Genomic DNA, 133,247 nt, shown 5'->3' on the forward strand with positions numbered 1-133,247 from the left:
GGATGTCTGATTGGACAATGGCCGTTTGGCGGCGGGGTTTTGTAAAACTCAAAGCAGAAGCATTGACATTATTTCACTTTTAACCGGTTGCACATGAGCGTGACCAAAAGAATTCACTTACCGCTGTTAGCCATCAATTCTGTCCCGAAAAGGACAAAGATCACGATGAAAAACATTGTGATCTCAGAGCAGCATCTATTTACTCATTCTGAAACTTTCTATCGTTTTATCCGACCCCAGGTCAGGGCTGTCTTCCACGTGTCCGCCCGATCTACGGTTGTTTCCTGCTTCTCTGTCGTCGACTGCCTGTCTGATCAAGTCTGAGGGGCTGTCCTATTTCTCCACACTTGGCCCAGTGTTGCTCGTAAAGTGAAATTCCACTACTCCTACTTTCAACGACTTTGCAGATGGATCACAGACATACAGTAGGCTGCGTGTGTCTATATCACACCCGCTTTAATCAAAACTATGGGGCCTGCCTCCCCTGGGGCGCCAGAGGTTTTGAGGGGGGTGACATAAGGACACTATAACAATAAGGACTTAAATCAGGGTGAAAACCCCTGATTTAAGTCCTTATTGTTATTGTTCAGTAGTGGCCTCTGGTTAAAACTCGAATGACATACAAAAAGGTTGCGCCTCTCTCTCACTCTCTCTTTTTCTCTCCCTCTCTCTCTTTTTGTGCCACACAAAACACATCACACAGGACAAATGGCAACAGAACCAGTGCCATTCAACAAGACAATAATAACATTAATAAAAATGTAGGGGGGGGGGGAATATAATAATAATAATAATAATAATCTTAATGATAATAACTAGTAGGCTATTAGAGAAGTTTGCGATCTGCAAATCTCTTGGCACGGGAGGGGGGGTTCTGGCTTATGATCAAACTTCATGTTGTCTTTTTCAGCTCAGAGGTTCTTTACTTGTTATTATTTTTGTTGAATCTTCATTTTTTCATAATTATCAATTATCAAAAAAAGATTGTTTCATGGAGGCCACAGTTACATGAAAATACACATTCTTTGACACAGCGTAATAAAATCAAACACATCTGACTACTTTGGTTGAACCAGGCTGCTGCTGCATGTGTAGAGGCGGTGTCAAAACTTTACATGACATAAAAAAAGTCAATAATTTTACCATAATCATTTTTTATGAAGTAATTTCCAATAAGGTTTTTACACTGTCCATTACTTTTACTTATTATATTAATGTGATTTAAAATCATGACTTTAATTTGCAGTTATTTTAACTGTTCGATGATTATACAAGGCCACAGATCAGTATAAGCTACTTAGGCTATAATTCACTGTTAAAATTTCTTTAGGTATCATCCAAACAATAAGAGCTCACATGAACAACACTAATGATTCTTCTTAGGCCAATTTCCTGTTTATGGATTTTGTTTTTTTAATTGTTTTTAACTGCGGTTAGCGAACAGTGTATGTTTCAGTGTACTACTGTAGGGATCCAATGGATGACCTGCATGACAAGTCAGATCTTGGTGAACAGACTGGTACACAACCGTGACATTGAGCAGGTTAGTTTCACACAAACTGACTCAATAGATCAAGTGATCACCTCAAACCTCTAAAATACAGCTTATTAAACGCACAGCTTCAATTCAGGTTTCCACAAATCATTTACATCCTTTATTTTATTTAATTTGCATAGGCATGAAATCACACACATTTTATAACAAACAGATGATGCCGTCTGAATTGTGTTCAATTTCATCATGGAAACTGTACACAACCCTGAATTAAGACAATGTCACTGCTTAACTGTTTTTGGTCCATAAAAAGTTATTATTGCCTTGATTCTATTCTATTAATTTTTTTTAACTTTTTAGGTAAAAACCAACACATTTTATGTCACATGTCACACACTGATATGACTACGATACATCTTAGCAGATTTTGATATTCTGATTTCTTACACAAATAGACTAATGCAAAGTGCAATTTTTCTTTTTAGCAAAATAGAGAAAATCTGTTTATAAAAAAAGAAGATTTTTCAATTTGGTAGATCGGTTGGTATTTGCAGAAGCTTAAGATCATGTGAGCGCTGTCCCATTTCTTGAGGTGATGATTCTTCTGGCTTGAGTTCCTGTTGCCTGGACCCTTAAACTAAAGAAAAGTAAACAGATGTGTTACATCTTTCTCTATCTATCAGGCAATTTTGGTGTGACATATTGTTCATACAACTACGATGCTTACCACTCTCTCCACCACTACTATTGCTGAGAGACGATGCTGAAGCTGTGCAGAAAAGGAAAGGCATTGTGGTATTCATATAGATGCAGGAATAAATCCACTGAAAATCCAGACGCACATGGACTTTTATTTGGTCTTATTAAAGATACTACTTATTTAAATGTAGAAATTCTGAACCCACTTCAAATAAATAAGGTGAGAATCAACAAAAAATAGTTTATTACTTTAATACACTATTCAATTGTGTAACTGCATGATTACCCATCAGAGGCGGTAGATGCACTGAATCCACTGGGCTGAGAGCCTAAACAAACACATACAGAGAGGCAGGTGCAATTAGTATTTTCCTCCTGATTGAGTCACGTTTGATCCAGATCAGAACTTGTTTTTCTTACCTAGGGCATAGATGTCTCTTTCCCTGGCAGGACCTGTCATTAAACACAACACACCCTATTCCCCCCGACGTTCACTAAGGTCATCAGACCAGAAAACTCTTGATGGTCCCCCGCACCCGTTTTAAAACACGAGGTGACTGCTCTTTCCAGGCCTGTGCCCCTCGCCTTTGGAATGCTCTACCATCGACCTTACGCAGCATAGAGTCCACTGAAGGTTTTAAGAAAGAACTAGACAGGCTTTCAACTGATGTTGACGTTGTGGGGCCTCTGTAAAGTTACCTGTAATTGTGCTGTTATGTATATTTTGTTTGTGATCTCTGTATACTGTATTTTATTGCATTTTATCCTTGTTGTAAAGCACTTTGTGATTTTATCTATGAAAAGTGCTATATAAATTAAATTTACTTACTTACTTACTTACAACATTAAGACAGAAAAAAACTGTTGTTTTAGAAATTCATGTTTTGCTTTAAAGAAAATAGGTAATGTAGAAACTAAACTGCTGCTACATTGCATAGCCGACATTTGCTTTGCAATTTATTAAGAGGTTTTTGTAACATCCCTCGTTATCCACAGATATGAATCATGTGGTCTGAACATCATAGAACTTGAAAAAAGGAGAATTTATTCTCGTTGTTTTATCAACCTGGACCTGTGTAGCCATTATATTGACAAATGTGTGTGCATTGCACCTACCACCAGTTCGGCGATTCCTAAAGAACAAAGACCGTCCACCAAAACCAAGAGCAACACCAACCAAGAAGACCACCGCACCCACAGCTGCATCAATGATGATTCCATCTCCTTCAGACTCTGGATCAACAATTTTGTGATCTAAAACACAGAAAACATCCTCATTTGTTTTATGTTCAGATTTCTTCATTCAACATTATTTCTATTTGAAAGACTCAATTTACTATGGATGTGTAGCTCTTAAAAGACGATGATACTAAGATTTAATTAAATGAATTATGATATAATGTTTCTCCTTATGCCAGTGTGCACAACTGTAACTGCTGACATAGCAACCTCCCAGGAAGATTTACTGAGAGTAAACCAAAAGAGAAATGTATGGTTTTAGTCTGCTCAATAAAGAAACACATCTGGTTGTCTAACTTGGATCTGATTAGCATAGGTTTGGTCATGAGTTAAACCATTTTGTTTGGTTTATTTCCTGTGGCTACACTGGCATGTTTACCGATGGCAAGTCCCTGTCAAATTTTGGTTAAAGATAGATTATCCTTCAGAGATCTCGTCTGCTGGCATTGAAAATATTTACCTTAGTTGGTGAGGTCATTTGAATCAACATTTCAGTCATTACAGACATGTTGTCAGTATATTCTGCAATAATGTCCATATTGCAAACCTAATTTAATTTACAGTTTTTATAATTTCTTCAATACAGAAATGTTGACATACAGTAAGAAGCATGTTCTTACCCCACGACCTTTCAACATTTACTCCTGAAGCCGTATGGATGATTTCACAGGTGAATGCAGACTTGTCACTTCTCAAAATCTCCACGCTGTCTCTCCTCTGGAAGGTGTCGTCTTCATTTGGACGAACACCTGAGGATTTTAATCCATCTTCGATCCCAAAGATACGGCAGTTTCTTTTGATCTGCAGTGTGATGTCTTTTGGGAGGAGACCAGTTGCCAGGCACGTCAAAATGATATTGGTCTTAACCACTGAGCTCTTTGCAAACAGGTGGATCTCAGGTGGAGCTGGAAGGAGAAAACATTAGGTGAGTTCCTGTTTGCATGGTGTCTTTAGTATTTTATTTATTTATTTTACCTGTAGGATTGATTATTGCAATGCTCTTCTTTCTGGTCTTCCTAAAAAGAATATCACACCATTACAACTACTCCAAAACTCAGCTGCACGTGTGCTAATGAAGACTAGCAAGAGAGCTCACATTACACAGATTTTAAAGTCCCTGCATGTACTTCAGGATCAATTTTAAGATTCTTTTTTTGGTTTTTAAAGCTCTTAATGGTCTTAGTCCTTCTTATCTGTCAGATTTGCTTTTAACTTATGAGCCATCCAGAACTCAGGTCTTCAGATAGAGACCTTTTGTTAAAACCTAAAGTTACAACTATAACTTTTGTTATTACGGCTCACGACTGTGGAACAGCCTTCCTGAAGACCTGAGAGCAGTTGCGAATGTGAATATTTTTAAGAATAAACTTAAGACACACCTTTTCAGCTTGGCTTTTGATTAGATTTTACTTACCAGGTTTTACTATTTTATTAGTTTTCCTATCCTTTTATTTCTCAAATTTTACTGTTTATTTATTTATTTATTTTTAATTTGTCTTTATTTATTTATCTATTTTTATAATTTTAGTTATTTTTATCATGTTCTTTCACTTATGCTAAATTTTAGCTCATTTTATTTATTTGGTTTTAGCCAGTCCCTGGTGTTTCCTCACGGCAAATTGTTGAGAGTAAGATAGCGCTTCAGTTGCCTTCTTTCAAACTCTATAAATGAGTGTGTGTGTGTGTGTGTGTGTGTGTGTGTGTGTGTGTGTGTGTGTGTGTGTGTAATTGCGTGACTTTGGGTTTTATTTTTGCTTCGTTTTGTCTGCTTTTATGGTGTAAAGCACTTTGTGCTATATTTTCATTGCTCTATAAATAGAGTCTGATTGATTTATTATTTTATTTCAACTATTCTATACATTCATATTTTCCAATACCATTTTCAAGATCACGGTTTATGAATATGGTGTTCCCCCAAGTTTGATTATGATTTTGGCTCCTAAATGGATTCTACGTTTTAAAAAGATATGGATTACATAAAATAATACTTAATATCAATTATAGTGTTTGCTGATGGAAAATGTTGCCACATATTTCTTACAGGCAGCCTTCAGCTGTTCCGCTCCATAACTCATGAACTTGTTCAACCAATCCATGCACTCATCCTCCAGGTAGCCTTTGGTGTATTCTTTCAGGAGCTGGACATTGTCCCACTTCCTCTTGGTCTCCAGAGCTGCAGAATTTGCAGCCACCCAGACAGAGTTGGTGACATCGAAGGACACGAAGTCGTCTCCATCATAGCTGTACGTGTCCATGCCACGAACAAACTTTAACTTGCCGTCGGGCTGAATGTCGCCCTCACAGCCGTGCATCCACTGAAGGACATGGAGGCCTATGGGGCAGAACAGTAAGACAAACACATAAACATACACATCACAGTATAAGATGCTGCAGAGGTTTTCTGGATAAACACTGAAGTAAAGTCACCTACAAGACACATTTCAAAATCTCATAAAAACCATGTTGGTTTCAATAAATGTAGCAAAAGTTACAAGTGAATCATCAACAGCCCCTCACATTGCCCACATCTTACCTGTTTCATTGTGTCTCATTCGATCCATCAGGATTTTAATGTTGAATTTGAAAAACTGCTGCTTGCTCTGGCGGGACTGTGTGCCTTTCTCCCAGTAATCAGGATCAAGCCTCTCTTCCATCCATGGCTGCTTGGGAACTTTCTTCTGGTTCTCACTGTCAAAGTAGTCGATCAACCTGTCGTCCATCAGACCCATGGCCGTGAACTCATGGATACCAGGGAGACTGACTGGTTTGGAGAGGCCCGTGTAGATGTAAGTGAGGGAATGTCTCTCTGGAAATCACACAGGACAGACAAATATTTATTAACACTGTCACAGTTGTCGGGGACGGGGAGTGACACAAACCACATGCACTGTCTTTCAAAATGACGGGAATAACAGCATCCACATGTTATGGCAGTAAGGGATTTAAGAGATCTTTTTTTTGTTGTTGCAGATATCATGTTTCTGTTCATACTAATCAAGTGGTTTCTTCAATATGAGTGCCTTAACTTCAATTTAATAAGATTTCTGCAATGTATAATAATTTTAACTGTCAAAACACAACCTTAATTCAGTGTGCTTTGAAGGGGACAGCACGTCTTACTAAGGTCTGTTTAAAAAAAAAAAAAAAAAAATGTCCATACTTCAGGAGGCAGAGATAATTTTACTCAGAATTGTGAAAGGCAAGTCAGACTTAGAGCTGTCAGGAGATGAGGTGGAGGAAGGCAGGAAGGTGAAAGCTCACAGAAGGATAGATCAGCTTTTGAGGAGCCAGAGGGACAAAGTGACGGCCCCCACCCTCCATTATGGATAAGAAGCACGTGAAACCTAGAGCTGTGATATTTATGGTGTAAATGCCTGGAAAGGGATATTAGTGTACACACACACACACACACACAAACAAACTTAAAACCTTGATTTGCCAAACTACTGAACCTGTTCAGCTGAAAGTGCACTCAACGATACCTCTTTTTTCTTTATCACTTTAATTTCAACCCTGCTGTGGAGGAGAATACTTTGCAGGACAACACTGGCTACCATCACAAAGACCGGAGGCCCTCTAATTACTTCAAACAGTATGACCAGGTCTTCGAAAAAATGTCAGAGCAGTGAGAGCACACAAACCAGCAGGAGCTGCTCATCTCTGGAGGCAGCCTGAAAACCACAGCAGAAAACCTTTTTTGGTGTATCTCAGTGTTTCTCACAGGGTTTCAGGAGACCATGGTGGTGGTCAGAGTCGGACTATCCGACGGGGGTGGGGGTGGGGGGGCAGTCTGGAGATGCTCTCTAGCAAGTTTGAGTGATGGACTTCATAATTTGTATGAGTTTAAGTGGACAACAGTTTTAGCAGTATTGGGGCTACAGTTTGGTGAAAGTTTCAACACTGTAGCATGTACTGTTGATTTTCTAGGTTTTTTTTTTTTTTAAGTTTTTAAATTTAAGATATCTGGCACGGGGCCGGACATTTCTGTAAAGTTTGGTGAGTTTTCACCCATGGGAAGTATGACTTCCCACTCTGAAGAAGAAAGAAAGAATTCCAGACCCTAAAGAAGAAGAAAGAAGAAGAAGAATTCCTAGAAACACAATAGTGTCCGGACCCTAATAAAATGATTATGTTTCTTGACCTTTTGACCTCAAGATGTCAAACCAACTGCATAACACACTATTTATTACTATTATAAGTTATTTTTTCCAAATTGAGGGTGTTATATAGTTGGTTTGACATCTTGAGGTCAAAAGGTCAAGGAGCATAATAATTTCATTTATTTATTTTAATTGTAAAGAAAATTACAAAAAGATATATTTGAAAAATAAGCCTTGTGGTAAATGAGGAATCTGTATGCTGCACAGTTGGTTTGACATCATTCACTCAAATGGTTGAAGCGCATAATAGGTTTGTATTTTTGATAGGCCTAGGTCAAATGAATGTTGAATATTAAACTAACTTAATGCCGGTCTCGTGCACGGCCCTGAAGGGATACTTTCTAAAACAGGGCCCATGAAAAATGCACATTAGCCTGATTAATTCCCTCTTCTCTGGCTGTGTAATTTAGTGAATAGGCTACTTACATTTCAAAACAAGTCAACAACTTATTGTCAATATCATTACATCCTCAACTCAAAAAACAAAGCAGAAGCCTGAAATTTTAAAGACGTGACAACTGCCGTTTACTTTCACTTTCACGTGGCCAAAAAGTCTTCACTTACCGCTGTTAACCATCAATCCTGTCCCGAGAAGGACAAAGATTGCGATGAAAAACATTGTGTTTTCAGTTTAGCGTCTCTTTACTCCTTCTAAAACTTTCTTCTTATTCTTTTTTTTTTTTTTTTTAGCATTTTACCCGACTCAAGGTCAGGGATCTTTACTCCGTGCCGTCCAACGACTGGTCTGTTTCCTGCTGCTATCAACTACCTGACCGTTGGTCAGATAATAAGATAACAGATAAGACTGACAGTGCGTCCAATGCTGCCTGTAAAGTGATATATTGCATGAGATTTCAGGGACGGGTGAGGGGTGGATTGACTTTACTCAGAAAGGTTAATATGCTTATCAGTGTTCGAACGCTTCAAATTCATAGGTAGGCTAATGCAGTAACGTACAAATTAGTTTTAATTAACAGCAATGTTGTAATGTAGCCTAATCATTTAATTTTCAAAGTAACTATACTCAACACTGGACAGTACAGTAGGCTATTTCTGACTTCTCTGTTGGCTTTTTGACTCCTTCTTAACTGTGGATGTTGGCAGGTGGCTAATGGGTATTTTTGAAAATATAAAGCAAACCATCTACAGCAGGGGTCGGCAGCCTTTGGCACGCGTGCCACGCCGCGGCATGATCACTGGCACGCTGGCACCTCCACCGCTAAATTTCTCACCGCTACCAGCTCACGAGTCAGAGTGCAGTGTATCAATAAACCTGACGATGACGCTGCAACCCAACTACACAGCTGTTAAATGATCGCCTGTTTGTCTGTCACTCATACTGTCCAGGGATTGTCCAGGTCTGTGAAATGTTGTGGCTGTTTCATATGATAGATTTTTTTTCTGGATTCTGCATTTTCCTCGCACTGCAAAATGTTTTAATAGGCTGAAAAGCAGTGTTGGATCCCCCTGTTGTGAATAATGGGAAAATATCTTCAAAATATGGTTAGATGTGGGCTATATAGATTAAATGATTTTATCTATCCATATAGGTATACAATTTTTACGATTACGATTTTATTAAATTCCAGTTATGTTGTTCTTGTATTTTGTGTCACATTGTTTTATTGTAGTGGCACACATTGACAAGGAAATTTCAAACTGGCAGTCCATGTCACAAAGGTTGCCGACCCCTGATCTACAGTGTGGTTCAGTGGTATAAGAACAAACTCCACGTTGTCTTTTTGAGCTTGGAGGTTCTTTACTCACGTCTTTGTTGTTTTTGTTTTTGGTGAACCTTCAATTTTTCACAGGCTATCTATGTGGCAGGTGGCACTGAGTAGGAGAGGGGAGGTGCAAAATTTAAGAGGCGGGTAGAAATAGGTCTACATGCAGAAGGAACAAGTGTTGTGTGTCTGTTGGTTCGGCCGGGGGAGTGAGGCAGGTGTGCACCTCTCTCCATGCTGACATGCAGGGAAACAAAGGAGGCTGATATGAGGCCCTGTTTTAAATTTTTATATTGTTTAGATGTGGGTGTGATATGGACTGTTTTTATATGTTTCAAACACTTTATTAAATCCATAAAAACACAAACTGAGTAAATGTAAGTTAAAAATATCTGGTATGTTGAACTATCCCCTTACCGACTACCAGCTACCAGAGGTGGGGACTTGAGACTTGACTTGACTTGGACTCGAGTCCCGATTTTGATGACTTAAGACTTGCTTGATCAAATCAAAAAAAGACTTGGACTCGCTTGGGACTTGATGCCAAAGACTTGAGACTCTACTTGGACTTAACCCTCTTGACTTGAAATTCAAGTCAAGTCACATGCAGCAAGCACGAATATTAAAATATTTTAAAGTGTCACATCAATGTTATACTGTAGCAGCCAGCCAGAGATCTTCTATATAGAACGGCATGAGAAGGCATATTGACAAAGCATATCACAATAGAATATTAATAAAAATAAACAGATGAATAAGTGGCAGAACATTAAAGCAGAAGTAAGCGATATTTTTGTGTTAATATAAGTCTTAAATAGTTATATCTTCTGACAGCAATCACTTACATAGAGTGTTTCGACCGAAACACGGGTCTGTCAGTCACTCTGCTCTGCTCTGAGCCGAGGAGAAAACTTTTCTTGTATCATACAATTTTTATCCAATGAGGAGAGAGAACGACATAAAGGGCTGTGTGTGCAGCCAAGGGATGCGTCTGAATGTGGTGACGTAGGGACGAGGACCAATAGATCCATGACGAGGGCGGGGGCTGCTAACTCCATCGGCTGACAAGACGTTATGGTGCGTTCAAGGCAGCCCGTGACTCGTGTTTTTCTGAGTTCAGTTCGATCTGGTACGAGTTCACCATGGATGTATTATTCACGGGTCGGAAGTTACGAGTGGCCGTTATAGACCTTTTCAGAGAGTATAAACAAAGACAGGTGTGGCTCATTAGAAAACGCTCTGGTACACTAAATGGAATGGAGCCTTAATTAGTATCCTTGGTAATAAATGTATATAACACCTGTATTTGTTTATACTCTCTGAAAAGGTCTAAGTGCACTTTCACAGGCAACAGGTCGGAAAAACACGATTTCCGGGTTGCCTGGAACGCCAAGTTGTGACTTGAAGCCGTAATTTACGGTTTCAAAAGCCTACCTGGAACGCAGCATTAGCCAAAACGACCGGATCACTTACTTCTGCTTTAACAATAAAATATAACTTAACAATTGAGGCGTGGTCATGACCTTTACGTATCATTAATTATAATTGATTTGTTTGGGACTCAAAACAAAAATCTTTGGACTTGGTTGGGACTCGAAACAAAAATCTTAGGACTTGGACTTGAGAGCAAAGACTTGAGACTCTACTTGGACTTGCAACTCCCACCTCTGCCAGCTACTTGCAGCCCAGCAGGGAAACAGGTCTGAAAGATATAGAGTATACTAAACATATACAGTATACATATAACAGTCCGTATAATTCACTATTTTTTAACCCTGATCAAAATTTTCTTTTTGTAAAACTCACATGAACAACACCAATGATTCTTCCCATGGATGTATTAGAGCCATGATTCTTCCTCATCAGTTTCAGTTTTTTTTTTTTTTTTTTTTTTTACAGTGGTTAGCGAACAGTGAATGTTCAGTGTAGGGACCCAGTGGACGACCTGCATGACAAGTCAGACCGTGGTGAACAAATTGGTAAACAGCCGCGACTTGGAGCAGGTTAGCTGAATAGAAACTGACTCAAGAGTTCAATTGATTGCTTTTCCTTCACAAAAACACCTCAAACCTCTAAAATACAGCTAATTAAACACACAACTTCAATTCAGGTTTCCACAAATCATTTACATCCTTTATTTAATTTAATTTGCATAGGCATGAAATCACACACATTTTATAACAAACAGATGAGATCATCTAAATAGTGTTCAATTTTGTCATTTTAAAGGAAAATGTACACAACCCTGAATTAAGACAATGTCACTCCTTAACTGTTTTTGGTCCACAAAAAGTTATTATTGCCTTGATTCTATTCCATTTATTTTCAACTTTTTAGGTAAAACCAACACATTTTATGTCACATGTCACACACTGATATAACTATGATACATCTTAGCAGATTTTGGTATTCTGATTTCTTACACAAATAGACTAATGCAAAGTGCAATTTTTTCTTTTTAGCAAAATAGAGAAAATCTGTTTATAAAAAAAGAAAAGAAAAAAATGTAAGTGTCAAGTTTCACAAACCAACCTTACATATTTGGCAGGGTATTTTAACCCCGTAAAGCACTTTGCGAGTTCTCTCCCTGAAAAGTGCTATACAAATAAATGTTACTTACTTTAGATTCTAAAAGCACAAAGCTAATCGACCAATGATAGAGACAACAAAAAAGATATCAAGTAAAAAATCACAGTTGAGACTAAAACCTTAATTCACCATATAACCCATCACACAGTATATCTTGTACTTAATAGATCACAATAAAGGCACTTAGGTCATCCTCCCTGATTGCATTTCGTCTTTCTTCTTCTATTTATCTCTATCTGCTTTATTAAGGCCTCAGTAGAGATACATGTACTGTATATTACCAGGACTTTGAGCCCTTGATATAACCTCCCTCTTTTAACTAACACAACCCCTGCCCCCAAGGTTGAAAAACGTTTTCACTTTAGCAACATAATGCAACCGTCAATTACAAGTCCCATTCCTATATCAGTATATCCTTTTTCCCCTTGGAAATTCCTATTGTCATTCTTAAATGTTGAGACAGTAGTTTCAAAACCCTCTAGAAATCCAGAGGACAATGCGCCTATTTACATACATCCTCTTCTTTTTGATTGTTATTTGCCAATTTAATTTCTTTCATGGTCCCCTTTTAATTTCTACCCACTGTCAATCTGGTAGATTGGTTGATATTTGTAGAAGCTTAAAATCATGTGAGCACTGTCCCATTTCTTGAGGTGATGATTCTTCTGGCTTGAGTTCCTGTTGCCTGGACCCTTAAACTAAAGAAAAGTAAACAGATGTGTTACATCTTTCTCTATCTATTAGGCAATTTTGGAGTGACATATCGTTCATACAACTACGATGCTTACCAGTCTCTTCGCCGCTACCATTGCTGGGAGACAATGCTGAAGTTGTGCAGAAAAGGAAAGGCATTGTGGTATTTATATGTATGCAGATGCAGCAATACATCCAAAAGAAATTCCAAACCATGTGCTTGGAAAGACTTTGGTCTTATTAAAGACACTACTAATTTAAATGCAGAAATTCTGAACCTACTTCAAATGATCAGATCAAAAATACTTTATTATTTGAATACACTATTCAATTATGTAGCTGCATTACCTATGCGCACAGCAGTTTCTTCAGAGGCGGTACTAGCTGTACTGGATCCATTGGACTGAGAGCCTAAACACATACAGAGAGGCAGGTGCAATAAGTACTTTTGAAAGAATAGCAAACATATATAGAGAACAAAAAAGGCCCTGTCCAGACGGATACGGCTTTTTGAATCTGTATAAATATTTTATTGTTTCGGCGGCCTTCAGCTGTTTCAGCCTTCAGCTGTTTCAGCCTTCAGCTGTTTCTCTCCATAAGTCATGAACTTGGTTAACCAATCCATGCACTCATTCTCCAGGTAGCCTTTGGTGTATTCTTTCGGGACCTGGACATTGTCCCACTTTCTCTTGGTCTCCAGAGCTGCACTATTTGGAGCCACCCAGACCTAAGACTGAGGCTCGGACCTAAACTAAGCTAAGTAGCAGGTAACAAGCACTAGCAAAGCATAATAGGTCCACTTTAAGTACTTTGTGCTGGTCTTATCTGAACACAAAATTATTCTAAAAATGTTAGAATTGTGAACCCACTTTAAATTAAAAAGTGAGAATCATCAACAATACCTTATTACTTTAATTCAGTATTTAATTATTTAACATTGCATTATTACCTTTGAGTGGCTCATCAGGGGAGTTGCTGGCTTTGGAGGTGTTGTCGACCAGAGGTTCTACATAAACACATAGAAAGAAAAAATTGATGACTACAATAAGAACTTTAGAACCAATGTTTCCATCCGTTTTTTTTATAGCTTTAATCAGGGCTGTCAACTCCATTCAAGTGAAGAATGGAAATCACTCACTGTGCCCGACTACACTAAACTTAAACTAAAGAAAAGTAAACAGATGTGTTACATCTTTCTCTATCTATTAGGCAATTTTGGAGTGACATATCGTTCATACAACTATGATGCTTACCAGTCTCTTCGCTGCTACCATTGCTGGGAGACGATGCTGAAGCTGTGCAGAAAAGTAAAGGCATTGTGGTATTTATATGTATGCAGATGCAGCAATAAATCCAAAAGAAATTCCAAACCATGTGCTTGGAAAGACTTTGGTCTTATTAAAGACACTACTAATTTAAATGTAGAAATTCTGAACCTACTTCAAATTATCAAGGTGAGAATCAACCAAAAATACTTTATTATTTGAATACACTATTCAATTATGTAGCTACATTACCTATGCGCACAGCAGTTTCTTCAGAGGCGGTACTAGCTGTACTGGATCCATTGGACTGAGAGCCTAAACAAACACATACAGAGAGGCAGGTGCAATAAGTACTTTTGAAAGAATAGCAAACATATATAGAGAACAAAAAAGGCCCTGTCCAGACGGATACGGCTTTTTGAATCTGTATAAATATTTTATTGTTTCGGCGTCGCGGATACGACATTTTCGGGGGGTGAGAACAGTATTTTTTGGAAATGGGTCCCAGAGGGGGAAAATCTGAAAACGCTGCCCCAGCGTTTTTGTCTGGACGCCCAAAACTGTTTTTTCTGAAACTATGATGTCATATCCCCCACTGCTCTACCTGTAACCTGAGACACACAGTACAGTACTACACAGTCTATGGACATAACAACAACAGCGGCCGACTACCGTCATGTTTGCTCAGACGCTGCGGCTGAATCACATCTGTTTAATCATCACTGATCGTCACTATTTACTCTGACACGACTCCCTGTCCACATTTAATCCCATGTTTGAGTTTGAATACAGCGGGGGACTTTCCGTCTTCTTCTCTGTTTTAAGTGTTTACGTGTGGCAGCGCTACAGCGTTTCGGGTTGTCTTCAGTGGATCCGTGTGGACGCAGATATTTCTGAAACGATGCCGTGTTTACAGAGATTTTTTTCAAACCAAACAAGGAAAAGATCGTTTTGGGTGAAGCAGTGTTTTCGTGTGGACGTGGCCTAAGTTACATTTGAGCTCGGGGTTCAAATCAATAAGGTTAGAATCAATAAAAAATACCTTATTAGTTTAATACAGTATTCAATAATGTAACCGCATGATTACCATTGGACGGATCACTTCCATTGGAGGCGTTGCTGGTGTTGTCACTGGTGTTGTCACTCTGAGGATCTACACAAACACATACATAAAGGAAAAATTGATGACTGCAGTCAATATATTTGAAATGATCTTTACATCACCTTTTTCTTTTACATGATCTTATCGGACTGTCAACTTCACATACAACAATTTTGAACCAGTTTGGCTAATTTTATTTCTGCCGATCTGAAATCTGCCACTTAAAACTCACGAGGAGGAAAAAAAAGACTGGATCTGAACACATAGGTTGGTTTTACAGGTTAGGATGTAGTACTTCCTTTTCTGGGTAGTGTGTTTATGTGTCTTTTGTTTGCTAATAATAAATTGTGCATGACTCTGCTGCTGAAATAATCATCAATCATGTATCAATGTACCATATCCTGCTGTCCATTTGTTCATACAACTAAGTTACTTACCAGGGGTACCATGACCGGAGTCAGCAGCACTAAAGCTGCCGAGAGACCCTTTTGAAAAAAGACAGAAAAGAAAAGGCATTTTAGAATGTATGAATATATGCGTATGCAGTAATAAACCTTAAAGGTAGACTTGTTCTGATACCAATACCAGTATCGGAAATTGCTCCGATACTGCCGAAAATGCTGGCATCGGTATCGGTGAGTACTGCAGTCCAGGCACCGATCCGATACCATGTAATTTATATTTAATTAGTAATCTATTTACTGGTTAGCTCCGTTAGCTCTGGCACAGTTCTTCTTTGCCGATCCAAAACAGTGGCGCTGTGCTGCTGCAGCCTGCTGTTTTAGACTGACGAAGAAGAATGGATAACGTGACAGCCGCACAGCGTCAGAGCCAGCCAGGCAGAGCGAGTCGACACCATGGATCTATTAAGACCTAAGACTGAGGCTTGGACCTAAGCTAAGCTAAGTAGCAGGTAACAAGCACTAGCAAAGCATAATAGGTCCACTTTAAGTATTTTGTGCTGGTCTTATCTGAACACAAAATTATTCTAAAAATGTTAGAATTGTGAACCCACTTTAAATTAAAAAGTGAGAATCATCAACAATACCTTATTACTTTAATTCAGTATTTATTTATTTAAAGCAGAACTATGCAAGTCGGCCAGAAATAGCTCGTCCTTCGTTGGTTTCTCTTTTTTTTCCCTCTCCGGGGCTCCCCCACAGTTCTGGTAGGCACATGTCACTGTCGTAAAAAAAAAAAAAAAAACTCGCCGCCACCACCTCCTCCACCCCCCCCCCCTTACACGTGCTTGTGTTTACTGCTGAAGGTAGAGAGCGGTTTGCTAAGCCCTGCTAACACGGAGCTAACGCTAACACGGAGCTAACGCTAACACGGAGCTAACGCTAATACGGCCACACACAGGCACAAAGACACAGACATACACACACATGAATAAAGGTTCCAAAACGCGAAGGTGTGTGTGTGTGTCATGATGCATTACATTATCTTATAAAAGATCCATGGTGTGTGTGTGTCTGTTAGCATTAGCTCCGTGTTAGCCACAAGCCGAACTTCATCAGTACAAACATTTCGTGTTTCCATGGTTTCCTCCGACTTTCCGAACTCAAACCAATCACGATTCATGACATGCATGAGGCCATCTGCGTTCTGATCTCGTACTGCCGTAAGGCAGTTTCTCGCGATACTTCTATCCATTGATGAGATTTGGGACACCGAGACGGACGACTGATCTTGCAAGTGCGGTTTTCAGCCAGTGGGGGGGGTGAGCGCATTGGCCTAGACCCCATTCACCTCATAATAGGTCACTCAACCATCACAGTGACTCTGAGCCACAATAATTACAGCCCAAATCCTGCATAGTTCTGCTTTAACATTGCATTATTACCTTTGAGTGGCTCATTAGGGGAGTTGCTGGCTTTGGAGGTGTTGTCGACCAGAGGTTCTACATAAACACACATAGAAAGAAAACAATAAGAACTTTAGAACCAATTTTTCCATCCGTTTTTTTTATAGCTTTAAAGCAGAAGTAAGTGATATATTTGTGTTAATATAAGTCTTAATAATAATAATAATAATAAATTTTATTTGTAAAGCACTTTTCATAAAGTAATCTCAAAGTGCTACAGAAACCAAAAAACTAAATAAACAAAAGACTAAGAGAAAAATCAGACACGATTAAAATCAGACACGATTAAAAACAGCAGAAGAAAGAATAGCTAAAGGAGGAGAAGAAAGTGCAGAAAGAGAATAAAAACATCTAGGAACGACCTAGGAAAGCCTGTCTGAACAAAAAAGTTTTTTTTTGTTAAATAGTTATATCTTCCGACAGCAATCACTTACATAGAGTGTTTGGACAGAAACACGGGTCTGTCAGTCACTCTGCTCTGCTCTGAGCCGAGGAGAAAACATTTATCGTATCCTACAGTTTTTATCCAATGAGGAGAGAGAACGGCATGCAGGGCTGTGTGTGCAGCCAAGGGACGCCGTGAATGTGGCGACGTAGGGACGAGGACTGTTATGGTGCGTTCAAGGAAACTCGTATTTTTCCGACCTGTGAAGTCGTACCAGTTCGATCTGGTATAGACTTTACAAAAAGACGTACTGGTACGATTTCACGGGTCGGAAGTTACGAGTGGCCGTTATAGTGACTTTCACCGGTAAAACAGGTCGGAAAAACACGAGTGGGTTGCCTGGAACGCTACAAAGTCGTAAGTTGTGACTTGAAGCTGTAAATTATGATTTCAAAAGCCTGCCTGGAACGCAGCATTAGCGAAAACGACCGGATCACTCACTTCTGCTTTAATCTTGAAATCTAATTCAACTGCATTCAAGTGAAGAATGGAAATCACTCATTGTGCCTGACTACAGGTCAGTGGTTCCAAAATATATTTAAACCACTTTAACCCATGTCACTTTGACTAATCTAAAAGCTGCCAATTTAACCCTGATGCAGAACAAACAACCGCGACCAGAGGCAGCACTACCTTAGATTCGCTCGAAGCTGTGCAGGGAAGAAAAGGTATTTTGTTATGTACAAATATATTATCTATGCACATGAAATAATTGTTTATTGTTTATTTATTATGATCCATATTAGCCATTGCTTCATTATATGAGCAATGGCTATTCTTCCTGGGGTCCAGCACATACAATTACAAATACAGTAAAAACATACAGAGAAAATCTAGAATAAACTTAATACATTGTGCTAAAAAAGTTGGTCTAATTTAACCCACTATATTAAAGTATATTAAAGCAGAAGTAAGTGATATATTTGTGTTAATATAAGTCTTAAATAGTTATATCTTCCGACAGCAATCACTTACATAGAGTGTTTGGACCGAAACACGGGTCTGTCAGTCCCTCTGCTCTGCTCTGAGCCGAGGAGAAAACTTTTCTCGTATCCTACAGTTTTTATCCAATGAGGAGAGAGAACGGCATGCAGGGCTGTGTGTGCAGCCAAGGGACGCCGTGAATGTGGCGACGCAGGGACGAGGACTGTTATGGTGCGTTCAAGGTAGGGATGGAGTGATTTTCGATCGGATCGTCTATCAGCGATCGAAGGGACGATCGTGATTTTTTTTTCAAATGGCGATCTTTAAGGCGATCTTTAATTAATTTACTGCCATAAGATGTTAAAGAAATAATCTCTAGAACCTGCGCTCTACTGTGTAGGAATGTTTCGTGGAGCAACATGTCTGCATACAGAGCCCTTGGATCTGTGCAACAGAGGAGTGAATATTAAACTCTTAATTCCTGATCCTTTTTTTTCCTTCTCACTTTTTTTCGGAGGTGCATGCGGCGGGCGCAGGCTGTGCGGGGTGGGCGGGTCATTAAAAAAACTGATGATGAAGTCCAGAGTGTGTTATCAGGGGTGCGCTGATGTTGACGAGAAAGCCGGCGGAGGTGTGAAGGAACCGGTGAGACGGCGGCTGGGCGCATCAGCAGAGCGGGGTTGAAGCAGAGAGCAGCGCTGCACTGTGACTCTCCCACTCCTCACGAGCTCCACACTGACAAGCTACTGGCAACACAGCGCCTCTGCCCTTTCAAAGTAAAAAAAAGCCCGCTGTCTGACGTTTAATAGCGGCGGGGATGGTTGTGAAAATAGATGCGGTGGTGTGGGGCGGGTCAAAATACTTCATAGATGCGCGCGTCATGCATGCGCGATTGTCTGTGTGTGTGGACGACAATAACGGAGAGTGAGCGCTATGCGGAGATGAATGAACGGAACTATATGGCAAACTATATGGCAAGTTTTTTTTTTTTTAAAGCTGACGTAATTGCAACCCCGCCCCCAATCCCCCCGGCGATTGGATCGCCTATCGGCGATCGACAGTGTCCACGATCGAATGATCTGAATATAGGGCCGATTTCCCATCCCTAGTTCAAGGAAACTCGTAACTCCTGTTTTTCCGACCTGTTAAGTTGTATCAGTTTGATCTGGTACGAGTTCACGGGTCGGAAGTTACGAGTGGCCGTTATAGTGACTTTCACAGGTAAAACAGGTCGGAAAAACATGAGTGGGTTGCCTGGAACGCTACAAAGTCGTAAGTTGTGACTTGAAGCTGTAATTTACGATTTCAAAAGCCTGCCTGGAACGCAGCATTAGCGAAAACGACCGGATCGCTTACTTCTGCTTTAATAAGGTGAGAATAAGCAAAATATACCTTCTTCTATCTTCTTCTTGGTGGAGGTGTTGTCGGCCAGAGGTTCTACATAAACACACATAGAAAGAAAAAATGAATGACTACATAAGAACTTTGAAACCAATTTGTCCATCCGTTTTTTTCTATAGCTGAAATCAGGGCTGTCAACTCCATTCAAGTGAAGAATGGAAATCACTCACTGTACCTGACTACAGGTCAGTGGTTCCAAAATATAATTTATTTAAACCAGTTTAACCCATGTCACTTTGACTAATCTAAAAGCTGCCAATTTAACCCTGATGCAGAACAAACAACCGCGACCAGAGGCAGCACTACTCGAAGCTGTGCAGGGAAGAAAAGGCATTTTGCTATGTATAAATGTATTATCTGCACATGCAATTATTGTTTATTTATTAGGATCCCCATTAGCCATTGCTCCATTATATGAGCAATGGCTATTCTCCCTGGAGTCCAGCACATACAATTACAAATACAGTAAAAACATACAGAGGAAATATAGAATAAACCCGAAATACACTTAATACATTGTGCTAAAAAAAAGTTGGTCAAATTTAACCCACTTCAAATTAATAAAGTGAGAATAAGCAAAATATAACTTCTTTTAGTTTTAATTAATTAACATTGCATTATTACCTTTGAGTGGTTGACTCTCTCCAGAGGTGGTACTAGATGCAGAGGAACCGCCGCTGTTCCAGCACTTAAGGTCTACACAAACACATACAAAGAGACAACAATTTTTACAGCTGTTTTTTTTTCTTCTTCTCTTTCATTTACATAATCTTATAGCTGAAATAGGAAATAATTTATCTTAAATGTATTTAAATGATTTCAAAGTTGATGTTAAGGAAGGTGGAAAAAAAGTGAAAATATAGTCATTTCTCAACATAATAATTTTTTTTAAAAAGGAGAATTTATTCTAGCTGTTTTATCAAACTGTATTAGTTTTGGCTAAGTATACCCATTATATTGACAACTGTGTGTGTACTGCACTTACCAATAATGCCACAACAGTGCAACACAACCAGAACCACTCCAACAAGAACCAAGACGCCCCCAAACGCAGCACCAATGATAACTCCAATTCCAATAGGCCCTGGAGGCAGTACGTGATCTAAAACACAGAAAACATTCACATTAATATTATGTTCAGTTTTCTTCATTCAACATCATTTATATTTGATAGACTAAATTTAGTATTATATATTATGGATATGTCATAAAATATGTATATTGTTTCTCCTCAGCTGTTGACCTGTCTTTTTTGTCTAATTGTTGATGGTGAGTCGCTGTCACTGATAGAAATTATAGTTAGAAAATTCTTAAAGAAAGTAAACGTAGATTCTCCTTCATGGATGTCCAATCTTGAGTGTTCTGATTTTGAACATATATTTAATCTTTGTTTGTGAGGTCATTTAACCCAACATTTCAGTCATTACAGACAAGTCAGTATTCTGCAATAATGTCCATATTGCAAGTTCGTATCATTTTTTCAATATAGAAATGTTAACAGAAGCATGTTCTTACCCCATTCGGCCTCAACATTTACTCCTGAAGCCACATGGATGATTTTACAGGTGTATGTAGACGTGTCACTTTTCAGAATCTCCACGCTGTCTCTCCTCTGGAAGGTGTCGTCGTCATTTGGACGAACACCTGAGGATTTTAATCCATCTTCGATCTCAACGATACGGCCGTTCCTTTTGATCCGGAGTGTGATGTCTTTTGGGAGGAAACCAGTTGCCAGGCACGTCAAAACGACATTGGTCTGAACCTTTGAGCTCTTTGCAAGCAGGTAGATCTCAGGTTTAGCTGCAAAGAGAAAACATCAAGATCATGGTTTTTGAATATGGTGTTCCCTCAAGTTTGATTATGATTTGGGTTCCAACACGGATTCTAGGTCTTACGTTCCTTAACACATATAATAGTTATGGAAATGGCCATAAGTAGACAACCTTGTGGATGTCCAAGTTAAGTTACCAAATTCATCATTAATTGTTAGAGAAATCTTTCTTACAGGCATTCCTCAGCTGTTCCTCTCCATAACTCATGAACTTGGTCAACCAATCCATGCACTCATTCTCCAGGTAGCCTTTGGTGTATTCTTTCAGGACCTGGACATTGTCCCACTTTCTCTTGGTCTCCAGAGCTGCATTATTTGGAGCCACCCAGACAGAGTTGGCGTCATCGAAGGACAAGAAGTTGTCTCCATCATAGCTGTACATGTCCATGCCACGAACAAACTTTAACTTGCCATCAGGCTGAAGGTCGCCCTCACAGCCGTGCATCCACTGAAGGACATGGATGTCTACAGGACAGAACAGTAAGACACATTTTTAACAACAACAACAACAAAAAAAACACATAAACATACACATTAATAATTATAATAATCTTACCAGTTTCATTCTGTCTCATTCGATCCATCAGGATCTTAATGTTGACTTTGAACCACTGCTGCTTGCTCTGGCGGGACTGTGTGCCTTTATCCCAGTAATCAGCCTCAAGCTTCTCTTTCATCCATGGCTGCTTGGGAACTTTCTTCTGGTGGTCACTGTCAAAGTAGTCGATCAACCTGTCGTCCATCAGACCCATGGCTGTGAAATCATGGATACCAGGGAGTTCGACTGGTTTTGAGAGGGCCGTGTAGATGTAAGTGAGGGAATGCCTCTCTGGAAATCACACAGGAAGAACAGAAAAAAATATTTATTACACAAGGTCTATCTATCAGGACTAATAGATTTGATTCACAGGTTTTGGATGAACATTTAAGTATCTACTTTACCACAACCTTGGAAAGTGCATCCAAATATTTAGGCTCTGTCTGGTTGAATTAAAACACTTGACACTTCCCTTTTTTTTTTTTTGATTTTAATCAATGTGCAATCGTTGAACATCGAACGAAAAGTTAAAACTATTCAAACATTTACCTCACCAAGTGCCACAGAATGAGGAAATCAAAGTTATGATTGTGACCTGTTATAAGAGATATCTCAACAATGCTGTCTGTGCACTTCAGCAGCAGTCAGCAACAAGTCAAGCCAAAGACTACAGGACAGTGTAATGGCGTTGGGTTTCCTTGTGTAGTCAGAACACCTATAACGACTCCAGTTTAAATGAACAAGCAGTGATAACTTGAACACATAGAGAATGTAATTTTTTTGAAAAATAGTTTGCATTAATAATCTGATATCAGTGATCCTTCCGCTACAACACTGCTTCAAAAGACTTTAAAAGTTTATCCTTACATATATCTTCTTCACTTCATGTGCACAATAGTTGAAAACATTAATGATTAGCCAATTTACTAACTTTATATACGAGTCATAAGAGATATCTCAACAATGCTGTCCATCCACCTGAGTGACAGTCAAGGGGTGGTGTTTTGAAGTTGAGCCAAAGACTATTAAGGGCAATAAACACTGTAATGGCGTTGCATTTCCTTGTGTAGGCTACTCGGAAAACACCTAGAAAGGCTCATGTAACATCTTAAAATATCAGGTTCCAGTTGAAATCAATAAATAGTGATAATCTGAGAACATAGAAAATGTAATAAATAAATAAATATATATTTTTTAGAATAATTCCTATTAATCATCTGATAGCCTACCAGTCATCGTTCTGCTACAAGACTGCTTCAAAAAACTTTAGAAAGTTTATCCTGGCATATTGTCTTCGGTTCATGTGTATTCGTTAGCTTTAGTTGAAATCATTAGCTAATTTATTAACTTTAACAGACAACCTTTTTGATATTCCACCAATTAGCCTAACTTACTTCGTAAATCCTCAAACAAACAAAAACAATCCCTGCTTTCCATTGTGGTAAGTTAATATAGCCTACTGCATTTCTTATCCAACATATTCTTGTTTTAGATTTAGTATTTACAAAGACAAAATGAGTTAAATCATAGAGGCTAACGACCGCGTAGCGCTGGTTTCGTTTGCAGCATCGACGACATGTTGGTTTGAGATTATTTTCACATTTATTCGACGAATTTCCTCTTTTTTGGCTGTTTCATGTACCAGGACTAGGTAATACTTACACATTTAAAAACAAGTCAACAACTTATCGACGATATAATTACATTCACAACTCAAAAAAACAAAGCAGAAGTCTGAATTTTTAAAGACGTCACAACAACAGCCGTTTACTTTCACTTTTGAAGTGACGCACATTATTAACATTAACTTGGCCAAAAAGTCTTTACTTACCGCTGTTTACCGTCAATCCTGTCCCGAGAAGGACAAAGATCGCGGTGAAAAGCTTCATGGTGACCAGAACAGCGTTTCTTTACTCCTTCTAAAACAGTTTTTTGTCGTTTTACCCGACCCCAGGTCAGGGATCTTTTACTCCGTGTCAGTCCGCGATAACCGTCGGTTCGTTTCCTGCTTCTCTGTCGACTGCCCTGACCGTCTAGCTGCGTGGTGCGTTCAATGTTGCTCGTAAAGTGAAGCTCTACTAAAGACGCCTCCCACTGTCAACGACTTATTATTATTATTTTTTGCTAGATCGGTCATATCATCTGCTTTAATAATTTCATTTAATCAGTCCTTTATTGATATTGTTAAGTAGTGGTCTCAGCTTCTCAAATGCGAGTTCATTTTCGGGTTTTTTTGTTTGCTTGTTTAAAAAACTCTCTCTCTCTCTCTCTTTAAAAAAATGTTGTGCAAGATGAGTGACTAACACAGTCAACACATAGGCTATATGACACAGGACAATAGAGACAAGAGTGGCAACAGAACCACAACAGAATCCAACAAAACAACAACATGAAGAATATAATAATACTTAAATAGCCTTTAATAATAACAATCATAATGTTAGTAATATAATTCCCGGAAATAGTTTTTGTCATAATAATATAGTGTGTGGTTGAGCTGCGCTGCAGGTCGCGGCAGGTCTGGGTGTGTCTCTCCCAGCCGGGAGGCAACTGGTTGACTGCACCAGGTGGATCTGTTGATCTAAAATGTCATATTTAATGTCATATGTGTTAAAAGTATAGTTAAAAAGGTAGTGTATTTTAAAAGAGTATTCAATGTGATATTGTTACAGGAGCTGCTAAAGTTGTAGGTTAAAAATCATCATGGAACAGTCCTTTAAAATGTATTTAGTTATTTGGGGTGCTGTAAATGTGGGTATTTTCTACTTATTTTCAAGATTAAAAGTACTTGATTTTGGGTTATATTGACTTATTATGGTTTCTTGGGTTACATTTTTCTTGACCTTCTTTGTGGTTAAAGGCTTTTTCACCTGTGCTTGGCCTTGATGACTTTTCAAAATAAAAGGAAAGAAAAGAAAGAAAGCTGAATCTTGGTCACTGAGTAACTTCCAGGTCTATCTTCCGAAGCAAGCTGCCCTTTGAAGTAAACCTCACAGGGCCACTTATTAGTGTGTAGGCTAAATCACATGAGTCAGACTGTGACCAATTATTTTGATCCATACATGCTTTCCTTTCAAGATTGTGGAAGATGTTAATGTCTTAAATTATTTGATTCTGACAGTAAATAATGACAACAATTGAGTTTTTAATGATATAGGGACTCATGTAGCGACTACAGCTTCAATTCAGCTCCCCCAAATTGTTAATTAGGCTACATCCTAAATACAGTTTAATGTGCATAGGTATGAAATCACACACAATCTCACAACTTTGTTGAAAAAATGTTTAATTTGTCTTTTCAGTGAGCAGAAAGTGCAGTTTTTTTTTTTTTTAGCAAATACAACAAAAACGAGTAAATGAATACATTTCACACAAAACATTTTAATATTTCATATATAGCTTATCAGTAAAAAAACACAAAACACACAAAATTAAAAAAATAAAGATAATACAATTCAGTGCAAAGCCTTAATTTAACAGACAAACCAGTGTTTCCTAACAATCACATATCTAAAAGACCAAATTCAAGGCACTAGGGTGGATCCTCCATGATTGCATTTAATTTCTTTATCTAAATGTCATTTATTAAGCGAAAGGGGTATTGCAACCGCTGTGAGAAAAAGAGAGCCGAGTCAAAAGGCAAAGCTCTTGATCTACTGGTCAGTCTTTGTAGCTACCCTAGCCTATGGTCATGAGCCATGGAACATGACTGTAAAAATGAGGTTTAATTAGCATTTTCATGGAGCAGAAAAGTGCTTTTTTTTTTTTTAGCAAAAGAAAAAATGAAAACATTTCAAATAAAACACTTTATTGTTTGACCTAAGTTCAAGTGGCAGACGAAGGACTAGGTGGAGAGATTATATGTCCAGTCTGGCCTATAGGAACATCCCGGTATTCCCCAGTCAGGGTCACCTTTCCCCGGCAAATTTGGCTGCGAAAAGCGGCTGGGCCTTGACGACTTGCCATAACTTATGGAACCATGAATTCTTCTCTTTACCTAAATTTCCACAGTGACTCATTTCCAGTGATCACACACACTTGATTGCATTTGTTGCTACCAAGGGTGGAAACTGAGGGTTTCTTTGTCTATTATTAAAATTGGTTTGATGATCTAAAACTTTCGAATGTGACAAAAACTCTTTATCAAACGCCTTTGAGTGCCATTTTAGTCTAAAGTGCTGAGAATTTGTCGAATTTAGTCTTACTCTCAAACTTAAGAGTAGCTTTTTATCAATTTTTCATCATCATATTTTTAAGCCTAAAAAGCTGGAAAAGCATAATAGGTCACCTATAATGAATTGGAGAGATTAGATTATCCCAATGTGTATATTTTGTATTATTTTGTAGATTATTGTCAAAATATTATTGGATATACACTCCCATCGACTATTCGTCTATTGACTGAGACATTTCTATATTTTTGGATAAGGCATTCCATTCAGCGATTGGTCATATAGACGAGTGATGTCATCTAAAATTGTTTTTACGGCACATAGTACTGAGACTTAAGTTTCAGTCCTACACTTCGCTACTAGTGTGAATAACTACATTTTAAGTACAGGTTTCAGCAAAGAATTGTTTTTACTCATAAGTCAACTCTTAGCAATGTTCTTAGGAGTAAATCTAAGAAGCTTGACAAATACAACTTAACATAATCTTACTCTTTTAACCATCCCGCCCCTCCCACCCAGTTTGACAAACTTTTTCACTGAAGCAACATTATGAATAAAAAAAAGCACAGGACTGCAGTGCATTGACCATAAAAAACAGCAGCAGGACTTCTATGTTCCATTCCATTAACAATAATAAGCAAACATACATGATTTAATCAATTACCAGTTAATTACCCTTCTCAAGTTAAAAACCCATCCCTATACTGTCCTGTTTGGATTCACTTCACTTCAACATTGCCCAAAGCAGTGGTTCTTTTTTCCATGTATGTTCTCATTGTCATCCTTAAATGTTGAGACAGTCGTTCCAAAAACCTCTAGAAATGCAGTGGACAACTTGCTTATTTACATACTTTTAACGATACAATACAAATTACTTAATTAATCCCAAGAGTGAAATTCATTTGTCTGTCAGCTCATCTACCATTTGCAGAGGAATTAAGAAGCCTGACAACTGTAGGTACAAATCCACCACCATCAATTTCATTTTTTTTCATGGTTTTCAAAGTCAAGTTTTCAATGTCTACCCACTGTCAATCTGTTGTAATGGTAGATTGGTTGATATTTGCAGAAACTTCAGATCATGAGAACACCATCCAATTTCTTGAGGTCATGATTGTTCGGGCGTGAGTTCTTGTTGCCTGGACCATTATGCTGAAGAAAAAATAACAGATGTGTTACTTTCTTTATTCAATGATTTTTAAAAATGTATTTTTTGTGTATTTAATATCACTTGAAGGCATTTTTGGAAATCGCTTTTGGTTATTCAACAAAGACACTTACCAGAGACACCGGAGTCCCCTGACCCTGCGGAGGAAAGAAAAGGCATTTTGTTATGTATGAACATAGTGTATGTTCAGGAATCAGGAATAAATAGTAAACACATAGCAGACCTTTTCTGGGCGAGACTGGCCATATCTAAGCATATCACTAATTTGGATCTAATAATTGAGAACCCTCTCCATATTAATGAGGTCAGAATGAACAACAATACTGCATGGTTACCTGTGCTGGGATTAAGGGGTTTAGTTTGCTCTCCAGAGTTGGAACTGCCTGTAGACTTGGAGTCAGGACAACTGGGCTTCTTCCCTACACAAACACATACACAAAGGATAAAATGGTGACACATCAGAGAACTGTGCCTAACACCAGGTCAGTGGGTCTAACATATTTTTAAACCAGTTTGGCTCATTTTATTAGCGAGATATGCAAAGCGGTTAGCGGTTATGTTCAGAGTTTCATCCTAAAATCGGCTATAAACCTCGGCTCAGCTCAGTTTATGAAGGGTAAGAAAGGTCTTTCCTGTTCAATGATTGACAGGACTATGAATCAATATGAACTCTAACATCCATGATAAAATAATGACTGACCTTTGAACCAAATGACCACCTACATTGTGTTGCAATTTATTGAGAGGTGTTTATTACCTCCTCCATAATCCACAGATATAAGTGAGGTGGATAAAAATTAAGCATCTGAGATTTATGGCTCATTTCAGTGAACATCATAGTATTTATTCTAGTCATTTCATCAGACTGCTTTAGTTTCGGCTTTATACTGACCACTGTGTGTACACTTACCAAGTTTGCCTGTCTTAAACAACACAGCCAGCACAACAACAGCAACAACAACCAAGAGGACCACCACACCCGCAGCTACACCAATGACTGCTCCGTTTCCTCCAGACTCTGCATCAAGAAGTATGTGATCTAAAACACAAAAAACATTCAAGATTAAGATATATATATATATATATATATTTTAAAACTCTCAACTGAAGGTAAACCTAGATTCTCCTTCATGGACATCTACTAGTCTTGAGTGTTCTGGCTTTGGACATATATTTAAAGCAGAAGTAAGCGATCCGGTCGTTTTGGCTAATGCTGCGTTCCAGGCAGGCTTTTGAAACCGCAAATTACAGCTTCAAGTCACAACTTACGACTTTGTAGCGTTCCAGGCAACCCACTCGTGTTTTTCCGACCGGTTTTACCTGTGAAAGTCACTATAACGGCCACTCGTAACTTCCGACCCGTGAACTCGTACCAGATCGAACTGGTACGACTTCACAGGTCGGAAAAACACGAGTTACGAGTTGCCTTGAACGCACCATAACGTCTTGTCAGCCGATGGAGTTAGCAGCCCCCGCCCTCGTCATGGATCTATTGGTCCTCGTCCCTACGTCACCACATTCACGCACATCACTTGGCTGCACACACAGCCCTGCATGCCGTTCTCTCTCCTCATTGGATAAAACTTGTAGGATACGAGAAAAGTTTTCTCCTCGGCTCAGAGCAGAGCAGAGGGACTGAGAGACCCGTGTTTCAGACCAAACACTCTATGTAAGTGATTGCTGTCGGAAGATATAACTATTTAAGACTTATATTAACACAAAAATATCGCTTACTTCTGCTTTAATATTGTATTGTAAACCTAATTTACATCACAGTTCTTATCATCTTCAATACAGAAATGTTAACATATGCAAACAGTATGAACAATGTTCTTACCCCACGACTTCTTAACATCTACTCCTGAAGCCTTATGGATGATTTCACAGGTGAATGCAGACTTGTCACTTCTCAAAATCTCCACACTGTCTCTCCTCTGGAAGGTGTCATCTCCATTTGGACGAACACCTGAGGATTTTAATCCATCTTCGATCTCAACGATACGCCCGTTTCTTTTGATCTGCAGTGTGATTTCTTTTGGGAGGAAACCAGTTGCCAGGCACGTCAAAACGACATTGGTCTTAACCTTTGAGCTCTTTGCAAGCAGGTAGATCTCAGGTTTAGCTGCAAAGAGAAAACATCAAGATCACGGTTTTTGAATATGGTGTTCCCTCAAGTTTGATTATGATTTGGGTTCCAACACGGATTCTAGGTCTTACGTTCCTTAACAAATCTAATAGTTATGGAAATGGCCATAAGTAGACAACCTTGTGGATGTCCAAGTTAAGTTACCAAATTCATAATTAATTGTTAGAGAAATCTTTCTTACAGGCAGCCTTCAGCTGTTTCTCTCCATAACTCATGAACTTGGTCAACCAATCCATGCACTCATTCTCCAGGTAGCCTTTGGTGTATTCTTTCAGGACCTGGACATTGTCCCACTTCCTCTTGGTCTCCAGAGCTGCAGTATTTGGAGCCACCCAGACAGAGTTGGCGTCATCGAAGGACAGGAAGTTGTCTCCATCATAGCTGTACATGTCCATGCCACGAACGAACTTTAACTTGCCGTCGGGCTGAACTTCACCCTCACAGCCGTGCATCCACTGAAGGACATGGATGTCTATGGGACAGAGCAGTAAGACATATTTTTAACAACAAAAAAACACATATACATATACATTAATAATTATAATAAGATGACGCAGAGGTTTGCTGGTTAAACATTGAGAGAAATCACCAACAGGACACATTACAAGATCTCAAAAAACATTATTGGTTTCAATAAATGTGGCAAAACAATTGAGCAAATAAGCACCATTACGTACAGTATTCCTATGTTTCACACATCTTACCTGTTTCATTCTGTCTCATTCGATCCATCAGGATTTTAATGTTGACTTTGAACCACTGTTGCTTGCTCTGGCGGGACTGCGTGCCTTTCTCCCAGTAATCAGCCTCAAGCTTCTCTTTCATCCATGGCTGCTTGGGAACTTTCTTCTGGTGCTCACTGTCAAAGTAGTCGATCAACTTGTCGTCCATCAGACCCATGGCTGTGAAATCATGGATACCAGGGAGTCCGACTGGTTTGGAGAGGGCCGTGTAGATGTAGGAAAGGGAATGTTTTTCTGGAAATCACACAGGAAGAACAGAAAAATATATTTATTACACAAGGTCTATCTATCAGGACTAATAGATTTGATTCACTGGTTTTGGATGAACATTTAAGTATTTTTTTCCGAAAATGCATCCAAATATTTAGGCTCTGGTTGAATTAAAACACTTGACACTTGCCTTTAAGGTTTTAATCAATGAGCAATCGTCGAACATCGAATGGAAAGTTAAAACTATTCAAACATTTACCTCACCGAGTGCCACAGAATGAGGAAACCAAAGTTATGATTGTGACCTGTTATAAGAATATGTCAACAATGCTGTCTGTGCACTTCAGCAACATTCAAAGGGCGGCGTTCCTAAATCGAGCCAAAGACTACAGGACAGTGTAATGGCGTTGCGTTTTCCATGTGTACTTGAAACACCTACAACGACTTAGTAAAATTAGTTTCCAGTTTAAATTAATAAGTAGTGATAACTTGAACGCACAGAGAATGTATTTTTAAAAAAACGTTTCTATTAATCATCTGGTACCAATGAAGCTAACACAACTTATAGGCTAAGAGTCATAAGAGATATCTCAACAATGCTGTCCATCCACCTCAGCGACAGTCAAAGGGTGGTGTTTTGAAGTCGAGCCAAAGACCTCAACAGCATGTAATGGCGTTGCATTTCCTTGTGTGGGCTTCTCGGAAAACACCTAGAACGGCTAACGTAACCTCTTAAAGATTCAGGTTCCAGTTGAAATCAATAAGTAGTGATCATTTGAGAACATAGAAAATAAAATAAAAAAACATAAACAAAATTAAATACATTTTATAATAATTTCTATTAAAGAGACCCCGAGGAGTTTGCTTTTGGTTATAAAAGAGTCTCATATAAATATGGATGAATCTACACCCACACTTTCCAAAACTCCTCGTATAGGACCAAATTTACATCTGATACACCAGTCATCATTCTGCTACAAGATTGCTTCAAAACACTTTTAAATGTTTATCCATATTGTCTTCACTTGATGTGTATAATGGATAGTTGAAATCAACTTTAACAGACAACTTTTTTTTTTGATATTCCACCAATTACTTTTGTAAATCCTCAAGCAAACAAAAAACAACCCATGCTTTCCACTGTGGTAATATAATACATTTCTTATCCAACATATTCTTGTTTTAGATTTAATATTTAGAAAGGCGAAATGAGCTCCATCAAAGAGACTAATTATGACCGCGTTGCGCTGGTTTCATTTGCAACATCCAGGGCCGTTGCTAGGAATTCTGGGCCCTCTTAAAGAATACTAAAGTGGGCCCCTCCCCCTAACTTTTCCTTTTTTTTTTCTTAGACTACATATGTATTATCGTTTTTATTTAGCCTTCTTTGTTTTGATGCTAATGCAGCATTACACTGCAAAAACTCAAGTATCTTAGCAAGAATATTTGTCTTATTTCTAGTCAAAATGTAATTTCTAGTCAAAACAAATCTCATTCTACTTAAAATAAGACACATCATATTAAAAGTAGCTTGTTTTTAGACACTTTTTACTTCTTTCAAGCATATTTTCACTTGGAATAAGTAGAAAAAATCTGATAGTGGAGCAAGTTTTTCTTCCTTATTACAAGCACAAAAACCTTACTTTCACTGGCAGATTTTTCTATTTATTGTGAATTTAAGTGAAAATTATCTAAATACAAGTTAATTTTTAGGTAATGAGTATTATTTTAAGTGGAAAGAGATTAGTTTTGACTAGAAATGAGACATTTGGACAAGAAATAAGACAAATATTCTTGGAAAGATGTTGAGTTTTTACAGTGTACTATGAGTATTAGTCAGGGTCTTACGCAGAATAAATCAGTCATACAAAGATTAGACTACTGGGGTTTTTTATGGGCCCCACTGGGCGCTGGGCCCCTAGAGTTATCATCACCTTTCTCCCCTATTGAGAGTGAGGAGTCACGTGCCTATGGTCGGCCATGATGGAAGGAGACGCTATCGGTTGCCAGGGGCAACACATCAGAACATCACAGAGACGGACTAAATTCTAGCTCTTTTTTGCGCCAACAGATCAACAAATTACTAGAAAGAATAAGGAGAAAGTAAATCACTGGAGCAGTTTTTAACACAGCAGTGATTTCCGGCATTGTAAAACAGTAAATTACGGAGTAGACGATTTTGTTTTGCCCATAGACTAGTATGGCTTTTGCCACCGGAATCCTTCCATCATGGCGGAGAAGGGGGGCGGGGCTCTGACATGGATGTATTAGGGCTCTGAGCTGTGACGACAACTCCTCACTCTTTGAGATTATTTTCACATTTATTCGATTAAATTCCTCTTCTCTGGCTGTTTAATGTACCAGGAGGACTACTTAGGCTACACATTTCAAAACGAGTCAACAACTTATCGTCGATATAATTACACTCTCAACTCAAAAACAAAGCAGAAGTCTGAATTTATAAAGACGTCACAACAACAGCCGTTTACTTTCACTTTTAACGTGACGCACTTTAACATTAATGTGGCCAAAAAGTCTTCACTTACCGCTGTTTACCGTCATTCCTGTCCCGAGAAGGACAAAGATTGCGATGGAAAACATCATGATGACCAGAATAGCGTCTCTTTACTCCTTCTAAAACTCTTTTTTTGTTGTTTACCCGACCCCAGGTCAGGGATCTTTACTCCGTGTTCGTTTCCTGCTTTTCCGTCTGTTTGGTGCGTTCAATGTCGCTCGTAAAGTGAAACTCTTCTAAAGACGCCTCCCACTTTCAACGACTTATTTTATATTTTATTTTTGCTAGATGGATTATATCATCCGTTTTAATCATCTAAGTTCTTTATTGTTATTGCTCAGTTGTGGTCACAGCTTCTCAAATGCTTTTTAAAAAAACCCAAATGACATTAAAAGGTTGCTTCTCTCTCTCTTTTATTGTTCAAGATGAGCTACAGTATGACAGGATAATAGAGACAACAGAACCAGACAATAATCAAACAAGACGACAACATGAATAAAAAATAATAATAAAATAGCCTATAATAAAGTTGGAGGCAGAATTGGTGGCACTCTCAGGATGGTGAGAGGAGAGCAGTAGTATGTGAAGACGGTTTGGAGACACTGGGATTTGGAGACCGCAGGACTGAGACTTGTTTCTAAAAAGAAGAAGGAGCTGGTGAGCTCATCGTGTCATGTGTCGTGTGGGTTGTTGTGGGCTACTTGAGCATTTAGTAAATCATGTGATCTAATTCAGGTTAATTCAGGTGGGTATTAAAAAACCATGTGATTGAAATGTAAGTTAAAATATCATATATTTAATATCATGTGGGTTAAAAGTATAGTTACACAGCTTCAATACGCAGCTTCAATTCAGCTTGCCCAAATTGTTTACATCCTAAATATAGTTTAATGTGCATGTCCTTCTTCTCTGGAGGAGAGTCAGCGAGACTAAATGTGCATAGGCATGAAATCACACACAATGTCACAACTTTGTTGAAAATAATGTTTAATTTGTCTTTTCAGCAAGCAGAAAATCTTTAAGTGTGTCGTTTTGTTAGCAAATACAACAAAAATGAAAGAGTAAATGAATACATTTCACACAAAACACTTTTATATTTCATAGCTTATGAGTAAAAAAAATACAATTCAGTCCAAAGCTCTAATTTAACGTACAGTACAACCCAGTGTTTCCTACTGTAACAATCACATATTTTGAAACCAAATTCAAGGCACTAGAGTGATCATCCATGATTGCACTTAATTTCTTCTTTTATTCTTATATCTGAATCTCATTTACTAAGGAGTCAGAATGAAACTGGAGCGAGAGCGGTATTGCAATCGCTGTACTACACAGTCATAACAAAAAGAGAGCCGAGTCAAAAGAGACAAAGCTCTTGATCTATCGGTCAGTACCTACCCTCACCTATGGTGATGAGCCATGGAACATGACTGTAAAAATGAGGTTTAATTTGTATTTTCATGGAGCAGAAAAGTGCATTTATATAGCAAAAGAAAAAATGAAAAAGAATAAATGAAAACATTTCACACAAAACACTTTCATGTTTGACCTGAGTTCAAGTGGAAGACCAAGGACTAGGTGTAGAGATTATACGTCCAGTCTGGCCTAGGAACATCCCGGTATCCCCCAGTCAGGGTCACCTTTCCCCGGCCAGTTTGGCTGTGGAAAGCGGCCGGGCCGGGACGACTTGCCGTAACTGATGGAACCGTGAATTCTTCTCTCTACCTAAAATTCCACAGTGATATCAAAGACCCATTCCCAGTGATCACAAACACTTGATTGCATTTGTTGCCACCGAGGGTGGAAAATTACTGAGGTTTTCTTTGTCTATTATTAAAATTGGTTTGATGATCTGAAACATTTAAGTGTGACAAATATGCAAAAACTCTATATACTCTATATTAAACTGTACATACCAGGGGCGGTATTTATCAAGCGTCTCAGAGTGCCATTTTAGTCTTAAGTGCCGAGAATTTGCAGAATTAAGTCCTACTCTCAAATTTAAGAATAAAAGCTATTTATCAACTTTTTCCGAGTAAAAGAATCACTCCTACTCCCCCAGATATTTAAGAGACCTTGAGGGATGTCCTAAGTGGTTAGGAGATGCGTGCAAATCTTCGAGGAGTGGAAGGACGGTCTGGCTTTGTCTGATTCAGTTGATCGAATGATATCGTTTGGACACAGCGGGTATCAATTCATGTCACAGATTTAATAAGGGACGTCATCTCACAAATTACCTTGCACAGCAGAACTTTCATGGCAGAATGCTTCGATTTATCGTCACTAGAATAATGCAACAATGTAACACTGAATTAAAGAGGACCTATTATGCTTATTTCAGGGGCTTTTAATGTAACATTGGACCCCAGTGGAGCACTATTAAAAGTTTCGATTGATAAAAAACTCCATACTTATGGCATACAAGCTGTCTGTATACTCCTTCACTCTTTCTCTTTTCTGCTTTGCTCTGAAACTCTCGGATTCATCTTTTTCTTTGGCCTTTGTTTTAAGCGGTTTCTCTAGTGGTCCCTGCCCTAGTAGCCCCAGACTTATTCTTCTTTTTCTTAGACTTTGTTTTAAGCGAGGGAGAGAGAGGGTAGCTTGATCGACACATCACGATCCAATTGACTACAACGTGACATTGTACGTGATTGGATGGTGTTTTTTAAGGCTTGTTCGTTCCCTAGGCAAGTTTTTTTTTTTTCATTTTTGTGAAAAAGCCTTTATTTACTCAGTTGCAATCGGGTATCGGGTTTTAAGAGGATTTCTAAAAATGATCCAGAATAAGATCTCCAACCCAACCTTTAACTATTGACTGAGATATATACTGAAGATATATTCTTGGATAAGGGATTCCATTCAGCGATTCAGTCCTACACTTCGCTAAGAGTGTGAACAACTAAGTGCAGGTTTCAGCAAAGAATTGTTTTTACTCATGAGTCAACCCTTGATAAATACAGCCCCAGGACTTTGAGCCCTTATTGTAACATAATCTTACTATTTTAACCACCCCACCCCACCCACCATCCCTTTTTTTTTTTACTGAAGCAATATGATGAATAAAAACCTGCGAAGCACAGGACAATCTTGTTTAAGAAGCAGTACATCAGCCATAAAAAAACAGCAGTTGTCTACACTACAAGCATTTTTTTTTTCAGACCATGACTTCCATGTTCCATTCCATTAACAAAAATAAGCAAAAATACAAGAATTCTTCAAAAGTCAATTACCTTTCTCAAGTTAAAAACCTATCCCCTATACTGTCCTGTTTGGATTCACTTTACTTCATTGCGCAAAGTTCTTTTTTCTTTTTCTCATTGTCATTCTTAAATGTTGAGACAGTCGTTCCAAAAACCTCTAGAAATGCAGTGGACAACTTGCTTATTTAGATACTTTGTTCTTTTTGACTGTTCTTGACTTGATTGTTCTTTTTGACACCACCAATTAATTTTCATCATTTTCAAAGTCCCCTTTTCAATGTCTACCCACTGTCAATCTGTTGTATTGGTAGATTGGTTGGTATTTGCAGAAACTTTTCTTGAGGTCATGATTGTTCGGGCTTGAGTTCTTGTTGCCTGGACCATTATGCTAAAGAAAAATTAACAATATTAATGAAGTCAGAATGAACAATAATACCTTATTATTTAATACAGTATTCAATTAACACTGCATGGTTACCTTAATTAAGGGGTCGAGTTAGCTCTCCACAGTTGGAACTGCCTGTAGACAAGTCAGAATCACTGGGCTTCTTCCCTACACAAAAGGATAAAATGGTGACACATCAGAAAACTCTGGCTGACACCGGGTCAGTGGGACTAAAATATTGGCTCATTTTATTTCTCCTAATGTAAAAGCTGCCACTCAAAACAACAACAACAAAAACCTAACAAATACACAAACAAACAGACTGAATGTGAATATACAGGTGGGTCTCCAGCCAGACTCGGATAAAATTAGAGCTGGGGCCTGTGTCCATGTGGTGTTTTACAGGTTGGGATGTATTTTTTCCCTGTGTAATATTTCTGTGCTGGTCTTTTATATCTACTAATATTAAAATGTGAATTAATCTGCTGCTGTAAATATTCCCCATGGGCCATGTAGTGCAACATCTCCTCGTCTTCGAGTGATAAAAGGAAAAAGGCTAAAGGAAATCCTTTAGTAAAATCCTATGTCTGAACCAAATAACCACCTACATTGTATTGCAATTTATTAAGAGGTGTTCATTACCTCCTCCATAATCCACAGATATAAGTGAGGTGGATAAAAATAAACATCTGTGATTTATGGCTCATTTTTAGTGAACATCATTAATTTTGCAATGGTGTAGTATTTATTCTAGTCATTTCATCAGACTCCTTTAGTTTCGGCTTCATACTGACCACTGTGTGTACACTTACCAAGTTTGCCTGTCTTAAACAACACAATCAACACGACAACAGCAACAACAACCAAGAGGACCATCACAACCGCAACTGCACCGATGACAGCTCCATTTCCTTCAGACTCTACATCAAAAACTACGTGATCTAAAACACAGAAAACATTCACATTAGTTTCATGTTCAGTTTCCTTCACTCAACATCATTTCTATTTGATAGACTCAATGTAATATATGATATGCTATGGATGTGTAGCTCTTAAGTGAGGGTGATGCTAATATTTCATGACAAAAATTATGTACATATATATGTGTCTCCTCTGTATGCACTCCCATCTGCCGACTGTGTGACACAGAAAAATTGATCCAATCCTATTCAAGTAAGACATTGTTATCTCCTGGGAAGATTAGAGTTACTGTGGTGCACCACGAGCCAAACCAAAAGACAAATTTATGGTTTTAGTCTGCTCAATAAAGAAACACATCTGGTTGTCTAACCTGGGCCTTTTTAGTATAGGTTTGGTTCATTAACCTGCTGATAACCTGTCTTTTTTGTCGAATTCTTGGTAAGTCACTGTCACTGATAGAAATTATGGTTAAGATCTAGTGTTGAGTGTTCTGGCTTTGGACATACATTCAACATTTGTTGGTGGGGTCATTTAAATCAACTTTTCAGACATTACAGACATGTTGTCAGTATATTCTGCAATAATGTCCATATTGCATACCTGAGTTACATTACAGTTCTTATCATCTTAAATACAAAAATGTACATGCACACAGTAAGAAGAATGTTCTTACCCCATGACTCCGTAACATCTACTCCTGAAGCCTTATGGGTGATTTCACAGGTGAATGCAGACTTGTCATTCCTCAGAATCTCCACGCTGTCTCTCTTCTGGAAGGTGCCATCTTCATTTGGACGAACACCTGAGGATTTTAATCCATCTTCGATCTCAACGATACGGCCGTTCCTTTTGATCTGCAGTGTGATTTCTTTTGGGAGGAAACCAGTTGCCAGGCACGTCAAAACGACATTGGTCTTAACCTTTGAGCTCTTTCCAAACAGGTGGATCTGAGGTGGAGCTGCAAAGAGAAAACATAAAGTGAGTTCCTGTTTGGATCCCTTCATTACTTTTATTTCAACTATTCTTTATTTTCATATCTTTTCCAAAACATTTTTTTCAAGATCATGGTTTTTGAATATGGTGTTCCCTCAAGTTCGATTATGATTCGCGTTCCAACATGGATTTTAGGTCTTGCGTTCCTTAACAAATATAATAGTTACGAAAATGGCCATAAAGCTTTACATGTTAAGTCAATGCAAACGAGCGATTGAGCTGTTAATCGCTCAGGCGAAAAATCGTTGGGGCTCCGAACGACAGCGACCGAGTCGCTCGAGATGAGAAATCCCAACTCTCCGGCTGTCAGTCGCTCGTTGCTCAGCGCTGATTGGCTGCCATAATCCCGGTGGTGCCGGTGTAAACAGAGACACATGGCAGTGGGCATGACGTCATCAAAGCGAAAATGCGAGTCTGTGGCTCTGTGGGTTAGGGTTAGGGCAAATTGATGAGCGAATGCAGCTGAGCGACGGAGCGGTTTTTTTTCCGGAGCGATACGAGCGATAGCGACAAAAATAAAAGGTCCGGTGTGAACGCACCTTAAATAGACAAACTTGTGGAATATCCTAGTAATTTATCATTAATTGACAGAGAAATCTTTCTTACAGGCAGCCTTCAGTTGTTTCTCTCCATAACTCATGAACTTGGTCAACCAATCCATGCACTCATTCTCCAGGTAGCCTTTGGTGTATTCTTTCAAGACCTGGACATTGTCCCACTTCCTCTTGGTCTCCAGAGCTGCACTATTTGGAGCCACCCAGACAGAGTTGGCGTCATCGAAGGACAAGAAATTGTCTCCATCATAGCTGTACATGTCCATGCCACGAACGAACTTTAACTTGCCGTCGGGCTGAACATCACCCTCACAGCCGTGCATCCACTGAAGGACATGGATGTCTATGGGACAGAACAGTAAGACACATTTTGAACAACAAAGAAACACACAGATACATACATTACAAAATTTCATAAAAACAACATTGGTTTTAATAAACGTAGCAGAAGTTACAATTGAAACATAAACAGACGATCCTAACCCCTCACATTGCCCACATCTTACCTGTTTCATTCTGTCTCATTCGATCCATCAGGATTTTAATGTTGACTTTGAACCACTGCTGCTTGCTCTGGCGGGACTGTGTGCCTTTATCCCAGTAATCAGCCTCAAGCTTCTCCTTCATCCATGGCTGCTTGGGAACTTTCTTCTGGTGCTCACTGTCAAAGTAGTCGATCAACCTGTCGTCCATCAGACCCATGGCTGTGAAATCATGGATACCAGGGAGTTCGACTGGTTTGGAGAGGGCCGTGTAGATGTAGGTGAGGGAATGTTTCTCTGGAAATCACACAGGAAGAACAGATGAATATTTATAACAACACAATGTCTATCAGGACTAATAGATTTGATTCACAGGCTTTGGATGAACACTTAAGTATATTTTCTACCACCTGTGAAAGTGGTACATCTAAATATTTACGCTCTGGATGAATAAAAAAAAACTTGACACTTTCCTTTGAGATTGTCAAACATTGAATGAAATTTTTAAAATAGTCCCACCTTTATCTCACCAGGCTCATCAAACTAAATGGTAAGACCTATTGATTTGAAGCTTTGGGTTATTCTTTACAGACATTTTTAATTTTACCAAAATACTGACCGGAACCATTATTGTCTAAATTACAGAAGCTAAGCTAACTGGCATTTTACCCAATCCCGTATGTTTTAATAGGAAATTGGTCATTTTTTAATAAGAAGCCAAATTTTGATGGTTTGGATTCACTTTCGTTTGTCTTTGTCAAATTTACCGCATTAGGCCATAACACATCCGTGTTCTTTTCGAATCATCGCACAGGAAGTTTGTGGTGTGAAGTTAGATGAAATGTGTTCTTTACCTTCAAGAGAGTACATAAATTAGCTGTTTGTTAGTCTACTACGGCATCGAAATGAGATATTTGCCTTCAGAACCAATAACAAATATGCAATGATGCATTTAAAAAGGCTATTTGAGTACTTGAGGGTCTTTAAATTATTGTTTTTTCTAAAAATAATTATTCATTAATTATTTATACAATTTCAAAATCTTGTTTAACTTTCAAACATCTAAATCACTGTCGCAAGCTCCTGCTACAGATAAGAGCACGTTGTGTTGGTTTCGTTTGTAGCACCGACATGTTGGTTTGATGAATATTTTCGCATTTATTCGATTAAATTTCCCTTGGCTGTTTTATTTAGCCTACCAGAACTACGTGATGAATACACATTACATAACCAATCAACAATTTATCGTTGATATTAAAATTCTCAAATCAAAAAACAAAGCAGAAGCATGAATTTTTTAAGACGTCACAACTGCCGTTTACTTTCATTTATAACCTAATGCACATTAACGTGGCCAAAAAGTCTTCACTTACCGCTGTTTACCGTCAATCCTGTCCCGAGAAGGACAAAGATTGCGGTGAAAAACTTCATGATGATCAGAACAGAGTCTCTTTAATCCTTCTAAAACTCTTTTTTGTCGTTTTACCCGACCCCAGCCAGGTCCGGGCTCTTTTCTGTGTCCGCCCGCGATACTCGACGGTCTGTTTCCTGCTTCTTCTTCCTCTTTGTTCCGTTTTATGGCGGTTGCGAAACATTCGTTGCATTAGTTTCCTGCTTCACTGTCGACTGCCTCGTGCATTCAATGTTGCTCGCAAAGTTAAATTCCACTGAAGACGCCTCCCATGATCTTTATTATTATTTTGATCGTATTCATAAATTGTTTTCTTTCTTGTGGAATATGTTATTTGTGCCTATAACATCTTAAGTTTTTAGATTCTTTTTTTTTTTAAGTAGCCTGTATTTTTTTGGCTTTTCATGCCTTTATTCGATAGTACAGTTGAGAGGGACAGGAAATGAGGAGGCATTCTGACATTAAATAGTTTTTCAAGTTATTACATTAAGTCAAAAACTACCTTTATTGATGGACATTGGATTGAGCGGCCGTTCATGCTGCTATGGACCAGGCCTGAGCCGCGCCACGCCACTGTTGTGATTGCTGCTAATACCGGAGACATTGGGGCTGCGGGTCGTCAGCCAGCGGAGTGAGTCACCGTGGCCACTGGGGCCGTGGGTCGTCGTCAGCAGGGCCGCGGGTTGTCACCACAGCGGTGCGGCTGGAGCAACTGGCCATCACCGTGGCCATTGGGGCCGTGGGTGATCTTAAGTTTGATTCATACCCCACTCCATGGATTAATGATCTCATTGAGCACCTAGGGAAAGCAAAATACTTGACCACGAGTGACCTCTGCAAAGGCTATGGCAGGTGCCCATGACCCAGCAGTCTTGGAAGCTGACAGCATTCAGAATTCCTGGGGGCTTTTCCAGTTTAATTTTTTACTGTTTGGGTTTCATGGTGCGCGTGCTACGTTTCAAAGATTGATGGACCAGGCCCTGTGGGTTCCTACTTTACATGTGCATATCTTGATGACATTGTCATCTACAGCACCTGGGAGGAGCATTTGGGACACCTTAAAGGATAATTTCCATTTTTTTACAACCTGGACCTTATTTCTAGCATAAAATACGAACATTTACTCACCCAGATAACTTTGGTGTCATTTTGACGAAATTAGCCCCCGAGCGGCGCGTTTCCGTATAATGCGAGAACACGGGGCACGCAATGCAGCCTCTAAATAACACATTATCCGCTGCAAAACTCGTTCATTTCGCCAATATTTTGTTATGATACACTAGTGCTATTCCCCTCCGAGCCCGTGGTGGCATGTTATCAACATCCGTGGTCTGTAGGTTGACCTACTAACCTCTGACCTGGATGATGTCATCTCCGACCGCTGCCCGGCTCATTCTGATAATAATGATTCCGCTTCGGCATTCGGGTCCATTTTTAGCGCAACTAGCCGGAGCTTTAGTGAGTCCAGGTTGAGGAGAGGAAGCCTGTGGAAGCTGAACTTCATCCAGCTGCTCATTTTGTTCTGACAAGTCAGAAACACGCAGAAATGAACCATAGCATTAGTGGTAGCAAGTTAGCCGCGCTGGGCAGCGGTCGGAGATGACATCATCCAGGTCGGAGGTTAGTAGGTCAACCTACAGGTGCAGCATGTTGATAACATGCCACCATGGGCTCGGAGGGGAATAGCACCAGCATATCATAACAAAATATTTTCGCCGCAGATAATGCGTTATATAGAGGCTGTGCTTGGGTGCCCCATGTTCTCGCATTACACGGATACGCGCAGCTCCACTGGAACTAATTCCGTCAAAACGACTCCAAATGACACCAAAGTTGTCTGGGTGAGTAAATGATCATATTTTATGCTAAAAATAGAAATAGAAATGATCATTTAAGGAGTTTCTGAAGCACCTGCAGTCAGAAAGTTTGACAATCAATCCATCAAAGAGTGTCCTCACCAGAAAAGAAACAGAATACCTGGGCCTCACCATTGGAGGTGGTTTGATAAAACCACAAGTTCACAAAGGCCATGCAATTCAATGATGTCCTCTCCCACAAACTAGGAAGCAGCTTAGATCTTTCCTTGGGATGGCTGGCTTCTACCATTGGTTCATACTGAATTTCTCAGCTAGAGCTGCTCTACTGACTGATCTCACTGGCTCAAGATGCCCCAACCACATCCAGTGGACAGTCGAGGCAGTCAGCTTTCAAAGACACTACAAACTGATGCATCTGAGAGGGGTGTTGGATCAGTGCTCCCGCAGGGACCAAAAGAGGACCACCATCCTGTGGCCTAGTTGAACATTGTTCCGCTACCCCACTGTGCAGAAGGAAGGGCCCTGGACTCTTTCAAATATTACCTCCTGGGGAGACAGTTTACCTTGGAGATAGACCACAAGGGGCTACAATGTCTGGAGAAGATGAAGGACAATAACGGGCAAATTACCTGGTGTGATGCAACCATACGGTTCACAGTACCACATCCCAGGCAAGAATAACGCCACTGCAGACTACCTCTTGTGCTGCCCCAGCGTAGAGTCTGGGTGTGGGGGGAATGGCCAGACCTGCTGTAACGGATGTGCACTCACTCACCCATAAAGGACATGCTAACCAACTTGCCAAGTGGTTGTCGACCTCTTTAGAAAGGCAAAATGAACTCAATCATTGCATAGTTTTGTTTTCAGCATCATGTTTGACAATTAGGCTACTTTCAGATTTGATTATTTCCTCTTCTTTGGCTGTGTCATTATATTCTTTAATCTCTTTAATTTTCTTCCATTTACTTTAATTTTTAACGTGACACACATTAACCTTTCCAAAAAAGTATTCACTTACCGCTGTTAACCGTCAATCCTGTCCCGAGAAGGACCAAGATCATGATGAAAGGCATTGTAATCTCAGAACAGCGCCTTTTTTTACTCTTTTTAAAACTCTTATTTTGCGTTTTTACCAGACCCCCAGGTCATGTACGCCCACCATTAACAACAGTCTGTTGTTTCCTGCGTCTGTCACCTGTCGCTCACCTGGAGACGCAGACGAGCACCTCCGAGAGATGCTGCTTGACAAAACAAAACAAAACAAATCTATGGTGTTGGAGGCGGAGCAGAGACACTAAGATGATAAGTGGAAACAAACACCAGGGAAGCGGTCGTTTTAAAGGATGAGACGTTGCTGACACACCTCACAGAAACGATCACACAGCCTACATGGTGAATGACTTAAATACTCTCAAATGTTTCAGGGGCAGTTGTGAAAAAAATAACTAGAGTTTTCATTTCGGTCATTAAATGGTTAATTAATTTCAACCAGGTTAGCTTAACAGAAACAGACTCTAAAGTGCAAGTGGTTATTTTTATTCTCAAAACCACCTTTAACCTCTAAAAAATCAATTTTATTAGATTTAGAGCTTCCATTCAGCTTTCCTCAGATTATTTACATTCTTCATATAATTACACACAATCACACAACTTTAGTGAAAATGTGTTTTATTTGTCTTATAAGTGAGCAGTGCATTTATTTTGGCAAAATAATAATAATAATAATAATAATAATAAAACAACAGAAAAACAACACTAAACCTCACATAAAACACTTTCATATTTGACCAAGAGCATGCATGTTGGTCATAGCTTGTATGTAAAGACAAAAAACAAATACAATTCAGACCAATCCTTCATTTAACACACAACCCTGTTTCATGTGTCTTAACAATCACATATCATAGATTTATTGATATTTAATGGCTCAAATTTAAGGCATTTCTTCTGTAACTAACTCCTTTATTCTACTCTCTACCTAAAATTCCTCCAAAGCACTGTGAAAGACTTATTACCAGTTATCACAAATGCTTGATTGCATTAGTTGCGGCCTAGAGTGGCACAGTCAGTTATTAGGTTTAGTATATTTTTTAGATTTTTTCAACCATCATCATTTAAAAAAATGCATTTTTGATTTACTCAGGTTGTCTTTGCATAATATTAAAATTGGTTAGATGATCTGAAACATTTCAGTGTGACAAATATGGGGGGTGGGGGGGCAAGGAAAGAAATCAGGAAGGGGGGAAATACTGTTTCACAGCACTGCCCACCCAGTTTGAAAGATCTTTTTCACAAAAGTAACATGATGAATAAATACATGTGAAGCACAGGACAGTCTAGTTTTAGAAGCAGTGCAACCACAAAAAAGATAAACCCACTTCAAACTACAAAACTTGTTCATAGGCCATGACTTCCATGTTGTAGTCCATTAACAAAAATAAACACACGTGAACTCTTCAAAAGGCACTTATTCCTCACAAGTTAAACACATCCCTACCTATACCGTCCTTTTTGTGTTCATCTAACTTCAACATTACACAAAGCAGTGGTTCTTTTTGCACTGGAAATTCACATTATCATTCCACTTAGCACTGTTCAGTAAGGTACTTGGAACATGTAGTGAGCTAAGATACAAGTTAGTCTACATAAAATGACCACACTTAACCTGGCTTAACCACACTGAAGCTACTCACTAGAAAAAATGTAACAAGTTAAGCTACAATAAAGTGACAAAAGTAGTAGACTAGTAGCCATTGCTATGTAGTGATCAATAATAAATAAATATTCTTCTGCTGGCAAAATGTCTGTGGATGTTTGATAATGTGTGTCCTTTAATGCGTGTTTGATCTCTTCACCATCAAACACGCATTCATGAAATGTCTTGGACATTCATGACATCCTCCTCTGTCACCAGGGCACAGCAGCAGAAATACCTCTCTAATTATATAATAAAATAATTAAAAAATAATATTAAAATAATTCACACTCATTCATACTAAAAACGTCTGTAACAATGTCTTCAGTGATGCAAATGTAAGCCTACTTATTTGACAAAATATTTAAGGATTATAAACATGGTAGACCTGTTGTTGTCATATTAAACACAAACAGCATTATTACTTTCCATGTTTCCAGTCCAATCTTATTCCAATACTGTTGCTCTGAAATCGCAGACGATTCACTGGCATCAGCAGAATGATGGGATGTAAAAGCTGCATTTAAGGTTTAGAAATGTCTGGGGAATTGTAGTTTGTGTGGACGTCACTGAGTTATACTGACGTTACGACCACAATACGAAATAGAAATGTAGTTGAACTAGTAGCACTGATGTAGTTTCAAATTATTTTAGAAATGCTTATTAGCTTATTTAAATACATAGTGTATAATACTGTTCACTGTCAGTAACAGACTGGTTAGTATTTGTAGAAACTTCAGATGGTGAGAACACCATTCCAATTCTTGTACAGTAGTGATGATTCTTCGGGCTTGAGTTGTTGTTGCCTGGACCATTATGCTAGAATGAAGAAAGAAAAATCAACAGATGTGTTACTTTCTTTATTGATTGTTGTTGATATTATTATGTATTTTATGTTTTGTTCATACAGCTAATATACTTACCAGGGCTAGCAGAGTCAGCACTACCGTGACCGGAGTCAGCACTACCTTTGCTGACAGAGTCAGTCGAACCTGTGCAGAGAAGAAAAGGTATTTTGGTATGTATAAATATATAGACTGTGCATGAACCACCATCATTTTGAACCCACTTCAAATCAATAAGGTGAGGATAAGCAAAACATACCTTGTTTCTTTAATACAGTTTTCAATTATGTAACACTGCATGATTACCTTTGGGTGGCTGATTGTCTCCAAAGTTGTCACTAGATGTAGAGGAATTGTCGCTAGAGGCTACACAAGCACATACAGAGAGAGAAACAATTTTTACATCTGTGTTTTTTTTTTCATTTCAGGATTCATTTATTAAAGACTGCACAACAAGTCGGCAGAATTCGCTTTCGGCACAGCATAGCAGCACATAGTTCTGTATTGGCAGAGACAGACATTCCACATACACACTATACATTATACACATTCAACTTATGAAGCTTTTCCACTAGTGCAGCATGGCGCGGCACGGCCCGCTTTTTTTGCTTTTCCACTAGCCTTAGTACCTGGTACCTGGTACCATTTTTAGTACCGCCTCGGCCCTGGTTCCAAGCGAGCCGAAGCCATACTAAAACGTGACGTCAGCCAACTGCCTTCTACCAATTGGGCAGAGCGTCGTCAGTGGAAGAGTGCGAGCACTACGTCCGACATGAGAATCAAACCCAGAAATTTCAAAAACACAGCGGCAACAGCGAGCACTGATCTGTATTGAGACTGTTGTTCCTTCACCCGAGTCAAATGATGCTGTGTGTAAAACCACACACTGTGGTCCGTAATCGAGGTGCAGACGAGTGAGTTTGGAACTGACGAGCGGATCCAAACAAGAGAGATGGACAATGCGGCCCCGCGATCGACCCCGCCCCCACTGAGGAGGTACTAGGAGAACTCAACTGTAGGGGAAAAGCACCTTAACCGAGCCGAGCCATGCCGTGCCGTGAAAGTGTAGTGGAAAAGCGCCAATAGACAAGGGTTAGTGGTGAGTAGAATTCAGTTCAGTTCAATTCATTTACACAATCCTATAGCTGAAATCATGGGCTGCCAATGTCAGTGGTTCCAAAATACTTTTAAACCAGTTTGGCCCATGTCATTTTGACTGATTTCCAATTTAACCCTGATGCAGAATAAACAACATTATTCAATGTGAGTAGATAGGTGGGTCTCCAGCCTGAAAGTAGAGTTGTGTATAAGGCCGGTGTCCATGTGGTGTTTTACAGGTTGGTGATGTACTATGCTATATTCTGTGTGAGTGCATTTCTTTGCTGATCATGGATTTCAGGACATAATTAACCTTACACTTATCTACTACTTTTGAATTTGGTTTAGACAGATTTTCAAGTTTCCTTATTTATTTTGCCACACCACTGTGCAAAACCTTTCAACTTGGAGAAATAAAGCACTTACTTAGGGGAGGCACGATAACGTATACCGTGGAAGCTGTAAATAAAATAAAACTTCGATGAACCATGTGACTGCAACATTGAATCAACTGAATTGAACAAATCAGTTTGTCACTGCACAAAAAGCAGTACAACTAAATTTAAAGTTATTCTGTTTACATGCCAATGCACAGTTCACATCATTCATACACTAGGGTTGGGCGGTAATAAGGTATACCGGTATCTTAAAATAGCAACGGTATCAGTTTCATTACAGTCATTAAAAGAAAAAAATTGCAGTGCACTCATATAGTGGTCTGAACCTACTAAATATAATGTATTTTACTGCCTAAATAATGTTTGTATGTCCAGCACCTACATGTGTGTGGTTGAGTTTCAATTTAACTCCAGTAGTTTAATGTTTTCCTTTTGGGAGATGTTTGATAATGTTGATGGATGTTAGTCGTCACGTGACAGCTCAGAGAAGAAAGAGAGGAAAAGACGGCAAGCTGTGCACATACTGTACATTAGTGAGTTAGTCCTCAAGAAAAACACAACTTCTGCAAAAACCATGGCTAGATTTGAAGCACTATGTTGCCATAGTTATCATGTGTGTCTTGTAGGCTTGTGCCGATGCTTTTTTTTTTCCTTCTTCTTTTTTTGCTGATGTTAGATCTTCTAATGTTGAACTCATTTTATAAATACAAAGTGCAGCCAAACACCAGGCTGAAGAGAGGAACAGCAGAGTGCTACTCTGACAGCTCGTCTGTGCAGCTGCAGGTGAATGGGCTGGAGAGCACAGCGCCATCTCTCTTTTTTTTTCTTTTACCAGCGCCATCCACATTTTGTAATGAGCTATTTGGTTATGCACATGTTTTTTTGTTGTTTCAGTATTCTCATGTGGTGTTTGGTAGGCTATTCCATCTCTGAACGACATGTTGGCGACTCCGTCTTCTGAGCTGTACAAAATGATTTTTGATTGGCCACGTAATACTGTATACCGCGGTTAAATGTGGAGGAGGTTTAACGGTATCAGCATTTGGATACCGCCCAATCCTATCATATACTATTGGTAACAAATAAATAAATAAATGATGATAAAAATTAAATAAAAGAAGGATAAATAAATTCAGATGCATGACTCCCACACACACTGCCGCTCTCACATATTCGTGCACTAAATATGGATTGATCCACTGCTGTAAATAAAACCCAACAAATTTAAAATGTCTCCACCAGTTTGCTTTAAACTACAGATACTTTATGTAGATCAGTAAAAAAAATGTCTTACCTTTGACGTCCATTTTCTCGCCAGCACCTGTTGTCATTGAACAAAATATTAACAAGGAAATCAAAAACTGTTATTTTAGGAATTCATGTTTTGCTTTAAAATGGATGAAATCTGTTGTAATTCTTTAAAGAAAGAAGAGATTGTGAGTTTTATGAACCTGCATCTCAATTACTGAAGAGTAAGGAAAGTCTTTCCCTTCATAATGATTGACAGGACTGCGATTCAGTGTGACTGAGATCTAAAATTAAATAACACCAGATCTTTGAATCTTATCTGATGATGAATTTATTTTATCATTTATTGATTTTTCGCCGGCTTCGTTGTAAACAAATGCACATGGGCAAGAGGAGCGTAACCAAAACAGCGGAAAAGCGAGCGGACTTGCACAGTTCCCTACTGTCTTTCTGTGTAAATATCTCATGTTACAACATGAAAACCTGCAGCTTATATTCAAGTGTGGCCTATATATGTATTTTTGTTTAAAATTTAGCTGGTGCGGCTTATACTCAGGTGCGCTCTATAGTCCAGAAAGTACGGTACATTGCAAATTATTCATACACTTTTAAAAAAAAGTAGTATTTGTTCTTGTTTTTCTGTTTGACTGTATTGGTTGTGGCTGTGTGTACCCATTATACTGACAAGTGTGTGTGCACTGCACCTACCACCGGTTTGGCGGTTCTTAAAGAACAAAGCCAGTCCAACACCAACACCAACCAAGAGAAGCACCACCACACCCGCAGCTGCACCAATGATGATTCCTTTTCCTCCAGACTCTGGATCAAAAACTACGCGATCTAAAACAGAAAACATTCACATTAGTTCTATGTTCAGTTTTCTTCATTCAACATAAATTCTAGTTGAAAGACTCAATTTACTGTCCAACTTGTATCTGATACGTAAAGGTTTGGACAACAGCAAGAAGCATTCTTACCCCACGACTTGTCAACATATACTCCTGAAGCCGCATGGGTGATTTCACAGGTGTATGTAGACTTGTCACTTCTCAAAATCTCCACACTGTCTCTCCTCTGGAAAGTTTCATCTTCATTTGGACGAACACCTGAGGATTTTAATCCATCTTCAATCTCAACGATACGGCCATTTCTTTTGATCCGCAGTATGATGTCTTTTGGGTAGAAACCGGTTGCCAGGCACGTCAAAATGACATTGGTCTGAACTTTTGAGCTCTTTGCAAACAGGTGGATCTTAGGTGGAGCTGGAAGGAGAAAACATTACGTGAGTTCCTGTTTGCATCATGTCATTATTTTTTATTTATTTCAACGAGTCTATAACTCCCTATCTTTTTGAAACAATTTCTGAAGATGATGGTTTTTGAATGCACTGTTCCCTCAAGTTTGATTATAAATTTAGTTCCTAAAAGGTCTTAAAAAGATTTGGATTTGATCAAAAAAAATTCTTACATAATGTTTGCTTATGGAAATTGTTGCCACATGGGAACCTAATAAAGTTCGTTAACAAATACAGCAATTCAGGAAATGGCCATAATTAGACAACCTTGTGGAATATCCAAGTAATAAATCATTAATTAATTGTTACTGTTTATTCAATTGTTAATATTTGGCCAATTATTCCCTCTATTATTAAGGATGGTTCCACAAATTCTATTAGTACTGAAAAGAGAATCTTTCTTACAGGCAGCCTTCAGCTGTTGCTCTCCATAACTCATGAACTTGGTCAACCAATCCATGCACTCATTCTCCAGGTAGCCTTTGGTGTATTCTTTCAGGACCTGGACATTGTCCCACTTTCTCTTGGTCTCCAGAGCTGCAGTATTTGGAGCCACCCAGACAGAGTTGGCGTCATCGAAGGCCAGGAAGTTGTCTCCATCATAGCTGTACATGTCCATGCCACGAGCAAACTTTAACTTGCCGTCGGGCTGAACTTCACCCTCACAGCCGTGCATCCACTGAAGGACATGGATGTCTATGGGACAGAGCAGTAAGACAAATTGTTGACCACAAGGAAAACCCCAAAACATACATAATATTGTATTGTAAAAACAATATTAGTTTCAATAAATGTAGCAAAAGTTGCAGTTGAAACTGGTTTCAGCAAATAAGAACTAATATTATCTTCCAACACTTTATTATTATTTATTATAATCCATCGTAATTATCCATAAAGAGTCATCAACAGATGATCCTAACCCCTCAAATCCCCACATCTTACCCGTTTCATTCTGTCTCATTCGATCCATCAGGATCTTAATGTTGACTTTGAACCACTGCTGCTTGCTCTGGCGGGACTGTGTGCCTTTATCCCAGTAATCAGCCTCAAGCTTCTCTTTCATCCATGGCTGCTTGGGAACTTTCTTCTGGTGTTCACTGTCAAAGTAGTCGATCAACCTGTCGTCCATCAGACCCATGGCTGTGAACTCGTGGATACCAGGGAGTCTGACTGGTTTTGAGAGGGCCGTGTAGATGTAGGTAAGGGAATGTATCTCTGGAAATCACACAGAAAGAACAGACAAACTTTTATAACACAAGGTCTATCAGGACAAATAGGATTGATTCACAGGTTTGGATGAGCATTTTTAAAGATCTACTTTTCTACCACCTTTGAAAGTACCTACACTTGCCTTTGAGATTTAAATTTATGAGCAACTGTTAATAAACAATGGATGAAATGTCAAAAATACTTATCAAACTAAATGTTAAGACCTAGCCTATAGGTGGGTAACTCTGGGTTATTTAGACTTGAGGGTTTTTATAATTATTGATTTTTTATTATTATTAATTTATTATTTATATAATTTTGAATGAAAATCTTGTTTAACTTTTCTGTCCTCCTCAGGGACAATCAAAGGGTGGCATAAACTGTTTTCATCATGCATTAATCTGAGTATTGTTTTCTCAAATTTTCAACCTACAAGCCCACACCTCGTCCTTTAGCTGTTATTTTGTCCTATCAACAATTCAAAGACAGTGTAAAACAACTGTTTTTCCCAAATTAGAAACTTTAACCATCTTTTTTTCTTCAAGAAAACTAGGCTATTCAAACTTGAATTAGCCTAGTTGCTGGGCAAGCATTAGGCTCTCGACTGAAAAGTCCATTAGTCTAAAATATTACATTTCATAATCTTTTTGTTTTTAACTTTGTACCAGAGGGTTTACTGTAATTTTACAACAAAAAAGTCAATATACGTATATTGTACAAAGTAGCCATTTGCTTACACTCAATATGAACACGAGTGTGTGAGTGTTTGGTTTGGCTATTTATAGGTTACATATAACGTTGATAATATCATGTTTCAACCATGTGATCCAATGATATGATATCATAACATAGCTAATTCAACCTTTCATGACTTTACATTTTAGTTCACAGTGTGAATAAGCTTCACAACGGGCTAAACAACAGGAAACGACAGCTGATTATGTTCGGAAGGGAGAGGTCTGATGATGAGGGAGGTAACATAGCAGTAGCTGAACAAACCGTTAGTTCGCTGTGACTGTAAACTGGTGTAAAATGGAGGTGAAGCGTCTCTGTTTAGTTTCGTTTTCTCAAAGTGACCGACTCGACGGCGGTGAAGAACTTACCACCTACAGCTGGCTCCAAGGTCTGCCACAATATCGACAGAAACAGAAATATCCAGGCCGTCGGTCGATTCATGGTTGTCAAACGAGGAAAAACTCCGTTACAAAAATGAAAACAATCGAGGACAGACGTCTGTTTACAGCCGAGAGGAGAAGTGCGCCACTAACCCACAGCCCCAGCGCGCGCCTACAGTGGTGCAGTGCGTGCGTGCGTGCGTGGCGGCGGCCTACCCCAGACACTGTTGATAGTTTGTCTGCGCGCCACGACCAATCAAATAATTCAGAACTAGTTGCCAGGCAGATTTCTTCAAAACTGGTTTTAGGAGGACGACCAGACGGCAGCGCAGACAGGAGAAAATGGTGGAGACTGATAAGGAGCGCACCATCTATGCAAGCGCACTCACTCCTAGTGACGAAAAAAGTTGCATGTAGAAATATTAGAGGGAAATATGGTACTTTTGACAACATTTGGCATTCACAGTTTAAAGTATATTATTCATTCATAGTTTATATAATTTGTAGTTATTTGCATTATAAAGTAGGCCTAGAAGCTCTTAAGTCCGTCGAGAGCTCTCTTTTTTTCTAATCTTGTTCTTATCTCATGGGGACAAGTAGTAGCTACAGCCATATGTGTCATAAGATTAAAAAAAAAAAAAAAAACACCTTCTGGGACTTTAAGGGATCTGTAAAAACTTAAAAGTTTCCCCAAATAGGCTACTTCCATCAATAACCAAACCTAGAGCAAAGGGTAACAAGCTGTCTTATTTGATCTGCCAGGAAGCTTGCAAACCAGATTTAATATGGATGCTATAGTAGTATTTTTCACTATATCTCACTTTTTTATTATTATTGTTTTGATTGAGAGACTCCCAAGTGTCAGAATGTTAAATTTTAAGCCTTTTCAGATGCCTCTCATATACATTTATTGACATTAAAAGCACTATTACTAATAGCCTATAGCTACTCCTAGATTTGCTCACTTACTTTATGACATAAACTCAGAATTATATAGTCTTTGTATCATTTACGCATTTTTTCACTGCTAAACACTGACCTGCACAACCGAACATAAAGTAGACTATTAACACAGGTACTGAATCTTTGCTGTGAGGATAAACAACTGTGATGAGAGTTTGGCATTACAGGCTGCACCTCCCAAGGCTTTATTCATTGTTTATGCTCGAGCCAACAAATTACACATGTACATAATTAGATTTGACATATTTACTTGAACATTTACATTCACTATTGCAGAGAAGCTTGAACATCTTCATCTTTCTCTACATCTTCGAGAACATTGAAACAAAATACATTGTGTTTTTCTACAGTATTTGATTATTATTCTACCACTTGTGCATAAACATTTTAATGCATTCTTTCTTCATTAAATGAAACGGTGATTTCAATTGGTTGGTGGGCCATTAGATAAAATCAGTGTATTTTTCTCCTCCTGTTCAGTCAAATACATCTGATTTTTAAAGGCGGTGACCCAACTTTTCCAGCAATTTGGTTGTCATGAACCATTTAAATGGATTTTTGCCGGGGCATTGCCTTACAGGGGTATAATTCATTTTCTCACAGCTTTCCCCCTTCTTTTCTCCCATAAACTCCTCTGTCTTTTCCATTATAAAACCACCTCCCCCATCAGTTCCACTTGTCCTCTTCTGTGCTCCCCCTCCCTTCATCCCTCCATCCCTGGTCAGTCCATCTTTTCCTCCCAAAGCGGAAACCGAATCCCCCTTTCTCCCGGCTGACGGCTTGGAGCCCTCCGGCAATGGAGGTCAAAGCATCGTTCCTCTTTCCTCCATCCTCTCCGTCTCCTCCGTCCTGATAGTACATGTTTTCCAGAGAGTGACCGCCGGGGAAGGGCGACAGCGGCAGGGCCATCAGGTCTCCTCTCTGGTCCCTCAGCAGGGCTTCCTCCCCCCACGACCTGACCTTCTCTGCATGCTGCCTGGTGCCTCGCTGAAGGCCCCGAGGCCACTGGTCGGACGCCTCGGGTGGGTCCCTCAGAGCGGCCTGGAGGTGCAGCAGGGCCGATTCCAGCTCAGGTCTGTCCACTGTGGGTTTTGGGGTGGTGGGGGGCAGCGGGCATGGTGTGACCGACCATGGTATGGGGTAAAGGAGGGTGAAGGAGAGGAAGGTGAGCTGACAGACACCAAGATGTAAAGATGGTTTCATCTGAAAACAGAAACAGGTCACGGAGATTATTTGGTGTGCGTTTGTGCATCTATAAGCTAGATAGCTTTCAGCCTACACCTTTTCGATCTATTTATAGTTGAACGAATGATGGTATTATGGAAGGTTGACTGACTGTGATTGATGCTCAACTGTAAATAATTTTGTGTTAAAGATCGAATAAACTACTACTACTACTACTACTACTTTCACATCCAGGAAAACAATGAATTTAACAATAAACCTAAAGCATAAGCCTGTGCATATTCTCATTTGTCCAGGTCATAGTATCTCAAAGGAGGTTAAATCGAAAGCAACTGGACAAATAACTAAGTCCAGTTGCTTTCGATTTAACCTCCTTTGAGAAACCTAAAGCATGTGTAACATGAACATTGCAACATAGTTTAAGTCAAAAAAAGGAAATAAACCAAAGGAATAATCAGAGAAATTCCTCATAACATGCACTGACAACACAGCGTAATATTAGTAGCAGTATTCTATTGCTGTCATTGAATGTATAGCCATGTTAAGTCTCAAATAGACTACAAAATAAAAATACACCATAACAAAACAATGCAAATAACAAAAACATAGGATCATCTAGATTTATTCCAAACTGAAAAGAAAATAACGCTAGTGCCCGAATAAACAAAATGTGGTTATTGCTTGTAGGTAAAATTTTCGGCATCTCTGTTCAGAAGATGAGATTGATAATATAAAAAGCCTTTTAAGCAGCAACATGTTGGCGCTTTTTGATCCTGATAACACAAAACGCTGTATCTAATTGAAATCTAGTGATAATTTTGGGGATATTCTGCTGATGAATATAAAAGTTTTTGACAGACTTTCATCCAGTCCCTCCACAACACTTTTCTCAGAAATAATGAAAACATCAGGAAAAAATAAAATAAAGAAAAAATAAAATCTTGCAACATCGGTCTTACCCCAATGCAGATTTGTTTGAGATGCTGAAAAAGTGAACACCTATAAAAACTGTTCTATAAATGTCAGAAAATTTGGCAAAAGCAGTCGCGTACACATATCGGCATCAACGAGGACGAAAAGGAAAAAAGAAGACGAGAAAATTCAGTTTCGTCGTGTAACAAACTCCCATTTCTTACCTTGTGTCGTTCTCTAACTTGCGGTATCTTCTGCAAACATTCATCGCCTCTGACCTTTTTAAAAAACTGCACGCTTTTCGCCCCTCCCCTGGGCATCCAGGTCACAGGCTGCTGTTATCCATTGGTCCCTCGCCACGGTGACGCATGCGAAGATGCACAGTACGGTCAGCTGTCATAACCTTCATTCTTTCACCTGAGAAACCTCCCCGTCCACTTCACCATTGAGGCCCATAGAGTTGTTGCAATTATCACTGCTTGATTGGGGAGGCAATTCACAAAAAGAAAAAGAGACGAAGCAGCCAATTCATTAAGATGTCTCTGTGGAGAGAAAGTCTCCAGGAGAGAGAGGGGGGGGGGGGGGGGGGGGGGGGGGGGGGCAGAAAGAAGATGAGGGCAGTTGGTGGTGTATTTTGTCACCGCGGTCGTCATGAAGGTCGTCTCACTGGGACAACGCAGAGAAACCTTGAAGAATGTCATTACAGGCAGGTTTTGAGAGGATTCATTCATTCTTACTGACAGACCTCAAACTGAATTAGGATTGTCTCTAATTTGAATTGCCACTAATCATGTCTGTAGTGTTTTATATCTTTAGAGTATGTTAAGAATTTTGATTGATTGATGTTTGGCACACCCTGGTGGCTCCCCTGGTAGACTTAGCCCTTACCATGTTGGACCTTGATCTATGGCGGGCCATTGTTGCATCATCCTCTCTCTCTCTGTAATTGTGATATAAAAAATAACTGTAAAAAAAAAAGAGACTGAATTATGTTGTATTTGCTGTTTTAGTGTTTAATTTAAAGTTTTACATCTCCTCACTTTGTCTGTAGCCAGTCAGAAGGAAGTTCCAGTTTGCTGGATGAAAATAGCCATAATTCCTATGAGGTAAACTAATTATCAATCTTGATCATCTATTCTCTGTTCCTCAACAGATTGTTTGAACTCTACATGTAAACACAGAGCTGGAGAAAGAGAAAGTGAGCATGCAGCTGCTTGTGGTGTACAAAGATGAAACCATGAGGAAGGATGTGGTAACATTTCTGAAGTTTTATTCACCGTTCAAGAGTTCACAGCTACAGCTCCATCATACAGGTGGCAGAGACGAATGTGACAGTCCTGGTTACAGTAGACACAACATTAGATTGTTACGAGTAAGTGCTGGTTTGATGGAAAAAATATAAACCTACAAAACACATTCAAGAAATACTCAGTGTGAACGTTAATTCTTGATCACCAACCGGTCAAAGCCAGCCACCCTGAGCCTGGTTCTTTCTAGCAGGAGGGAGTTGTTTTTCCATTCATTATGGGAACTGTTTGGGTTCTCTCCATAATACAGGAATGTCTTGTTCTTATCCTGTTAAGTGCTGCATTATGATTTGGCTTTCTCACAATTAAAATTGAATTGATTCTTTGGAAACAATTATTTGACAATTATTTGTTTGTTTATTTGGCAGGGTTGTCATCGTGTGACGCATAGGCCATGTGATGTGGTGGCTTAAAGAAACCATGTTCAATGCAAACTAGAGAAATATTTTTCCCCACATTCTCTCAGTTTTATTATTCTATCAATTTAAATGTTGAATAAATCAGCCATTGCTTTTTTTTTCATAAATGATTGTTACAACTAAGACCACCAGATAATTGTTTTATCAAAGTTTAAAGTCTACAAAACCTTACATACGACTGATAGTGTAATTTTGTGTCATGCAGCAGAGTTATACTGGAATTGGAAAGTCAATGAATTTACTATCTCTAATCAATTACATTTGTCCCATTGGGTTGAAATTTAGGGTTAGGGTTAGGGTTAGATACTGTTTGTAATTTGATTTGACTGATATCACTTTGACTTGATCACTAATTTCAACATTTCCTACTGATGTCCTTCTGCTGTTGTTTCATTATAAAGGTGTTTAACCGAAATCTTAGGGATTATAACTTAAAATGTCTTATTTTGAAACCCTATGTTTCTGTTTGTCGTCCTGCAACTAGCAGTAATGTGGTCCAAAAGAACTATCTGGATCAACTTCTCCTTCTGCTCCTCCTCCTCCTGGCTCCCCAAAATCGTCATAGACCTCCAGAGAGGAGATACACCCTGGTGCACTCTGGGAGTCGTAGTCCAGGAAGAAGGCGGGGCTGTGCAGCTGGTGAGGCTGGCTGATGGCTGGGCTCACCGACGAGTCGCTGAGTGGGGCGGTGAGCAGGGACAGCTGCAGCTGGTCGATGGTGCTGGTGGAGAAGGGCTGTGGCTGGTCGGGTGGGGAGCAGACAGTGGGTGGGGAATTGGTCGCCACAGTGGCGCCTCTCGAAGGAGCAGAGGGTGAGTTGACCTGAGACTCGTCTGTGGTGAGAGACCGCCTCAGCTTGGCCCGAGCATTTTGAAACCACACCTGAAAGAGAGAGAAGAAAGTGTGTGAAAATTATTAATGCAAAAATCTAAAATCATTTAAATACCTATCATCATCTTTCTCCTCTAAAATCAAAACATCATACACAAAAATAGATTTGCATCTAGTCCCTTGTTTACATCCCCATTTATTTTTCTGTTTCATGAGACTTCAGTCGCAAACTCTCATGACTAACTCCTCAGCCTAAAAGATAAAGCACCATTAGAAAATATTTGGCCCTTTGGAGAAGAAGGTCAAAGATAAAAGGCCTCTGTATATAGAATTCTTGTGGAAGATGCTAACTTCAACTCCCAAGATGCATTTCAGCAAGAACGACGTACATGTATCTCCATTTACCTTGAACATCAGGACTTGGAGCTTGGAATGACATAATAGGTGAGTTGATTGCATTTAGCCTGACAAGCCAGACTATATCATTAACATGTATAGTCTGGCAACGACCGGTAGACCTCGGCTCAATCCAGGGGGCGAGATGAAGGCTGTCTTTCAAACTGCCTCTGCACGCAATAGGGTAGTGCTACGACTAATCAGAGCAAAGAGCAGGATGATGTTAGCCTGACAAGCCAATTAAAATGTATGTTGTCATCGCGTTAAGCCCGCCCAACGACTCTCTAAACAGATAGAGCGCTGTGATTGGTGAACAGAAACGGTGTTCGAGACTCAAAAAGTTCCTATGGCTCGTTTCTACACCTACCTACGGAGCAAATATTTTTGCTGCCGCTAGGGTGCGTCTAGATTTCTAGGCTAGATTGCATTCATATTGTTGTTCAAAAGTTGTTAGCATCAATAGCTACTACCAGTTTGTGATCAACCGAACACATTTGTGACATCACCTGTTTGCCTTACCTGCAGGACTCTCTTGGGCAGGCCGGTCTTATGTGCGAGGCAGGTCCAGTCTTTGCCGTCAGGGTTGTGCTTCTGGGCGAAATATGACTCCAGCGCTCGGAGCTGTTCGCTGCGGAAACACGTCCTCATTCTCTTGTTCTGCCTGCGGGTACGTCCACCTGTCACCCGGTCGTCCAGTCGTGGCTCTGGACTACTGACAGACTCCTCCCCTTCGCATGAGACCTGGTTTTGAGCTGTACTCACAAACACACGCATACACATAGACACAAGGGTTTGTTTGTGATGCCTGGAGTGAACACACCTCAGTGATTTAAAACAAGCACAGATTCCCATTTCCCATAGGACCTGCATGGTGGAGACCAAACACAGAGCTAGAAGAGAGAAAATACTGGACTTGGCTACATCAGGTGATGCAAACACCAGTCCACATGACAGATCATGGATGGATGAGGAAATAAGCCATCTCAACCACTTCAAGTCTTTAATATGTTAGTTTACCTTCATCTTTGAGATCTGATTGGGGCTGAGGATCGTGAGATAGAGGGACGCTCCCATCACCATGATAATGTGATTGACAGTAGAGGCTCTGGCCCTGCATGCAGTACAGGTTCCCGGGCATTAGTTTGATGTCACACTCCTGCAAAACCAGTTCATTATCTAAAAAAATACCTTTGTTGATGTTGGTTCTACTATCATACTGATGCAATTGATTCTCCTACTATTGGCAAAACAGGGTGAGCTAACCTGGCAGGAGAAGCAGTGAGGATGGAAGGTCAGATCCCCGGACCTCATGACCAGAGCGGTGGCTGGGATTGGCTGGTAGCAACGAGCACACTGACCAACTCCAAACATCCTGACCAACGCGGCAAAAAGAAAACACAAGTTGAATCAAAAGTCACTAAACATGACGATTGCAAGCTGCACAAACACTTTGACGGTTTGGTTCTGACCTGCAGTAGTCCTGCTGGCAGTAGATGTTCCCGTCTCTCCAGTAAAGTGAGGGGTGTGTCTGGAGTTCACAATGACATTCGCTGCAGCGGAGGCAGGGGCCATGCCACACCCTGCCTGCAGCCAATAGGAAGAAGCGGTCGCACACCTGCTCCCCACACCCGGCGCACATCAGTGGCTCCTGGATGGAAACAGCTGTGGGAGCCTGACACAAGATTGGGAGTGATTTTATTTCCTTGGATTGAATAAAGGTCTATCTTTAGATCTACAAAAAAAATCCTGTTCATAATGTCCAACTGCATGACTATGTGAACAATATTGTAACCATGGGAAGTTGTGAATACAGAAAAGTGGAGTAGAGCACATGTAGCCGATGTTATATCTGGTCCTCTGCGTTGTGTTTCTCACGGCCTGACCTAGGTGGGGTTCGATCCCACAACCTCCCGCACCGGAGGCGATGATGCTAACCTCTTTGCCAAGAGATTGACAACCACTTGTCAGGTTGGTCAGCACGTCTTTTATGGGTGGAGTGAGTGCACATCCGTTACACACACACATCCAAAACACACTGTAGGTGCAGGACCAACAAACAAAATTAACTTAGATCGTTCAACAATAAACATCAGAGGAGCTTGATACAGAGTGCAGACTTCACTCCTTTTCTCTAAGTTGTGAATACAGCACACAATATTGAAAAAAAAAGTCAATCTGATGACCTAGGAAATCCTGCCTCACTATTGAGGATGAATACTGAAGTTTTAATAATCATCTCAATGTCCTCACGGTCACAATGTCTGCAGCAGCAGCACTTTCTTCGACCCCCACTGGGCCCGTGCCGCCATCGCCCAGCTCCGAGCCCTCTGCCTTGTCGCCAAGGTCACTGCCATACAACAGGTCCTCCAGGGCCCGGTCGTCTGGCGACATCATGATTGTCCTGAGGAGGTAGAGGAGGCAATTATCAGTCCTCTTCAGAATCACTGTCCTCGTTAACAGAGCTAAAAACAGACTCATTTAACGTCTCTGTAAATAAACAACAATAAGTGTTTGACATAAACATCCCACACACATATAAACGGGCCTGGCTGACTATGACATTCAAAGGCGAGTCTATACATTCACAGTGTTAAAAAACAAAGTCAAAAAGTTCCTAATCTTACTTTACTAATAATGTAGGGTACTACATTAACTGATATTTAATAAATTGATCACCTTTTGTGTTGTCTATGGAGTAGAAGTTGATGATGATTCTCCCTAAGTTTTTACTGATGCATGTTTTGTCCTTGGGCGGTAACACGTGTGATATTGAAGGCATTTAAATGGATGGACTATGTAGTTATAAATATTTTGTGTTGATTGTAATTCGTTGGACTTAAAGTTTAGGCTTGTTTAGTGCTGAAGGTAGCCTATCTGGACTAGTTTGGAATCAGAATTGAAGGACCAGGGCAAACCACCATGGCTGCCAACAATGATTCAGCAAAAAAGAAAAGAAAAGAAAAGAATAAATGGCCATTTTTACTTGGGCATACACAAAAAACAACAACAAACAAGATGGCCAAAATTTAGTAACAACAACCTTTGGGTAAGTTCCCCAATCATGTAGTAAAAAATCCCCAAAACGTTGGTCACCAAACACACACAGACCTTCTAAAAGCGAGAAACTGTGCCTCTAAAAGCCTGTCCAACCAACATGGTGGACATAGCCTCCATGACAGGGTTGTTAGGCCCAAGTTGTCTCTTCCGACGTCGCCATCTTGTCGGCACCTGATGCAACCGAACTTCCGGTTAAAGCATCATTGTTATTCCATTTTATTTTAGTTTTTTGTTCAATATAAAAGATAAAAATTGACTTCATTTGGTGTTCAGTACCACCCTTTCAATCAGAGATCCAATTCGATTTCAAAGATGGCTCACTGTCACTGAATCAATCCAAAAGTGCTTCCGGCAAGCTTCATTTCTCGCTACAGTGCGCCATCTACTGGCCAGAATGTAAAATAGGCAAAAACAAACAGTATATTACCGGTAATGTAAGTCAGTATGAGGGAAACCGCATGTATATTTTATGTTCTGATCAGGCCTTTGTTGTAATCACTGCAAATGTAAAGCAGAAGTAAGCAGAATATTTGTGTTAATATAAGTCTTAAATAGTTATATCTTCCGATGGCAATCACTTATATAGAGTGTTTGGTCTGAAACATGGGTCTGCAGTCACTCTGCTCTGCTGCAAGCCGAGGAGAAAACGTCTTGTATACTTCCTTGTATCCTACAAGCTTTATCCAATGAGGAGAGAGAACGGCATGAAGGGCTGTGTGTGCAGCCAAGGGATGCGCGTGAATGTGGTGACGTAGGGACGAGGACCAATAGATCCATGACGAGGGGGGCTGCTAACTAACGAAGTTAGCCAAAACGACCGGATCGCTTACTACTGCTTTAAGTAAAATGTATTGTTCGTGCATCAAGTAGCCTATGATCCCTCAATCATTTTTTAAATATTTGATTACTAAAATTAAATTTGGATAAAATTAAACAATTAACAACATATACAACTGTTAAACTGCTCATTTGAACACTGACCAGATGTCTTGGTAGCCACAGCTGGAGGCTAAGGCAGTGAACAGTATGAGTTTTAGGAAGTTGTATGACAAGGAATCGGACTACAACAACAATCAGCATATTGATTAGTAACTAAACTAATCACTAAATCAGTAGTGGGAGCTTTGATGAAGAGCCTACCTGTCTTGTTTGGAGGTGTCTGGTTGGTTGTCTGGATGAACCTCTTTAAAAATGGGTGGTGTGTCTCCAGCTCTAATCTCTTCCTGCTTTTAGGCTTTTAGAAAAGTCCTCTTTAGGAAACTCCTCTCTTCCTTTGTTGTAGCTTCTACTGAACGTCTCTCTGTTTTCTGTCTTTGCACTGCGACAGACTTGAGCACTCTCACCCCTCCAGGTGTCTCTGTCTGCAGCCTTGTGGTTTTTGGGATCGGTTTCACTCACCATCTGCTGACCTGAGATCTGCCTCCACCTTGCATCTTCCACCAATCACTCTCCCAGCATCTGATCAGAGAGCAGGATCAACACCAGTCGCCCCAGGTGACGTCCAGGCTCACACCTGTAAACAAGAGCCCCTGGCGGCTCAGGGCGTTGGTAAGAACCAACATGATTGGCCACCTGGTGAGCAGATGGGTGGGGGGTCGCACCCACGGGACCAATTAAAAAAACAAACAAAAGGTGTTTAAAAGGACATCTGGGATCTGCAGTGGAAGGAGAGAAAAGATTTTCCCCTTGATCCCTGAGCTGCATGTCTGTGTGTGTGGACCAACCTGTCATGTCTACATGTTTTCTCCTTGTTTAACTGAAGAAACACAACTGATGACACCGCTGAAAGTCACATGATGGGATGTAATCGGAGCTTGAATCCATTTAAAAGACATGAGCTACAAGACAGAACATTTTACTACTTCTTCACAAAATAGATTAATTTCAAACCCACATAATAGGCCACAATATGGCCTAAAATTGAGCAGCAAAGTAGGCATACAATATGATTAAAACATATAAGATTAAAGATAAGTCATGCTTTGACATTTTGTTTATTTTATTCTTTTTTTCATTTTCCATTTAATTCATTTTTGTTTTCAATTTGACGTAAATCTAATCTCATGAATAAACAGTGCTTGTTTTACTGAACTAAAATATAAATACAACATTTCTTCTTTTTTTTCATCAGTTTTTCAGCAAAGATCTAAGAGTTATACTCTCACTACACTTTTCCTTACTGCACAAAATTAATGAAATGAACCATACAGATTTGAACCTCAATTGTTTTATTATTGTCCAACATGTAAAATGAAGGGCATCTGTACAACTTACCTGAATGCGTCCAGCACTGCACTGTCTTGTATCTGAATTGTGTTACAGAGATGCAGCAGGGGGCGCTGCTGAGCTGTAAACCAGGGCCGTACTGATGCCAGTGTGGCTGAGTGTTTACAGGCTTCAAATCACATCCACATCCTGGTCCTGCATGTGTCTGGGTTGGTTTGAGGTACATTTGATCAGAAACTGCAATTATTGTTGAATATTTATTGTCTAACAAGGCAGACCTATGACTGAAGGGCCACTGCATCAAGTCAGAAATAAATCCACATAAAAACCAAACAGTTTTATTAGTTCATGAAAATTAAACATTTTTGAGACGCTGTCAACAAATTACTGTAATAACAATTCTGTATTTTTCTGTATGTGTAACTATTTCCTTTCCCATTTCAAAAAAATGTGGCATGTAGTGTTGCTTTTTTTATTTACATTAAGCATGGTGAAAAGCCTGCATGCACAGACAGGAAGTGACAATTTCATCAACACAAAAAGACAAAAAAAAGTGCTGCTTCACTCACAAGAGAAAAGGGGAAGTGGAACACACTGGCTGACTTGAAGCTTTTAATTGTGCGAACGAACCAATGAATGGACAGTGACATGTAGTTGTTTAATTGGTTGAACAGTATTAACACAGGATTTTCTTTTTCTGCTGTGCACCACATTCTCTCACATCCAAGTCCTGGTAAAAAACAAAAACATTTTCACACATGTTCTTCATGACTTTGTTGACGACTTGTGGCAAAAATGTATTTCTTAGTCGTGCCGACACCAGGTTTCAAGTTGAGCTGAGGTAAAAATAACTTTTATTAATAAGCTGCAGCAGCATCTACTTGGTGTTGGACAAGCTTAAACAGATTCATACCAAAATGCAACATGTACACAAAACATGGATTACTGCTCAACACAATGCAAACGATGGCCACGACTCTGGAGCCTCATTACGTTTCCTCTCCAGGAGGCGTCACGATGAACTCACTGCTCCACAGAGACGATTATCAGACTAAAGCTTGTGAAGAAGTCGACTCTTTTTTGGCTTAGATGATTAGGACTACTCTTGATAGATGTAGTGTTTGTGCTTTCTGTAGTTTATCTTTGAAGTTTAAAGATCAATCCATTATCCAATAGACTGGAAATCCTGTTTAACCAATCATCCAAATAATCATGTCCATCTGGATTCGGTTGATACAGTTGTGTTGGCACATCGGTTCTTTTGCGCCACTAAAGGCTGTTGGGACCTCTGTATCAGTGACAAGTTGAATGTATTGCTGACACCCTTATAGTTGGGAGACAGGTAATTATGGTAACTCTGAAGCATTAATTATAACACGCTCCAGTCCCTTCTTACCCTCAGATGTTTGCTGCTCCTGATTCAGCTTCACAATGTGGTGAGGACTGTTTAAGCAGACAAACCTGCTTTACAATCGTTTGTGATGGAACGTTTTTGCGTAATTTGGGTGAACTGACCCTTTAAATATAGCTTGAACAGCCCTGCTTTAAAGGGCACAAGATAAAACAGAGGAAACTGTACAATCAACAGTAATATACTGATAACTTGCCTCTATACAAATGAAAAAAAAAACGTCTTCATCTCCTCTGAGGTGAGAGCGAGGCTCTGTTAAAACGAGAGTGTGTGTGTGTTCAGTTTGCTCTGTGTCTGTGTGTATTTGTGTGTTCACATGTGTGTTTGCACATGTGTCGGCACACTGCTGTCCATGCATGTGTGTGTTTTTAGCAGTCCATTGTTTGCCACACTCGTCTCTCTCCCTCTCATCCAAAGACAGGAGGACTGAAGGACGCTGGTCTCATCTTCATCTCAGTGAATGGGATGGAGTGCTCTTTTCCTTTCCAGCTGGTCCAGATCACACCCTAAAACACACACACACAAAACCCAGTTACATTTTATCATTTGGCGACATCTAGTGGCCGTATTAATTATAACAGGCTCAAAGGAGGAAGTCTGGTTGTTTCAATGATCACAGTTGGAGACTCGGATGGATGCTGGTGTTTGATCCTGATGTGAAACAACTATCTAATTCATCCTAATTCCACATTATTATTTTTGTAGCCATGACAACAAAGATCCTCTAATGTTAAGGACATACATATTCATGATCCATAGCATCAATGTCAAGCATTGGTAGTGGTACATGTCTTTTATTTGAGCACTTGTATGTAAATGACAATACATTTGAACTTGACTTTGATGTCTTCAAATTCTCACTTTAAATACTAAGAGAAAGTTTGTGAGAAAGATAATTTTACATGATTGTTAATTTTTCTTGTTTTAATTCCAGAGTTACAGTCTGATACTGAATAATTTCCAGCTTCTGCATTTATTCCTATAAGTCTTTTGAGCTCCAGCAACTATTAGACTGACATGTTTTGGTTTGTGGCTTCCAAGTCCAGAGATTCAGAAGATGCAGTAACAAAACCATGACTGTCATTGATCAGAAGTTACCTGGTGTTTGATGTCGGTGCCGTAGAGGCCGTTGAGGTTTGCCTCGTGGCAGTTTTTGTACCACCATCCACCTCGGTACGACATGGCACAGCGGGTGATGAACGGTGCCAGGTCCCGGTCTTTGGTGGAGAAGATCCGGTTGTTATGGTAGGTGAGAGAGTCGCCTGGGAAAGAGAGAAGCCAGGTGGTTATGACTGGTACTAAAGAAAAAAAAAATCACAGCATGATACAAATTTCTGCATTTTCCTTGGTGCTTCATCTCACCTGCAGTGCCGCTGTATCCGCCCACAGTCAACTTGTAGTTTCTCTTGGCGACCTCAAACGTCGAGTATTTGGCGTACACTGCCTCGGGTCCGTCTCGCAGGTCAACACGCAGAGTCATCCTGGTCATTGTTGTCAGGTTGTGGAGATTATCAAGGCCTGAAGAAGCAGCAGCAGACAAACATGAATCGTTGTTCAGATTCAATATAGATTTGTGCACCTTGCTTCATGCCTAAAATCCTCATATTTCTGAGTCCCCCCCTTTGGCTTTAATGTTTTGGTCAGGAGCCCAGATAAACTCTAATCAGGTCTGCTGCTGAATAAATTAAAGTTTGAACATGATGAAGGTGAAGATTGTTCCTTGATGATGGGGCTCCTGTAGATGGATGAAACACTTAAGAGCAGAAAGTTGCTTCCTGTTTGACTCCACAAAGCAAGTATCTTCCTCTTAGCATTCAACTCCAACTAACACTACAAAATTGTTAACCCTAACCCTAACCCTAAGTTACAGCCTGAGCCTGTGCCAATTCAATTTTTTCAATACAATTTTTACCCTCCTACAAACCTAACCCTTACCCTAACCCTAACCCCCTAACCACCAAATTCCTAATTTACATTCATGTCTCATTTTCTTTGTGTTAAAATTGAATTTTTTTATATAAAATATCAAAGGAAAATATTGTTCAGGAATCATATCAGGACTTCTTGAATGATATGCATCCTGCTGTCTCTCACCAAGCCACAACTCCCCACTCAGATCTCCAAATCCTCGGATGTAGTCCTTCCAGCCTCTGAAGAAGTTCACCGAGCCGTCCTTCCTCCTCTGGAAGACCTGTAGACAGGAGACCAGACAGATCCGGTTCCACACTGGAAAAAACTTAACTTAACCTGAAGCTGAGGATCATGAACTGTTTCTGATGTCACCGTACCATCCAGCCTCCGCCGTCTGTCTCCATGTCACAGTAAACCATCAGCGGGTTCCCCTGTTTCCCATAGGGGAAAATCTCCACCTCGCCCGACGTCTTGATGCCGTTTAGCAACTCCTGGGAACAATCGCTGGGGTAGGGGAACCTCAGGGTGCCTGATGAAGAGGAAGGACGAAGAGGAACATGAGCTGGCACCAGTTTCAACAATCATGAGAATAATGAAATAACATGGAGGAAGCTGTTTTACCTGTGGTGAACTCTGTGGAGATGGGGGAGTGTTGCCCTCCTCCCTCCACCTGTAGTTCCACTGTGTACTTAGATCCAGGGTGAAGTCTGGTCAGGTTGTACGCTGTCATTGAGGCGTCCACTATCACTTCCTGTCCAACATAAAAAAAACAACAACAAACAAACAGAAGAAGAGTTTGATGAAGAAGAGCCGTAGACTGAGTGGATTTTTCCATTAAATTTTAGGTTTCAACCCAATTTGAACAATTAAAGCAGTACTAAAGAACTTTCAGTTTTGGTTGAGTTTGGCGGCGCCAGTGGCCCAAAGCGGTAGTGTTTTGCCTGAAGGAAGACTCCATTTCCCATGAGCACTAGCACGTAGCGCCGTAAACATCCTGATCTCCCGGTGCATGGAAATTAACAGAAGACGTCCAAACTAAGTTTCTGTTACCAGCGGATCATTTCACAGTAAACACACATACGCAATCCGACGGAAAGGTGCCGCATTGCTGCTCCCTCCTTGTCGTGACTCGCGAAAGTGAAAGTGAAACTTAAGTGAGAGTCGGGTTCCTACCATGCTCCTCAAAACTGCTTAGTGCCAGTGAAGGCGATACAGACCCCCTCAGGCCATGACAGAGGTGTCATTCAACCTGTTGTAAGTCGATGTACCATCACAAAAGTTATGAAAATATTATATGAAGGTTGAAAAGTTCCTTAGTGTTGGTTTAAGATCTTACCTTCCTTTCTTGACCCTCAGTCTCATAGATCAGTTTGTAGCCACGAGCGGGTTTTGTGGGTGGTTTCCATGTCAAAAGAGCGGTGCGAGGGGTCACGTCGTGGGCTTGGAGATCACGGGGCCTGTCCCCATCCTTCCCGGAGCCTGGAGAGTAATTTCAGCTTCACTTTTCATCTCGGAGTCATTAACAAGTGTCTGATTCTTGAGTGAGGTGACATGTTCTGTACTGACCACTGGTTGTAGTGAAGGTGGTGGTAGCTGGTGAGCTCTGCCGGCTGCCCAGCTGACTGGTGATGGTGACGGTGTAGGTGGTGGATTCCTTAAGGTCGCTCAGCTGCTGCTCTGCTGCGTTTCCAGACACCGTGACCCTGACCTCTGAATCTGGACGGACACAATCAGCTACTCAGGTGGCATACACTTTTTTTTATTATTCTTTGAAGGGATAAAAGCTTGTTATGAACATTTCAATGCCGTTTAACTGAAAATGCAACTTAGCTATTTTAGTATTACAAAATTTCAGATTAAGTTGAATTCCTCCTGACTTTCGGAAAGTCTTTAAAGGGGACATATTATGGAAATTTCACAGTGTATGTATACAGTATACTTCGGTGTTTGGCTTCCCTCCTGGCCCCCAAAATGTGAGAATTGACAAAAGAATCTGTAATTTGGAGGCTCCCTACGTTTAAATCCATGTGGTTTTACAAGCTGTTCCCTCGGTTGTCTGACAATGATGTTCTTAGTTTTCAAATTTGCATAATCCCACCCCTACCAGTGGTTAATTTGCATTTAAAGTGACAGGCACTGAAACCAGCCGTTCTGAACAGGTCTGTTATGAGTGGATGAAAAGAGCTGATGCATGTAACAGACATGTCAGGGAACTATTTCAATTTGGGGCATGATATGTCTCCTTTAAAAAGTTCAAGCGCAACCTGAAAACTTGAACAGGTGAGTAGAAAGAAATACCATCACATACCTGTACCTGCGCCATAAACAATGGCATACTTATCGATGGCGGCCAATGCTGGGCGCCACAGTAACAAGGCCTTGGTGTCGGTCACATTTACAGCCCGCAGGTCGGTGGGCGGGTCAGGGACTGAGAGAGGATTAAAGTATTCTTATATTCATTTCAATTTCTTTACATCATATACTGTATGTATAAGAAGGCTATAATTATTGATATTGATGTGGTGGGAAACCTGCAGCAGCACTCACGTGTCATGGCAGAGTCTTTGATTGGATCGCTCTCGTCCAGTCCAAGGATGGAGATGACGTTGACCTCATACGTAGAACCTGGACTGAGCCGTGACAGGCTGAGGGTGGACTCCTCTGAGTCCAGGGACACAGACACAGGCTCTCCTGCACACACAAGATCAAATTGTATCATTATTATTATCATAATCATGGCTGTCTTGGGTGAATTTCTCCAACATAACAACAGATAAGCTATCATCTTACCAGAAACATATAGGTGTTTTGTTACCTCCGAGAAATATTGTACTTTTACAGTATACATACTACCGTTGTACTCATGAAAACCATGAGCCATTAAGCCATAACAACAAAATAAACTAAAATGAAAAAAAAAAAAAATTGTACTCAACTTTTTTACATCAAGGACCCCTAAATTGACACAAATTAGACCACGGACCCCCATTGGACAAAATTTTGAAGCAAACACCAGAAATACAAAAATATTTGTTCGGAGACTGAAGAACATTATTTTTTTAGTCAATGTACGTTCAAATTAGGGCCAGTGGCATCATTTTTTAGAGATAATTAATTTCCGGAAAAAAAAGTGGTAAGATTTCTAAAAAAAAAAAGCAAAGTGTTAAAATTTCAAGAAAAGGTTGGGGACCCCCTTGAAGACCCCTGGGGGTCTCAAGAGACTCTGAGAACCATTGCTTTAAAAAATGTTAATTGGTCGTTACTGCTTACCAAGGAAGCAGGTGTTGAATAGAATAACAAAATGAAAGTCAAATAAAACATGAAGTCAGGCCCTCACCTTCTTCTGTGTGGGTGTAGGTGACTTTGAAACCACTGACAGGACTCTTTGGTTTGGTCCAGGACACCGTCAGAGAGTTTTCTGTCAACTCACTGAAGATTATGTTGGTTGGCGGTTCTGGGCCTGGTTGGTAAGAATAACATGGTAAGAGGTGAATGAAAGTAAGGAAGGAGGGGAAGGAAGTGAATTAGAGGAAGAAGGAAAAGGAAAAGTTGAGACATAAAGAAGAAATAGAAGCAACTGTGTAAATGAGAATAATAAGAAAATGTTTTGAAGGAACAAGAAATGTAAAAAAAATAATAAGCATAACTTTGGGTTTCATGAAAATATATGGAGGGAAAAGACAACATTGGCCACAAGAAGAGTATAAATAATGTGTATATTATTATTTATTCATCCACACATTTGCTATTAGTGCCTCAATGAGTGCATGTGTATATATGTACAGTGCAAACATATATACAGTATACAAATCATATACAGACACATAGTGTAACAATTAAACGCAGACGATGGATCCTGCACAGCAGCAAAGGAGACAATGGTGACATTTAATAGTTAGCTGGTCGCTCAACCCTGAAAATAAAAGCATGGCAGGAGTAAGTGACATCAAACCAAAAGAAGAGGAGGAGACAATTTCACAAGATTATTTAGGAGGAATGACAACAAATAGTTGGATATTAATTCAACACACAAGAGAGCTGAAAGTGAAGATCTACATGTATAGAGTTAGGGAAATGATTCTGAGGGCAGATTGCAATGAAAAACAACAACAATGAATCTGTTAATATCTTAATATACTACACAAAATTTGCAAATTTGTCTTACAAAGAATTAAACACTTCTTTGTAATACAATCTACAATGTTAAATACGTCCCAAATTCTCAATTTACTGTGTTGAGATATGTCTCTTGATGCCCACGTCAATTTAACTGTTAAATTTGCAACATTTAATATTTATCTGCTATTCTGTTCATTTTTTCTAATTGGATTGCAATGTGTAGACTTTGCATTTTAATGTAAGAGGTGAAGACAGACCAAATGTACAGAGACCAGCTGTGGTCTTACCCTGGTTTGGGTGAGAGGTGAAGGGGTGTCAGTGAAGCTGGTTGTTAGCTTACCCTGAATGAGAGAAGACCAGAGCAGCAATGAATGAATAGTGTTGTTATGTTGTTACTGTTTTTTTTTCTAACTCTCATTTGATGTCAACTCAGTTGGCTGCACAATAATACTGCACAGATTTCAAAAGTGATTCAAATCACGACTACAGGAAACAATTTTGTCTCAATTAGTAATTATACCGGATCTGATTGGACCAACATGAAGTGCGGAATTCCCCACAGCTGAGTCTTTGGACTATTTAACATTTAACTTACATGCTTCCTTAAGCAGCCATCATAATTACGCAGATGACACACAAATTGATCTTGCTCGGTTCTACAGTCCCACATATTTCCTCTGCAAGTGAAACCCAATGGATATAAATAATCTTTTTTCAGCTGGGTTCAGCCAAACCTGAGAACTGTCTTCAGCCCAAAACCCTTGGGCCAGAGAATTAGCCTGTCTCTTCACTAATTATCCAACCAAACCAACAAAACCAATCATCGTACTTTAATTTCTTGCATACTACCAAAGACCCAATATGTAAATCACTTCAGAACCAATCAGCACAGGAGGTATAGTTTAATCCTCAACTCCAGGATTGCTAGCTAGCTTACTGAGGTCACCATATGCTAAAGAAACTGACATTAATGCTAACATGCACCTAAAAGCCAATACCAACTAGAGAAAGTTTAAGGTGGCACACTTTACCGATGTTATATCTGAGTGTTGACATCAAATAACTGAGTGTCTTCATATGTTGATAATGCTATATGATTGCTAATTCATGAATACGAATATCTCACATATTCATGAAAGCTGAGAAGTGAATGCACAAACAGTCTGAACACAAAACACAAAATCTGAATGGGATTTTTCAACATCAATATGAGCTGACAACAAACAAAAAACAGATTATATGTCACTGAAACAATGTTTAAATGAGAGACATATGGTTGACAAGTCTGGAACTGTAAAACGTACAAGTTTACAGTTTTCAAGAGCAGCAGCTCTTGAAATGAATATGAAAATTAGGCATTTAGTTGGTAGCCTAAGCAAATTTGTCCAGTCATACTCAAGGGAAGTGATGATTAGTTAACAATTGATTAAATGTTTTAATCAGCTGAACATGAAGTGTAATTAAGATATGACAGACACGTGAACAGCTTTGTGACTGAATGACATTGATTGAGGTAGCTCAAGAGGAAAGTGAATTGTTTGTAAAGGTTTCACAACATTGATAATAATGTTGTTGCATTGTACAGTAGTATTTCATGTTGATCTACTGTCACAATGGCTTGTACCTGTACTGATGACAAGCTTGTGCAGTCTGGACAGAAGGCCAGGGCCCTTTCCAAGCAGGGTAATGACGTATTCGGTCTGAGGTGGCAGATCCTCAAAGTGGAGGGAGCGAGCTGAACCAGGAAGAACTTCTTTGGATGTTTTGTCACTTTCTAATGAAGGTATGACTGTTGTCCGACTTTGTATTCTTGGGCTTTCTGTTACAACTCTTTCAGGTAACCTGTTTTCATCTTCAATGTTCCCTCCTGATCCGGGCTCTTTGGTTGGTTGATGCTTCCCTTCCTTGTCCTCTTGTTGTCTTTCCTCCTGCTTCGGTCTTTCAGGTTTTCTAACTTGTTTCTTTGTCACAACAAAGTTTTTGTACTTGCCTTCCGGTGAGTCCCATACAAGTGTAAATCCATCTGCGGTCTTGTTTCTTACTCCCACGTAATCCAGAGGTTCCCTTGTGACTCCTGGAGAAGTGATATCTGATTCCATTGGAGTTTCACTTTTTAATACTGTTTTTGTGGTAATATTTGTTTTTGGTTCCACTCTCTTTGGGCTCCCAGTGATGTATTTTCTTGGCTGTGTACGGTTTTGTCCTGTCATAATCCTTTTTGGTAGTTGTCTTCTTGGAGGTGTGACTGGTCTTGGTTTTAAATTAGGGCTACTTGGTTTCATAACAGGTTTACCTGGAATAGTAGGGGCAGCATCTTTACCTGTATTGACTGTCTGATCATGAATGACAGAGTGAATATTAGAATCTGGGGTGCTAGTTTCTTCCACCCCAGGTTTGGTAGTTTGGATTGGAGCACTGTTCTTCTTTTCTAAATCAATGATCTCTGGTCTGGCGGTAATACCATGACCATCCATCTGGCCACTTGGAATTATCTCTTCAGTTCTTTGTTCTTCCTCTTCTCTAATTTGGACTTCTTGAGTAGGCCTGGGAACATCCTGCTCCCCTGAAGTGTTCTCTGGGATTCCAGGGGTACTATCATTTTGTCGCTGGCTCACTTGCCTTCCAACACTAATACCAGTGCCTGCATTAGGCTTTCTGTCTGGATATGGTTTGCGAATCAGGACTCTGTGTGGCTGTTGAGGTGGTCTCAGATTTGGACGTGTTCTGTTTTGGAAAGGTCCACCATAGAGGTGGGTACGACGGAAGAAACCACCTCTAGTGGTTGGGCGATGGGAAGAAGGCACACCACTACCACCACCACCACTCAGAGTCTTGTTTTCATTGGACACACTTATTGTGGAGATGCTCATCTGGGATCTGTCTTCATTGTCCTTCTCTACTGGGTCTGTACCTTCTGTTGGGTCTGATTCTTTGGAAACAGGAGGAGAGGAAGTCGCTGGAAATTCAGTGGGAGATATTGGCACTTTCTGTGTCTCTATTTTAGGATGTAAAGGTTGAGGTGGGCGAGTGAGGATCCTTGAATTTGGACGAGTTTGGTTCTGAAGAGGTCGCCTGTTTGGGAAGGGTCGACGCACATATGCACCGTTTGGAAGAGGGCGACGAACTGGGATTGGTTTTCTTTCGCCTGAAACCTTTTTCTGGTTTTGTTCTTCAGAAGATGCTCCTGTAGCTTCCACATCTTTGCCTCCACTTGTATCCCTAACTGGAGTATTTACCTCAACTGAAGATGATTCATCTGAAGCAGATGAAGACAACAACACATCTGTGGATACGTGTCTAGGCTCTGTCTCTCCTCCAGGGATAATGTCCAAAGGAAGAGGATGACGATGAGAAACTCTGAAATTTAGACTAGTTTTGTTCTTCAACAAGTTTGGGTGTGGACGTCGGGTGAAGCCATGTTTTGGAGGTGTGTGGCGATAAAGAGGCTCACTGCTCTCCCGTGAATTTGGTTGTGGTTGTGGTCTTTGTTCTGGAGATGCTGTGTCAGTGTTGCCTTTGATGTTATCAGGATCCTGGTCATTGTTTCCAACTAAATCTGATTCATCAGAGCTGGAAAAGGATGATGATGAATGTGACAATGGTGTTAGAGACAATGATGGCAATTGTGATCCACCATCACTTTTAAGTGATGGTGATGATGAAATTAAATCTGTTAGTGATGATGATGGTGCTTCTGTCAATGAGGATGAAACATGTGAAGGGAATGCTAAAGACAAAGAGGGTGAAGAAGATTGTTCTGATGAGTGTGACTGGTCAGCTGGGAGCTGTGATGATGATGATGGTGGTGATGGCTGTGTGTCGTGTGATGATTGTGAGGGTGACGAGGATGCTGGGGAGGAGGAGAATGATGAAAGTGGCCTCAGTGCTGTTAAAATCCTTTCTGTATCTGCATCAGGTGAGATGCCTGATTCTTTGGACAGGTGAACAGAAAAGGTTGTGATGTTCATACTTTTAAATGTGTCTTTCACTAGTTGATATAGAGGATCTTGTGTGATGTCAACCTCCGTCTCTGCAGACATGGGTATCAGATCAGAGGGGGGTGTACCATCAGTCCCCACCACTGTCCCATCCCCTCTACACCCACTGCCTCCGTCCTTGAGGGGTAATCTGACGTGCGTCACTTTAATTTTGTTCAGACATTTCTTCTCCTTGCTTTGAAAAGCCCCAGTTGGCTCTGAAGACACTGGATCAGTGTCCTTTCCTTGGCCATCCACGCCAACATCTGGTTGCTCTTTTGGTTCCTCTAAGCTACTTTGTCTGTTTGCTTCTGAATCAGTTCCAGACGTTATAGCTGGATTTTTGTCATCCCTCCCCTCAGTGCTTGATGCTTCAATGTTGGGTTCATTCACAGTCAAAGCTATTGTCCTGTTTCCTATTTTAGAGGCACCTGGTTTAGGTTTTTTGAGCACTACTGGTACTTTCTTGTTCTCCCCCGCTAGGGGTTTTTTCAAAGGGCCATGACCAATCTTTCTTCTTTCGGGCACAACTCTGGTTGTGTTGAAACGGAAGGGGCCTGGGAATTTTGGCTTCCCGGACAATGTGGGCCTTTCAGCAAGTTTGGGCCTGGTGCCATTTATTGCCATTTTCCTGTTGACCAGAGGTTTGGTTCTTGCAATCACAGAAGCTGCACCTCTGTTAGGTCCGTCAACACCTCCAGTCTCTCTCTCATCCTCCCTCTTCCCCTGTTGGTCTTGCACCTTGGGTGTTTGGTTAGATTCTTGGTCCATGTCACCAACATCTTGTCCCGGTGCTGGTGTGACCTGCCTGGTTAATGATGCCATGGTAACCTTTGGTATTGACTTTCCTAAAGACGTGAAGGGAGTGAGCATTTGGATTCAATATTAAGGTTATTGTATCCTGTTGTTAATCACAAACAAGAGATCATTGCTAACAAATGGAAGAAAAAACAGTTTTAATCTTCATTGGTCCCATTTACACTTGTCATTTCACATGTCTCATTTACAGATGCAATCCAGGTGAGCATTTTCGAGGCGATTTGGTAACTGACAAACACGAGAGGAAGAACTTTTGACCTTTGGCAGTTCATTAACAGTCTAGCTTGAGGTACACTGAAGAAGACTACTGTACTGTACTTTGTACCTTGCCACCTGTTACATTTAAGCTACCTAGAGGACATTTCGCGAGTGCTGGCCCTTTAACTTCTTTCTAGCTTGAGAATATCTCCACACATTTTGACATCTGATTCAAATTCTCCAAATCCCAGATTTCAATCCGTTTTAAGCACTTCTTGGATGCATTTAAACTTTTTTTGTGTGACCTACCTGAGACACATGAAGTGACACAGTGTAAATGGGATCATTAATGATGTGCAAAAAAAACAAACAAACAACTCAGTGCTGTGGTCTCCATGCAGGCCCTGAAATGGGGGAAAAAAATACAGTTAAACATTTTCAAGCTGGACAGAGGAATTCAACACGCTTGGTGTCACTGCTGAGAGGGAAATTTAATGAGTTCAGGAAAACTGTGCAGTTTGTGGAATATTTCTTGCTTCATTAACTTTCACAGTAACGTTTCTCCACAGTGCAATGCATTTTATATGATGTGTTCCATTTATTACTGGTGTCTGGACACATAAAGTCCCTCTAACTCCCACTTAGCAACAACAAGGCTGTTCTCACCTGAATACATCTAACTTGCTCACAGTCAGCAGAAGGAAGGTTGAAGAATCCTTGAATGCTATGATATGATCTGCCTCTTTGACTTGTTTTTAACTTGCTTGCACAGTTCCAATAATAATGTTGGGTGGGTATTTACATTTTCAGACAATATGAAGGGTGAGATAACCCTTTTGTAAAATTTTACGAAACAGATTCAGATGCTTCTGTATCATCAAGCTTAAAACATTACTGGTCAAGCTGACATGCATGGTCCTACCTTACTTATTTTCCACAATTAACATGGAACAAAAACAACAATGTGTTGGTATGTGGCTCTCAGCTCCAAGCACAGTGGGGCCATGAAAGAAACACCTCACAAATATATAGATGGATTTTCAGACTCAAACAGCAGGTAATTAACAGTGCATACTAGACTGTTAATTAATCCACACTTGGTGCTCTAGTCAATATGACCTTCCACGGATATGACAAAGTTACATTAGAAGCCTGTAGTGTAAAACAGAATTGAATCGATCTCATTGTCAGTCCTACTCACCAGGAACCGCCTTGGTGGTTGCTGGTTCACTCTGGCTTGAACCCTTCTCCGCCACGAGTATGATGTCATACGTACGGCCCGCCTCCAGCCGCTGAATGTGGGCAGAGTCTTGGTCAGGTTGAACGGTCAGTTCTTCACTCCTCCCTGCTCCGTCGCTGGGCGTGATGGTCAGATGATACCTGTCAATCTCACCCTGAGACTTCTCCCATTGGACCACTGCAGATGTTGTGGTTGTCTTGACGACTCGGAAGTTGGTGGGACCGGAGATGACTGGCAGTGGAGAGGCAGAAGAAGAAAATGGCTAAGACACAGGTTTAGTCTGTCTTTTGTTTGCATCTCTCTCTGTGCCACTTTCATCCTTATTAATCTATTTCTAATTGTTTATGATCACTCTGCAGCTTGTCCCTTTCTTCTTATTTGTTTCTTATTTTGTGTTCCTGTTTGTACTTTTGTTTTGCATCTGTTTGTGGTAGGGTTTGTTCTTAGGTTTTTTGTTTGAATGGTCTGAATTCAGATTTTTTTCCCTCATCTTTATAGTAATTTTATTTATTTTAACTGAACTCTACTTCTCGGACCCATGGGCCCAAGTGGCCGGGAGGCTTCTGAGCCGAGGTACATGTATTTGGTAATCCATCCATGTTTAGGCGTGATTCCATGGGGGGAAATAGGTACACAAACACTCATTCAACTTTAAATATACTCTGTTGACTTGGCTCAGCACTTTTCCTCCTCTTGACTCTCCTCACCCTACAGTTATGATCCCGCAGCCTCAGTCTTCCTGTTCACTGTTGGCCACTGGGCAGAGTCCCTGCAGCCGTCACAGATTAGATCTTACCCAGTACGGGCAGCGGGAGGGAAATGTTTAAATTATCTCTGCCAGTTTGGCCATTTAAGCTGCTCACATCTGCCAACATGTTGGTCAGAGTCTCCCTTTTCTTACCAGCACACTCAAAACTGCACTTTTACATTTGTAATTATGACTGTCAACGTCATGATTTCACTGACTGCCATATTTGATGGATGCGGCTCCCTCAGTGCAGGTATTGATGTTTTGCATGAACGCTGCACTGGAAATATAGTTTTTTGTGCATGCAAAACATTTTCTACTTTGTTCAAATTACCTGATAAGACAAATACAGAATCATGAATGTTGTTTTTATTAGAGGACAAATGAAATAAAAAATCTCACGGGTCATGAATTCAGCGGAGGTCTCGGCTCCCCTCCTGCCGTCAGTTTCTCCGGTGATGGTGACGCCGTATTCCTGACCGGCTGCCAGTCCTGTTTGAGTGAAGGTGGTCAGGCTGCCCTCCACCTGGGCCGTTATCTGCTGGTCACTCTCCTTCTGCAGGGTGAAGAGACAACACAAAGAGCAATCAATAAAAAGCTCTGCAGATCAAGTTCCTGCATCAGCATCAGCTGTTGACAAGGAATAACATCCAACAGCTGGGAAACTGTGTGAGGAGCAGGTGAATGTACGCTCTCTTTGTTTTAATTTTAATTTTGGATATCCTGTATATGTGGTCATAACTTTTAACTTTTTTCAATTAGTCACATGTGAGAACATTCCTGTTGTCAAAGGTCCCAGATTTTTTACACTTTTCTTGGGTTTTATTTGAAGTGTTGATCTAAAAGAAGATTTGTTATTTTAAAAACAAAAAACATCTGTAGTGTAGTTCTATATCTCCTTTCTTAGACTTCTCTCTAAAGATCTCATAACAACAGGTCGGTGAGCCAGTCATAGTCTGATCCTTCTGATTAGATATTTTTTTAAACATGAAATCTGAGAGGATATGCAATTAAGCAGAGCTTTTAAATGTTATAACACACTGGATGGAGAGGGAAGTCTAACATCTGGGAAATCGGCAGACTCACTGCTTGAGGAAATTGCTAACACTAACAAGAAACTGTCCTTGATACCACTACTTTGGTTTTCATAGATTAAACTGTTGAGATTTAACATGTTAATCAGTGAGTCAGTTTCCTCATGTTTTATCTCTTATCCTCCCTCCTTATGCTGCACATTTAAAGTGTGGATAAGAGAGTCAGGCACTCTCCTTAGCTGACCTCGAAGGTAAATAAAAATACATTTCTCAAAAGGACCTTTTGATTTAAGAGTCACAGATGGACTTTGACAGGTGCACACTGCTTTATCACAGTCAGCTGTGGAAGATGCTGCTCGTCCTGCCCACTTCACCTCATACCAGACTTTTCCTGGCTCAGGCAACTGTGTCTCCATTTAAGATAATCTTTGTCACAGTATATCTGAAATTATTCATGTATCTCTGCTGTGTTTTTTTTGTACGTTACCAAGTCTTCTCATTTTCAGATTCACAGATTAGATCTTTCCTATGCTTTGTTTTCAGTCAGGATAATTTCAGGCTCTTCAATCCTAAAAAAAGCAACAGGTTCCTCTTATTATAATTTATGTTCTGGAAAGCCTGAACCTTCCCATGAATTAAAAGCTCAGTCTTACTCAACAATTACTCAGCTGGGAGCACAGCACTGACATTTTTTTTTTTTGAATTTTTAATGAATGGATACCATGTTGTAAAGTAAATGCACCACAGCTGGTTGTCACGTTGGTTACTATGTTGGTTGCCTGGTGACAGGACTTTCAGAGGTCGCCCCGGATCAGCGTCAGCGTGTCAAAACGCTTTCATCCATTTCCATATGAATGAGGGTGACATCATTAAGACAGAACATCCAATAAATTCATGATATGCTTTAAAACAAGTCGAGGCTCTATCTCCGCGGGGCGTTCAGGGACAAAGATGAGGAGGAAAAGGGTGAGAAAAACTAACTTGGCCAACTGAAAGACGCTCAGTCTGCATCTTTATGATCGTTTTCCTGCTGGAAAATAAATCTCATATCTCTGAAGATTCTCCGTCAAGACTTCTTCGATTTGGTGCCATCAAATGTGTAAAAACAGCCCCTCGAATGTAGACAGCTGTGAAGAAAGTTTTCAGATCCCAACTTCAAGGTGCCATATTGTAATACATTAGATGCCAGTGTGTTTTTTAAATTATAAATCAGGTCAAGGTTCCATATTGATACAGTGAAACTATCAAAGCCTCAGTCCACAGAGAAATGCACACAACGTGTATTCAGAAACTGAGGTTTAAAACAAGCCATCATGACTTCCTGTAACTTTGTGATGTCACAACGAAGCAGTCACCAAGTCCCGCCCACCTGGACCCAACATCCAACACTTGGGAGGATATGACATTTCTGAGTGTCAGAAAACATTCAGCCAATCAGAATAGAGGCTCAGAGCCTCCTCTCTCCTCATTGGCTGATACCGACCTGTTGTCACTGTAGAGCTCCAGAGAGAAGCCTGAGATAGGAGATGTAAATTAACGACACTTCAAATAAAAACTCATTCAAGTGTAAAATACAGGGCCTTTAAGCTCAAGTAACTGCACCTATTGAGTAGAATAAAAACTACAACATTTCTCTTTAAATCCCTTTGAACTACTCAAGTAAAGTAAGCTATTTCAAATTTGTACCAAAGTACAGTTCATGTACATGTCTGCTTTTTACCACTGACAGGTGTTTTTGTTTTGCTGAGAAATCAGAAACTGAATATGATTAATGTTAAAATGATGTTATGTTGAGAAAACACGGTTGTTCCATGACTGTGAATAAAAACAGATGGTTCTCAAATCAGTTTTGAAAAATGATCGATGAGGTTTTGTTTTCTGAATTCTGTGCAAAGAGCAAAGTTGCAAACAAAGACATTGAAGTATTGTAATCAGCACCACAAACCTGTGATAATGGTAAAGTTAACACCTGTACTTACAGCAAATTCAATCAAAGCAGCATATGACAGTGTATTGATCTGCCACCTGGATGACTTGGTGAGGTTTAAAGAAAAATCCCTTTTCTATGTTTGCTTGTCCATCAAACATGCATCAGACAAACAGCCCTTGAATGCCTCGTCTAAGAGGAAAATCAGGGTCCAGCTTCTTTGCTGAACACACCAGTCTGTGATTCACTAAACCTGAATGACCTGCTTGAACTGCCGTGACCTCCGATTTATTCTGCTTAATTTTGGTTCCGATGATTCATCCACATCCTGAAGAAAAAAAAACAACTGCAATTTAGTTCTGAATTCACTTCTCTTTATTCAGATAACCAGTCACGTAACTGCTGGTTGTACAGTACTGGTGGTTGATTCATCCTCCCCACTGACATAACTGTCTCCGCTGTAATGGTCATCTTTGACTGTGGACCTTTTTAACCATGTCCATTACAAGGACAGACAGATGTCATTACTCCACTAAATGGAGTTTTATGTAGCTTTTTCTGTCTGACTGTCTGACTGAAAGTTGGATGAGTTTTTCTTACTCTGAAGTCATTCCTGTACTTGTCTTTGTCCATCCTCCTAAAGATAAGCACGGGAAATATTGTTTCAAAATTTACAATGAGAGGAAATATTAAAAGTGTCATATTGTTTGAAGGTATAGATAGATTGATTATATCGCAGGTCTAAATTTCATATGTGAAGTCTCAGTTCACAGAGAAATGCACACAGCCTGTATTCAGAAACTGAGCTTGAAAATTAGCTGTCTGCACTTCCTGTAATTTTGTGATGTCAAAACAAAGGGTTATCACTCTCAGCTATGCATTAAGCCCCGACCACCTGGATCCAATCTGTGCAGAATTTGGTTTTACCTGAAATCTGCCATAGTTTTATTAGACCACTCAGAAAGCAGTCAGCCAATTGGAAGGGAGACTCAAAGACTCTTCTCCGCTGATTGGCTCACTGACCTGTTGTTACTTCAACGCTAGAGAGAAGCCTCTGATCATGGATCAGCACTTAAGAGACCTTTAAAATTACATCTTACATTGATGCGAACCACCTGCTTGCTTTCAAACTGCAAACAAAATGTGAAAGTCTTACTTGTGCATACTCAAAGAGATTTTGTGACATGTTTGCCAGCCTTATAAAGATGAAACTTTTTGCAGTTTAGTGGAGCCCTGACCTTGACCCCCTTTTCAACCAGACCAGCAGTGTTGGACCTCACTAATGCTTTTTTTTTTTGCGTGTAAATGGGAGCGAGTCCCTGAAGCAGGTTCAACATCTGCTGGAAAGACTGGAACCAGAGGAGCGGAGGCTGTTAGAGCAGCAAATTAATGACCATTGTTCTGTAGTGACATGTTCAGCTATCACACATGGGCGTAATGTTCTACAGTGCATACCACAACATACTTTTGGCCATGTAGTGGCCACACAAGGGGATTTTTTTGCCAGTTAATACAGATGCTAAGAGACTAACAGCTTTCAAATGTGAACTCAATATAGATACTCAACATATCCTTTCAATACTGAGCCATATTTCAGACAGGGCTTCATTTCCAGTTTGACTATAGGCCTATGCACATTTTTCACTTCCAGTGTCGGCAACGTGGGCTGCGCTGTCCAAAGTTAAACAGTGACTAACATGGTGGTACGATGAATCCGAGGTTAGCATCGCTGGAATGTGCTGCTACACCTTGTTTTTGTTTATATTCACCGCTCCCACTTCCTCCTGCTGCACAGGTCACCTCAAGTCTCCAAGTCTGAGATTCTCACTATTGTTGTCTGTGTAGTGGTCCAAAGAGGTTTAGCTTTGATATTATCCCCTTTATTCATTGATTCATTGCTTGTGAACAGCGTTAGCATGTGAAGATGTCTTTAACTACTTCCATATGATATAGTGACGACAATAAATCATGTCGACTTGTTCTGTTTACTACCAAGAAGTGTGTTCATGGTGATGATGTAAAGCTCTTTTTAATATTCTTTGGAGACATTTTAAGCCTCTTTTTTTTTGCAAACCATTATTGTTACCAGGAGATTTGATGATGAGCTCAGAGGTCAAAGTTATTCCTCATCATGCAGGCAGTCTTAATTCTGTCCTCCAAGGTTTGTCTGACGGCTGAAATGCACATGTTTAACCTCTTAACGTCTGCCAGACTAATGAGTGACATCATCTTTACAGGCTCGTGTTGTTCGGTCACGTTGTGTTCAATCAACCACAAAACTATTTCCAGTTGAGGAAATGGCTGAATATCAAATGTGTCAAGTTGGGAAACCAAAATCTTCTTCAATGAACCGATGGACATAAAAACAAGATGTCCCCAGTGGTACCATAGAACTTAAAAAGGTTCAAGGTCACGGCTCTGGTCCAAACTAAAATATCTTAACCACAGTGTGATCCATTGGTTCCTTCTTAAATAACTTTATTGATACACTGCTGGGATTAAGTTTTAAAGCAGATATCAGCTTCACGGCCGTTTCGGCTAATGCTGCGTTCAAGGCAGGCTTTTGAAACCGTAAGTTACAGCTTCAAGTCACAACTACGACTTGGTAGCGTTCCAGGTAACCCGTAGCTCGTGTTTTTACCATCCTGTTGTCTGTGAAAGTTCCCTATAACGGCCACTCGTAACTTCCGACCCGTGAACTCGTACCAGATCGAACTGGTATGACTTCACAGGAAGGAAAAACACAAAGTACGAGTTTCTTTGAACGCACCATGAGTTAGCAGCCCCCGCCCTTGTCAGGCATCAATTGGTCCTCGTGCTACGTCACCACATTCACGCGCATCCCTTGGCTGCACACACAGCCCTTCATGCCGTTCTCTCTCCTCATTGGATAACACTTGTATCCCACAAGGAAAATTTTCTCCTCGGGTTACAGCAGAGCAGAGTGACGGAGAGACTCGTGTTTAGGCTGAAATACTTCATGTAAGTGATTGCTGACGGAAAATAGGACTATTTAGGACTTATATTAACAAAAACATTCCACTGATATCTGCTTTAACTTGCCCAAAACTTTACAATTAAATTTCTAAATCAGCCTCAGCTGAAATATATTTAGTGCTAACTGGTAAATATGAACACGGTTAATACTACACCTGCTGAACATCCGTATGTAAGCATTGTGATTTGAAAACATGTTAGTATTTATCTCATAGCACAACGATGTTTCTTGGTCATTAGTGGTATTGTGTTGGACAGTGATGATATTGGTATTGCTATCATAGTGATGGGCGAAATGTGAACAAATCGTGTTAGTTTTTCGTGACTGTCATTGTTAAATCTTGCAGTTTTATCTATAAAGATTTTGAAGTTTTGATACTGCAACCATTTACTCGTCAGTGTAAGGAAACTTTGAAAGTTCAGCATCAAACTGCAGATCTTTACTAACCAAGAGTTGTCTTCAATGATGGAAAGCAATGCTAATGATTTGCTTCTGTCCAATACTTTTCATCAACTTAGCTAGCCTGAGGACAGGTTTAGTTTTTAGATTTCAAGTAGATAATTGGTAACAATGTGCATAATAATAATATAATGCTTCTTATAATATAATATTATTTTTCTCTTGATTTATTATAAATAATATTAAAATTTTGACACTAATGATATTGACTGCAAAGAACAGATTTGCAGGATGCCTAAACGAGGTCATCTGATGACTGGGAAACACTTTGGTAAAATCCTGACTCAGATTCAGTTTCTGTCCGTCATCTGTCAGAGACAAATCCTCCTCTGTGTCGGCCGCTGACGTTGTTGTGACAGTCGGTTGTTTGTCTGTTGTTTGTCTGCTGAGGGAGGGAAACATCTCCCTCACTCCCTCGCTCCTGCCCTCTCTCACTCTCCCTTTCTCTCTCTGTCACAGCTGCAGGCTGGTGGTGATCTCAGCTCTCTGGCAGTTGCCATGTTTTTGACAGTGTTTACACGTTTCCGTGGCAACAAGCATCCCACATCTGCATCTCTCCCCCCCCGATGTGCGACCGTTCGATTCATTCACTGCTCCTCTGCTTTAATTCTGAGCTGCTCAACTATTCTACCTCTGAATTTCATCCACTCTGCTGGTGTATTTGGTTCTATGTGTTTATTATTGTGGAGGATTGTGGGTGAAATCATTGTTTGTCAGTGCTGCAGCATCAATCCATGACATATGGCCCAGGACTTGAAAATATATGGATTTTAGGACTAAATTCTCAAAATATAACTGATGCTAAAAACCAATTTCTGACAACTGTAACCTCAGCTCCTCTCTGATAAATTATGTTTCTATACAACTAAAGTACAAAGAACAGTTACGTTGTAGCACAATCTCTGACTGGATTATCATCTAAAAGACAAAGTCTTTGACTTGCTAGGGGCACAAATTAAAAATAATCCCAGAAATGAAACCCTATAACAACTGTGTTTCCTACAAAACATAATTTTTGCTTGGTTGGCTCTGTTTAATATGCAGCGAACAGACCAGTCAGATGATGACATGAAATGATGCAGAATACAAGCATGATAAAATGTTATCGTTACACCCAAAGTTTGACTTTGTTTAGACTTTTTTTGTTGCTGCAGACTTAAAATGTGAAAGCCGCTAATGTAGTTACACCCATCTCTCACAGTGGACCATTCAATGGACCTACTAGGCCCGATCTATACCTTTTGATTTTTACCCCGTGTTATGTGTTATACCCCCTTGTTATGGAGTCAGTGCACTTCCCTGTGTCTGAAATTAATTTAAAAATGTTTAATAACAGAGCTTTTCATGTCTCCCTGGCTTCAATCACAGTGTTTGCTTTGCACCGATACCAGGTCATGGCATTGGTGCCATATTGGTATAGAGTCAATGAGGGGTGTGTGGCCTCTTCACTAACCCACCTACGTGAAATACCAGACCCCAGTTGTCATGGGTATAATGATAAACATCTCAACTGTACTAATAGCAGTGCACCTGACTTTGTCACCATTGTAACTAATGGTTGTGACTTGGTTAGGTTTTGAAAAAAAGTGATTTTGATAAAAGTAGGACTATACTTCCTCAACACATAACGTTGTCGTTCTTGTGATGGTTACAATACAAACAGCTAGTTTCACATGGGAATCAAACGCTGCTCTCCTGAATTATATTTCTGTGTTTTTGTTGACTCCTCCATCCATCACAGCCTCCTGATGGCGATTTTATTGTTCTTTGTACCACATTGCTGCACTTCTTCTCCTCTGCTCCTGTCATAATAAGTGCAACCAATAGATGTCGCCTAGCAGCAAAACATAACAATGGGGTCATAATAAGATGCTGCAGAAATATATTAGGATATGCACAGATCTTGAGGAGCTGCATGCTGAGATTCCTGAAAAAACTGCTCCAGTGCCAAGAGCACAATGTGTAATGCAATTCGGTTACGCAAGACTGTACCTACATACAGACTGTTGTCATTGTTAGATAGATTGTTAGAAGATAACTATCACAGGTTCTGCATAAACATGTTTCATGCAGGAGTCAAACCACACTCTCCTAACATGGACTATTTTATATTACGTCAATAACCACTACGGCCACTAGATGTCTCCATAAAACAAAATGTATCCATGTGTCATAAGTAGCAGCTCTGGAGCTCTGGTCACAGCAGCTGCTAAGACATGCAGCCACCGAGGTCGACATGTGAATTATACCTCAGAGGCTGTTTCTCTGCATCAGCTCGGACACGTACTACAAGCTGATGTTTACACCCACAGTGTCTTCAGTTAAACACAAACATCTGCTGTATTTACATGTGAGCTGCTCAATGGCTTTTAGCTCCTCTCCGCGATGACGCACCGTTGTTTTCGTTCTCTTCTAACCCTGTTTATTTAAAGTTACTGATCTTTTCCACTCGGTTCTATTCTCTACTGTTGGGTTTGTTTTTGTTTCTACTCTAATTGGGTTTATTCCCTCCTCCTCCTCCTCCTCCTCCTCCTCCTTCTCTGACCCCCCCCCCCCCCCTCTCCCTCTGGTTCACATGGCCTCCAGTCAGGATCACGTCTCCTCTCTGCGAGTTCACAAAGACGATCAAGACTCTCCGTGTTGTTTCCATCACATCCTCTCATCACCTCCAGTCCTATTCCCTCTGCAGGCATCCCTCCATCTCTGACTCTTCCTCCCCCTCCTCCTCCTCCTCCTCTCTTCTCTCTCTGTCTCTCAGCAGTTGTGGGTGGTTGTGGATATTTTCTGGCACTGTTGCTCCGGTCCAGGGTCTTAATCCCTCATGATGTCAGCGTGAGGAGCCACAGCTCTGTTTACAACAAGAGGCCATCGCTCAAACTGTGTGTGTGGAAGTGTGTGTGTGGGAAAACATGCCTGAGAGACATGCAGTCAGGTGGTTAACTGTCCAGTTGTGTGTGAGTGTTTCTGCTGTGATCTAAAACAGTGAAATGGTTTTGTCTCATCTTTTTAGATGTTTTTGATTTTGACTGGTTTAGAAAGTTAAGTCCAGTCTCTCTCTTCCTCTCTTCAACACAAATACCAACACAATTAGTAATTTTCCTTGTCTTTAATTCCCTCTGCAGCAGATTGATCACACATGTGTGAGGGTGGACAGACCTGACATTCCTGCTTTCTGTAGGAGTGATGCATCTTTCTTTCTGACTGTTATATGTCTGAATGTATATTTTCAACAGATCAATTCTGGCCTCTACCATGAAATCCTAACCACAACGACCTCGGTTTGAGTCCACCCTGTGGCCTTTCGCACAATATTATTGTCTCTCTCCACCAGAATTAAGGCCAAAAATAACAAAATGAAAAAAAAATTAAGGACTCACTTGTTATTCAATGTTTTTTTTTCCTTCAAACGTCACGCTTGTGAATTGAACGAGTCCTAGCCAGTCTCATCCCAATTTATTGCCCCCTGGAAACACTTCTATGTCTTTGTTTTTGTGTGAATTTGCAGCGCATGTGTTGTCAAATTCATTTAGATGTTTTCTGAATTTGTGCATCTGCAATGCATTTTCTTAAATTGCATTGTGTTGAGCTCTCAGGGCCACCGTACTTAAGACAAAGGCAGTGACTGACTGAGAATCCAGAGGACGTCCAAAAGGTTCTGAGACTGAATAGGATGGAGTTAGAATTGGACGAAGATGAAAAAAATAGAGAAACAAAAGTGGTGATGGTGTATTTGTCTCACTGTTTCAGCTTTGATACAACTCCAGTCCACATGATCCACATGGACTAAAGGCAGCTATAATCCAATGTAATCCAAATCTGAATTGAAAATGGATCAGGTCAGGACTGCGTGCAAACAGGTGAGGAAAAAACAAGTCAAAACCACGACCAGAAACTAAAGAAAAAACAAAAAAACAAAACACTAAAGCACCTCTGTTGCTTGGAATTTACAATGTGTTTGCATAATTTGCTAAAATTATGTTCACATGCATTACTATACTCAGCACTTACATACTGTAGACTCAGTATAAAAAAAATAAGAAATGATCTCCTCTTGTTCTGGCTCCTAAAACTAAATCAGGTGTGAACCATTCCTCATATTCCCTCGGAGGTTTTAATGTTCTCAGCACAACGGAGGAGCAGAACAACAACCGTAAATGTACAGTTTGTCCTGTGGGAGCCACTGGAGCCAACGCCAAGATATTTTTACTCTATTTTGGTGTGTGTGTGTGTGTGTGTGAAATTCTCATTACATTTCACGGCTGTGACATCATGGGATTATATGAAGTGAAACCTGAGTGACGCTGGAGGAGAATCAAGGAGAGTCGGTTTTGGTTCACCAGACCGTCCACATCCAGCCCAGGACGAGTCTGACCTCTTGACCTCAGGGCGCCAACGACATAACTCTGGACATCTGAACTGTGGTTGCACAACACATGTAGAAGAACGGTCCACTAGGACTACTGATGTGGTGTTTGTGAATAATGGGCCATTCACATAATCGGCCATTCACATATAAATAGTGTATGTGCTGACAGGTTACTATGGCGGCATCTAGTGGCTGTATTGTACGTATAATGCGGTGACGTAGTATAGAGCGCAATGACAGAGTTGAGTGTTCGATTCCCACGTGAAAGCAGCCGCTTTTGTTGTTTCTATTATTCATGATTCATCCGTGTTATTATCGTAACCATGGCAACGGAAATTGTCTCATGTCGAGGAAGGGCTAATTTTGACTCAAATCACAAACTTTTCTCAAACCTAACAAAGCCACGACTGTTATTATAGCAACCATGGCGACGACAGCGAGAATTCGCTAATTTTTTGGTGCAGCCGGTGTGTTTATTATTGTAACTGTGACGACCAAGATCTGGAGAAACCTCTATGGGTAGGAAACAGTTAAATAAAACAACCCTTTATTGTGAGAATAAGTGATATCTACCTCTTGATGTTATGTTTTGGTAAAATTTTTTTGTATATTTCTGTAGCCTATGTTTTAACTACAGGGCACAGGGAGGTGTTTTAATTTATTGTTTCATGCGATAAAGATAAAGATACTTGAATGCAACACCAGAAAGTCACATGACCTCTGATACACAAACCAGAGATCTGCCCAGACACAAAGGTCGACAAAGTACGGTGGCTGTTTGCAGCCTTTTCTGAAGTTCGATGCCCCCTGGAGGTCACAACCTGCATCACATGCCACAACACTTTGGACTCGGTGCTGTTAGTGTTTGTTGGTCAAACCTCAATGCTCACATTAACTTTAACAGTCTGGCACCTGGACGATGTGATGTTGTTACCGAGACGTTGTTGCTATGTTTCAGTTTGTGTTTGTCCAACACAAGCCTGCGTGACGGATGATTTGGTGCTCGGCTTGTTGCCAGTGCTGTCACCAACAACACACGCCCTCCTTGAGTCTGGTGAATTATCTCACAAACTTTCTTTGCCTGAGTCAAAAAATCTGGTTTCGCGAGGATCGATCCAGGAAATGCATCACATCGTTAAAGAGACAGGATGAAGCGCCAGTGTCCTCCACCGGGGTATTAGCTGCTCTGCTCGTCCAACTCGGTGCTTTACACTCACCAGAACAAAAACATCAACATCATTTCATCTATCATTTTTAGTTTTGAGTCAAACCTGCAGCAGATTTTACTTCTCTCCAGAGCTTCACTTCATAAACCTTTGTTTTATGCGTGTACACGCCACAAAATATCTGTTTGTGGCGTAATCACAGTCAGCCTCTATATACTTAAACACCTCACTATGAGTCAAACCAAAATTAAATATTATTACCCACAAGATGTCAGATTATAGATCCACCTCATAAATACTCCTTGTTTTTAAAGCCTGATTATTCAGTGGTTTACCTCTAAACCAGCCACATAATTAATCTAATGTTGGCGACTCGCTGCATCTTTTATACCTTCTATGAAATTTCTCCTTTAGTACACTGGAACGTATGTTTGTTTTGTTCTCCCTTTGATGCATTAACCTGATCATACTGCATCTGTCATATTTGATATTTAACATAAGGGGAGAAATGGTTGCACTGCAGCTTATTATGATACATTATAACATTTTGTTGCCAGGCGACATCTAGTGGCCATAGTAATTATGACAGGAGAAAGGGGAACGTGTGATATAGTGCTAGACTGCCGAAGTCCACATAAGAGGAGGTTTAGGTGGATAAAACATGAAATTAGTGGTTAAGCCTCTGTTTTTTTGTTGAGTCTTCAAAACAAAGTTGACCGTGTTATAATTACAGTAACCATGACAACAAGGATCGCCAAATTTGGAGGAAGTAATTTTAAAGCAAATGTGGATAGAAATGACATTACTGGTTTAAAATGTTAATGTTTAGAGTGGAAAAGAAAAGAAAATATCTGCAAAAGTGAAAGCGGTGATGAAGCCAATAAAAGAAAAAAGAGCGATTGAGGGGTCGCTGGGTCGTATGGACTGTATCAGATGATTGAGGATTGTTAAAATCCAACCTGTTTAGTTGTTTAGGTTGAAGGAGCTGTTTTTGTTCATTTACTTACAGTGAATTACATTTCCCCCCCTTCCCATGCAAACACACAGAGGACTGTGGAGTCTGGTCAATGTCTGGATTAAAGATACTGTGGCTCGTGGCCAGGAGGAGCTAGTATCTGCCTGCAGCTCAGTCTCCTTGGGAGGAAACAGGAAACAAACAGCTGTCTATGGTGTTCCAGTGCTGTATGCATACTTTACATGGCATGTCTACCACTGAGGACACAGAGGTCAACCTACACAAAAGGCTCTTTTTAATTGTGTATTTGTGATGGACTGTGTGTCCATTTCTCTGTGGATTGAGGGCTCTGAAACTTTTGCAATATTTATATGGAGTCTAGACTTAATTTATAATTCAAAAAAGACATGGAAAATCTACCTTTATACAACGTGAGACCTTAAATTTTCTGTGCACAGTGTGTTTCTTTTTTTTTATATAAACATTTGACGCTCTTCAACAGAGCAGAGGAAAAACCTCTGGAGCTGCTGAGTAATTAAGTCTTGGTTGAGATAACGAGGGGAATCCAAAACACACACACACACACATACACACACATGGATGATGTCAGGGTAGGAACAGTTACTCAGACGAGATTAGACTTGGCATTTTTATCCAAACATCGCCAAAAAAGAAGTCGATATTCTTTTCCACGGAGGAGCAGAATCTGCTGTTGCCATCCTGAGCGTTCCGCGGGGATTACCGCAAAACGAACGTTAGATTTTTTATCGTGTTTGTCATGGAAATAAAACCTGGTGAGAATCTTTGCTGAATTAACAGCCTTTGCCCTCCCAACGTGGCTCATGATCCTGTCTGATTTATTAGATGTCACCGACATAAATTTCAATAATCTTTGTGGCATTTTTTACAATCTAATGTATCTGGATTTGTAACAGAAATGATTTAATCTGTGGATGATTCATTTGAACTTGGCTACTTGCGGTTTTTAACTGGATTTTTTTGTCTGTTTCGTTAGATATTTCTGATGATATTCTGCACCTTTAAAATTTTTCAGACATCTCAAAACATCAGTTGTCCCAGACTGAAAAATCTACTCTCATCCTTCTTATATCTGTGTTTACTTTACTTTTAGCGTTTCAAAAACAATATTTCTGAGACCATGAGCCGCAGCTTCGGTCATGGAAACATGAAAGCTGCACTTAAACCAGGATTCAGTGCAGCGAGTCGGTGAACTGTAGCATCATAAAACTGCTGCTGTAATTTACTGTTTATGGCATCCAGAGATCTCCTCTGGGGCTTTAAGTCAATTTCACAGATCATTTTTTCTCAAGTCTGTCATGGAAATGACAAACCGTTCGGTTTCTATTTAACCTGCCGCTGTCATTTTTTTCCCACTGAATATAAAGAACCTAAACCCGTCAGTAATAACATCACAATGTTTGCGTGTACGCCATCTTCAAAGACATGAGGCAACCTTCAGACCACGTTCTTAAACTGTCTGGTATGAGGACTGTGTTTGTGCAGGAAGGTCATTTTAGGCCATGGTTCATTTTTAAGATGGAAAGTGTCGAAAAAAAAAAGAAAAAGTTAGACCTTAACAAGACTTCCATGGTCAGCAGGGAAACAAATTAAGAGCTGAAAAAGCCTTATAAAAGTGAGACTGTTCAGGGTGGATAGGTTACAGTAAACTCTTAATGAAATACTTCTGCACTTTGGGGATCTGGTTTCTTTATGAGACCGAGATGTTCAGATGGATCTCAGCTCAGAAACTCCCCATGAAACCACAAACTGTCATTTTTATATTTCACTCCGTGTGTGGGGAGGTTAACAAGACGCAGCACCTTAATCACTGAGCTGCAGAAGTGGACGTACGTAATTTCTTTTTTTTTTAACCTTTGGATGGAGACTGTTGAACTGTTTCTAGTTTTCATGGAAAACTGATGGCTCTATCTTCATATTCTCACACATAATAATGTTATCATTCTCATGTCTTGATTTTCCACCAGAGAGTAGGCTAAATAAATGTGTTTTCCAAAATGTTCAGTGTAAGTATTGATCTTGAGGGATTAAGAGATTTGTAAGTGCACTATTGCTACAAAGCTAACATAAGCATTTGACAGCTGTTTACCATTATTGAAGAGAAGTTCAGTCAACATTGGGTTCACAGGACAAGAAATTATAATATCATCCTACTACAGTAGCTATATCTTTCAAAGCAGTCTGGACTCTACAGTGACTCAGTATCGGAAAGTGACTCACAATGTTTTTCTAGACTGATGAGTAAACAATTGTTATTGCCAATGTTAGCAACTGCAAAACTTACAGCTGAAGGTCTGGATGCTACAGTGACTCGGTATTGGAAAATGAGAAGACAGACTAATTGGCTAACTTCAGAAGAAGAAAATTAGCAATAGGAAATAACAATTTCCCCTAGACTGCTAAGCATAATGCTACTATCAGCATTAACAAAAACGTACAGATAGCTCCTTTAAATAGCAATGATGTGTTCATTTCAGCTGCACAGGTCAGTGTAGGCCTGGTTCGACTTTTGTTTAGCTGTGAAACACATTTCAACTCTGCAAAACTTTTAATATCCGGTCAGGCCTTATTTTATGCCTCTTTTATGCCAAATCCAATTGTTCCACTTTTTTCCCTTTTTTTTAGCGCTTTATAGTAAAATGATGCTCCTCGGTGTGACTTGTTGTGTTGAGTTCTGGCTTCAAACAACTATAAGATCCTTGGGTTGATTTACAGTGGACCATCTGTGCTCTAAATCCTTCTTGGGTTTGTCTTAAAGGAAATTTCACTGGACATTTTTTTTATCAGTGTTTGCGGTGGAAATGATTCTTGGAGCTGCTGAACTCTCTGAATCCTTGTTAAATTTATTGTTTGTCATCTTTTCAGGAGTTGGTGGAAACAGCTGTACCTTTTGTTGCCATGGAAAAGATACTCCAAAATGTCTTTTCAACATGATCTACACTCGAAGCTGCCCTCCTACACACACACACACACATACGCAAAACTTTCATTTCAATCTGAAAACAAACTTACCATGTTAAGGTTAAAGGTCAAAAAGTGTTATTTATTTGATTATTTTGGACAGTGGAGGTTGTTTAAAGCACAACATTTTTATGATCCTGTCTGGAGGCCACATCAACCCCTTTTTACGACCCCCTGAGGAGCTTGTGTAAATTTCGGGCACAGTTTCTGTTCCCTGTTCTCCTACGTCCTCTCAACATGACCTGGCGGAGGCTTTGACCCCCTGAGCAGCTTTTAGAGTCGTGAACGAGGGGACAACAAGGACTCAGTGTGAGCTAATTTGTTGATGTTTCATTGCTGGACCACAACTATTGACAAAAAACATCTGCTGTCTCACTTACTTCAAGAAATATTTGTGTGCATTTATCTATTTTCTGGTTTTCATCTGTGAAAACAAGACCCGAGAGGCAAGTATGTTTTCTCAGAGGAAAGATTTTTTTTTTTTTAATGAAAGAATTACTTTTTTCTTGGAGTTATTATGAAAATAGAGAAATAGAAAAAAAATGTAGTTTTTTTTTTGGTAAATTTCTTTTCATTTATTCTGATGCCAAAAAATGTTTACATTTTTATTTTTCCATTCACTTCTTGGGACTGTTTTCTTTTTCTTTCTTTTTTTTAAAGATGATATTATATTTTTTGTATGCATTTACCCCCATCATCAATCATTTTGAGTTTTGAATTGATCATCCTTCCTAAAAACCTTACTTGGAAACATGCAACAAGACTTTGGTCTTAAGCATCTAGTTTTTATTTACTAGTTGCCTGGGTTTTTAATCCACAAATCACCCAGTACGTCATAAAAACTACCATCTACCATCATCCCAAATCGCAATGACAACCACTTAATCAATGCAGCGATATGAAAGATAAACATCAGGTTACCTGGCTGGTGAAGGTGATGTGATAAGTCTCATACTGCACAGCGGGTGGTGTCCAGACCAGAGTGACAGATGTCTCTGTGATGTCCCGAGTGTTGAGCTGAGTGACACCTGACATCACTGGACACAAGAGAGAGAGAGATAGACAGCTTTGATATAATCCATCAGTCACACCTGTTTATACAATACTTACATTTATTTAGGTTAATATCCCTGTTTCCCTTTATGTTTGCATTTTATAACTCGATTGTATGTGATCAACCTAAGTTGCGGTGTCCCTGTAGCACCACAGCAGAACCCAGATAGATAAATAAACTCTGTGCTCCATCTTATGACTGATGAAGATAAAGGCAGTGGAACAAAATAACCAGCGGGCGTCTAACTAAAAATGTCTTTCCTGTCTGGCCACTATCACCGCAGCAGAGTGAAATATACCAAAAGTATCAACGTTTGGCTCCGTTAAACTGTCTGCTCAGTGACACCACATCGATAAAACAAACTAACCCCAATCTGATCTGCGGTTTGAAACTGATACAGCTCCGGTGACAAGGGATGGTTTTGTCATTAAGAGCAGTGTCCAGGTTGTTGATTTGGGAGCCACCAACGTCTGGGAAAGGCAGCTGAATGAGGGCCACAAAAGACAAGAATGGAACTGATTCAGATACAAATACCTCAAAGTCTTCCTCAGGAGGTGGTGGAGACCAAAAACAGAGCTCAACAAAAACATTGTTGTCAAGTGGTCAAGTTTACATCGTACTGTGCTGCCACCCAGTGGCAAAAAAGAAACACTGTACACAACAATATTGTTATGTTGAATGCCACTACTCTAAAAGAACCTTGAATAACTTGGTTCTTTAAAAGATTTTTGATTTTACATAGGAGCACAAGAAGCGTGGATATGCAAAACTGGGCTTAATTTAGCTGAAAAGTGAAAATGACGTCTTTTATACATAAGATATCTCAATGGAAAGCAGCTCTAACACATGACATGCATGTAACTCAGCAAAATGGGACAGAAAGGACATATTGGTTGTCATGTATAACTAGTTTTGAACTATTTTGGCAGGTGCATGTGGAGACAGTGGCATTAAAGTTACATAAACTGTCAAAAATAAATCATAACTCAATTCATAATTAAATCATATTCCAGTAACTTGCAAAGCATGCAGAGAGTTATATAGCTGGTTAGCAGTGATTCAGCCAGTGTGTTCCCAGTGGTAGAGACTGATAAAGTTTATCACACAGGTTTACAAAGTTTCCATAAAACTATCTGACTGTAAGAATCATTCAGACCTGATCATGTTCTATCTACATTATTTGAACAGTGTGTCACTCTTTCGCACAAACTGTAGTTCATTGTGCCAGAGTCTCATGCAGAAACACGTGGCGCTGTGTGGCGCTGCCAACATGAAGCCATCAGCTTGGCGGAGCCTGCCTGACGGCTGATGTATGACTGCACACAGCGAGGGGTGAAGAAGGTGCAGTCGATAATAATTCACAGATTTATTTTACGGCACCAGTTTCTCATAAAATTAAAGCTGAAAAATTCGCTGCAGAGCGGGTCACTGACAGAGGGACTGACGTAACGTTCCCGTAAGTAATTACAGCAAATCCAACAAGCACCTCACATACACAGTGAACTGTAACAACGAAGAGGGAAACATGGTAACCATGAGGGAGGACCCAAACAACCTCACACATCCATCAAGATATAAAATGTTGCAAAAATCTGATGGAAATTATCAGGATATTCCCCATGAACTCATCTTTTCTTCTTGGCTAAGTCTAAAGTTGTCATTGCTGCCTCCCATGTGAAATCGCTATAGAACTTTATGACTTTTTTGGGGGTACAGGGTTGAAGTGGAAGTTAATGGCTAAGATTCTGTAGCTATGCTAGCAGTTTTGCAAATTCACAATGTTCACAGTCTTAGATTAGTCTGTTAGCATGCCATTTTCATTTTCTAAGTAGTACAAAAGCTTTGCAAATGTTCGGACAAACTGAAAATGAAATGAATATAAGTTTAGAGTAAATTTCAAACGCAGATTCCGATATGTTTCTATAAAGCTACAGCTGTGGAAGTCATAGTGCAGGAGATCGTCAGAAAGAATCCTGGGAACCGTGAATGTCATGCACCTCCATCCAGGAGTTATTTCACAGGATTCAGCAGGATTCATTCTCGGAGGATATTGAAGGAAAATACTTAGTAGTGGTGCTAGTGTATAGATAAACAATAGTAGGCTAAATATCGTTTCTTTTTAAGATAGCTAGCTAACTACATGGAATTTTAGTCTTGGTATTGATTTGTTATCACTATTTGGAACTTCTGTCTCTATTTACATAATTACACTATTGTTTCTAATGTTGACTACTCATGTTTGTTGTGTCTCTATGGCCTCTCTTGCTAAAGTAGCCTATCCAATGAGATGAGACCAGCTAATGAGAGCACAAACAAAAGGCTCAGGCTTCCTCACGACTTTTTTCACTTTGTCGACCTTTCTTACTAAGCAAATTGTTTTTTCTGTTATACCTTTTGAGCAAAAATCAAAACAAAACAAAAAAACCCAGGTGTCCCCACTGAGGTATTTTTGCTCAAGTTCCACATGTGCACAAAAACAGGTGGTTGGAAATCTACTTAGCGGCCTGTGCACTGTCCACTAACTTCTTTCCTTCTCATATGGGACTTCAGATTATGGGACATCCCTCCCTTGACTCCAATCACAGGTCAGTTACATTTGGGAAAACACTTAACACTCTCTCTCTCACACACACACACATGCAGACACATATACACACACGTGCCTCAGGCAGCACTGAAAGCCATTACACAGCAGCCCGAGGGAGTTTTATGGGCAACAGGTCTGGGTCCTGCTGCTCCGCTAATGAAACAGTTCCGTCACCGGATTCACTGCAGCTTGAATCAGCTCCAAACACACGAGTAAATACACTAACGTAGCCTGGCAACAACAACGACAACAACAACAGCAGCTAGACAACAGAACCAGAGTAGGTAATGCAATTTGAAAGGACTCTGCAGACACTATTGTGTCAAACCACAGTCATGAGCAGAGATTGTTAAAAAAAAAAGAAAACAGAGAAAATTACTGTTGTTGAGGGAAAACACTGAGATTTTGACCAACACTCAAAAAATGTTTACAGCACTTCGGAGCACATTCATCAACGGCACCTCCCAAGAATGATAAACTGTCTCCTCTCGTGTGGTCGATCTATTAAGTTATTATGAAAGAAGATATTACACGAAAGCAAGGCTTTTGGGATATGTAAACATAGCAAGCATGTAAAGTGTTCACCCTGGGGTTATAAATCACCAATACACATAGAGGAAAAACAAAAGCCAAAAATGTGATGCTATTTGATGAATTTAAAATGGCCACTATAGAGGAAGTGTGATTCATTCCCCTGTAGCCTGTAATGACGGAGCAGAAGCTACAAAGGGAAAATAATAAATACAGCACCTGTTAAGTGCTGTGTGGTAAAAAGAAGAAATAACAGATATAAAATCAGGTGAAATAAAAGTAAGCAAGGCAACCAACTGAAGGCAAGAGGGACCAGCTGGGAGCTGAGTAACAATTTAAGTTACGTGTAAAAGTTAAAACCTGGATCACAAACCTCTTTAGGAAACACTCCAGACTGGTGTCACATGAGACCTTTTAGACGACCTGGTCAGTTGCCATGCATGAGTATTATGGGCTGCATGTAAGTGATTCAGGGAAGGTTTCCAATGGCAAGCGAAAAAGGAAGACTGTCCCCATCCCAAGAAAAACTACAGCAACAGTCATTTCGGCAAATTCCCAATGACAACATCTGTGTGCATTCAAGCGGTAAAACCCCCTTAGTGAACGTATTAATTTTTACTCTTGTCCATTGGGAGCAAAGGAGGAAGTTGTGTGATGTTGTTTTAAAGCCATATGTTCACCAAAAGAGGAGGCAGGAAGGTTCCCTGTCTGTTTCCAGTTTCCAACCAACAGTCAGGGATGTTATAACCACGATTCCCCACTCTTAACCAAGTGTTTTTTCAGCCCAAACCGCAACCTCTCTCTGAACAAGTAGTTTTTTTGCCTAAACTGAACTAGTCTTTGACCATAGTGGTGTCAAATTAGAAACATCTAATTTCTGAAACCACTAAAAACGATGCCAGGCGGAGTGTGGCAGTACTTCAGCTTCAGGGAGTTACGGTAGCCCAGAAGGATCTAAATGACTGCATGAATGATCATTTTCATCTCCGCCTGACAAAAAAATAGCTCAGATTAGCTGTGTCTCCAGGCAGCTAACTGAACTAATTCCTTGTCTGTTCAAAGAAGGAAGCATTTACACAACAAAGAAAACAGGACCCAGAATCGAACCTTGTGGTACACCACAAATGTACACCAACAGCATTATACTATATGTTTTGTTTTTTTGTTTGTTTTTCTTTGCACATCTGACTATCTCTACAGGATCCAGTTTGGAGACTCATTTTGACTCAGGATTGTGTATTATAGTTGGTTTGACTCACCTATATCACAGTTTGGCCCAGTCATCCCGTCCTCACACTGGCTGCAGTCTGGTCCAGTGAACCCTCGCCGGCAAACACACTTGCCCTTGACGCACCGCCCTTTGTTGCTACAGTTGTTCGGACAGCCTTTGGCAGAGCAGTCTGGTCCAGCAAAGCCAACATTGCAAACACATTTCCCATTTACGCACTTCCCCCGATTGCTGCAGTTGTTGGGGCAAGACTTTTCAGAGCAGTCCGTGCCTGTGAACCCATCTTCGCAAACGCATTGACCGTTAACGCAGCGTCCTCTGTTGTTGCAGTTTCCTGGGCAAGACTTTTCAGAGCAGTCTTCACCGGTGAAGCCGCTGTCACACACACACTGACCGTCTACGCACCTCCCACGGTCATAGCAGTCATTTGGACAGATTTTTTCAGAGCAGTCTGGGCCACCAAAACCTTCATCGCAAACGCACTCCCCGTTAATGCAGCGCCCTTTGTTGTTGCAGTTTCCGGGACAGGCAACCTCAGAGCAGTCTGCGCCAGTGAAGCCACTGTTACAAACACATTTACCATTGACGCACCTGCCACGATTGTTGCAGTTGTCAGGACAACTACGTTGGGAGCAATCTGGGCCTGTGAATCCAGGATTACAGACACACTGTCCATTGACGCAGCGCCCTTTGTTGTTACAGTTCCCAGGGCAAGCGACCTCAGAGCAGTCTGCGCCAGTGAAGCCACTGTTACAAACACATTTACCGTTGACGCACCTGCCACGATTGTTGCAGTTATCAGGACAGGCTCGTTTGGAGCAATCTGGGCCTGTGAATCCAGGATTACAGACACACTGTCCGTTGATGCAGCGGCCCTTGTTGTTGCAGTTTCCTGGGCATGAGTTCTCAGAGCAGTCCGTTCCAGTGAATCCGCTGTCGCAGACACATTTACCGTTGACGCACCGTCCACGATTGTTGCAGTTGTTGGGACAGGTCTTCTCGGTGCAGTCCGGGCCAGTGAATCCAGGATCGCAAACACACTGTCCATTCACACACCTCCCGTTGTCGTTGCAGTTTCCAGGACAGTCGGATTCGCTGCAGTCCGGTCCACTGAATCCAGAGAAACAGACGCACTTGCCGTCCACACAGCGGCCCTGATCGCTGCACTCGTTGGGACATTCGTTGATGTCTGGTTTGATGGAGCAACCCGCACCTGGAAGAGAGGGGAAGAAAAGGTTAAAGCGGTTACATGCTGTCATTCCGACATCCCACCACTCCGACATCCCACCATTTAGACATACCACCATTCCGACATACTGCTATTCCGACATGCGAACGTCCCACCATTCCGACAAGTCTTTCAATATAAGGAAATGTGCGTTACTCAACAGGTGACTCCCTTCTTTAAGACTTGCTGATAGAGGAATACCCACAAGGTCTTTATTGCCTAAGCCCAACCAATGCAAAATCTTTTTTGAGAAAAAAGGAATTGTCGGAAAGGCCGGATGTTTAAAAAAATAAATAAATACTTTCATTCTGACCGCAGGAGGCAAAAATTGTCGGAATGATGGGACGTTTGATATAGAATTAAGTGTTGCCATTTAATGCCATTTAACAATTAGAGGCCTATGTCGGACTGGTGAGATGTCGGAATGGCGGTTGCCCCCCGGTTAAAGCAAATGTCAGAAAATGGAGCTACCCCCTCATTTACCCAGCAGGCACAGCTGGACACCAACATCCTTAGAGGCTGATATTTGGTTGAATGTACAGTAGGGTGTATAATTCAAGTTTTTTCTACCAAACTGGCAACATGTTTTCTCGCGAGTCAATGGGGATTGACTGTAGTGGACAACAACACCTCCCTTTGAGCTGTATGTGTATTGATTCAGCTTATCTGATAGTAAAGGGAGGATGAAGATGATGAAATCCAACAGCAGCTCTACATTTTATCAGATGTAGTCATAACATAAATATGACATTTGAATCATGGATGAACGATTTTCCTCCTTTTCTAAAAATTTCCATGTCAGAATATTCAGCTGCTGTGACATCATGCCATTATTATTAGTCCTACTCTACATGTAACCATCCCTCCATCCTCACAGGGGATAAGGCACGAGGGGAAACACGAGTTGAGAGGCAACAGGTCACGTCAGCCAAACGGAGACTCTTGAACATCCACAGTCAAGTCAATGGTGATGATGATGATGGAGTATCGTTGAAACATGATTTTACATTTTTTCCTGCTTCAGTTTTTGGGGAGTGGAGGTCTAATCCTCGTTAATTGGACTGTCACGCAGCCTTATTTTGACTAATTGTGTGTGTGTTGTTAGGAGGAGGGTGGAGGGGAATCTGCACCAGTGTGGGAGGAGAAGGAGTGTGAGATCACACTGGGCAGAGAGCTAAGGACACACACACACATACACACATATACGCAGCGTTAGCTCATGGTTCGAGCTCTGCCAGGTCATAATGCGATCAGTCCTGAGGTCAGCTCTGTGTGTGATGAACTGGTTCTAACATCAATCTGTCAGAGCTCGTTTCACTGTCAGCCTGTCAGTCAGTTCCTCCTGTTCACTGCAACTGGATCCTTCCTCCATTGAACGTATAGGAAAACTGCACTCACTGTTTATTCTGCAGAGAAATTTCTCATTATTCAGTGAATCAGCTACACCTGACGCAGCTGCTGCATTAAAGAGCTGCTGGTGCAACTATGTTTATTTTCTCAATATGGAATTTAAGTAGATTTAAAGTGGAAAATCAACCACTCTGTCTTGGACTTAGAAGTGAATGACTTAACGTTTTGTCAAAGCTTCTAATCAATCTCACTTTTAGCACATAAGTGTCACTTTCTAGCTCATATTTTTTATATATATATTTTATTGTTTCATTGTTTTTTTTATTGTTGGTCTGAAGGCCTTGCCCTAGAACAATTGCCTTTGGGATTAATAAAATGAAAGTGAAAACACATTTTGCTAATAGACAAAACACAAAACCAAGCAGAAAACATCTCCATCAACATTGACATGTGCTGAAAATACACCAAACAACACAACACAACACGGCAAAAGTTTTCCCCTGGAGACGGTTAAAAAAGTGATGAGTCAGACTGGCAAAGACTTGTCCAGTTCTTGACTTTTGAAATGGAAAAACACTGAAAAACTGGACATGAAGCTATAACAACATGCAGATTCAGTATGAAAGTGACACTTTTCTGTGTCCCTGTAACGTCTTTTATCGTTATCCTTTATCAAACTGCCTTTGTGGCCTTGAAGTGCAGTGGATTCCGCAGATTCTGCATTAAAAGTGATGATTTTAGTTTTCTAAATCATGAAAATGTTGGATATTTCTTGTTTTTTTTGTCATGTTGCTTCTTTTATTAAAGAATCTGTCTATGCTATGACAATGCACAGAGCTGCTTGTATACATTTTTGTATATCTATGTCTATAAATGTTATTGTGAATGTACTTTCTGAATCAAGCACACTGCTGTTTTGAATTGATGACAATACTTGGGGTGTGTGATGGGTGGATTCGTTTTAATTCCTTTGTTGTTTTTCTTGTGTCATTCATTTCTTTCTAATGTTGTGTGTGTTTACTTTAAAAGAGGAAATGACTCATTTAGGAGCAGATTTCAACTTTTAGTGTTATTGTTAAATAGCTTTCTCTGCTGCTTGATACATTTGTCATCTCTTGGCCATGCAGTGTGTGTGTGTGTGTGTGTGTGTGTGTGTGTGTGTGTGTGTGTGTGTGTGTGTGTGTGTGTGTGTGTGTGTGTGTGTGTGTGTGTGTGTGTGCGTGTGTGTGTGTGTGTGTGTGTGTGTGTCATGCAGTAGGATGAGTCAGTGGAACAGGAGAAGCAGCTACGGGCAGAAAAGTAATATGAACTTGTGCGATTGGCCAAAACACTCACGTGCATGTGACAATGATGAAGAATGAGAGTGAGATGAATTTTGCTAGTTTCTATTTTCACGTCTCTTTTTGTCTCTAACACAATTATCAACCTGAGAATCTGCACATCGTACCAAAAAGTCATTAAATTATTCTTATTTACATTATTTATTTGCTATGAGAACAGGTAATAAACGTTTTATTTTCTACCTTCTCCCTGTGTAATCTGCTGGTAAAGAGAATGTGTAAAAATGAAGGGATTTGAACTAGCATCCTTTTAAGTGGTATAAACATCTTCTGGATTAACTCAGTGACCAGTATCCATCCAAAGAGGGGATTTTTCAACCGACATTGAAGATCCTGTCCAGTGTTTGTCCTCCACATGTTGCTATAAACACATGGTGTGCAGCAGAATAACAAGATGAAAGCCCAGATGTTGTAATGACAGTAAAGCGGTGAAAAATTCTCAGCAATAAGAGTCTAGACTGGTTTCTGTCTGATCTTTATGTTGCCACTCCCACAGGAAACACATCAGTGTGAGGAGCTTTGTGTTTGTGTTTGTTGTCATGGTTAAGAGTTATTAACTATGATTGAAATCATCATCCTTCTCACATAATGTGCAGTTGTTAGTCGGAGTTATTAAAATGAATTTCCTGTATTTAAGTATCAAAGACTAGAGAATATTTGTATTTACAGCATCAACATGTTGAGAAACCCTCAGGAAAGACTTGATTATCTCTATATTGGACTAAATAACTGTCTGGATTGATTTTGAACTTTGATTCCCACCAGTCTGGTCAATTTTTATGAGTGTTGAATGTCCACAAAACATTCTCACAATCATCCCTATCCAAGGAAACACCCAGTTTTTCTGTGTTTGTGAGGGTTTTCTCCCTTGTCTCAGTTGGGGAAAAAAACGCAACGTCATTTACAGTTTGTGAGGATCAGTAACTTTATGAAAAGATTTATAATGGGGCCACTTGAGGATCCGTGAAAACGTGCTGCTATCATCTTTCCAGTTTTTATGACGAATACGTTTGCAAACAGCTGCTGATTTCAACACACAGCTGTCCTGTCACAGAGCAACACGATGAGTCATGTGTTGTAGAGTTTGGCTTTCTCTTTCGCTCTTTTTTTTTTAGCTCTGTTTTTGGTCTCCACCATCTCCTGTGGGAAATACAGGGTCTGAGCTATTTGCACAAAACAGCTCAAGTTTTCTACTTATAGTGACCACAAAGAGCTTTAATTTTGTGTTGATTTTGGCGACCCCTGTGGACAAAAGCGGTAGGTTTCTCTTCACGGATCCTGTCCCAGTGTCAGTCATAAGGAAAATATAGCGATGAAATTGAGCTCGGTTTTTACTGGCTACAGTGGCTAGTGTAGCAACAACTTAATTAGCCTCGTCATAAATCGTTCCGTCTGGTGGACCGCCCAGACCACTAGAGTTACACTATTTATAAAATAGCTTATCTTACAACCGATGGCCTCATTTGCTGTTGTATGTCATACAGAAAAACTAAACAAAACACAACTCCACCCACACCAGTACATCTTTCCCAGAATGAGGGTATAAATTAGCTCCATAAAATGCTTCTTTATAAAAGAAAAAATAGATATTTATATAATGTACACCTTATCAGAAACGAGAGACTTTTGCAAATCCAGTTAAAAGTTCTTTGTAGTTGCTTTAAATGACACGTTGATAAAATTTCTTCCTTAAGGGTGAAACCAATCAATGGAGATGACACAATTACAACTTACTTACTGTAACTTATTGGGAAGCATAAACCTGCAGATTGATCATTAAACTCTGGACAATGGAAAGATGCAACTTTGGTTGTCTTCGCTATTGTTGCAGAAAACCTTAAATACTCAAGTGAACATTTTGAAGAACCTTTAACTGAGACTTTAGGGAAAATCTTAGTTCTTATCTTAGTTAAAGTGTTTTTGCTGCACCACATTGACCAGCTGCTCTAAGCTGTAATATACTGTACATGTACAGATACAGTTTTCCTCCAACAGTCAGAATGAGAAGCTGTTTTTACCTTTGCTCTCCTTGGATGTACAGCAGCCTCCTTCAGCTCCTCCACATTTCTCTCTGAGGGTCGACACCTCCCTCTCCAGCCGCTCCAGACGCTCCCGAAGGGCGGCGAAGTCCGCCTCGCAGCCACAGGACCCTGATCCTGAACCGGATGGAACCAGTCTGATCTTGTGGGTCAGGACCAGAGGGGAACCAGGAACCAGGTCGATTTCTTTACCTGGGAGAGACAGAGGCAATCAGGAGATGGAAACTGAACTCAACCATTCCTGTTGCTGTCTGACTTTAGTCTTTTAAACTTGTGAATTGATGAATATCAACATAAATACAGAGTTCAGTGAAAGTCTTTACCTCCCTGGCTGGCATCAGATGAATCCCCCTGATTGGCGCAGCCTTCTGAGATCACCACCTGTAGTAACGACAATGGAAAATATCAGTGTTTCATGTTTGCTTATAAAGATCCATACTTAAAGACAGAGTAAGTCAACAAGTCCCAAAATCCCAAGATCCATCAGTCAAGATAAACTGGACAAAAAATCTATGATGGAATTGTCAGAAAAGATGAGTAAAACATCTTTTGGACAATTAAAGATAAATTATACAGATAAATACAAATTACAGAAAAAATATAATCAGCATTTTGAAGGGTTAAATATCCTCATGTATCATGTGATAGATTAATTATGTTCATTTTGTCTTCTTGATAAGATAGTTATCTTGTTTGTCTTAACACAAAAAAACATAACTATCTCAATCATGTGCTGTTTGCGTGCTGCTTGTTGCTAATGTCCTGTAGCCAAGCCCCCAACAATCACAGCCGCAGGATGAAGTTTAACCACTAGAGGTCAGCAAAGGACAGAGTGTTGCTTCCTATAGGCTCAGGTAAAATCAGGACTCCTATATCCAGTTTATTATTGGTATTTACCAGTTATCAAAGGGATAGTTCAACATTTTGGCAAATTGGCCCATTGCCATGATCCCTACAGTCATAACAGTAGGTTTGTTACCTTTATTTGACAGTGCAAGCTATTTTTAGAACGGCGGAGCAGAGCCGCAAGCTGCTCAGAGCTACGCTACGGAGGCTAATGGGATTTCTTGGTTTCCCTCATCAAACTCATCAAATACACAATCCAATAACTCCAAAACGCTCTGGTGGACAAGTTGTGACCTGCACATTCACCATGCTATGAGATAATAACGTTACGAGACGTAAGAGTAAGAGTTGTTTTCGAGGCAAGCGCAGAGACTGCTTGCTGAAAAACTGTCCCTGAAGGCAACGCGCATCAGCGGTTTTGCATGAATTTACCTCTAAAACAACTCCGTCTCGTAACGTTCTGTTATTATCTCATAGCGTGGTGAATGTGCAGGTCACAACTTGTCCACCAGAGCGTTTTGGAGTTGTTGGATTGTGTATTTGATGAGTTTGATGAGGGAAACCAAGAAATCCCATTAGCCTCAGTAGCGTAGCTCTGAGCAGCTCGCGGCTCTGCTCTGCCATTCTAAAAATAGCTTATATCGACAATTAAAGGTAACGAACCTACTGCTGAAACTATAGGGCCAATGGGCCAATTTGCCAAAATGTACAACTATCCCTTTAACTGACTGGAAACTTCCAGGTAGAGGCAGATATAAACATTTGCCCGCCCTGTGGATCTTGTTGCCTCTGAGCCTGCAACTGTAACAGTGTCATCACTCCCTTACCTTGATGGAGTCCTGCTTGGTGTCCCTTGGTGTCCTGTGACCTCTGACCTGCAGTTCATTGGAGGTCGTTGGGGTCAGAAGGGCCGGACCAGCCAGCAGGAGGGCGAGGAAGAGGGAGGGGATGAATGGAGGCATGTCTGGGGTCCGACAAGGATGACAGTCCCTGTGGTTGTTTGGGAAAATGAGGGGAGGGAACGAGCCGACCTGTTGGTCTGCTCAGGATGTCTGAGCTTTAGTTTGTCTGCTCGAGTTGAGGATGAGTGTTTCCAAGATCTTTACAGTTGTAGGAGCCACTGTGCAGCTCTCTGTCAGCTGTTATCTCTGGGTTTCCACACAGGTGATGAGACTCTCTGGATGTTTTTCCTTCCTCCTTTGGACTTCAGGGATTTTCCCCCTGAAACATGGACAAAATTACACATTTAAACCCACCTTAAAATTTCATGTCAGCTCGACAGACTCCACTTTGGTCACAATTAGCAGAAATGAGGCCATTAGCTGTTTATGGGTCTGTCAGTGCAGCGTGTCGGCCAAAAGAACCACAATGGAAACAGTAACTTGGTTTGAAGGAGAAATTTGTTGTCCCGCAGCCAGTTCTCTAACAGAACCACCTCACAGGTTGGTGGCACATGGGTCAAACCGAAGACCATTTAAACTGCTGGATATACTTTAATTGGTTCTTTTTGGGGCAATTTGGCAAAATTTATAAGGAGTATTCCACGAAATAGATCTTCGGTTCGGTCTCACTGGCCCTGTTTGTAATTTCCCAAAACACTAAAGGTCTAAAACTGAAGCTTAGATGATGTTTACAGTAGATGAAGTTTGTTGAAGAGAGTTCAGAACGACTAAATGTCCATGAAACATTTGTAAGTTACTGTAAATTACATCATGGTACATTCACACTTGACAGTAAGAAACAGTTTATTTACTACGACTGCTAAATCTTCATGGTTCTTGTCATGAAGATAAACTTGTGGGTTTATAAGAACCATCTCAGTGTAGTGTTAGCCTACATCTCCACTCTCTGCAGCTCTCGTGACATCAGGTTGGTGTCAGCCAATCAGAGGAAACGAGGCTTTAAGTCTGTCTTCTGATTGGCTGACTGTTTTATGATTGGTTGAATAAAGATGTATCGGATTTCAGGTAAAACGCTCAGACAAAAACTAAATCCTGGAAGAGCCCAGGTAGGCGGAGCTTGGAGACTGCTTTGATGTGACATCACAAAGTTACAGAAGTTCTGACAGGCCATTTTAACGGCTCAGTTTCTGAAGCCATGTACATATCTCTGTGGACTGAGGCTGTTCACTCTAATAATATAGAACAAAGGCCTGATCTATAATCAGTAAAGACATGAAAATATCACTGTATCCAATTTCATATCCAAGCATCTACGATTGGCATGTTTTCGTTGAACTGATATGTGTTATTTTCAGGGAGATAAAATGAAAACTCTGGCAACTTTGATAAAACCAAATATTGATGACAGTTGCTTAGTAACACAATAATAGTGTAAAATGTCCAGCAAGCTGTCTTTTATCAGTTTGCTCACAGTTTGAAAGAATAAAATCACAATATCCCCCTCATGCCTGTGCCATTACACTGATTACTGTTAGCCGCTATTTTAAAATCTCTGCCATATTTTATCGTCAGTGACATGTAACACATGTTGAATTACATGCTTAATGAAAAGTTTCCAGGCTAAGTGTAAAAGAAATGCACAAAGGACCACATTATTATTAAATCAGAGTAAAAAAGAAATAATCCTGCCACACTTTGAGTTAGAAAGTTTTCCCCTGACATTTCCTCCAACACACACACAGTAGCCGAGCGTGTCCACAAATATGAGTCAATCCCTCAATGATCTAACCAGCCGCGTCTCCCCAGAGAGGTTTTTTAACCCAAAGCTTGTTAATGTTTGAGAGTTCGACTCAAATCCACTTTCAGCTGCAGGTTTGGATGTAGAAACCAGCTGCTGAGAGTCACCGGTGCTGCAACAACAGCAGCCTGACGTCAGTCACTCAATCGGCTGGAAAAGACCAAAATATGCACAAACTCATAAATATCTGAATTACAGTGGTTCTGCATCTGTAAATGTTTTTCATCTTGTCAGACGAGTCGTTTATTTTCCTCTTGTTCAGTAATAATTTTCAATATGTTATTCTAAGAGGCTGTGATTTATCATTTAGGAGTCAAAGATGAAGATTTTCTGTGCACTAAACTGGATCTTTGTTAAGCATGAAGGACATAAAGACCCTGCTCACTGTCACTAAGCACTTAAACATCTTTAATAAAATGAGATGTTTTAGTTTCCTCACAGATGAACAGTTTAGGTAACAATTTATTTTATATCGCTGTTTGTTTGCTTATGATTTCTTGAATGTTTCCTGTGGGGAAACTTGTAATTTGGTTCTAATGAAAGGAAAAAAACAAAGAGACTGTGATTCTAATTAGTTGAATTAACTGTGTGGAGTTTATTGTTGACAACATATGAAAGAAATTTCCCCATTTAAAACACATTATTCTCATTTATGTTAGTTTGTTCACAGAATTTCAGAATAAAAGCCTTGGGGCTGTAGCTTAGCATTAAGACATTTACCACCTGATTACTCTCTGTTTTTTCTGGAAGTTAGAACCAAATTCTCTTATTACAAGGAAACTTTATAAATGATTGGGAGTTTAAGGACTCATAAAAACGATTATTTTTTGATCCAATACGTCATTAAACATCTTACACGATGAAGAAATGAAGTTGCTGTTATATAGTCTGTCCAGCAAAGAGCAGAGACCACACAGTGCATCTTTTTTTTAAATAAAAAAAATGCAGGATCCTCACCAATAATATGTATTTACATGAAAAAAAAAACTTAAATTACATTATCAATTAAATATCTTCAAACTGTCTATTATCAATATCCGTATTATTCTGTAGAGTTTGATGAGTGGTGACCAATGAAGTTTTAATGTTCATGACGCTTTAAACATACTCTCATCTCGTATTGTTGTTCTGTATTTATTAGACAAATTATTAATTTGCTTACAGTTATTTATTTCCTCTTGGTTCAGTGTCACTAATGCATTTAAAGACACCCTGCTTCAACACTTGCTGCTCTGAATTAAAATGTGTGTTTTATATTTTTCCCTCACAAAAACACTCCATCATACTGTTGTAATTGAAAAGTCAGTTTTCAGTGTGCATGAACATGGAGCTCATATGTGAACCTGACATTTTCCACCTTTTCCCGCCCTCTGCTACTAATTTGACTCGACCCGACACAAAGAGGGGTCAACATCTGCCGTTTAACTCACATCTGTCTAGACCTCAGCCGGTTACTGCGCCTGCTCTATCCACTACAATTAGCTTGTAAATACCTGCCTGTGACAGCTGTTCCAGCTGCTGTGGTCGGACCCCTTCAGAAAACACATGAGGGGGCAATAGAAACTCCCTCAATGCACCATAAACCCGCCACACTCACCCTCCGCCTTCACCCTCGCCCTCTGACTGCTGCTGTTCACCCTCAGTGCAGCTTTCAGCAGCCAAGGTAAACTGCCACATGAACGCACACACACACACAACCTGTGACACTAAAGGAATGGTACTATGTGTTTACTATGTTTTTCTTTTTCTTTTATTTAACATTTATCTACATCTGACTGAAGTTAGCAGTCTGGCAGCAGTACATTATTTAGCTATTCTTAACTAGTTTAAACTGATAATTAAGAGACTTTATATTTCTATAAATTGTGGTGCAGAGTTTATGTGGCCCCCTACTTGTACTGAGAATAACTACACAAACTGCCAATAAGGAGAAAAAAGAACCCCAATGATAACCTTTCCTCTGCACACTGACGTTTATTTTATTTATTTTTTTAAGTTTTCTTGGATGGTTTATACTTTTTTTTCCAACATAGTGACAACGTATTTCTGGAAAACCAGTCGTTGTTGTTTGGTGCGCAGTGCAGGAAAGTTGCCCAAGACTTAAGAATTAACACCTGGATCTTCCTGTACTCCAGATTTTTATGAAACTGATATCCATCAGAAACCTTTAACTTTATTAGTCCATATAAAAACAATTCTTATTCTACTAAGCAACCATTTTATAAATATTTATACTGTTAAAGTAACCTGTGCTATTGAGTCTTAACTTTATCTCCCTGAAAATAATAAATATCTGTTTAATAAGCTTGTTCCACTGACAAAACGCACCAACAATAGATTAAACAGTGCTTATAAATGGCAGAAACATTAAAGGTAAGATATTAAAACATGTATATATATATATATGTTAATGCTGTGAAAGTATCAAATCCTCAGACCACAGAGAAATGCACACAGCCTGCGTTCAGAAACGGAGCCTTAAAATCAGCTGTCAAGACTTTGGTAACTTTGTGATGTCATAACGAAGCAGTCACTCTACATACATGCATACATGACTGAAAGTAAAGAGACTCAGAGCCCCTCTGTTGGTCTATTGTTTCTCTGAGGCCACACCCCTAAATCTGTTCACCTTGTCTTCAGACCCGACCCACTTTGACTCAGGTGACATCACCTGAGGATATTTATCAAACTGCACTCAGCTCCCTCTGAGGAATGAAACTACTGTTCTCAGATCTGCAGCAGAAACATCTGGAGCCACACTGATGCAGAGTTCAACTTTAACAAGAATCACTTTACGTTAAGCCTTTATGTTTGACCATGGAAAAAGAACAAAATAATTAAAAATATCAAGGTCAGTTTACAGTATGAGGTTTTTATGCAGTTTTAAATGGCAGGAAACTGGATGAAAGTAGTTTAAGTTAAAACCTTTTGGTCCAAATAACTTTATGATTTGCAGCAGGTTCCTGATATTACAAGGCTAAGATTAATCATGTAATGACCCAGAGGCATCACATGCACTCACTGCAGCTCAGACATCTTTGAATGCACCACAGACATTTACACTGATTTTCAGTGACACTGAAACTGCTCCTTGAAGTCGAGATTCTGGAAACCACCTGATTTCCTGATGCAATTAAAAATCTGAATCCACATGGAGCTTAATATAAGCTGATTTTACCCTCCCTTCTTACAAAGAACAAGTGATGAACACATAATGTTTCACAACTTAACACAAGGCAGAAAGTATCAAACTGGACAAAATAACTTGCAAAAACTGTGAATGATTGGTATTGAATAGGTTTGACTTACAGTTATTACACATGCGTTTTCTGCGCTGTGAAAACAATAATTTTATGTATCTAACAGATTTGATATCCAATGATACAGATAGCGGTGTCCAGAGGTCTGAGACTTCTTGTAGCCGCATATAATTATAATGAATACAGCCTTGTGTTACCAACTTATGGTTATTTTTCTATTGATGCTTCTGTCATATTTTTTTGTTAACTAAATAATGGACTAAAGTTTTTATTTTTTTGATTTTTAAAATGCCAGAAAACACAAAAAATCTAAATCATTTGCAAAAATAATTTGCAAAGAAAGACAACAGAATTTAGAAACTAATTAATCAATGATCAGATCAGAATCAACTGATTCTTGCAGCTCTAAGTGAATAATTTGCGTGCAATTTGCACATTTGCATGCTCAAAAAAATCAATGGAATTGTTCTGAAATCCCTTTAGAGATGATGAATCAAAGATGCTTGACCGAGATTTTTTGCAGATTTTGAGAAAATTGAAAAAAAAGAAAAAAGAAAAACCTACCTGCTCAGAGCTGTGACGACTCTCTGTCTCCACTGGTCCAGACTTCTGCCTCTGTCCAGATCTGTGAAGCTCTCATTGACTGACCAACAGAACCAGAGGGAGGGGGAATGGACAGAGAAAGAAAGAGAGAGAGAGAGGAGGAAAGAAAAAAGAGGAGAAAGAGAGGGGAGGAGAGCAGTAAAATTTTCTCATACTTGAAGAATTTTTCCTGCCTCTCTCTCCCTCTCTTTCTCTCTCTCTGTTTCTCTCTCTCCTCCTCCTCCTCCTCCACCTTCTGTCTTTCTCTCTGATGTAATTCTATGTGCTTTACAGGTCCCTGTTGGGCGGGGGGCGGAGGGGGATTTGCGATGGAAAACATCTGAATTTTTAGATGTTTTTTAAGGGAACGCAGGGGCCTAAAAACTTTAATGTGTTTTGAAATTGTCTCTGTCCTCGGCTGGATGCTCCATGACGTTAGAGACAGACAGACAGACAGTCCACACTGTGTCCCTTTGTTTGACTCTTTTGTTTTGGGTTTCATTTTGGTGCTGTCGCTGATAAACCTGCCTTCCCGTTCACTGTCAGTGGAGCAGCTCCAGGATCTGACATCGTGCACTGGCTCTTGGCTTCTATTAGTCTTGTTTTGTTCAGGGAGGATGCATGAAAGAAAAAAGATTCACATGTTCTTGCAGAAAAAACACTGTAACTCTCATCTCAAGCCCTTTTCACTGAGGTCTTTAAACAATAAGATGCATAAAGTCTGTTCACGCCTTGTTGATGCATCATCAATGACAGTGCAGCTGTGCCATGCATAAAATCCTGCAGATGGACCTTCTGAACCTTGTCGAGAAGAGAGGTCAGAGGAGGCTGGACAGACTGGTCGAGGGCTATGGTCACTCAGATAACCACTCTATGGTGAGCAGAAAAGATTCGGAGTGAAAATTTCCAATCTTGAGGTGGATCAACTACTGTACAACAGCAGACCACACCAGGCTCCACTTCCTGTAAGCAAGGAAAAGAAAGGTATACTATACCCGGTCTGATGGATCTGGGTTTGTGCGGAAGCAGCAGATGGAGGAGTCCAAGTTTGTGTCCATATATCTGATGATGGTGGTGTCGTGGATGTTTTCTTTACACTTTCAGTCCTTTACTATCAAACAAGTCTCAATCAGATCAATCCTGAGTGGGTTTCCTCTGCTTGGTGGCTGAGCTCAGTCTTAGGCGATAGGATGAGGAGCTTCGACATCTGGAGGAAGCTCAAAGTGGAGCTGCCAGTTGGGGCGGTAGTAGTGACATCTGATCAGGATATGTCCCGGAAGCGTTCCTTTGGAGGGTCTCTGGTGCAATCACATATCCCATGTGGCCTGGGAACGTCCCATGAGGATTGGGAAAGTGTTGCTGGAGAGACAGACTTCTGTTATCCCAATGGATGGATGGATGGATGGATGGATGTTGCTGACCACGTTCAGCAGTGGACCATCTTCTAATGGCTACCGTCCGGTACAATAAAGCGCCATGTCTCAATCCAGCGGACTTCGGAGGTGTTCTCAGTCTCCAGACCTGGATCCAGGAGGACCTTGGGGATCTGGTAGGACAGGAGTTTGGCAGCTTGAACATGCAGCTGATGGATCTGCTGCACTGATGTGATGCAGACATGTCAGAGTCTCAGAGGAAAGTTTCCATGACATGAAGAACGCAGGCTGTTTGAGGAACTCCCCAGTGTGAGTGTAGCGTTCCTACACCTCCAGTTCCTGTTTAATCTCACTATAGTCTTTTGTCGATATGATCAAATGTTGGGCGAAACTCTCAAAGTACCAGAGATTGACCTTTTCCAAGATGTTCCTCATGTAATCAGTTAAAGCTGATTGATTTATTGTTTTTTAATGGGTAAAAGAGTGAGACTGGAAGATGTTAAACTTCAGGGGAAACAATGAGAAGATAAGCTGTATTGTTCTCATTCCTCCGGCGGCCGACTTCTCTTTCTTCTTTGTAGTAAAGTCAGTCCGGTTCAACGTGAGCGTCGTGGAAAGGTCGAGCTGTCTGTTGATCAAAGGCCGAGTTCAAGAAGTCAAGTATGGGGCCTTTGAACCAGGGTCCGGGCAAGACGTTGGATTTCGGTGGTTCAGGTGAGGTCAAGCAGAGGATTGTTGGAAAATGAGAAACATCAGAGATGATGTTTGAAAAATCCAATGGTTTTTTAATGGTTTGGATCGAATTGTTGGGGAAACTTCCCGCTGTGTTTCTGTCAGATTTACCAGGCTATGACTTTGTTTGGTTGGTTTAGTCATTCTTTTGAACACAAAGTCCAAACAAAATGAGACAAAATTATCAACTGAGAACATCATAGTCCCATTTTAATGAGAAACCATGACATATGAACAGATAGTATTTACATTCTGTTTACTGTGGTTTGACCGTTGCATCTTTGAGATCATGTAAAACAACACTAACATCACGAATGAATCTTTTATCTCTATGAAATAACCTTGAAAATCTTAACGTTAACAGATTTTACCGTAATTAAAACTTCACGTCATTGTTTTACTAAGTGTTTTGTTATTTCCACTTAGTTATTTAGGATTTTGTCATCCTTAATCAGATAAATGGAAAACGCTTGTTTCCTCCCAGATGAAAACCTGTAATAAATAGCCTTAGTGGTGTCAATGTGTTTCATGTTATTGGCTATATTTGTAATGTTGTGTCACAGGGAAACAATTTAATCGCTTAAGTGGGCTTCAACCAACACTCATTTAATCATTTCGATTTCTTTTTTATCCTCAAATATAAATAAATATACATGAAAGCAGTGGATATACTTGACGCAAATCTGCGTGATTATGAATAATCAAGTACTCTGTGACATGTGTTAATAGTTTATGAAACCATGGATCATTGCTCATGTGTATTTTGTCTCACAAATAAAAAAAAATCTATTTATGATCTTTAGACATCTACAGAGCTGGGAGATGTGATGGGTGTGGTAGTTAAACAGGAGTCGATGGTGGTTTCAGACCGGTTGGCTGTAAGCTGAAGCCAATCCGGTTTATTACCCAACATTAAACTCTGACTGACCCCGGCATCCTACAACTCCCCCGTCCGTCCTGGTTTGGGTCAGTCCTTCAACAACCTATTCTTTTAAAACCTGTTGCTTTCAAATGAAAAAATACTTTTTCTTTCTTTACACTTTTGTCAGAATCGTGTTAAGCTGAGCTGTGTCGACTATGTTGTATGGCCCAAAAGTGTGCCGATACACACTGTGGCAGCTTCAGCCTCACTAATCAGGGGCTGAAGGCCAATCAGCTTTACTGTCAGGTTTACTACCTGGCTCTAAAGCCCGACAGACCTCAGGAGAGCATTAACTCTCACTGCCCTCCCACCCCCTGGGCTCCGCATCCAGAAGCTAGGCACTGAATCTCCCTGTCAATCACACACACCACTTTATGTGAGTGAATACCTCATGCAACACCAGGACAAAAAAAACTTTTATATACGTATAAAACAAATAATTACAAGTTTACTGTTCCAATGTCGGCTCAGATATGGAAAGGAGGATTTTATTAATGCACATCCTGAGTTCAATATAAAAAAAAACTCTTATTGAAGACTCATGAAAAAGAGAGACGTCAAACAGAAGCAGACTGTAAATCTGGCAAAACTAAAAAAAGAGAAATACTGTAAAATAACATTAAAATGTCAGTTCAAAAGAACAAAATTAACATTTGAGAAATTCTAAAGCCTCGAAAAAATAATATTATCGTAATATTTTTCCAAAATCAACAGTTTGTTGATTTTTTCCCCCCCTTTCAGAATAAAACAAAATATTCCCTCTTTTTGGGGAAATATTTGGATTCTGCCAGTCTTTACCGTTTGAATTGGAGCATTTAGTTCAAAGATTGACGTCATTCGGCGTCTAAAAATAAGAGTGTCTTCGTATTGGGAACATGTGAGATGTGCTGCAGGGCGGCTTCACTGATGGACCACAGGAGGAGTTGTTGTTGTTGCCAAAGTAACAGCTGAGGGGGATACAAAATAAAGAATAAACAATAAGCTCTCCAAGTCCTTCGTAGAGTAAACACTTATCAATCAGTTGTGTATTGATGACTAATCGGTGTCAGGTGTGCGGTTTTCTTTTTTTTCTGCCTTCAAAACATTTGTGCAGTGAATTTTTTCAATTAAAGTCAAGAATAATTCAAGTGGAGTGAAGTTAATGTGCCAGAGATCAAACCCTGTTTCTGAGTCCCGTAATGTGAGACTCTCACCTGAGGCTGCGATCCAGACGGACGACGGGACACGTGGACGCTGCAGGGAAACTGAAAACAAACTGCTTGACCACTTTACCAGCAGATAACAAACAAAAATCTGTGATCATGACACAAGTATGATACATACCGGTCCGGGCATCCAATAACGAGTAAGTGTGTCCTCAGCCAGGACATGTGTCTGAAGTCACTGTTATGATTTATTGCCGTAAAACCTCTTTAAAACAAGACTAAATAGACAAAAAGAGACACAGAACAGATACAAAGAGACATGAAACAACAATAAAGAGAGATTAACAGGCATAAACGAACTACAAGGAGAGAAAAAAACAACAATAGAGATGTAAAACAACAGTGACAAGACATAAAACAACAGCAAATAGACAGAAAAAGACACAAAACAGATACAAGGAGACAAAAAACAACAATAAAAAGACACAAGGAGACATAAAACAACAACAGAAAGACATAAAGAGACATAAAACAACAACAAATAGACATACAGCAAGAGACATACCAATTACAAAGAGACATAAAACAACAATAAAGAGACACTCGACTCAAAGTCTTCTGTCTCTTTGTGAGTCTGCGTCTTTCTTCTCTACAGCGGCCTGAAAACACAACTCAAGTATTGGATTTTATACTATGAGCTCCCACACTGCACGAATGTAAAGGGACAACGAGGAGTTTTGGAAAAGCGAAGTGTTTTCACACTACATTTATGAGCCTCCGCGCGCACCGTGAAATTCTTTGACCGGCACAAGACAGACTCATGTTTTCATTCATCAAGAATTAAAGTCAGAGGTTCGAAGACGATCACATACCGTCGTAGTTCCGACCATAAACGGTGATTCGGCGGCGTTATTCTCACAAAACGATATATTTATCGAAAATTGACCCATTAACAAGTGTGGGTAACGTAGATTGATCCACATTAATATGAGACTTTTTTATTGTCGCCGAATTTTTCGTTCTGCCGATGGAGAAACTCCTTGTTGTCCCTTTAAAATCGTCCACCTGACACGTCGTCCATCAGCAGCCTGTTCTCTTTATTGTCCTGATTCTCTAATGATTACAACTGGTGGTTTCTCCAATTGCAGATCAAAGTGTTTTAGCCTCCAGCAGAATTCAGAGGGAGTTCACCTGCGTTGCATTTGACTAAATCAAAGTCTGTAATGATTCTTCCACACAACTGGAAAACAACTGGGCTTAAGAAACTGATCTGAAGACAATTAGATGCATCTACAAAACTGACTATTGACTCATTTTGGCGTCATTTTAACACCATATTTTGAACCCTATATATTTTACTGTATGAATAAGCTTTAATGTCTATGGCCTGGGGGGATTTAATGTGTTTTCCTTCAGGCCTTAAGTGCTCCACTGCAGCAAGCTAATCACCTTCAACTTTAACTACGCAGCGCAAAAACCTTTAGCCTGCCCTCATAGACTCATCAACGGGACCTTCATGGTCTCTGTGGGAGCCCCCGAAAATGGCAGAAATGCCTCAGAAACCAGGACCACATGCACGATAAAGTCAAGGCTAATTGTACCATATGCTTTATGAGCTGCGCCAAGTGGAGCGGGATTGTGTGGGAGCTGGAGAGTGTGTGGATCCTGTAAAGCTGGAAAATGCTAATTGGAGTTGAAGCCTGAGTCTTGATTGTTCTGTCGATAACTGAGACAGATTGTGTTTGTGTGCGACCAGGAAACTGACATTTTTCAACCGTGGGTCATTTATTTATTTTTCTTTCATGCCCTCGCTGAGGTTTCAGGCGAGTTTTTGGACCAACAAAATGACAAAGTGTCAAAACGCAGTGTAACTCTGGTTTCACTCACACTTCGAACCGATCTCGGCTACAGGGGTTGAAGCCAGATTGTTGAGATAATGTGATGCTGCTGCTCCGGTCATCGCTGCAGTCTGCGTCAGTGTCTGTGAGTGTTTTATCTCTGAATAATAACTGAGGAAGAAAAACATGAATTAATGAAGAGTTTATTTGCATCCGCATCAATTTCACTGAGTGATGGAAGTGAAGGTAAATTTGTTTCCAGCTTTGGCAAAACACACTGTCTCCACTTTAGTGATTAGGGGATGTTACAAAAAATATTTCCTGACATTAAAAGATGGGAATTAATTATTAAACAAAGCAGAAGCCTTGAAAAAGATCTTTAATACTTGTCTCATGTCAACGTCTGCAGCCAGAGAAAACACTGTCTGAAATTTCTCCTGGCAGATTTTATGAATTTATGACGTCCTTTTTTTGTATTTATACAGATCATTAAAACAATGTTAGGAAATGGTGAAGTTGACATTTCAATTTCCTTTCAGTAGTATATTGTAATTCAGGGATAATTCAATCATCAGTCATTTAAATGTGAAACTGCTGCGTTTGTTGTATATGGAGGTCCAGAAAGGCACATGAGACTTCTTTGGATCATTTTGCATCAAGTTTTTTTATTCTCTAAAATTATTCCCCATTTGCTTCTTGGGTGGTTTCTTTTCTTAGATAAAAAATAGATTTTTTATTCCTCTATAAATGTGGACTTACTCTAAGTTCCTTTTTTTATGATCTTTCTCATCAGTGGAAAAACAACCCTGGAGAGGCACCCTTCATGGCTTCTGTAGTTGCAGTATCATTTTTCTCAATGTGAACTTCTTGCCAAACTATTCAAGTGTTTTTATGGCAAATGACAGGATTTGAGTCACAGATATCAGTACTACAGGAGGAAGAGCTGAAGACTACACTGAAAGCTCAGGAAGAGGATGGAGGAGAAAAAACTAATCAAAGCAGAAGAAAAACACAGAACTAGTTGATGTGAGCTGGTGTCAGAGAAACAATTTGATTAAAATCAAGTGTGTGAGTGGGTGGAGGAGGCCAGGTGACGGGGGATCAAGAGATAGTGTATGGACATCTAGTGGTCAGATGGGGAAATGGACATCCATGGAAACTGAATGAAAATCTTTGAAATTGAATGTAATGCACAGAACTGATGCTCAGACAGTGAGCAGGAAAGTAGAAGAAACTCATTATAACTGATGACTTGTGAGGATGAAGGGATGAAGAAGGACAGAGTCTGTTTGACTTGTTTCATCCTGAGTCAAATCTGCAGCTTCTGTTTGAGTCGTCCAACAGATTTAACAATCGTGACCGCAGAAGTTTTCGTGTGTGTGGTCACGCACGTTATAAACAGCTCCCGTCTCTGAGCTGTGGGCCACGCTGTGCACATAAAACCTACAAACTTTTTTTCCTCTCAGCAGTGTGTGAGCAGGTGGGTGGTTGTAGCATTCGTCAGCCATCGCTTGTCAAGCTCATTTACTCTTCAGGAAGCTGTGAGCAGGCCGCCCTCCATTTGTTCTGTTAGTGGACTGGAAACAGAGGAGAGTGTCAGCTTCTCTCTCATCAGGTCGTCAGAGTTAAAGTCAGCAACTCGCAGATGGCAGCCAGACAGGCTGAGCGCTAATTAAGCACAAAAAGGTAACGACTTGTCAACTGTCACTAAACATCGTTCAAGGTGAAACTGTAAAAACCACAACTTATATTCTTTGTCATAAGTGAGAAGTTGTTCGTTTCTAGGCGGCGGGGATTGAAAGTGATCTAGTCGTGATGAAGTTGAATGTGTCTGATGATGTTCTTCACTCGTTGTTTTATTCATCCTTTGCTGTGAAATCATCTCATTTCACCATTAAACCTTCAAATGGAAACAGTTAATTGTCAGAACAATGAGTTCAGGCGACTCAGTGTCCTACGGATTATCAACATGACTCGTCATATTAATGTTTCACTGGGGTAACTCGGATGATATTGGACTCAACAGATTGGCTGAGACAAAAACAACTTCACTTAAACTAAACTAAACTAACTAAACTTAGGCCCTGTCCCATTTTAACCACTTCCACCAATTTTGGCCCTAGCACTTGGTTTTGCGTGTTCTTCATGTAAGCGAGGGGAAATGCTTTTCAAACCTTAAAACCACCTCCTAAAATTGGAGTGAGGTCAGGTGCAGACTTTGAACATGTCTCTTACATTGTCGCTACATGTGACTTAGGTGTACACATCGGCTATGGTCTTTACATCTCACTTCATTGTCAAGGGATGTCTCCGTTTGAAGGCCATTCAAAACCAAGTATTAGTGTTAAGGAAGGAGAAATAGAAGAGATAATTCACACAACGAAAAAGCAAAAAATAATATTTAATGAGTTGAAATTAAACACTAGGGAACTAAGGTTTGAACATAAGTTAAAGAACAAGATGAGCACGGACAATGAATGGACTAGAAGACAAAGAGACACAAACCAACAAGGACAATCAAAGAATCACAGTGGCATGAGGCAAGGGATCTGAAATGAGAGGGCAGGTGAGATTTACTAAAATAAATCAGGAAATAAGGAAAATATGAACCTAGGAAAACCTTAAGATACAGATCGGGACATGATGTTAAGTTATTTAGAAATACTCTTTTGCATTATGTGCCAGTAATGAAAATAATATCGTATGGATAGAGAGCCTCAAGATTACATTTTTAAATTCAGCTCAGTTCAACAGGTAACAACTGTTAAAACCAAGGGCCTTAAAACCTCAAAATAGTTACTTGTGGTCATGGTTGCCAAGTGACAGAGCTGTGTTTTGGGCTGTAACTTTATGGGTGGGCACATCTGGTGATCCTCTGTAGACCTGATTGTCGAATTTTGGATCCTCCATCATATGCAGACCAATTAATCAAATCTTATTCTGTCCTGAAAGTAGCTGAACAATTACCGATGAGTCAGCATCAGATTGGGTTTTTATTTGATTTGAACTTTGACCGCCTTAAGCAAACATCATTCATCAGTATGAAAGCGCAGTGACGAGGAAAATGGAAAACGAGTCATTTGAATATATATAAGAGGGGGGGAAAAAAAGGTGAAGTCACCATGACAACAGAGGAAATTGCTCATTATGAGAGAGGGGAGTTCGTTACAAGCCACAGCCAAGTCGTTAGAGGAGAGAAGATGATTTTAAGAGATAAATGACTTGGAGCGCTGAGAGGAACCAAAAGAAAAGAGGAGGAAAAAAAGTCATTAGAAGAGGAAAGTAGAAGCTCGTAAAAAACGAACGGGTTCTGGTGCCTCGATCTTTTACTGGAGATCCAAGCAGCTACCAGCGGTTCTGCAGGAACAATCGCTCCTCTGCTTCTTTTTTCCTTCTTTATTAACTTTTCATTTAAGGCAGGTTGGCACTGGAAATCCACAGCGCTGATCCTGCTCCGGCTGATATTTCGCAGTGTCAGAATTCGGTTTGGAAAAAGGAAAATGTTCGAGCTCCAGGCAGGTGATCGATCAGTTATTAAACTTACTGGATAGAACTGAAACAGTGGGTTTTCTACAGATGGAACAGGCTCGCTCTTCTTTCGTGGAGAAATTAATCGAGTCTGTCAGCGTTTGAACGGCCCTTCGCTCTCTGAGGAAGTCAAGACGCTGTGCGAGCTTAACTGATGATGTGCTGAGCCCCTGCGCTAAGGCCACATGCACGAGCCGAGCATTGGTTCTGGCGTTTTTGGCTGATCGGCTGATCAATGACAGTCCAGTCATCATAACCAGATACTGCTCACCACTTCCTGCCAAATCCATTTGCTACTGAAAATGAGCTGCGGGTTTGGAAACATTCCCGTGAGGATGACTTTTAAGCTGCAAGAAATATTTCTCCTAAGAAAGCATGATTTGTGGTTAATACAGGATTTTTTTTTGACAAATTAAAATGATGTGGAGTAAGATGCTTGGTTGACTTATGATTCATAATTTCTGTATTTTTATTTTTTATATGATACTGGATGTGAATTTACCAATCGCTTTCTGGAGTTTAGAGGTGGCTGCTGGCTGCACTGACACTATTGGCAGCGGCTGACCCCGCCCCGAACTCCTGGCTAATCCAGAAATAGGCAAAAAGGTGGGGCTTCGACTTTGATGTAGCAGCTAATGTCTTGTGTTGTAAATGAACCAAATGTGGAAATGATTGGTGAGACTAGTAAACGAAACAAACAGGTAAAGCTATTGTAGCATTCTGTAGCAGAGCTTACCAATAGATGTTTGGCGCTAATACGTAGTAAGCTAGTAAACTCTGTGTAAACTCTCCGACCTTTAAGGATAGCGGTGGTTTGAGCTAAATGCTGACATCAGCATGCTAATATCTTACAATAACAATGGTAACACCTTCTTTTTAACACATTACAATCTCAGGCGAACATAAATGAGTGAACCAAACACACTGAATGTCCTTCAAAGAGGAACTATGCAAGTTTGATCGCATTTCCGCTGTTTTGCTAACCCTCCGCCTGGCCATGTGCATTTATTTCAACAAAGCTGGCCCCTATTTATATACATTGTATGATGTTGTGTATTATATTGTGTTTTGATATGGTTCTCTCTAAGAATGTCTTTAAAACAATATATATATACTTTTAAATTTTCTTACTCATCATGTTGTACTTTATGATGTGTCTATGTGTTAATTGAATGTTGTCGCCCCCCAACAGGTGAAGCTCATCACTAGTTGAGCCCCCCAGTCCCCTGATTGGTCAGTCCCACCGGGAACATCTCTATATATATGTGACATGTGTGAAATGTTTTTCGTATGCCTGATGAAGGTCACAGTGGTGACCGAAACGTTGCTTCAATAAATTAATTGTAACTGAGAGTGAGACAGTGTGCGGGAGCCTTTTTTTGAACAAAGCTGGCGAAAAATCAATCAGTGGAGCAGTGGATATGGATGTTATGTAACACTTACGATGTTACAATCAGGGCCGTTGCTAGGAATTCTGGGCCCTCTGAAAGAATACTAAAGTGGGCCCCTACCACCTAACTTTTCCAGTTTTCTCTCTTAGGCTATCATTTTTTATTTAGCCTACTTTGTTTTGATGCTAATGCAGCATTACTATGAGTATTAGTCAGGGTCTTATGTCTCAAAGGAGTTTAAATCGAAAGCAACTGGACTTGGTTATTTGTCTAGGAATACGTTTCACCTCTCATCCAAGAGGCGGTCAGATGCGTACATGAACTGATGAAGCCTCTTGTCTTCCTAGACAAATAACCAAGTCCAGTTGCTTTCGATTTAAACTCCTTTGAGATAGCCTACTATGACCTGGACAAATGAGAATATGCACAGGCTCAGGGTCTTATGCAGAATAAATCAGTCATACAAAGATTAGACTACTGGGTTTTTTTTTGTGGGCACTACTGGGCGCTGGGGCCCTAGAATTATCATCACCTTTCTCCCCTATACAACGGCCCTGGTTACAATATGTACTATATCTGTTTAGTTGTAACTGTCAGAAACAAAAGATTGCTGATTACGGAGTGTGTTTTGTCACGGTGCGCAGAGACGAGAGCTGGGACGGCCAAGTACTACACTGATGTTGCAAGGTTGGTTTTCAGCCATGAGACGCCAGGTTGAAGGCAGAGAGCCTCCGTTAACTTTTCACTCATAACAAGTCACAATGTAGTTAACTATCACAATTACTCTGGAGCTTTTGAATTAAGGTAAAATTGTAGCATAGTCACGGGATAAATCCTGCTTAGTTCTTTAAAATGACAAGAAACAAGAAAGCAAAGATGAAAAATGAGGTTGAAAGTGAATCTCTCTAATAATTTATCATCATCAGATATAAATACACATGCATAAGTTCATCTGAGGCTCTTCATACATGGTTTAAAGTGGAGTATTAGTAGGTGGCCTCTCCTGCCGACAGTACAGAAAGAGCCCTCAGTCTCAGTAATCAGTGGTTTTTACTTCTCACCGGGGTTCATGTGAAACTGAAAAGCTGCTCTGTGGCCCGTGGTCGACTGTGTGAGGTATCGGTTCTCGACTTCCTGTTACGCTGCACAGTCCTCGCTGTGTGACTCAGGCTGCGTCATGCTAACCGCCGGCGGTTGAGCGACTTACGGCCTCTTCTCACCTCAACCACAATACCACATCTGAGCACACGAGCTGACTTTCATTCTCACAATGCACCTACAGTTTCCTCTGTGAGAGACACCGGCTGAATGAAGCAGAGGTGGTGAGGAGGTGACACAGGCCGTGACCTCTCACCTTCTAAAACTCATATGTTATATTTTCCCTCAGGCAATGAGTCATCAAAATGAAACCATTTGTTCATAAGTTGTAAATTACACTTTTGACCTGTGCTGTGCCTCCAAAAGTGTCTAAAAACTATAATATTCAGTGCAGAGTTTATTATCAGTCAAGAGTGCTACATTAAATAATTTAGATTTCAGAATTAAAGTCTTTTCTACGAGCTGAAACATTGATATACGTTGTTGTACTGGATGAATATCTAGTTGCAAAATGATAAATAATAATTTTTTTCTTGGTCAAAACGTATGGTCCGTTCAGTACATCTTATCAATCAAAAAATGTAATTTCAATAAAATAAAGTTGAACAAATCTGAAAACGGGTTATAGCCAACGCAGAGGCTTTTACAAGAATGTTCAGTGTTCAGTGTCATTTAACTTTCCCTTGAATTTCTTACAACAGCTTAAGTGCTCCATTCATATTTCATATCTAATTCAACAGTAAATCATGTCCCCTCGTTGTTTCTACCACAGCTTTACTCAGATGCCAACTAATGATCGTTTTTCACTCTTTTTAATGGGACTGAAGCTAAACTTCTGATGGTTTATGTGTTTCTGACATCAGTGGTGCAAAACTCTTTATACTCCACATCAGTCGGACTCATATGACAGTATTTATGCAGATGATGAGGCCTCGTTAACTTTCATGCCAGAAAATGAAAAGGTTTTTGTTGCAAGTGAGAAAAATGCTGTTCCCTGTTTGAAAAAGTGCACTGTATTTTGGAAATCTGCACACATACCATCAAGAATACTGTTAATAAACACATGCAAGCACACACCATGTCCTCGCAGATGTATGTATATACTATATGCATGTGTCTGGTATATATATATGAGTCTTTGTTGTTCCCCTCTCTATGAAATACGACTGTCCAGCCTGAGAATCTATTATAGACAAGGGGATCCAGCTCGGCCCCCGTTCTCCGTCCGACTCCAGCTCAAAGTGGCTGCAGCATTACATCAGGGCGGATCGGATTTTCATTAATGTGTGCAGCTCGCGTACAACAGGCCCGTCAGGACCCGTCTGTCCGTCTGGCTGCACGCCCGCTCTCTGCTCGGCTTAACGCAAAGGGAAAATGAACGCAACGAAATGCACATAAGTCATCTGTCCTACCTGCCAAAGCCTCTCTCACCTGACGGCGAGTTCCTCTGTTGACTGACACCGCGGGGATCTCACTCCGTGGTCTTAAAAAGGCACGAGACGATGATCCTGGACATGTTTCCCATGACCTCCTACTAAGCTGGTTTTGAGCCAGCCAGGATATTTCTAGATCAACTTTTCCTCCAAGAAAAACTGCAACATCTTAAAAGTCTGATATAGAAATAGCATCTTAAATTTTTGTGAGTTTACAATCTCCAATCTTTTTTTGTGCAGGAGCTGACCTCACACTGCTCACCCTGCTCCAGCTGGTGACGCTGGAGAAGCTCCTGGAAGGAATTCATCCCCGTGTAATGGGTCACTGCCGTCTCGCCGTAAAACCGCCAGTTTGACGGCGACAGAGACAGGTCCTGTGTCAGCTTTATGGGACATGCACTGTTACACCTTTAACATGTTTCCAATGTAAACACAGCCGAGCCGACACATCCACTAAAACACACACACACACATACAAACACACACCAGGCGGAGGCTGTGGTTGGTATGTCAACTTCACGTGTGAAGAGAAAGAATCTCAAACTGAAGCTGAATGATTGTTTATGGTTTGTGCTGTATTGTGTGTGTAGTGGACAACACATTTAAATAGTTGATTCAATTCTTAGTCCTGTTTCTGGTTGTTTTTAGTTTCTATTATTGTTTGACACAATGATTTTGGATTGGTGCATCAAAGTTTCTAACATTTTTTGACCTCCGTATATCTAAATAACACATGAGGTTTGAGTAATGATAGTTTAGACATTACTCTTGTGTCATAGATTGAAGTTTTAAGGCCATTTATGTCCTTGTGGAACACATAATTTACTGATTTTTCTGCTCCAGTTGTTAAAATCTGTTAGCTTCATAAATCAAAGGAAGCACAAAGCTGAATTTGTCCAACTCCATATTTGAAATCCTTCCACACGCTGATGAACGTACCGTTAAATGCACACTCTCCAATGCGTGGCTGCTTGCGATGCACGGGCCAACATACACTCGGTATGAGATGGGCACATGTTGGCCACACAGAGAGCCAGTCTGACCAATGACTCTCTGTTTCCTCTGACTCACAGTTTCCACTGAAACACTGAAACGAGCTGCAGCAGCGAGAGGCTGGATGGACGAGGTGAACGATACCTGGGGCCTACAGGCAGATGTGAAGGTACAACACACACACACACACACACACACACACACACACACACACATAGAGTTGAGTTGGAGCCATAGGGAAGCCATGCGGAGCGGGCGAGGACTCTCTCCACCAATCAGCTGCCTGCCAGACGGGGCTGATGTGGAGACACAGAGCTACAGATAAACCAGGTGCTACTGGTCCAGGCCACTAATGTAGAATCAGTACAAATGAATGCAACATTGAACCTGCAGTAAACAACAATGCTGGAGGAGCCATTAAATGACTGTTTTATCAGAAAGCATGATTTTATCTTGGACTTCGACTATAATATCTGTTTTTAAAGGAGCAAAAATGCAGTCTACACGTGGAAGATAGGCCCAAACGCATAGAAAAGTATCCGGTTTCAACCCTTTTCATTAACGCGTGGATATGGTCTACAGAATCTATCAACATTTCAGACTTGACAATGATTGCTCCATATTGTCCCACATAAAAATGCCTTTATCCCACTTTTTTCTAGGATCTGGTCACCCTAGAGTGAAACCATCTGAAGGTTTCATTTGTTACCAATCTCATATGAAGGGAAACTTTCAGACCCGACTGGACAATAAACTGCTGTAGAGACCTGAGACGCCTCCCAAAACTCCCAAGTATTTTAGAGTCAACTTGTCTGTGGTAATTTGATTAAATGTATTTTTTCAAGTGACACCACAAAACACATCCCACAATATCCAGACTCTAAGCCCAGTCATGTATAGGCAGGCCTTTAACGAAGGGTGTGGGCATAAAAGTGCCAGTGTACACTGTCTATCTGATGTCGGGTTAGAGGGAGGGTCCGGCTGAACAGTGGTCAGTGATGTGGAAGTTAAGAAAGTAAGATTAGCTTGATTTTTCCATCCTTTACACACAAATTTAAGAGTCACCATGTTGCTCTGGTTTAATGATAAAGAGGAAGATTGTGTACGTTAGTTAAAGTTTGTATACCTTGATGCCAGGGAGGATGGGGGAACATTCAATAAAATATTGAATATTTCAGCACATTTTACACGGAGGGGATGATGCCAGTGAGTTCAATAATTTCAAAAACTGCCCTGCAATCCTGTGGCTGCTCTTTTTTTATAGACCTATATGATCGTGATGTTTTAGTAGGAAAAACTCTCCACATTAGGACGAGATGATTAATGAGCCCAGGAGCTCTGCCAGAGCTCAGGCAGGAGTCCCACAGGGATCACGTCTGGGTCCCTTTCAATTCTCCAACTAAATAAAGAACAGTTACTTGTTCATTTCGTGTCATATGCCATTTGGGATCTGAATAGAATAACAAGTTTCTCACAGAAAATCCATCACTGGTCTTTGATACCACACAAACAGCAGAAGGTGATTTACCGACTCTAATAGTTTTGTGCTGTTTTGGTTGTTTTGGTTGTTGCCTCGTGCGTTAGCCACCGAGCGGCCTTGTTCGTTACTCTGGTTTGTCCATCACAGGGAGGAGCTTACTGAGACTGGAAGAACATCAAGAAACAACACAGCTATCGCTCCTCTGAGAGAGACGGAGGTAAAGAGAAGGATGTGGGGGCAGATTTTTACAAGAAAGACAAAAAGAAAAAAAAACCTGCCTACCTTTGTCTTTCTTTTTTTTCTCTCTGTCTCTGGCATTTGCTTCATAACCCTCTCACCCTCTCTCTTTCTCTCTCTTTAGCCCTTTTCTTCTTTTCTTCCGCCCCTCCATCATTCCTTCACCATATGGGGCTCCTAACCCCTCGACTCATAAAAGGCTGAAGGACAGAAATCTGGAGCAGCCAGAGGTGGAAAACGTGACCTCTGAAAAAGAAAGAACAGAGAGAAGAGAAGACTAAAAAAACACAGACAGACAGAGGAGGAGATTTAAAAACACTTTGTTGTTGTCGAGTGAAAAATCTCTAAATTTAACTAATTTGCAATAACATTTAGTCAAAGCTTCATGTTAATTTCAATTTCTTTTTGTGCACAATTCAGTTCAATCAGCCTGTTGGTCCATCCCCACCTCCGCAGGCCACGGCTCATGTACAATGTGACAAGTAAACGTGTCAGCACATTCTTACCGAGCATCTGTCCACATCTGTCTGCTGGGAAGTTTTTCATCAGCGCTGTCAAAGGTCAAATACTTCTCACTGATATGACGTCTGGCTGTGAAGCTGGACGAGCTCCGGCGACGGGGGCAGCCTTTGTTTTGGCTGAGTAACGCTCTGGGAAAAGACTTCCTGTGGGACGACGGCGAGATGCTTGTGAAGTTACTCATATGTCACCGAAACACAGACTGTTGTCGGAGTCGGTGGCGTGAAGACGTTGTTAGAGCCCCCGTTTTGATTTTTAGCATTTTTGGCACATGTTTGCAGGCGGTTGTGCCAAAAACTGAGAGATTCTACTCGTGTCTGATCTCACCTCGGTCTGAAGTACTCAAAGGACAGCTGATAATTATTCTTTTACGGTTGAATTATCGTTATTTTCCCAGAGGGGCACATTGTGCAGCCAGATAAATCACAAACAGTTGCATTTGTCTGCAATAAAACAAACTCACTGAAGCAAATAGATAAATATAAAAGCAATCCCGTTCAATAAACACACAAATCCTGAAATAAACATTAAAGATCCTATTGGTACAAAGTAATGCATGAATTAAAATCCATATAAAAACACAGGGAGTAAAGAAACCTACAACAAAGGAGTTCCTGTATCTTGACAGTTTGTTAAGGGAAATCACACTGTGATTCTGTTTACATGTCTTTTCAATTAGAAAAGCCTCATTTGTGTAAATAAATTAGCATTTTTTTGCCAGAGAAAAGAGTCTTTGGCACTAGGGAAGAGGAGAAACTGCAGATCTGGATGTGATGAAGAGTGTGGCCTGACTGGATTTGAAGACTGGAAGTAGATGGAGCGATCTCATTGGTTGCTGTCAGAGTGTGGTACAAGTGGACTAAATATTATCATACTTAATAATTCATATATTCATTCATTTATCTTCTGTGTCACTTATACTATGGTTTCGGGGTTGCTGGAGCCTATCTCAGGTGACTTTTCGGGCTACACTCTACCACAGGGCTTGATAAACAGACAGACAACCATTCACACTTGCATTCACACCTATGGGCAATTTAGAGTTGCAAATTAACCTAACTTGCATGTTTAGTCTGTGGGAGGAAGTCGGAGTATGCACGCACACATGCACCAGGAGAGCATCACCGTGCTGCCCATAATTCATACGTGTTTTGACGAGCCAATTATTGTGCTTTCTTTTAAAAAAAAGGAAAAAAAAAGTGAATTACCATCAAAATTCAGATTTTGCTGCAGTGTAAAGAGGTCGTTTGCTGTTCCCAGGCGGCTGAAAGCAGCCATTGTGAGGTCTGAGAGGAGGAAGAGGATTTTCCTCTGTGAAATATTCAAATATTCAATCACAAATGGAGCTGGGAAATGTGAAGTATGCAGAGAGTCGCAAATCAGAGTGGGAATCAGAGGAGTGGGCGATCTTACACAAATATCTGAGCTGTTGCAAAAAAAGAAAAAGAAAGAAAGAAAGATAGACAGACAGCAGTCAGTGCGATCTCAAACAGAAACAGAAAGCAAGCAGAGGGATTAACAGAATTTTTTAATGGTCCCTGGACGACAGTGAATTATTTTAGCAGAATATTTTTGGACATCTTGTTTCCTCCTGCAGGTAAATGCTGGAGAGGTTTGTTGTCAAAGTGTTTCCATGTGAGATATCCACAGTTTAACCCCTGATGTTTCCACTATGAAGACGTAACTTTGTATTGTAAAAAAGCAAAACAAAGAAAAAAACAAAAAAAAGGCAGAGCTGAGTCGTGGAAATTAAACGCATTTAATGTTTGTTTAATGACGTTGGGGCTTTGAGTATCTAAACAGATCCATAAAAAGCTTAATGATGCTTCAGTCTCTATGAGGTGGATTATAGAAGAACTGTCGGAGAACATTTAGCGGATATCGTGTGTACGGGCAGTTTGAAACTTGGCAGGGAGATTATTTAACGTAGCATTACGTTGATTAGAAACATAATCCAAGCAGCGCTGAGTTACACAGCATAATGAACGTAAGCTCTGGGAAAACACGACTGCATCACCACAGGCTGAAGTCACAGCATCGCTAAAACCACTCAAACACAATACATATTTGTCTTGATCTCACATTGACTACAATTTGTTTTTTTCTTTGTATGACTTTATTAGATACGACAGTGAAGAGAGAGATCATTTGGGTAAGCAAAACAACATCAGAGAGGCAAATTAATCTGTTGCTGATCTCACTTTATCCTTGGGATTTATCACATAAGCTTATAATTCTCCTGTGATCTTCTGTTCTCAGGTTTCCAGCTACTTTGAGTCCTGCTGCTGAGGAGGTGGAGGTTCAAATCCCAGTCAGGGTTTGGTCATTTGTTCAAGAACTTGGGCTAAGTCTCTAATGCTCAAGAAGAACTTGATATAACAAATAGGCATTCAAGTATTTTTCCTGTAATCAGTAGCAGAACATTTGACTGACTATTATCAGGCAACCATTCAGTACAGGGAGCTGATGGTTTGGTGGAGCAGAGGGCCGAACGCTTCCAGCTTGATAGGTCCATTGCCATTGGATTGGGAGGCTGCGGTATGAATCACAGTCAATGCTGTATTGCCATAGTATATGTTGCCTGCATGGGCCCAAATGATGCAGACAATCCGACAGTGGAAAACACAGAGGTTAAAGCAGAAGTAAGCGATCCGGTCGTTTTGGCTAACTTCCTGTCAGCCGATGGAGTTAGCAGTCCCCGTCCTCGTCCCTACGTCACCACATTCACGCGCATCCCTTGGCTGCACACACAGAGAGGACCGCCCCTTTATGCCGTTCTCTCTCCTCATTGGATAAAGGTTGTAGGACACAAGGAAAGTTTTCTCCTCGGCTTACAGCAGAGCAGAGTGACTGACAGACCCGTGTTTCAGACCAAACACTCTATGTAAGTGATTGCTGTCGGAAGATATAACTATTTAAGACTTATATTAACACAAACATTCCGCTTACTTCTGCTTTAAATACATGAGGAGAAATACGGTACAGGTGAGGGAATCAACACAGGCGAGACACATAATCCCAAGAGGAGACGACAGGAAGACAGGACATTGGACTTCAAAATAAAATGGGGAAACAACTCAACATACGGAGGACGTGACACATGGGTCAACAGAAAAAGAGTTTAATATTGGACCCGGCTGCTTGCTTGGCCGCCGTCGCTTTAGACATCTCCTCAACATGTTGCATGGGACACAAAGAGAAACAGCAAGAGATTTACCAGTCTTGCATCGCAGAATTGGAGACAGCTGTTGGTAAAGTCGAGGAACGGAGGTTGATGCTGAATTACCATCATTTATTCCAGACTGGTCCAGTAAAGAGCTGTTAATGCTGATAGAGGCAATAACAATCCGCTCCTCTAAACATAAAGATGAATCATTTCTAGCAGCCATTTTTAATCCTACAGATGAAGAGCATCTCTATTGAAAGGGCTTTTTTTTTTTTTTTTTTTTACAATCCACATCAGCATCATCTCAGCGTCTACAGATGAAAAAAACAAAATACAGAAAAAGAGGATCATCTCCGAAGCAGGTCGTCCTGAACGGTTCCAGTCTCGGATCCAAATGTGAAACTTAGACTGCCATCGGAGAGCCAGGCTGGT

At 40.2% G+C, this 133,247-nt stretch overlaps 5 protein-coding genes across 10 annotated transcripts; all 5 read right to left on the bottom strand.

The window, feature by feature from the left end:
- Window positions 1-2,055: 2,055 nt before the first annotated feature.
- On the bottom strand, window positions 2,056-24,021 carry LOC310993509 (uncharacterized protein). The gene is made up of 11 exons (XM_083981872.1): window positions 23,804-24,021; window positions 21,991-22,263; window positions 21,609-21,899; window positions 21,119-21,403; window positions 5,967-6,239; window positions 5,475-5,765; window positions 4,054-4,338; window positions 3,311-3,448; window positions 2,481-2,523; window positions 2,223-2,264; window positions 2,056-2,132 (listed from the first exon to the last, which is right to left on the bottom strand). The coding sequence occupies exons 1-10, from the start codon at window positions 23,859-23,861 to the stop codon at window positions 2,240-2,242; spliced, it is 1,962 nt and encodes a 653-aa protein (XP_083837998.1). The 5' UTR covers window positions 23,862-24,021; the 3' UTR covers window positions 2,056-2,132; window positions 2,223-2,239.
- A 2,210-nt stretch (window positions 24,022-26,231) lies between these two features.
- LOC310993511 (H-2 class I histocompatibility antigen, Q10 alpha chain-like) lies at window positions 26,232-52,785 on the bottom strand. 5 transcript variants are annotated; one of them, XR_014595738.1, is made up of 11 exons: window positions 52,580-52,785; window positions 51,210-51,482; window positions 50,673-50,963; window positions 49,951-50,235; window positions 49,682-49,813; window positions 49,020-49,046; window positions 47,754-47,786; window positions 46,536-46,595; window positions 46,308-46,376; window positions 44,705-46,203; window positions 44,210-44,543 (listed from the first exon to the last, which is right to left on the bottom strand). XR_014595738.1 is itself a non-coding variant. In XM_083981874.1 (10 exons), exons 1-10 carry the CDS (start codon window positions 52,650-52,652, stop codon window positions 46,199-46,201), a joined length of 1,248 nt encoding a protein of 415 aa, XP_083838000.1. In that variant the 5' UTR covers window positions 52,653-52,785; the 3' UTR covers window positions 44,210-46,198. The 5 variants fall into 5 exon arrangements, 3 of the variants coding, with proteins under 3 accessions (XP_083838002.1, XP_083838000.1, XP_083838001.1); XM_083981874.1 differs by having other exon boundaries at window positions 44,210-46,203; XM_083981875.1 differs by lacking the exon at window positions 47,754-47,786 and having other exon boundaries at window positions 44,210-46,203.
- Window positions 27,499-33,128, bottom strand: LOC310993898 (H-2 class I histocompatibility antigen, Q10 alpha chain-like; the record flags this gene model as incomplete). The annotated part of the gene is made up of 6 exons (XM_083982372.1): window positions 32,958-33,128; window positions 30,163-30,435; window positions 29,640-29,930; window positions 29,150-29,434; window positions 28,223-28,351; window positions 27,499-27,731 (listed from the first exon to the last, which is right to left on the bottom strand). The coding sequence occupies exons 1-6, from the start codon at window positions 33,013-33,015 to the stop codon at window positions 27,499-27,501; spliced, it is 1,269 nt and encodes a 422-aa protein (XP_083838498.1). The 5' UTR covers window positions 33,016-33,128.
- Window positions 52,786-54,220: 1,435 nt separating the features above from the next.
- On the bottom strand, window positions 54,221-60,998 carry qrfp (pyroglutamylated RFamide peptide; the record flags this gene model as incomplete). Its single annotated transcript, XM_083982373.1, has 7 exons — window positions 54,221-54,757; window positions 57,897-58,259; window positions 59,124-59,356; window positions 59,622-59,760; window positions 59,868-59,976; window positions 60,074-60,252; window positions 60,861-60,998. The coding sequence occupies 7 exons, from the start codon at window positions 60,996-60,998 to the stop codon at window positions 54,221-54,223; spliced, it is 1,698 nt and encodes a 565-aa protein (XP_083838499.1).
- A 3,244-nt stretch (window positions 60,999-64,242) lies between these two features.
- On the bottom strand, window positions 64,243-113,092 carry LOC310993744 (tenascin-like). Of its 2 annotated transcripts, XM_083982200.1 has the most exons (20): window positions 112,943-113,092; window positions 107,246-107,639; window positions 105,896-105,953; window positions 105,552-105,764; window positions 99,647-100,828; window positions 95,137-95,252; window positions 78,713-78,866; window positions 77,524-77,793; window positions 72,953-76,153; window positions 70,547-70,669; window positions 69,757-69,900; window positions 69,518-69,637; window positions 68,776-68,925; window positions 68,546-68,688; window positions 67,831-67,960; window positions 67,587-67,738; window positions 67,393-67,489; window positions 66,661-66,816; window positions 66,397-66,560; window positions 64,243-65,804 (listed from the first exon to the last, which is right to left on the bottom strand). In XM_083982200.1, the coding sequence occupies exons 2-20, from the start codon at window positions 107,378-107,380 to the stop codon at window positions 65,706-65,708; spliced, it is 6,807 nt and encodes a 2,268-aa protein (XP_083838326.1). In that variant the 5' UTR covers window positions 107,381-107,639; window positions 112,943-113,092; the 3' UTR covers window positions 64,243-65,705. The 2 variants fall into 2 exon arrangements, with proteins under 2 accessions (XP_083838326.1, XP_083838327.1); XM_083982201.1 differs by lacking the exon at window positions 72,953-76,153.
- Window positions 113,093-133,247: the final 20,155 nt, after the last annotated feature.

Source organism: Trachurus trachurus, assembly GCF_905171665.1.
Source record: "Trachurus trachurus genome assembly, chromosome: 11".
Classification (NCBI taxonomy): Eukaryota; Metazoa; Chordata; class Actinopteri; order Carangiformes; family Carangidae; genus Trachurus; species Trachurus trachurus.

Excerpts from the sequence above, each read along its gene's own strand:
- LOC310993744 (XM_083982200.1), bottom strand. The coding sequence starts at position 107,380 with ATGCCTCCATTCATCCCCTCCCTCTTCCTCGCCCTCCTGCTGGCTGGT. Across the intron at positions 105,765-105,895 it reads ATCTGATGCCAGCCAGGGAG|GTAAAGAAATCGACCTGGTT; the intron begins GTAAAGACTTTC and ends TGTCTCTCCCAG. Across the intron at positions 69,638-69,756 it reads CAAAGACTCTGCCATGACAC|TCCCTGACCCGCCCACCGAC; the intron begins GTGAGTGCTGCT and ends ATCCTCTCTCAG.
- LOC310993511 (XM_083981874.1), bottom strand. The coding sequence starts at position 52,652 with ATGAATCGACCGACGGCCTGGATATTTCTGTTTCTGTCGATATTGTGG. Across the intron at positions 51,483-52,579 it reads CTTGGAGCCAGCTGTAGGTG|AGATACATTCCCTTACCTAC; the intron begins GTAAGTTCTTCA and ends TGTGATTTCCAG. Across the intron at positions 49,814-49,950 it reads ATATGTTGACAAGTCGTGGG|ATCGCGTAGTTTTTGATCCA; the intron begins GTAAGAATGCTT and ends TTTCTGTTTTAG.
- LOC310993509 (XM_083981872.1), bottom strand. The coding sequence starts at position 23,861 with ATGAAGCTTTTCACCGCGATCTTTGTCCTTCTCGGGACAGGATTGACG. Across the intron at positions 21,404-21,608 it reads GGAACAGCTGAGGAATGCCT|CTAAACCTGAGATCTACCTG; the intron begins GTAAGAAAGATT and ends TTCTCTTTGCAG. Across the intron at positions 5,766-5,966 it reads AATGAGACACAATGAAACAG|GCCTCCATGTCCTTCAGTGG; the intron begins GTAAGATGTGGG and ends TCTGCCCCATAG.